The 140915-nt window shown below is 52.3% G+C and overlaps 4 protein-coding genes across 5 annotated transcripts; 2 read left to right on the forward strand and 2 right to left on the reverse strand.

Moving 5' to 3' along the window:
- Positions 1-15544: 15544 nt before the first annotated feature.
- Mymk (myomaker, myoblast fusion factor) lies at positions 15545-25188 on the reverse strand. The gene is made up of 5 exons (XM_057755822.1): positions 25054-25188; positions 20377-20491; positions 18836-18984; positions 16120-16236; positions 15545-15694 (listed from the first exon to the last, which is right to left on the reverse strand). Exons 1-5 carry the CDS (start codon positions 25186-25188, stop codon positions 15545-15547), a joined length of 666 nt encoding a protein of 221 aa, XP_057611805.1.
- Positions 25189-32279: 7091 nt separating this feature from the next.
- Adamtsl2 (ADAMTS like 2) lies at positions 32280-64426 on the forward strand. 2 transcript variants are annotated; one of them, XM_057755816.1, is made up of 19 exons: positions 32280-32455; positions 34230-34320; positions 34881-35023; positions 35658-35733; positions 36815-36917; positions 37582-37727; positions 37852-37975; positions 40967-41047; positions 43389-43564; positions 47031-47388; positions 48924-49296; positions 53719-53816; positions 56612-56738; positions 58020-58233; positions 58317-58472; positions 59049-59219; positions 59927-60103; positions 62866-63010; positions 63799-64426. In XM_057755816.1, the coding sequence occupies exons 2-19, from the start codon at positions 34231-34233 to the stop codon at positions 63915-63917; spliced, it is 2877 nt and encodes a 958-aa protein (XP_057611799.1). In that variant the 5' UTR covers positions 32280-32455; position 34230; the 3' UTR covers positions 63918-64426. The 2 variants fall into 2 exon arrangements, with proteins under 2 accessions (XP_057611799.1, XP_057611800.1); XM_057755817.1 differs by lacking the exon at positions 59927-60103.
- A 1450-nt stretch (positions 64427-65876) lies between these two features.
- Fam163b (family with sequence similarity 163 member B) lies at positions 65877-97041 on the reverse strand. Its single transcript, XM_057755339.1, has 3 exons — positions 96689-97041; positions 68754-68869; positions 65877-68084 (listed from the first exon to the last, which is right to left on the reverse strand). The coding sequence occupies exons 2-3, from the start codon at positions 68844-68846 to the stop codon at positions 67674-67676; spliced, it is 504 nt and encodes a 167-aa protein (XP_057611322.1). The 5' UTR covers positions 68847-68869; positions 96689-97041; the 3' UTR covers positions 65877-67673.
- Positions 97042-120580: 23539 nt separating this feature from the next.
- Dbh (dopamine beta-hydroxylase) lies at positions 120581-137764 on the forward strand. The gene is made up of 12 exons (XM_057754622.1): positions 120581-120931; positions 123221-123367; positions 125267-125524; positions 126258-126434; positions 127477-127579; positions 129745-129911; positions 132445-132588; positions 132806-132844; positions 133319-133378; positions 135886-136013; positions 136394-136553; positions 137633-137764. Exons 1-12 carry the CDS (start codon positions 120581-120583, stop codon positions 137762-137764), a joined length of 1866 nt encoding a protein of 621 aa, XP_057610605.1.
- Positions 137765-140915: the final 3151 nt, after the last annotated feature.

Consider the following 140915-nt stretch of genomic DNA (forward strand, 5'->3'; position numbering starts at 1 on the left):
GTCTAGACAACATATCTACATTAAACCCTCCAGGCCCTAGGGGCTGGGTCACAGAATGGCTGCATGGAGCAGCCTGCAGTCCAGCGGTACTCTGGCTCAAAAATCCATCCCGGCTATACTTGGAATGTAGGACTTATGTAAAGGACACCTTCTCTCCCAGATAGACAGCCTCACACACTTGTCTGAGTAACTGATTCTCCAGAATTTGTGGGTTCTAGGATGAAGGCTAGCCCCATACCAAGTAACCTTTTAGAAACTCAGGAGGCCCTCTCTTGGATTTCTCGGGCCCCCAACTCCAAGATCCCATTCTCCATCTCATCTGGATGAAGTGCCCCGTGCTTCTGTTTGCTCACAGGGCTGCTCAGGACTGGCATCTGCAGAAGCTCTCCCTCCCCCATCCCATCCCCAAAGCTGGCTGGCCTGGTGCAGACTTGATGACCTGGAACCAGCTCCTGGCCTCTGGGAAGCCCAGCTGCAGCTGACTTGGCCTTCCCCCCAGCGGGAGCTGAAACCCTTGACTCCTCCAGTCGCTGGCCAGCAGTGGTCAGGCCTCTGGAAAGGATTCCTGGGGTGCGGTGGCGGCTGGCTGGCCACAGTTCAGGGCATGCATCCCTGTAAGATGGGCGCCCTCCTGGGAACTCCTGTCTGCCCATCTTGCTCTGGCTGACCAGGTGGTCTGGGAAGGGCAGATGGGAAGCCAGCACTCATAGATCACACTGCAGGGACACAGGGTATTTTAGGGACCCTGCTGGAACAGGACACCTGTGTGCGCAGGGAAGCCTGTGGTGGTCAGAACAAAGGACATTAGGCAGTCAGGGCTAGGGTCACACTTGCCATTAACCTGGGGCACAACACCCATCTTCCCTGCCTTTTCAAAGTGTCAGCTGTGGAATCAGGGTGGCAATTCGATGCACCAGGATGGGCCATCTCAGAAGTTAGATGGGTCCTTTCCTGCAATGGATTGGGAGCAGCAGGGACCAAAGAGACAGACCCCAGGGTCAGCAGGCTGCTGTGGTGGACTTTTGTTTATTGGTGTGCTTGCGGTTTTCTGCCACACATGGGCAACTGAGCAAGTTTCTGAGCTCCCCGAGTCATCACCGACTGTATTGCTTGCGAGTTGAAAGGGGATAGACCGTGAGACCTCAATAACAAGCAGGTGATGCTGCCTGCCTTATTCTTGTGAACTTGAAACAAACCTAGACATACCTGGGAAGAAGGAAGCTCAACTGAAGGATTGCCTCCATCAGATTGGCCTGTGGGCATGTCTGTGGGGGTGTTTTCTTGATTTCTAATAGATGCAGGAGGGCCCAGCCCAGTGTGGGCCAGTGTGCCTGGGCTGCATAAGAAAGGTCGCCGAGTGAGCCTTGGGGAGCAAGTATTCTTCTGTGGTCTCTGCTTCAGTTCCTACCTCCAGGTTCAGGCCTTGGCTTCCTTTGATGATGGACTGTAACCTGTGAGTCAAATAAACCCCTTTCTGCTTTTGGTCATAGTATTTGATACAGCAAAAGGAACCAATGAGGGTTCTGTCTCTGGGAGGCATCCAGACTTGAGTGGGCCAGCAGAGAGCTGCAGGGAAGTTACCGAGCAGGGATCAGGAATGGAGAGTGGATGGGTGTTTGGGGGTGACCTGTAGCATGGGTGGGAGCCCTGGGCTCATAAACAGAAGAAGGCTGGGTATTGTGGAACATGTAAAACAGGATTTGGGGACAGCTTGGACACTTCTTCAATTCCCACAGTGAGACTTCTAACTACTTCCAAGCTCTCCCTAGCTATCCCCCAGCCACTCTGGGAGGATGCCAGCACCCTGACCCTGACTCACAGTCAGCCCCAGTTTGGGAAGGCCTCAGAGAAAAGCATGCACGTTCCTCTGGTTGGGATAGAACTGTCCTCCCACCACAGGCTGGGGGACTGCTTTGTCAAGCTGGGATAGGGCCAGGCAAGCCTGAGGACACGCCGTCCCTTGGCCTGGCTTGCTGGAGAGAGGCCCACGAAGGGAATGGTGTCTGACCCTGTGTTCCAGGCAGGGCTGGAGCAGTGTACTTGGATGCAGCTGTGCCCAGCTGTTCTCTGAATGACAGTGGGAGATGTCTGTGTCTTCCTCAGCAGCTCTGTTGACCAAAGGGTCCCCCACCACAGGTGCTGGGCCTTTTAAGGGACCCACGACCTCTGAATAATAGGACAGAGTTGGCTCGCAGAGTTTGGGGGAATGGCAGGAGTTGTGTCCACAGCTTACAAAGTCACTCAAAGGTCTGCCACTCATGTCTCCACCCTCTAAGGTTACAGCAGAGAAAAGACACTGTGACCTTCATCCTCTCTGCTTGCAGTGAGGAGTCTTCTGGCCGGAGCTTTCCCCCAAGTCTTGCTTGCAGCATCCATCTTCAAAGGCAAGATGGAAAGTCTTCGACTGTTCTGTGGACCCCCACAAGCAAGCCACCTCTGTGGTTGTTTCCCGAGGATCTGGGCTCTGTCTCTGGGGACTTAGCAGAGGGGAACCCCCTTGAGACTGAGGCTGGGTAGCTAGTGGGCCCCTCTGAACACTGCTATGTGTTCCAACAGTAGCTTTGTCCCCAAGGAGCCTTCCCTTCAACCCTGTGTCCACTGCCACAGCCATGGAGGCACAGAGAGGAATGTTGCTGCCACACCCAGAGTACCCCCAGGACTAGGAGCAAGGCTGGCTGGGAAGAATGACTGAAGAATTGGCTCAATAATTGTTCATTTGACAATGGCAGTAATACTAAAGACCCGCGTCAGGCTGACTGGCTTCTGAAGTCTGAACTGATCATTTGTTGGCTTTTAGTGAATTAGGCAATGTCCTATGCCTCTGTTTCCTCATCTATAAACTGAGAAAATTCCCCAGTCCTGAGAGAAGTTGGAGAAAACAAATTGCATTTGTGTTTACGGCATGGGTTTATAGAAGAAGAAAATTCAAAATGGAGTGGGTAGGGAGGTAAGTGTGAATCTGGGAGGAATTATGGGTGGTGTGTGTATGTGTGTGTGTGTATGGTTTGTGTATGTGTTGTGTGTGTTATGTATTTGTATATGCACCCTATGCTTGGTGCCTTTGGAGGTTGGCAGAGGTCATCAGATCCCCTAGATGTGGAGTTATGGATGGTGGTGAGACACCATGGGGGTGCTGAGAACTGACTCCGGTCCTCTGAGACAGCAACAAGTACTCTTAACTGTTGAGCCAACTCTTCAGCCATTCTTGATTGACTGATGGATGGATTGTGCACACACATACCCTAACACACATGTGGCGGTCAGGTGACAACCAGTGGGAAGTGGTTACTGCCTTCCATCATGTGGTCCTGAGGTTTGAACCCAGGTCTTCAGGTGGGCGTCAAGCACCTTTACCCGCTGAGCCATCTCTCTCCTGCTCTACTGTAGACTCTGGTGAGTAGTAGTTGTGAAGATGGAGACAGTGCACACCTACTAAGGTAACACGGGAGAGAGAAGAATCAGCTACTGAGTAGGAAAGGGGAAAAAAAGATACGAGGTAGAGGAAAAGCTGGAGATATGGCGCCAAGCTTCAGAACACACACTGCTCTTGCAGGGGCCCTGATTCACTTCCCAGCTGCCATTTTGGGCAGCTCATAACCACCTGTAACTCCAGCTCTGGGCAACGGCCTCATTGGGTACTTGTATACACACACACATGCACGCACGTACACACGCACGCACACAGTCATATACTTAAAATAGTGTGATCTGTTGGGAAGATATAGCTTTTTGCCTTGAGTGTGCTCAAGAATAAACCCTCAAAACGTAGAAAGCAAAATCTGAGCCAATGAGATGGTTTAGTGAGGTAAGGCACTTGTCTGACAACTAGAGTTTAATTTCCAGGATTCACATAGAAGGACACAACAGATTCTTACTGGGTGTCCTCTGGTCTTCACATGTGTGCTATGACATGCATGTGTATACACACATACACACACATACAAATAAATGTAGCATTTTAAAAAAAGATTTATTTATTTATTATGTATGCAGTATTCTGTCTGCATGTATGCCTGCAGGTCAGAAGAGGGTACCAGGTCTCATTACAGATGGTTGTGAGCCACCATGTGGTTGCCGGGAATTGAACTCAGGACCTCTGGAAGAACAGCCAGTGCTCTTAACCTCTGAGCCATCTCTCCAGCACCATAAATGTAGTAATTTTTAAATTAACATAATACAAGAGATTCTAAGTTTTTCGTGAGAATAAGAGAGTCATTTACAAGTCAGGTTTATGGAAATAATACACATTACAAACTCACTGCTTTAGGATTTGTATGTTTTGTTTGTTTGGCTTTTTTGTTTTGTTTTGGTTTTGGTTTTTGGTTTTCTTCAAGAGAGGGTTTGCCTGTATAGCCCTGGCTGTTCTGGAACTCTTTGTAGACCAGGTGGCCCTGAACTCAGAAATCTGTCTGCCTCTGCCACCCGAGTGCTGGGATTAAAGGCATGCGCCACCACCGCCGGCAGGTCTCCATGTTTTTATGACACTGGGGGCAACTCAGTTTTCAGACCCAGTTTTCGGTCACCTCCGGGAGTCCTCTCGTATCCGTGTGCAGCCCTGACGCCCAGCGCTCTGCTTTGGTCTTGGGAGTTCTCTTTCCACGAGACAATGGTCTTTCTGATGTTAGCTCTGCTGAGTGTGAAGCTGCATCTCAGTGCTTTCCTCCCTGACGAAGAGAGCTGGAGCCGAGACGTAGTTCGGGGAGGGAGAGCTGGCCCGCTATGTGCGAGGCTGTGGGTTCCATCCCAGAGCCATAAGAATGAAATAAAAGCTCTCCACCATGTCAATACACATGGGGCTGTTTGTTAGCCTTTGGCAAAATGTCTATTCAAACCTTTTGCCCATTTTAAAATTGGGTTTTGTATCTTTTGTGATTGATTTTGAGAATTTGCTCATGTGTTCTGTATAGAACTCCTTTGTCAAATATTCTTTTTCTCTGGTGCGTATCTCAAAACAAAAAGACAAAAAACAAACAAACAAAAAACCCACAAAACTTAAGTAAAGGACAGTAAACATCTACCGTCAATCCTGCTGACTGAGATTCAGTTCCTCGGACTTCCATGGTGGAAGGAGAGCACCGACCCCTGAAGGTTGTTCTCTGACAGCCACACATCTCCTGTGGCCTGTGCGTACCCCCCATCCACCTACTCCCTACTGGCTAGATTATTGTGAACTTGACACAAGCTGGACTCATTGGGAAGGAGAGAACCTCAGCTGAGAAAATGCTCTCATCAGAGTGGCCTGTGGGGCACTTGTTTGATGACTGCTGTGGAGGGCTGAGCCCACTGTAGATGGTGCTACCCCTGGGCGGGAAGTCCTCGGCTGTGTGAGAAAGCAGGCTAAGCAAGTCACCAGGAGCAAGCCAGTGAACAGCATTCCTCCACGGCTTTTGCTCGAGTCCCCCTCTCCAGGTTCCTGCCTTGAGTTCCCGCCCTGACTTCCCTTCATGATGGATGATGTGTTCTAAGCTGAAATAAACCCTTTCTTTCCAGGGTGCTTGTTGCCATGGTGTTTATCACAGCATGGACCGCTAACTAAGACACATACAGTACATATACATACAAAATGAATTTCTAAAATGCTTAAAAGGTTCTAAAAAAAAACTTGTTACAATGTATTTTAAAGGGCAAACATTTTAAATGACGATACTTCAGTTTAACAGTTTTTTTTTCTATTTCAGATTTGGCATCCTACCTGACTCTTTGCTTAATCAAAGGCCACAAAGCTCTTCTGTATGTTTTTATGTAGAAGTTTCTAGTTTTTCAAGTTAATTTTAGAGTTTGGTGAGAAGTAAAAGGTGAGGATTCTTTGCTTCTTTAAAATGTTTTTTAGTGTATGTGCATGGATGTGTATTGTGTGAGGGTGTGCACAGATGTATGTGTGTGTGAGGGTGTGCACAGATGTATGTGTGTGTGAGGGTGTGCACAGATACATGCGTGGTGGAGTGTGTGGAGGTCAGTGTTCCACGTTGTCTTCCTCTGTGACTCTCCACTTTATTTTTGGTGTGCATGCGTGTGTGTGTGCGTGCACATGTGCACATGTATGAGTAGTGCCCCGCCACAGTGCACATGTGGAGGTCAAAGGACAGCTTCGTGGAATCAGTTCTTTCCCTTCCACCTACAGTGGTTTCTGGGCCAGGCTTGCACAGCAAGTGCCTTTATTATCTGAGACACCTCGAAGTTCTCTCTTTTTTTGTTCATTCATTTTTGGAGACAGGGTTTTGCTGTATAGCTCTGGCTGTCTTGGCACTCACTCTTTAGGCCAGGATGACCTCAAACTCACTGAGATCTTCTTGACTCTGATTTCCAAGTGCTGTGTTTACAGACTTTTCCTTCTTTTTGCAAAAGGACACCTACTGGTTTTGGCATCCTTTGATTTTTTTTTTTTTTTGTGTGTGTGTGTGTGTGACAGGGTCTCAGTATGTCTAGCTGTCCTAAAACTCTCTGTAGAAACCAGGTTGGCCTCAGGCTGACCTCAGACTCACAGAGTTCTGCCTGCCTCTGCCTCCCAAGTGCTGGGATTAAAGGTGCATGCTACCACACCCAACATGGCATCTTTTGTTTTAAAGGGTTTCTTTCCCAGAGCAGGGAGTCTTGTGCCCTTCCCCAGTCACTTACAGAAAGCAAGGATTTCCACGGGGAGGTTATAGAGGGTCAACGCAACACAAGCAATAAGTTTGATGGGAGGGTTTCATGCAGAGTGTGGAGGACAGGGGCTAGAGAGAAGGTTTGGCCGCTAAGATGGCGCCAGAGAGACGGCTTAGCAGTTAACATGGGGTAGGTGGGATGGCTCAGTGGTTAAGGGCATGTACTGCCATAGCAGGTGACCTGAATTTAGTTCCCAGCACCCATGTCAGTTCCCAACTGATGTAAGCTCTATGGGAACTGATACCCTTTTCTGCTTCTGTAGGGAACATAAATCTTCAGAGGAACCGGAGAGATGGCTCATGGTTCAGAGCTAGTGCTGCTCTTCCGAAGGACCGGAGTTCAGTCCCCAGCACCCAAATATGGGACTCATAACTGCCTATGAGCCCAGCTTCAGGGGACGATCCGACACCTTCATCTGGCCTCCGCAGACACTCACACTCAAGAGGTGTGCACGTATGTGCGTGCATTCACACACACAAACAAAATAAATCCTCAGTGTGAAGAACAAGCCCTTCTTCTGGGATCACATTGTCAGCTAAGAGGGTCACAAACAAGGAAGCCTGTTCTGAAGGACTGGCTTCTAGGAGACTCTTCCCAGACCTCAGTCCTGGTTAGAACAATAACTGCTATTGGTAAAATGGCTTAGGAACTCACTTTTCTGGACATTAAGCAAGAAGGCATTTCAGTGATATTTAAGCAAGGGAACCCAGTACCTTAGGGAGCTGGGCAGTATGAGAGGCACCATTCATACAGCTCACAGGCCTGGTGAGAGCCCATGCTGCCTCTAGCGGAATGTGCCTGTGGTCGCTTCTGCTTTGTTGCTCACTTCTGGTTTTGCAGGTCACTGCCTGACATGCAGTAGGTCAGAGGGCAGGGGCCACTGCAGTTCCTGTCCAGTGGGGAGAAGCTACTTCCCAGGTGACGGCATAGACTTGACAGCCAACTTCTCCCAGTGCTCACCATCCAGTAAGCAATGCACAGCCGCTTAGATGGTCACAGCAACGTCTTCCATTTGTTACCAGAACAGGGCGCCAGGGGCAGGGGTCAGAACCAGGACTAGAAATGCCCTCCAACTAGGGCCAGTTGTAGCTCTGTCAGGTTATGGTCTCAGGTACATCAGGATGAGACAGTCAAAATGGCTGAGATGCCCAGTGAGGTTGCAAATGTGAGGAACCTCAGGGATGTGGTCCACTGTGGAGTGACCATGAGGATGGGCAGGATGTGGTTCCTGGGGGCCCAATGTAGCAGAGCCGGTGTCTAGGAGTGATGAGCCAGACCTCCAGGGTCTCTGAGTTACCCGGTGCGGGTCTTCTGTCCTGTGATTTTTAGAGTCAGTTGGCTGATTGGAGGCAGGGTGAGGCTCCATAGCCTGCTCCCTTTTTCTCCCCCACTCAATGGCTCCAGTAGCTTGGTCTGAGGCCACTGCTTCCCAGGAGTCTGGAACTGGGGCAGCGCTTATCGGCTGCTATTCTGTGGCTGACTGCTGCTGCTGCTGCTGCTGCTGGCGGTGTGCATGTGTGTGTGTGTGCTGGAACAACTTCCAGATGTAGCTACAGCCAGCCACCCGATAGCCTGGCTCCAGCTGTGGCCTGGGGTCATCAGGCTCCAGTTGGCTAAGCTGTTAGGAAAACAAAACCCGATGAAGGTGAGGGAGACTCAGCTTCTGGAAGGGAAGGAAGCAAAATGAAGTGAAGGGAAAGGAAAGGGAGGCCCAACCAGGCCAGCACAGTGCCATGTTCCTTTCTCATCCTCTCGTGACTTTCTGCTTTTGCCAGGTTACCTACTTGACTCTCAATGTGGGGTGCTCAGCTATCTTCCAGCAACTCTGACCAAAGGGGTTATCTTGTGGACAGACCAGAGTCCCCATCCTTTCTGTTGCCACAATGCATGCTTGTTGGGGAGGTGGAGTTTGCACAAAATGCAGCTGGACAATTTGGTGCCTACAAGATGATGTTCCATGTGTACGTGGGCCAGAGTTGGGATGAATTCTCTGGATGTACTGGGGGCGGCAGGTGGCCCCTCTACCTCCGCTGTCTGACTTGGGTGGCTCTGGAAGAAGCAGCAGGTGCTGCTGCTGGGGGTATTGAGGGCCATGGGATGGGCACTTCAGAATTGCCAGGAAGCACACTGGTCAAGATGGACCAAGAGCAAGGCCTCTGTGGTCAGGGACTCATTTGCTGAGAGTGGACTCATTGCCTAGGCAGAAGCCCACCCTCAGCAAGGCAGAAGTGAGAATTTACCTTTCCATCTCCGGGTCATCTATGCCTGACATGTCGCTCCAGAGCACGGGACCCACACTGCAAGAGGTGACGGCCTCACAGCAACCAAGCTTCCAGACATCCCCAGGTCTCAAATGTCCCCTGGCCTTGTGTTCGGCTGCGTGTGTAATTTGTGTTCTGTGTTGAAGTATCCCTCCCCTCTCCCTTTTGACCCGTTAAGGTGTGGAGAAGCAAGACACTACAGAGACAGAGTGGCCATGGTGCTTTGTAAAACAAGTTGGCCCCAAAAGCTTCGGGCACAACTGGCTTCATCAGTACTCCCAGGAGAGGACAGCCCTGGAAGGCTGGGGACAAGGCCGAGAGACACTGTGTGGACACATCTCTTTAATGGGTCACTAGCAACAAAGGACCTGCTGGGCTCCACGGCACACACAGTTCAGAGGACAGCCAGGAAGCCCTTCTCATTCTCTCCTCCTGTCTTGCCTGGTGGTATCTGAACACACCTCTTTCTGGCCATATCTCCACTCAGGCCAGAGTCACCCTGAAGTTTCAAACCTTGGCACCAAGTCCATTTATGATGCCCAGCACAGCCCACATGCAAAGCTCACCCCCCTGCCATTTTGCTTTTCCACTTTTAGTCTCAAATCTGACCTTTCCCAGAAGCCTTCCTTCCTGAGTTATTCGATCTATAATTCTTAATTTAGAGCATGTTGATTTTGTGGAAATGGGGCATTTGGTACCTCTGCTGGGGCTGATATCTCCCTTTTGCCTTTGACAATTTTGTCAGTTATTTTTCTGTCACTGTAATAACAGGTCATGACCAAAGGCAGCCGAAGGAATTGAGAGTTTATTTTGGCTTATGGTTCCAGAGGGATGAGAGTCCATCACGGTGAGGCATGGCAGCACATGGCAGGCCTGGTTGCAGGAGCAGGGAGCGCAGAGGTCATGTCCTTAGCAGGAATCACAAAGCAGAGGGAGCAAACAGGAGACAGGGCAGCACTAAATGCTCTCAAATCCTGCCTCCAGTGATGGACATTCTCCAGCAAGGCCACACCTCCTAAACCTCCCCAAACTGTGCCACCAGCTGGAGACCAAGTATTCAATCCCTGAGCCTATGGGGGGGGGCATTTCTCATTCAAGCCACCACAACCAAGATCATGAAAGACGGTGATATCACCATTGAAAAGTTTCATCAAAGGGACACGGAGGTGGCTCAGTTGGCGGAGTGCTTGCTGCTCCTGAATTCAGATCCCCAGAATTTACTGCAAAGCAGGGCGTGGAAGTGGAGATTAGAAAAAGCCTGGACGTTCACTGGCCAGAGAGCCTGACGTGTGGAACAAACAACAGAGGCCTGGTCACAGGCAAGGTGGAAGTTGAGGATGGACACCTGAAATTGTCCTCTGACTTCCAAATGGCCTCCAGTGATGTCCCTCCTTAAGCAAGGCCACACACACACACACACACACACACACACACACACACACACGGGGAGGGGGAAGGGGGAGGGAGAGAGATTTAAAAACATTGTAAAGTGTTATTAAAAATATTGTTCTGGGATGGCAAAGAGAATCAGTGGGCAAAAGTACTTGCTCTGCCAGCCCTGATGGCCTAAATTTAATCCACGAAATCCCTGGACCCCACCCCAACAGCTGTCCTCTGGCCTTTATGCGTGTGCTGTGGCGTGTGTGCACCTACACGCTCGCCTATCAATCTCCTCTCTCTCTCTCTCTCTCTCTCTCTCTCTCTCTCTCTCTCTCTCTCTCTCTCACACACACACACACACACACACACACACACAGACACACACATAAAATAAATAAAAATATCTAAATATGGAAAGCTACCACACCTGAGCCCACTAAACTATTTTCCAGCCCCTATCTGCTTCATCTAATCTTGAGAAGATGTAAATGTCAGATTCTGTTTAAAGGGGCAAACTGAGGCTAAGAGGACCCATGGCATTTGCCTGAGATGGTAGAGAGAAGGCTGGAACCTGACCTGCCTGGATCGGTCTACATCCTACGTCCACCCGCCCAGCTCTCTTCTTTCTGATTTTAATTTCCTAACCCTTTTCCAAATCGGCTTGGTTCTGACTTAACTCTCTCCAAGGGACTGCAGTCTGAGGCTGCTGATCCTGTTTTTAAAGGTAAACAAACAGTTTGCAGAAAGGGGGCGGAGGTCAGCTAAAGTGTTTAGGGTACATGGTCCTGGGTCCCCATGCTTCTGCTTAACCAGCTCATCAGCCAGCAGGATGGACACACGGAATAGCTAGCCTGTTCCATCTGTCCTGGGACACTCTAGCTCCCCAGCTCCCCCTCCTTCTTTCTTTCTGTTCCTCCTCAGCCAAGACCCTGTGGTTGGCCTGCCCACAGAGACCCAGTGCCCAGCATGCTGCCCCAACTACAATCCCAGCTCTTCAAGCAGGACAAGTCTGGGAAGCGGGTGGGGAGCTGTAAAGCCTTTTTAAAGGAGCAATAAAAGTTTTGGGTTTCAGATCTCTTCCTGAAGAAGAGAATAACAGAGACAGGAAATTTCAGTAGCAGACCGACAGAGGCAGGCGGCAGTGCGCAGACGGCCTCAGACAAAAACACCTCTGCGCGCAGGTCCTGGCGGCTGCCCAGACGCTCTCCTGCTCCTCAACAGCCTCTCCCCTGCTGGGGGAAGCCAGGCTGCTGCCACAATGGACTGTTGTGTCTACCTAGCTGTAAATGTTTACACTATCTTTCTCCATTTGCCTTGCTGTCCAGGGTAGGGCACACTCTTGCCCTGAGTGGGGCCCCAACGGGGTGTGCCAGGAAGGTATGTGTGCACACTTATTGTGGGACCAAGGCCAAGATGCCTTTGCCCTGGACACCGAGATGACTGTGGTCATGCCCAGGCCCAGGATGGCTGTGATGGGCCTGCGCCCACTCATCTTCCCAGATTTAGATGTGACAGACTAGGAGGAGGGCCCCACCCTCCTACCCATATCCTGTCAGGGAAGCCCCAGCCAGATCTGGGAGTCCCAGCCTCTCTGTTTCTGCCCCTTGTCTTAACTTGAGATTTCTCAAATCTGAACATCCAGGGAACTTAGAAACAGGGCTGTGGGGGTGTGTTGTGGGGTGGTGGTGGGGGACAGCATAGGACACTAGGTTCAAGCTGAGCTTGAAAGGAGCATGTCTGATTTTGAATTGAAGTATGTCTTTGGCAAGTGTGCCGGAGACAGGGACATGCACAGGAACCAAGTGCAGGGAGGGCTAAGGCTTTAGCTCGGGGGAAGGCTACCCACTGAGAGCACAGGGTGTCCACGCTACACTTTCCTCAACAACCCGTTCTTATTACATGCCGAGTGTTCACTGTGGACCCAGGGCTACAGCTCCCCAGTTGAGCTGGAGGTTCTTTCTCACAGCATGCCAGGGTCTGCCCCTTGTCCACGTTAGCTCACCCCTGCACAAACACAAAAACTCTGTCTTTGTCAGGGGCTGGCTTGATGTCTCTCAGAGTGGCCTCCCCATCTCCTCCACCTGAATGTCCCCATTAGAACTTGGCCCGTTCAGTTTGTGCGTTGTGTCCATTTCACCTCCACCATCACTGAGGCAGAGGGTCCTCTATCATGTCCTTGACACACTATCTCCTCCCCCTCTGTGTGTGTGTTGGGGAGGGGAGGTCTAATTCTGTACCACAGACTTGGAGTTCAGATGCACCCCTTGGTCTTTGCAGTCCTGTTCATGACTGCTGCTACTTACAGTTATGACTCAGTTTACCAACAACCACTGTGCACATGATCAGCTGCCCCATGAGGGGACCCTATATCCACGCAGCAATAGGTTTCCTCAGGTGCTGTGGCTCTTCAACTCCTAGGGGCACCTAGAGTGGTTGTTCTAAGCACTCTGTAGACAGGGATATCAGGATGCATGCTTTTGGGTCTCCCCATCACGCGAGATAGGAGAGGATGTTCTGTCTAGAGTCCTAAGTAGCTGGATAACCTTGGGAGCCCTCTTTGGCTCCACATGCTATGACTCCCAAATTCCAGGGATAGAGACACTGGGCTGGACAGCAGCAGGGTTCAGAGTCATTGGGATCTAAGAGCTGGTCCTTTCTTGCTAGTTTTGAAGTGCCAGAAGCCACTGGGGAGCACGATGGCTCCTCCCCCCCCCCCCCGTCTTCCCCTTCTGACCCTGATTAGCGTCCAAAGATGTCAATGTAGACCTTGAAAGAGGCCACAAGCGAAGTGCCTGGGGAAAGCCCTGGGTGCCATTGCTAGGTCTTCAGCCACTGTCCTGTTACTAGCATCCGTGGTCCTCAGCAGTCTCATCTGCAAACTGGGCTCAGGACTGTGCCAAGGGCCCCCACAAGCAGGCATGGGATCTGAGATGCTTGGAGGGTAAGGGTCCATTCTGGAGCCCTAAGAAGCCAGGCACAGGCTGCAGTGGCTGGGCTGAGGGCTGGAGTGCGCCTCCTAATCTTCCGTGACTTACAGCCTTGGCCAGGTGCCCAGAAGGCTCTCATAAATCAGCAGCACCACCGGGGAGAGCCCGTCAGTATGGCCCTTTGGCTGGGCCACCCGTGGCCCCTCCCTGCCCAAGGACATCTTGTTGCCTCCAGTTTCCCAAGAGTGGCTGCAGAGCTGGAGGCAGGGTTGCTGGCTTGGGGCTGGGGTAAGACAGAGACGTGATGGGCTGGGCACACCCTGCAGGCACCTGCTTCTGGGGGGGCCCAGACACCTCACCTGGCCTGTTTCATCTTTGCCTCTCACTGGAATGAGCAGCTCTGACTCAGTTGTTTGTCCTATGGAAGTAAGAGGTGACCCAAAGGAAGCCTGGGCTGTAGGACACCCTGTGTCTCTGGTGTGTGAGCTCATGTGATATGTGTGTGTTTACATCTGTCTGTGAGGTATGAGCCTGTATGTGACTGGAGACCAGATGAGGGCTTAGCAGCAAGGTGAGCGAGGCCTCCATATCTCAGTGCCCTTCTCCCTACTCTGTTCCTAGTCTTCCCCCTCTGAGTTTTATTTTATTTGGTTTTTATATTTATTTATTTTTTACTTTTTTTGTGTGTGGGTGTTTGCTTCCAAGTATGTATGTGTACCACATGTGTACCTGGTCTTTTGGAGGCCAGAAGAGGGATCTTATCGTGATCACATCCTCTAGCTCTGGATTTACAGACAGTTGTGAGCTGCTGAGTGGGTGCTTGGAACTGAACTTGGGTCCTCTGGAAGGGCAACAAGTGCTCTTAACCGCTGAGCCATCTCTCCAGCTCTCTACTCTTTCCTTAGGAGCCTCAGAGCCCAGACTATGTGCCGTGTCTTCCTTACCTGATAAACCTATCCTAGTCCCTAGGAGTCAGGTTTGAACTTTCTGAGGTGCCCCATGGCATCATAGGCTGTTCTATCATTAAAAGTCTCTGGGGCCAGAGAAGAGGTAAGGCCTATGGGTAACCTCTGTCTACCACCAGGGCTTGGAGGGGATGGTGGCAGGGAAGGTACAGGTAGAGATGGCTGAGAAACACAGAGTTGTGGGTGTTGGTGAAGGTAGGCATCCAGAAGGCTAGGCTGAGGGGTCAGCTAGGAAGAGAGGAACATTCAAACTAAGCAGTGGAGCTGGCTTCCTTAGGAGGTACAGGAGGTGACTTAGGAGAGATTGCCAGGGCCTAGTGGGTGGGGACTGGATGTGGGTAGCTGTTCCCTTGAAGTGGCACCATCTGGAGACATTAATAAGTCCCAGACAGGTGTAGGTAACTTCCTGCTGGGCCTTGGGTCATCAGGAAAGGAGATGACTGGGGGTGCTGGGGAGATGCAGGCTTGTGAGGTGATGTCTGAAAGATGTTGTGGTGGCTGCCATGCCCTTTCATGCCCTGCCATGCCCTGGTCCCCAGTCTGTCACAGACAGGACTGCCCACAGAACGGTACAGTCCCAGCAAGTCCTGGCCCAGGGGTATTGCCTGCACCAGCCTTTCCTTCAGGGCCTCAGAGTAAGCTTCAGGACAGTGTAAAATAAACTGAACACCAACAGTGTACCCCACTTCCAACCCAGGTACCCAGGCCAGCAGCAGACTTAGCTCTGTGTCTATCAGCACCTGCTTTTAGGGAAGCTGCTGACCCTGACAGGCCTCCCCCAAGACCGGAACTGTAACACTTAGCTTACAGACTTGTTCTAGGAACCAAAGTATGTAAGGTATTCTTGGAGGCCGATTAGGAGTTTACTCTGAGTGGCTTGATCTAAGACCTGGCTAAAACTTGGGTCCAGGCCAAAGCTGGTTTCACTGGCTCCAGCTTCCTAAAAGGTGGGGGGAGGTTTCAGAACCTGGATATGGGGTAGAAGTGGCAATACCAGCTTTCTAGAGAAAACAGACAATCCAGGTGGGCAGGATTTGGGGACAAGATAATCCCTGTTGTGTATGCTGCTGGGCTGGGACTGTGACCAGTATCTACTGACCTAGAGCTCTGCCAGGCATACCTATGCTTATGAGGTCTTGGAGGAGAAAATTCCTTTTTTTTTTCCTGCAACGGAATTAAGCAATTGATGAACAAGGAGTCCGTGGGTCCCTAAGCAGCGTTCAGCAGGGTGTAGCAAGACTGTTGGTCTCTTGGGGTGCAGAAGAGACCATTTCTCATTGACACACCACATAGGAAAGAGTAGGAAGTATCTTGAGAGATGGTGGGACTGCCAGACAGAAAGTCAGGACCAGAACAGGGGCTGTGGTCAGACACAAGTGCAGCAGAGGGTGGAGAAGGACAGCTTCGCGGGGTCCCCCGCATTCCCAGCCTTCTTGTTGACCTTGGGCAGCAGCAGGACAAAGGACATGGCCAGGGCACAGTGGTAGAAGCTGTGGACATAGGTGTAATCCCATTCCTGTGGAGGAGAGCGAGTCAGTCTGGGGCCTTGACCCCATCCCTTAACTAAGCCCTGCTAGCCATCTGGTGCCTCTGTCAGTTGTCCCACCCTGAGAAGATGGTAGAAAGGTTCTCTGCCTCCCTCTGTCCCCTGTCCCCTGGGTTCTGGGCATCAGCCCCTGGTCTTTTCCAGGGCACGCATGTTGGATCTTCTAGGATATGCAAGCTTCCTGAAGTCAGGGCCTGATTTGACTCCCTGGCACCCTCAGGTCCATGCAGGCTATAGTGCTGGCACACTGGGGATGGGGAGTACCAACTTCAATTCCCACCACAACAGAATGCATGACTTGGAGCCTCCCTGTAAAGCCAGTCTATCCTTCTGCTAAGCTGAGCCATTTCCAGAGGGCTCTGGAGGGCTCCATTCCCTCCCCACAGGCCTGTTACCTCAAAGAAGAAGCGAAGCATCAGAGCCAGTGCCCCAAAGCAGAGACCGGGACCTATCTGCTGAGTGTAGATGCTCTTGTCCGGGTACAAACCCTTCTTCTCCTTCATCTTCTTCAGCTGTGGGCACAAGGTGAGAACATTAAGGTTTTTGGGGTGCAGCACAGGGAAGGATCCCTTCCTGAGCTGTCTGGGCATGATCCCACTGCCATCCCCTACCATCTTCAGGTAGAAGTGCCGCGTCCCCATTCCTCTGCATGCCTGAGCACGTTTGTCAGTTCTGCAAGGACTGGGCCCTCATTGAAGTAAAACTGACAGAGATCTCTGCCTAAGAGATAGGGCTTGGGAATCTCTAGGCCAATTCTCCCTGGGACCTCACTGCCTTTGTTGTCTCTTTGGGAAGGAGCAAGGCCACTGATGCACTCCTATCTCCCAGCTATGGGGCGTTCCCATGGAGACTGTTAATAGAGAAAGTGTGTCAGTTTATTTGGTACCCATGAGCCCTGTGCTCCTCTCCAGGTGGTTTGTGTGGCAGTCTGGGACTTCAGTGACATCAAGACAAATACGATCAGTGTTACCAGCTCAGTGATCCTTTTCCATTAACTCTCATTTCTTAGGCCCCATTGCCTTACGTGAGGATCTGCTGTATGTTCAAGCTTGGGAAGACGAGGTATTACATAGACGAGATGGAATACCTGTGGTTCCTCCGTGGAATGCAGACTCCTGGGGCCCGGAGGTATTTTAGACCCAGGATGGTTCAGGTTTCAGTGCGGTAGACCATTTATACATACCACCATCCGGGGCATGCAGTGGGCACAGGACAGCAGCCCTTGACTGCACCCATTACTGAATACACTGGAAACACAAAGGCCATCAACAGCTGGCCAGAGCTGGCTTTACCAGCAAATGAATGGCGGTATGATGTTTCCAGTCTTCTGAAACTTGCCATTATTAACAGGAGTTGAGGACTCAGTGAATGGCATCAGTGCTGTGGGTAAAGCTAATTCGCCTGGGTGCAGGCGGTAGTGGCCTGGGAAGCCTTCATGGGGTCAATCCCACAATTGTAACCCTGGGGCCCCAGAGAGGGGAAGCATTTCCAAGATCACCCAAGGGCCTTCCTTGTCCTGGGAGCCCCTGTTTTCCATCTAACTGAGCTTCTGCTCTCCAAGAAGAAGTTCCCATATTTCTTCCCTCAAAGGGTGAGACATGGGAAGGAATGCTATCCCCTTTCTAAGAAGCAAGTCCAAACCTACATATCTAGTGGTCTAGGAGATGGGATCTGTGCCCCAGATGTGGATGGCTACAGAGACCTGGGAAGCCTGGCATTTAGTGGGAGGACACTAACACACATGTGTTCAGTCAGGATGGGCATGCTGGGCTTTAATCCCGGCACTCAGGAGGCAGAAGAAGGCGGATCTCTGTGAGTTGGAGGTCACCAGAGATGCAAAGTGAGACCTATCTTAAAAAGATCTGGTCAGATCCAGACCCAGCCAAGGGTAGCAAAGGAGCCATGATGGGCGGGACAAGGAAGCAACATCAGAGGGAGCCTTCATGTCTATGCATTCCAGCTTGTTAACTAACTGTGCCGAACCCCAGCACCTTTGCCTCCAGGGTCAGCCAGGGCCAGCTTCTCCCCAATTAGAGTGAGGCAGAAGCTTCCCCTAAAGGCCGAGTCCAGTAGCCACTGCTCACTGGGGCTGCAGTTTTGTCTGCTGAACTCTGTGTACCTTAGCTTCACCCTTAACCAAAAAGCAGAATAAGCCTGGGTTCTTCAGGGCCTACACGAGTAGGAGACGGCTTGGAAGCTTCCTGCCTGTTTTTACCAGTTGTCCCTTTGCTGCAGATGAATTGGAGGACCCCCCTCCCTCCCTCCGAAGCACTGCCTGCCCTGCTCTACACTGCTGGGGTTCTACTTAGGGGAGCCCTGAGATCCAAAGTGGTCTTGCATGCAATATGCACAGGCATGGTGAGAACTTGGGGCCTGGGCTGCCACCTACTTGATCTAAAGCCTGTTGACCTTCCAGGTCTGTGTTTTGGGACTGAATGCTCTGAGTGGGGCCGAGGAGACATCCCTGGGTCTAGTCTGCCGTCAGGATCCTTGTTCATGTTGGCTAGCTTAGGTGGGCTCCAGGCCTTGCAGCCAGGAGTGCCTTGGGACTGCAGAGGGCAGAGTAAGTGCCAGGCACCAGGACATCCTCCAGAGGCAGTCCTACTTAAAACTCTGCTCCACCCCCCACCTCAAACCTTCTTTCCTCACAAAAACTATATCCAAAGCTTGTTCCCTTCAGGCAGGTTCTCCAGATCAACCTAGCTGCTCTCCAAACAGCTGTTGTAAGCAGCCATTGTCTGTCAGAATGATAACGATGATGTTGATAAAATAAAGGCAGTGATGGTCGTGATGATGAGTGGTCTCCTGATCTCTGGGTAAATTAAAAGCCATGTATATGCCTGTGTTTAGAAACAGTCCCTATGGGTATTGGACACAGAGCAGAGAAAAGGAGTTTTGGCTTTACTGAGGCTTTACTGATGCGCCAGCAAGGAATAGGGTTCAAACATGAGTCACCATTTCTAGGGACTCTAGGGGTTTTGGCTCAATTCTTATGTTAGTCCACTTGCATATAAGGGTATGAGGTGTAGGACCCCATATAGGAGAAAGCAAGGTCATGGGAGAATTGCAGGGTCCCTGGATCCTGTCAGCCGAGACACACATAGTACTCACCCACTTCATAGCGATGATGAGGATGGCCGTACCTATGGGGCCTGAGTATACCCCATAGCCCCAGCGGTCATGGAAAGTCCGCACGGCGATGGTGAGGATACCGAACATCGTGAAGGTTGACCTCTGTGGTTCATCAAAGTCGGCCAGGGCTGGAGGAGAGACATGGGCATGGTGAGCTGCTTCCCTCCTCTTGGCTGTGCCTCCACCCTTGGGGACCCATTGGGTGTCCTCTCAGTCTGAAGGACCCAAAGGCCCCGCTTGGCCCCCACAGGGTCTGAATTTTGGTTTATTTGGAGGAAACGGGGATGCTGCTTCCCTAGATCAGGGTGGCTGGAATTACACAGTAGGTCGAGTACTCAGTATTTCCTGGGAATGCTGGGACAAAAGTCTCAAGACCAGAGATATGTGAGTGGGTGAGTGGTGCATAGGGCTGGGTCTCAGGAGGGACCCTCAGATAAACACGGCCACCTGTGACAGCATCCCTGAGAAACAAGGCTGAGTATGTTTGGTTTCTCCCTTTTCTTTTCTCTTCTTTTCTTTTCTTTTCTTTTCTTTTCTTTTCTTTTCTTTATTTCCTTTCCCTTTCTATTTCATTTCCTTCCTTCCTTCCTTCCTTCCCTCCCTCCCTCCCTCCCTCCCTCCCTCCCTCCCTTCCTTCCTTCCTTCCTTCCTTCCTTTTCTTCTTTCCTCCATCTTTCCCGCTTTCTTCCTCCCTCCATCCCTTCTGTAGTGGTTTGAAAAAAAAAAAGCCCCTCCCCATAGTCTCACAGGGAGTGGCACTATTAAGAGGTGTGTGATTTTTGAAGTAGGTATGGTCTTGGAGGAAGCCTGTTACTGTGGGTAGGCTTTGAGGTCTTAGAATCTTAAGCCAGGCCTAGTGTGCCTCATTTCTCTTCCTGCTGCCTGCAGATCCAGATGCAGAACTCTCAGCTCCTTCTCCTGCACCATGTCTGCCTGCATGCCACCATGCTTCCCACCATGATGATAATGGACTAAGTATCTGAAACTGTAAGCCAGCCCCAGTTAAATGTTTTTCTTTAGTATAAGAGCTGCTGTGGTCATGGTGTCTCTTCACAGCCATAGAAACCCTAATTAGGACATCTTCCTTCTTTCTTTTTCAAATTTTCGCAGTGCTGGAGATGGAACCAAGGCCAGTTCTCTACCACTAAGCCTTACCCCAGGTCCAAGGTGAGGATTTTGAATGACCCCACGCCTAAAACCCAGGGCTGAAGATTACCCCTAAGAGCAAATGTTCCCTTGAGCCTGGAGGATGCTCTGAGAGACGAAGTCTCTGAACTGGGGGCATGGTGGTCTCTGCATGATTGAGTGTGGAGACACATTTGCTCTCTCTTTTGTGTGCCTTTGCTTTCCCAGTGTCACAAGTGTTTACAGGCATCGCCGAAGGACGTGAAAAGTGAGATTGTAGGCAGCTAAGAAATGTGTGTGCAAAGCAGAAAGGAGGGAGAGGATCTCAGAGATGGGCTGGGCTCTGGCTGGTCTTGGGGACTGGCTCCCACCCTCTGGCAGAGACAGCCACTCACCCATTAGTGAGACCCACATGCTCAGCGCCGTCCCATAGATGCTGAAGTACTCCAGGATGTCGCGGCGCATGAAGCACAGCATAGACAAGCCGGGTCCATCGCAGGCATGGGAGAACTGCAGGGAAAGCACACGAGATCAGCAGGCCATGAGTATCAGTGGTGGGTGAGGACTGGTCCCAAGCCACAGACCCCTCACTTGCTGCGAGACCTTAGCGGCTCTGTGTGTCAGGGCACACAATTGGATACTCCTCCTAGCTAGGTGAGTCCTTGAGGCCTGGAAGTAAATATCACTTTCAGACTCTCTTACCACTGGCCCAAAGCTGGTAGTCACACAGATGAAGCCTGCTAAGGAGGGGACCCTAAAGCACCACACACACACACACACACACACACACACACACACACACACACACACCTTTTGCCCCTGGGCTGATGTGAAAGTGCACACATGTTCCCGCATCAATCTTTGGATGTGAACCTTTAATCTTGGACCCCTGTCCCTTCAAAAAGGAGAAGGACCTTAACTCCCCAAAACAGACGTTGCTCCTGCCACTCTCTTTTCTGCACCTCTCTCCAATACTCTAGCAGGCATCTTCATGACGTGTAGCTGAACAGATTTGCTCTAAAGCAAAAGGCCCTATATGAAATATTTCCAAGCAGCCAACTTATTTCTTACAGAAAACCTCTCTCTCTCTCTCTCTCTCTCTCTCTCTCTCTCTCTCTCTCTCTCTCTCTCTCCCTCTTCCTTCACATTTCATCGTTTTAAGTAATATTTAATTACATGACATAATTATTTTGACAAGTGCGACTGGCCCAAACAAGCCTGGGAGCCAACACAATCGGCTCTTGGTTGAGCCTAGCTCAGCAGGAGGGAGCAGGCAAGCTGGAAAACAGCTCTTGTCTGGAGGCAGCAGGGGCACCACAGGGGGCTGGGGACCCTGGGTGATGGATGTGTCAGGCAAGCATGGTAGGGCCCGCCTTAGAAGCTCAGAGACCTCCTGCTGATCGCAGTTGCACGTGGACTGTCAGTCAATTGAGAGCATCCAGGGGAAGGGAGGGAGGCGGTGGTCCAGCTTCTGTGTCGGGTCAGCCTCACCCAGAGCTTTGATGCTGCCTTGAACTTTTGGGTATTGCACCTTTTTAAAGGGACACTGGGAAAGAGGTGGCTAACATACTAGGTGTTAGCTCTATTTAGCTCAGGGGAGGACAAGCTTCAGGTGGGGCCAGATCGAGGCTCTTAAGCAGAAGAGGAAAGGAACTCAGCTCTGGGAGGGGCTCCTGCTCTTCCAGCTCTTTACAAAGCCACATCACTCAACCTGAGCCTACCTTCTGTAACATCTGTGCTCCCTTTTGCTGTATAGGCCCCCATGAACCAGTAAAACTCTCTCGCTGTGAGATTCTGAAACATCGGTACCTTCCTCCACAAGGAGCAGAAGAGCCTCACTAGACTGGATCCCGGCACAGTGTGCTTGCCTGTGGGAGGGCCAGAGGTTTTCCAGCAGGGGATCTCACTGTCCTCAGGCCCTGAGGTTCTTTTGGGCTCTGTGTGACTGTGAACTTCCCTGGGGCACCTCCTGCCCAAGGAGGCAAGGCAGTGATGGGTACACTCCCTCCTCAGAGGGCAGGTGGATTTGGCCCAACCCGGGCTGGGCTAGGACATAACTGGCTGTGGCAGGAGCTCCAACCCTGCTGTTCACCCAGCAGATCTAGCCAAGGGGACCAAGCAAGAGGCTGGTCTCTCGGGGTCTCCTCTGTCCAATGGAGTGAGAGCACCGTTCTGCGGGGCTGGCTAGGAGACCCTGATGATAACTGCATAGCACAGCACCCCACAAGGGAATGCTTGTTCTGGGAAATGCTGTTTAAAGCTTGTCTTTACAAATCAAACTTTCACCCAACCCAAAACCAAGTTAATATTGTGCTTTTTTGAGATCAGCTAGCACGCTGTACTCACCTACAGCGAGAATGAACTCACCTCTGGAACAAACAGTGCAATCAACCTTTGAATTTCTAGCGTAACCGAGTCCTACAGGCTCAGGTGAACGTATGAACTTTGATTGTTCTATATTCTCTATTTCTCCTTTGTGATTCTTTTACACCCCCGACTCAGAGCGGTGTATGTTTGTGTGAGATGTGGTGACCAGGGCTAAGACCATGTGTTAAAATCAGCAAAGCATTGAAAACAGCCCCCAGCCCCCCAAAAACATGTTGAAAGCAACATGTGGGCCTAGGCTGATACTATCTAATTGTGGCTTTGTGTGCTGTTGAGTCAATAGGCTCAGGGAAACAGCTGTCTCCCTTGTGAGACTCCCGGGAAAGATTAAGACTCAAATCCTTCATTCTTTTTAGCATATTTCTGTGCTGTTCAGCATACGGAGAGGACGCTGCTGTCCAAGATTCCTAGATTAGAACCTGCTTTTAGACTCGACGGCTATAAGATTAGGACAGGAGAGAGAGGACTCTTTGGAATAAATCAGGCCCACTCTTGGGTAACTGACACCAAGAGCCATCCTTGTATTCTGCATCAGCATACCACACGACTGGTGGTTGCCATGGAGGGTCCTGGAGGAGCCACGTGGAAGGCAGAACTCTGGGAGGCACAGACTGTGGCTTTGAGGCCAGGGGACATTTGTCATAGGAGACAGCTGGCCCTGCCACTCTGGGTGGGGTGGGGCAGGGTGGGCCTCTGAGGCTGGCACAGAAGCAGCTGTAGGCCAGCCCAAGCCCAGGCAGGCAGGCAGGCAGGCAGGCAGGGTGACTTAACCGAAGCCTGTGAGTTTCTGGGCTGTATCTCATGTGGGCCTTGGCCACAAGAACCTGGTTTCTGTCCCTGACCTTGGGTCTCATCTTGGCTCTGACCTTGACTGACCAGGGTCTCGTGAGGAACAAGTGACATTTTGTGGGAAAGTACTGTAGGTAGACCAGGATCTCAGTGGTACTCATGGTGACATTGGTGGCCTAGCTTCTCTGAAACTTTCCTCTTACATCAAATGTAAATCACTACCTTAGGCTCATGAGTGATGGTGAGCCCCTCCCCATCCTGGTTGCTGTGGCTTGTCATGGTCTAATATCCTCCCTTCCTAAAGTGAACTCAGAACCCTAGAGCTTCCAATTGCCTTGGAGAAACTCACTGCTGGGACCACCACAACCAGGAGGTAGACATGTGCCCACCCCTCTCCGAATGCTGTCAGCCCAGAAGTGCTGGTGGCTTCTCCTACCACTAGACAGTCACTCTGGCTTACTCAGGATATCGAGTGATGTGTGAACACACATGTGTGTGCTCGTGGCCTCACTCACTCCGAACCAGCTGCGTATGCTCACACACTGCAGGCTCTTGCCTACTGAGACCCTGCTGCTGGGAGAGGTGGACCTAGAGACAGGACACTATTTTCCAAAGCTTTGTCTACCTTAAGGAGGAGACTAACAGGCTGCTTGCCAACCCTGGGCATGTATCCTACCAACGTGTGGGCCACACACCACACAAACTCCTGAGGGATGGGTATGATAGAGAGAAACAGAGGCTATGGAGCAGTGAGGGAGATGGCGTGGCCCCTGGTGAGGACAGCAGTGAGGACCAGTGAGGGTACTCAGAAGGACTCAGGGGCATAGTGATGGGGGGAGCTTGAAGACAGAGAGAGGATAGATGGGTAGGCGAATGGACAGGGAGAGATGGTTGGTAGACAGATAATAGAGTGATGATAGATAGAAGATAGATAGATAGATAGATAGATAGATAGATAGATAGATAGATAGTGAATAGGTATATTAGAACAACAAGACAAATGATAAATAGATGGTAGATAATTATATAATTAGATAGGTGGCAGATTAGATAGATAGACAGAAGCAAGTTGGATGGACAGGTAGATAAAGCCAGAGAGACACAGAGGGTAAACGAGAGGACAGATCAGGGAGAAGAGGAGGAGGGTGAACTCCATGGGGGTGTAATTCTAGTCATAAAAAGAGCGGGATACAGACCCAGAGGAAGGAGAGACAGAGGTGGAGAGAAAACTAGACATCAGACTAGTGAGAGAAACAGAGGGAGAGAGACAGACACATGGTGGGGGTGAGGAGAAGCAGAGGCCTTGACACCAGGCTTCAGAGAAGCTGGCCAGTGCCAGACATGCCCTTGAAAAACAAGAGACTCACTCCAGGACATTACCAGGGAACAGTGGGGAGAGGGAACTGAGAAGCAGCCAGCCAGACACATTAACAAGATGAAAAAGAAAGGACTCAGAGAGAGGCTGGTCCTTCTCAATGAAGGAACTTCCGATTCTGGAGTCAGATCCACCCAGGTCCTCTACCTTCTCTCAACCTAGTGGGTCCATTGCTAAGCTTGCTCACTCACCCCTTGTCCTCCCTGGCTCAGCAGCTCCAGGACAAAGTTGGTAGAGAGGAGGGTGAGGGAAGCCCAAGAAGAAGCAGCCTGCAAAATTTTTCCTCAACTAACTTACACAGGGCCATCAGTCACATGTCAGTCACTCCCCTCTCCCAAATTCCTGGCACAGATGGGTAAACTGAGGTCCATAGAGGAAGACAGACACCAGAAAACCTCTCTTTCCAGTCAACGGGATACCCCCACCCATACCTTTCTCTTTCAAATCCTCTTTCTCCATTACCTGGCACAAGACAGTGGTAGCAACCCTCCCTGTGAGGTCTTCCTCCTAGGCTCCCACTTACCACCACGAAGAACATGGTGAAGAGATAGACCATGGCCTCCATGTAAAACCGCCTCTTGGCCGCAATGCTCACGGTGGGGAGGAAGGCCAGGCTGCTAAGCGTAGGTAGGAGCAGTTTGGCTATAACTGCCCCCATGGACCAGGAGGAAGGTACCGGCTGGGGAGAAGGTGGTGAAGGCCTTCCCGGTCTCCAGGACAGGGAGAAAAGGAGTCCACTTCTTCTTTTCTTCAGCAGCCCTGACTGCAGCTGTGGCAGCGCCCACAAGGAGGGCTTAAGTGCCCCAAGGCAGCATGTGTCCAGTGACACATGGAGAAGGTCCAACAGCTGATGTACAGTACCATGTGGCCTGCACTTGCCTCGGATTCTCCCTCCCCTCTCTCTCTTCCTTTCTCTCCCCCGCTCCCCCCACCATTCCCTCAATGAAGTTGTATTTCTTCCTTTAGAGGTAAGACTCTCAGGGTAGGGGGGAGCAAGTTCCTACAAATGAGATCCTCCACCTTCTGGTTCTTTTCCATCCAGGTCTTTGTCCTAGGATGAACATGTCAAGGGTGCTGCTATTTGGGTTACATGTCAAAGGGGGTGCAGGAGGTGAGAAAACTTAAAACTTAACCAATTCTCTTCTAAGGACCTGCAGATAAGCTTCCCGGCTCACCGGCGCATGGGCCCGTTTCACTCAACCGCTTACCCACCGCCTTCACCGCTTAGTTACATTGTTTCTTACCTTAAACAAGCAGACAGCACCTTCTCAGTTCGAAAGCTGTTGTCTGTTCTTGAAGCTCTCCTTCCCTCTTTTAACAACAGCTCCTTGGCCTGACTTCAGGAAATCACCTTCTCCTGTTGCAAAATGTCTTAGAGGAACTGTCTGGCAGGGACCCCTCAACCCCCAGCCAAGGAACAACGGGTGTGTGGTCTGAGCTTCTCAGGCCAGCTCTTTCTCAGGTTTATTTGTGATCAGCTTCTTTTGCTATTTGTGCACAGGGTTTAATCCCATAGGCTGAAGGGTTCTGGCAGGTGCACACACCCGTGGGACACTCAGTGTTCACTCCCGGGGCTCCTGGACAGGACATTCCTTTATGCCCTTTCTGGTAAGCTATTCCCTGCTCCCTAACAGAGGCAGCCACCATTGTTGATTTCTGCCTGGGCCTGACTTCATAGAACTTAAGAGTGGATTGCACAGTGTGTGTTCTTCAGGGTTTGGCTTCTGTACAATGACCCTGAGATGTGTCCATGCTGTTCTGCTCCAGTGCCTCTGGTGGCTGGATGGGCCAGAAGGCTATCCCCTACTTCCCTCGCCCTGGTACCTAGACCTTGGGGTATAGCAGGCTCAAGTACCAATACACCCTTAGTGGGCTTTTCTAGGAGAGGTTGTGGGCTTCCTGTCTCTGTGAGGCCTGGCTGCTCCACCCCTACTCAACTGCCAGTTCCCACATCCCTTTCTGGAAGCCCCTTGTCTGATGTTGTCCGAGATCCAGTTCTCCTGCTCACAATGAAATATCCAACTTGAGACACACCTGGCCCTGCCATTCTGCTTAAGGCTTTTCCAAGGCTCTCTCAGTCCCTGGAGGGAGCTTAACTACTCAAAGAGGTCCCAAGCTGCCCATATCCATACCTAGACGCACACCCCAGCCCTTGCACGTGCTAGGCTCTCCCGTCAGATACAGTGTCTCCCCCAGCTTCTGCTTCCTGTCCCTTGTTCTGGCTAAGGCCTGGTTCACTCCCAGCCTGGACAGTGTGTCTGAGATGAAGACTCCTGTGACTGACAGATAGTGAACCGAGAGATTCCTTCGCTCTTCCTCTGCCCCTCCCCCAACCCCACAGCCTTCCTATCCTGGCCCTCACCACTCTGATGGAGATGCTGGTGTTGAACTGCTTGGGTCTTGAGCAGGGGATCTGTCTGCCTGGCTCCCTGCCATAGCCCCTTCAAGCCCAACCTAGTATTTGTGGGTCTTCAACAAATACCAGAGAAATGAATGGCTGTTAAAAGAATGAATGAAAATCCAGGGAGGCGGGGCTGATTTCAGTCTGGGGCCAGTTCCCTTTCCAAATGGGAAAACCAGTCTCTGCTATATGAACACTGGTGATTGGGGGCTGGGGCGGTTCATGGTTGCCCCTGAGCAACTCAGGTGGGGTCTCCCATGCCTCCCACTTCTCCCCTCACTGGTCCACAGTTCTAACTCAGCCTCAGCTCCCTGCAGGAGTTCAAAGGGGGAGAAGGAATAGGCAAGATGTCACGGCCTTGGGGAGGTGGCAAGGAGCACATGCCCCGGAGCCATAAACCCCAGAAGCAGGAAAACATTCCACAGCTGTGTGTGTGTGAGCGCGCACATGTGTGGGTATGTGCACGAGTCTGTGTGTTGCAGCTATGAACTCCAAGCCAGGCTGTAAGCTTCAGGAAGAGAGAGGGGTGGGGTGGGGGGCGGGAAGGAGAAGGAAGTGGAGCTGTACAGATGCTATAGCCATTAAAGAGGAAGGTGCTGAGAAGATGTTCCAAAGCAGGGAGACAGGTGGCTGGGCCTGGGGTGCTGCCCCCCGAGGGGGTGGACGTGTGTGGCACCCGTCCCAGCCTGGCTGCCTGGCCACAGACCAGCTGACTCTGGAGAAGGCATCTAGTCTTGAACAGGACTGAAATGACCCTTGGGTCTCTCTGGAGCAGGGGAAGTGATTTGCCTGGGGGCTGGGGTTGAGGTAAGTAGAATGGCAAGTCAGGAAGCTGCTCTGGGAGGAGGCGTTCCCCTGGAGACGGAGGGAAGGGGTCAAGGGTCCACCTGGGCAGGCTCAAGGCCAACCCTGGTCCTTCCCACCTTTGACGCCCCGCCCGCCAGCTCTCTATCTGCTCTGTGCTTTAGCCCAGCAGACCCTAACAGCTGTGCCATCAAACCACGAGCGTCCTTCAGAACACAGCCTGGCTCAGAGTGTGGCTGTTTGCCCATGGCCCTGCCTGTGCATATAGGTCTTGAAAATCACATATACACGCAAGGCTTGTCCAGGGCTAGCCATGTGCAGAGAGCTCTTCGTGCTGTGCCTCATGGGTCTTCTGGCAACCAGCAGGTGCCAACTGTGGCCTTTTCCATTTTTACAAAGAAAGATAGAGGTTTTACTCAAGGTCACCCAGCCATATCAGACTGCCTGGACTTGTCACTTATTTTCCTTTGTCCTGTGAGACTGGAGGGGCCCTGAGCTGTTGCCTTCTTGTCTTGGTTCATGGGTGGGCGCAGTGGATTCTTGGTATGACCTGGCTTCAGTGCCCAAGGGTTCCAGGTGGCATCCCTTCTCCGCCCAGCAGGTGGCATGGTCCCAGTGGGACCATGTAAGGGTCAGCCTCTAGGCCACAAAGCCTGGAGTGAAGGCTGACCAGTTGGTCCCCCCTTCCCTAGCCCCTCAGCTGAGGGAGTGGCTGGGTTTTATAGAGGTGCTGACATGCATGGAATGCTGAGCTCTCAGCCTTCAGGACAGCTGTCTGTCTGCCCAGCCCCGAGTGCTGTGCCAGCTGCTGTATTGGCCTCCTCCAAATTTTGAACACTCGGCCTACAGTAGTGGGTCACCTCAGAGCACAGAAGCCTTGTTCCTGTCTGGGGTCTACTGAAGTTAACCTGGCAGAAGAAAACAAGCTTCAAGTCTCTTTAGTTCTATCTTTGAGGTCTGTGCCTAGGCTGCTGTTTGGGGTTCTGTGTGCAACACAGGGATTGTGATTGGCGGCTGTCACAAGCGTGAGCGTCTCAGGACACTGCGGCCTGTTAACATGCTAGAAGGCCGAGGAAACATCTGCCCTATGGCCCCACGAACTTCTGCTGGCATTTGCACAAGGCCGAGGGGCTCGGGGCAGGCCAGTCCTCTAGTAAGAACTGTGTGGTCTGCCTCTCATATTGGTGGGTTCTCACTGTGGAAAGACACTGACTATCTTCTGGAGCTGGGTGCTGGAGCAGGGCTGGGTCTCAACTCCTGATTCCCTGCTGTTACCTAACCCCCAGACTGTCTGGCAAATGACATCCACTGCATGTGGCCAGAGGAGACAGCTACAGGCCAGGTTTTTCTGTGGACCCAGGAACTTGGACATAACTTGTAAATCTTCTCTACGAAAAAAAAATCTAACTCTAAGTTTTAATATAGCACTCAAGCTTCTAGATGTAATCTGGCTTGAAATAGCTATTTCAAAACCTTTCCACCATTCATATTTGGATCTCAAAAACCCTAACTAACCAAGAAGGCCTAATCAAGCCTTTTATCATTCTTTATTACATTTGTCCTAACCCCTGGATTAGAAGATTCAGGCTATGGTATAGAAGTTGGTGGAGATGCCCATGGGTCCCTTGGGCAGGAGATTTTCTCCTGGATTAGCCTGTCCCTTGGGCTGTCCCTGGCTTTTGCTACTGTGTCCATACCGACCATGGGCAAGTTGTGATGTGCCAGGAGCAATGCAACTGCAGTACCAATATTTCCCGACTGGCATGAGCCTGGGTGTCCAGCTTCTTAGCTTTCTGTTTATAGAGTGCCAGCAACCGCTCACTTCCGGTCACCCTAGGGATTCTAACCCTGTCCTTGATTAGGTTTAGAGACAGAGGAACCCCCACTTTTTGTGGAATCTCAGACCACAGTAGCCTGAGGAATCTTACCTAGCTGGAGGCCTGGGTTCCCCAACTTGAGCTTCATGTGTAGGCTCCCCACAAAAAAGCCAGTATTCCTAGAAGAGATGGGTAGCAAACTCAGAAGTCTGTGTGGTGGTCTAACCCAGGACATTCTCACCTTCTTGTCACTTAGGGGTCTGCAGTCCCCTTCCTGGGCAGCTTACAGTGGGTGGAGGGGTAGTGACTCAAAATGTCCTTTCTTCTGCTTTGAGCTAAACTTCAGGGGGAGTCCCAGCCTCAAGTCAGAGAGGCCATTCCAGCCAAATGGGGGTGGGGGAGCTTCCCAGGAAAAGAAGCCTCAGAGGAGCATCTTGGGGGTCTCAGCTGTGGGGAAGAGTGATGAGGCAGGGCCTTGAGGCAGTCGGACAGGAGTTAGACCAGAGGCCTGGAGCCACTGACTCCTTTGGTGACTCTAGGCTACCTCAGGCCCCAGAAGTTTGGTGGGTGGAACTGAGAACAGGGATACAGTGGCTCCCTGGGCTTCAAGGACAGGTGATTTATGGGACTCAGTACAAAATGCCCCCATTTGGAAAGCAGGACAAGACTTTCTCTTTCTCAGTGCATCTCTCCTGGCACATCATGACATTTTTATCATGTGGAGCACTTGACAGTAAAGTATCCCCCGTCACAGGTGTAAGGGAACCCACTGAAGATAGAGAGAGTAGCAGTTATCACTGTGTGGGAGAAGAGCATGGTGGGGGGCACTTTGAGTCTGTTTCTGTTTCTCTGAAATCCTCAGCCCATTGTGGGCGGGGTAGTTCTGTCATGGTTGCCATAGAGTCTTGAATCTGGAAGCCCCAAAGAGTCAGGTGTAGGGGAAAGAAGGCACAGCTAATGCAGGGAGCCAGAGTCTAGAGGGTCACACACTGGTGGAGGTCACAAGGCCAGTGGGATACTGGCGCCATGGGTATGTCTTCCAGGTGGCCAGACTATGGCCTGTGTTTTGCCAGGCTGAGGGAAGATGCTAGGTGGTTGTGTCAGTTGGGCTGTGGGGTGCCTCCCAAGGGAAACTGTTAGTCACCCTGGCACTGGGGCATGCGAGAGCCAGAAGTGCCAGGAGAGGCTGGGTCTGTTCCAGGTTGTGCAGGGTCTGGTAGTCAGCCAGGACGGAGGAGAGCAGTGGCAGAGGCTTCCAGAATAAGAGAGATCTGATCTGTGTCTGAGTGAGATCCTGTGCGTACGTGCGTCCATGCGTGTGCGCTTTGTGATTGGTAATAAAATGTCTGTGCTTCAGCTCGCTGGCCCCAGGGGGCAGTGTGGGCCTGGGTAAGGGTCAGGGGAGGTCAGGGTGCCAAAGAGCAGAAACTGAATACCCTAAGGTCAGCTGCTACAGAACAAGGGGAGAGTGAGACCTGATCCCTTGACCCCCTTCAGGCTCTAAGATGTGAGAGCCAGCCGGCAGCTTTGAAGAAGCAGGCAGAAGGAGCGGGCGTGTGGAAGAGGAGCATGGCACTCATGTCTGTCCCAGCTTTAATGTGTGGCCTTAGGCAGGTCACTCCATTTCCCAGCCTGGGTGTCTCAGCTGTAAAGTACAAATAATGAAGATGCTTGTTCCCCAACACAACCCCTTACAAGGCTGAGTGTTTATTGTTACTACTGGTCTCTTTGTTTCTGGACTTTGTCTGGTGGTCGGACACAGTACTTCCCCAGGGTACAATGCTGAGCAACCTAAGAAGGTAACTGAAGAAGCTCACCATCCAGCAGGGAGGGAGGGAGAAGGAAGAGAGGGAAGAAGAGGACTTCCTTATGGAGGCAGGGGCATGGATGAAATGGCTCAGCCATCTTATGAGATGCTTCAGTATCACTTGCCCTTTGAAGGGGCCTGTTTTCCAAGATGCAGTGCTCTGGAGAGCCAGACACATCAGGGCAGACATCTCGAAGTCGGCTAGAATTCACGGGGAGGACTGACGTTGGGCACCCTTCAGCTCCAGCTCAGCAAGACCAGAATCCTAGAGTTCAGCTTGCTTGCCACTAGCTGCCCAGCTGGTGTGGGGTCCAGCCAAACCGATACCAAACATCTGCCAAATACCCAATGCCTACCCTTAACCTGATCCTCCTAGGCATCTGGTCAGCAGGCTGAAGCCATCTCTTCCTCTCCCTGGAGCCATTGGTTGGTTGATCTCTGAATGCCCCTCAGTTCCTCAGGTCTGTTCTCCAAGGATGGAGGGTGACCTGGATGCACGCAACCTCCAGACCTCAGTGTCTCCCTGTAAACGGGAGTTGGAAGCCTGGGCAACACATGGTTCCCAGCCTCCTATGGAAGCTGAAGTTGAATGGGTGGGGCAAGGGATTCTTCCTCCACCTTTGTCAACCTCCCTCCACGTGACCTCAGGCTAGTTGCTCCATTAGAGTCAGTCACTCTGGACCCAGGCAAGCCCGTCCCAGGCTCACTCACTGCCTCTGGACTGTGGCAGCAGCAGCCAGCAGGCAGCTGGACAGCCTGGCCATGCTCCAGAGGCGCAGAGCGGGTTAAAGTGTGCGTCCGGCTAGCCGCCAGCAGGCTGGGCGGGGGAGCAGCGGTGGGAAGTGTGAGTTCCTCCCCGTCTGCCTGACAGCTATAAAGGCAGCTGCGGGCCACAGAGCAGCCACTGGGCTGAGCGCCCCTCCTGGGAACCCCCTCCCTTGAATGCTCTTTGAAGTGGGAGAGGGAGGCAGCTGGGGAAGCAGGACAAGAGACAGACAGAGCCCACACTTCTCTGCCCTCCTCTTCCTGCACGGTGCACCTGGCAGCTAGCTCTGACCCCTTTCTCTGGGAGGACAACCTGCTGACCCTGGGTGAGGTAGGCCACCACATACTTTTCCCAGCTCATACTGTGGTCTCTGGGAGGTGTGAGATGCAGCTCAGTCCAGGCCAGACAGCTGTTCAGAATGGGGCTGGGGGATATCCTAGCCCCTGGGGAGGGTCTTTATCTACCGAGGAAGGGGGAGCGAGCTGCACCACACAGTGGCAGGGTGGCCCTGAGGCAACAGCCTTGGTGCTAGCAGTTGCTGTCTGTGCTGCAAACCGCTGCTGTGGGCCTAGTGAAGGTTTTGGACCCTAGGGAGAGATGGATCCTGTTTGAGCTGGACTTGGCTGGAATCCAGCAGTGTCTGGGAGCCTTAATGAAAACCAAGTGTGAGACTGACTGGGCACCTGTCTTCAGCGGGCGGCAGGGACTGGGGAACCAGGGAGGCCAATGGGACTATGTGGGATGGGGGTTTGGTGTCGGAGTGAAAATGGGGATGCAGATGGAGACCTGCAGGGGGAGAGCAGACAGATGGGGTAGGGGAGGTGGTGGGCAGTTGGTGGGATGGAGGGGTCTCAAGGATGAAGCTCCCCATTTCAGGATCCACAGTATCATTGCATACATGGTCTGTCTGGGTGCAGTCTGGGTGTAAGGGTGTTGCTGGCTTAGCTCCCACACACCTGCAGGTGCTTGGGGAGGGAGGGATGGAGAGAGGAAGGAGGGAGAGAGGAAAGGAGGAAGGCAGGGAGGGAGGGAGAGAGGCATACAGTTGGTGTCAGTGTTTCAAGGGTGCAGACGATCTCCAGACTTTCTTTCCCTGGAATTAGTGGGTGCTGGGCTGGGCCCCTAAGTTTGCTGTGGGGTGTGGGGGCAGTAGGCTGCCTGACTGTGTGGCTTTGGGTAAGCTGACTTTTCTCTCTAGACTTGCTGTTTTCTGAAATCCATTGTCTAACTCACCGGCGGCTGACGCCCACCTGAAACAAATTCTAGATAGAGGGCATTAGCTCCCCTGCAAAGACAAGGTTTACGCTGAGGCTCAGGGGAGCAGTTTTGAGAGTTGGGGCAGCAGGCCTAGATGCTCTCCTTCATTTGATTCTCCTTCCCCCTTGGTGGGTATTGGGGTTTCAGGTGTTAGCTTGCTGGGAAGGGGCCCTGGGCCCATTACACACACAGGCACAAGCTGTGCCTCCTTCTGCCCCTCCCCCACTTTCATGTTCTCGCAAGAGAGAAGGACCCAGACTTCTGGATTGTGCCCCACCCGAGGACCAGAATACTGAATACCCGGCTATGAGGATGTTCCTCTGACAAGGGAAGGCTGCCATTTCCTGAGGATCATGGGGCAGGGGACAAGTGAAAGTAGGGAGGAAGGGAGGACACCCCCTCATGAACTCTACGGGGTGGTCATTCTCTCACGTGGCCTGCACGTTAAGCAGGTAAAACTCCCAAGGTGCGTTGGACAAGGCAATCGACTGAGCCCGGTTCCTATCTGTCGTCATAATGACCGCTCTACCAGGCTGGGCTCCATCCTCCTTGGCTGTCTCTGTTCTTCACAGCCGTTCTCCAGGGGCAAAGCTTGGCAGAAGACCTCAGATGAAGGGTGTCTCAGACTTGGCACTCCTATCATCCCTTTGTGCCTAAGCCGGGCAGACATCTGTAATCACTTACAGAGCTGATTGCTGATCCCAGATGGATGGCTCCGTCTCTCTCAGATGGCAGCCGCTACCACAGGATCCCAGATAACCTTACCACATGGGGCACTGGGAGAACCCTGAGAGTCTATCCCCAAAGCAGGGCCTCACCTGATAGTGACGCTGGTCTTGCTTCATAGGATGGATGGCAGATGGCAACATTCACACTGGGCTTGGTCTTTGCTGGCCATGGCAGTTGTGGCTGGGGGTACAGCATCTACTGAGGCCTCGGTGAGTAGCATTGTCCAGTGCCCACCCTCCACCAGCTTCTCAGCCAGTGTTGAGCTCCCTCTCAAGTGTCTGACTTTGGGGAATTTTGCAGTAAGGGCGGACACATGCCCAGAGGTCTTGGTGTTCCCTTGGGCTCCAGAAACTTGGCCCGTTAGACCTGCCCCTGAGCTGGGACTTTGGCCATCCTGGAGTCCCTGACCAGCTAGCCAGAATGTGAGGGGTGTCTGGTGTCTCTCCTTCCATCAAGGGCCTAGAATAAAACACATGGATGGGAGGTGTATGTGAGGGGAGCCTGCAGGTGTAGCGCGTCCTGTGAGGAAGAAAGCAAGGTAGGTTAAGATATGCTCCAGGTTCAGCCCACAGGTAGTCTCCAGCGGGGTTCTCTCCAGTCATCTGTGAAACTTGAACTCAGGTTTCTGCGAGATCCAGCCAGCAGCCCCTCAGGAGGATGTGTCATCTGCTCCCCTCAGCTGCCAGTAATGCCTTGTGGGGCTTGGGGTGTAGGTTCTCCTGTGTTGTGGTTGAACCTTCTGCTCACCATTGGGGGGCTTTTCACCCAGGACAACAGCCCCACCTCCAACAGCCTGGAGGGGGGCGCCGATGCTACTGCCTACTGGTGGGGGGAGTGGACCAAGTGGACAGCATGCTCCCGAAGCTGTGGAGGTGGGGTGACATCCCAGGAGCGCCACTGTCTGCAGCAGAGGTGAGTTTGTTGAAAGCCCCAAGGGAGGGTGAACAGAGGCAGCCTGATCCATGAGCTGGTGACTTTTCTCCTGGGCTCCCATTTGGTATATGCACGCTCCTCTTCCCATTGGCCTTCACGGGGCATGGCACTACTAAGAGATCCTTAGCAACAATGTTTTGGGGTGCCAGAGAGGGAGCGTCAGAAAGGAAGTTCTGGGTTTTTTAGAGCTCTACCACTGAGGAGTGAGACTCCCCTGTCTTCTGAAGCAGGGAAGAGCACAGGCAAAGTTTTAAGAACCTTTGCTCTCAGAGGGACCTGGGTTTGAGTCTTGCCTCTGCTACTTCTAAGCTGTGTGACTTTGGGTAGAGCGCTTAATCTCTGTGCATCAGTTTCCTCATCCATGGCATCACGTGGAGAGCATGAAGCCAGCTGATGTTTCTGGGTACACATGACATCGCATGTATTTGCGTGTTAGTATGGGCTTCAGCAAACATGGTTGTTACTCACAGTATAACTCTGTGGCTGGTACTGGGAATACAGAGGGGAATCAGATGCCATCCTAGGAGTCTGGGATGCTCGTAGATGGCAGAACAGGTGTCAGGACCCATAGCTACCACTCCAATCCTGGCTTGGTACCGCATTTTCCCATCAGGAGGAAGTCTGTTCCAGGAGCAGGGAACAGGACCTGTGTGGGCACATCCAAACGGTACCAGCTCTGCAGAGTGCAGGTGAGACCAGATGCCTGAAGCACATAGGTCTTGGTCTTGCCCCTAGACTACGGACATCCTTCTGCTGCCACAGCCCTTTCAGGGAGAGTCCAGCGTAGCTGGCTGATGCCCAGGCTAACACCAGGTCCATCATGCAGCATCCCCAGCATGTTGGGAGTGGTAGGATGGTTTGAGCTCCCACCTATTCCTGGAAATCTAAGTACAGTTTCAGAAGCTGGGGTCTTCCACCACAGTCCCAATATGCCTTGAACATTTGCACACCAGGAAGCCACAATAGTTACCCCTTCTTCCCACCTAGGAAGCAGTCTTGCTGGGCAGCCACCTCAGGCCTCTCGCCCTAGCTCTTAGGTGTGCCCGCATGCACTGTTTCGTTAGCCTTGGCTGGACGCCAAGATGGCAGAGGCTTCAGAGGAGGCACTGATTCCAGCCGGGGTTCTGAGGAGTACCCTCTATGGGACCAAAGTCAGTCTGAAACCTGGCTGCTTATCCAAGAGCCACCAGGGCATGGTGGTTGAGGTGCCAGGTCTGCCTGTCTTACTTGGCTTGCCCAGCTGTGTGCACATGTGGAGTATGAGAGCTGAAGGGAATCTAGAGGCCATGGCTAGTCATGGAGTCAGGGTTGGTGGTCATTCATGAGCTCCTGAAGGAGACAGACACTAACCTAGTTTGGAGTCTAGCTCCAGCATGGGCAATTGCCCCCGTATGCCCAAGGTTCTTCATACAGAGTCCACTCCTGCTGATTTCAGTTCCTGTGTTTAGCCATCAAGTACACTGGATTAGCTATAGGCACTTTGCACCCAGATGTGTACACATGTGGAGATGTCCACATGCCAGAGGATGGAGTGTGGGGAGAGCCACCAGTGTCCCATCTATCCCAAGGTCAGGGTGATAACCAGAATATTAGGAAGGCTGGTACTTGGTGGTACTGGAAGAATAATCACTGTCCCTTCTGAGTAGTTGGAGGTGAGGGGGAGTGAGACCGGGAGCAGGGGGCAAAATGGACTGAGTGCCCCCCCCCAGGGTCATCTGTAGCCACTTCCTGCTCAGCTCCTCCTGGAGCCTGTGCGCCTTCTTCTTTCAGGAGTGTCCACCGGATGGGAGGAGCTTCCGTGAAGAGCAGTGTGTCTCCTTCAACTCCCGTGTGTATGACGGCCGGGCATACCAATGGAAGCCTCTCTACCCGGGTACCTGAGCTTCAGGAATAAGCTCTATGGGTGGGCATGTGGGAAAACTAAGACTCAGAGCCAGGTCTTGTTGAAGGCTGCGGTGGTCATTTACACTTCTCTAGAAGAGGGCCTGGAGGTCTGTTCCCTCCCTCCCTCCCCCGTGACCTGTGACATCACCAGGGACAGATTATAGAGCTGAGTTTCCTCCAGGGCTGCCCTCAGAGGTCAGGACTCTCCCACTGTCCCCAGGGGTTAGACAGGAACCAGCCCAGACAAGCCCAAATGAGGACTGGCCGAGGTCTCATGGGACTGGGGGCTTGCGTGTTGTTCCGCGCCCACCTTTTTCCCTCTCTCTCCCCATGGGAGAGGATACGAATTGTTCAGGCACAGTGTAAATGAGCTGTTCTTCCCCCACCCTGTGGAAACGCTGAGGTGTCCAGCTCCTCTGCCATGGGAAATCCTTTTGTGGGTCTCAGGTGTGACGCCTGCTCACAAGGAGGCAGAATTTGGAACGCAGAGCTTGGACTGGGCTCACGTCATTTCTGCTACCAGCACTTTGTCAGGTCCTTCCTTTTCAAACCTCGGCTGCCCCATCTGTGTAATGGAGAGGTGCTGTATTAGTAGGAGGGGATGGGTCCAGCACCCTCTCCCCTGAGACTTTCTACCTCACCCCCACCCCCAGATGACTACGTCCACATCTCCAGTAAGCCATGCGATCTGCACTGTACCACTGTAGACGGCCAGCGGCAGCTCATGGTGCCCGCCCGTGACGGCACTTCCTGCAAGCTCACCGACCTGAGAGGGGTTTGCGTGTCTGGAAAATGTGAGGTTGTTAAACATTGTACCAAAAGTATAGCCGTTCTCACTGTGCTGGCCACCCTGCCTGTCAGAGGCAGAGGCGCCCCTGTGCCAGTCCCAGCGCCCCAGCGGCCTCTCCCCTTGCTTCTTGCAGCCCATTGGCTGTGACGGGGTGCTCTTCTCCACCCACACGCTGGACAAGTGCGGTGTCTGCCAGGGGGACGGGAGCAGCTGCACCCACGTGACGGGCAACTACCGGAAGGGCAACAATCATCTTGGTAAGAGCGGGTGTGGCAGCCTGGGTGGGCGTAGCCCTGCATCCCACCTGCCAGGTAGGTGTCCTATCCTGGGTCCTTTTCTTCTCTGCCCAGGCCCAGGCAGAGGTGTAAGGCTCCTTCCTGATGGCCATAAAAAGGGGTCCTTTACATCACCTGCACACCAGTGGACACAGTATGGGATCACATGTGACCTTTGAGGCAGTCTTCAGGGAGGACAGAATAGGGAAACTGAGGCATGAGTCTTGGAGTGTCTGGAACTTGACTCTGGACGTGCTGGCTTCTGGGCTCAGACTGAGACTCTTCTCTCTAGTGCTGTGTTTAATGACCTGGTGTTTGCGTCTGACCCTCATGTTTGGGATCCACGCGTGAGACAGACCTTCCTGTAGCACTTGTGATAGTCACTGCTCAACAGAATGCATTACTGTGTCCCAAGAACTGCGTGCGGAGTCAAACTAAGTTATTACTTAGTTATATTGAGGGAATTGTGGCTCAAGTTCTCCCAGGGAGGCAAGGGAGTCCTACTGAGACCTCCGGAGGGCCCACGAAGCCAAGAAGTCTTGTTTGCCCCCACATGAGAAGTGATCACAGAATCAGTGTGGGCTCCAAGAGTCCCTGCAGGAGGCCACCAAGAATGAAGCACCAGTATAGGGCGTAGGGAGGAAACTGATGAAGGAGGGGTGGGCACAGCAGCTGCTTGCATGTACAGAGTTGAATCTGCATGCCAAGTGTCTCCCTAGTGTGGTGGGCAGATGTTCTTTCTTCGGAGGCCTGCGGAAGGTAGAGTGTGGCAAAGCTGGGCTGTTCCTCTGTTCCCCGCTTCTTTCCACACGCCTGCTGCACAACTTTCTGCTGGACTCGAGGCAGAGATGGAGTCAGGGGTCAGAGGTCAGAGGTCAGGCAGTGCCTCTCCTTTAGAGCACTCAGCTCATGTCAGATGCCACAAGGCCCACCAGATAGGGCCTGTGCTCTGGGTGATGCAGCCTCTGGAGAGGCTGAGGTTGAAGTGAGAACGATCCCACTTATGCTGCTGAGTGTTTCCCAACCAGGCACAGAGCCAGGTCTGGCCAGCATTAACTCATCCACATCTGGGGACACCGCTATAAGGCAGCTGCTGCTACTGGTGCCCAAAGCTGCAGAGAAAGCAACAGGCTACAGTGACCCGAGTCTAAGGCCCTGGGTCTCAACCTGGGAAGCTGGGCCCTGGGTCCTAGCTACAGAACCACATGTCTGCCCTGAAAGATCTGGGCTCCCTAACCACGTTCAAGGCTAGGTCATGTCCTGAAGCTCATGGGAGTCAAGCGCTAACTGCTCAGGAGTCTTTTTTGTTTGTTTGTTTGTTTGGTTTTTCGAGACAGGGTTTCTTCTGTGGCTTTGGAGCCTGTCCTGGAACTAGCTCTGTAGACTAGGCTGGTCTCGAACTCACAGAGATCCACCTGCCTCTGCCTCCCGAGTGCTGGGATTAAAGGTGTGAGCCACCATTGCCCGGCTCTGCTCAGGAGTCTTGTGGACCACTTGCTAATTTAAAAATTAAAGCCAGGTGGAAGGCCATGGGCTGATAGGGAGTTCATCAGGAGGGCTCTGTCTTCACCCAGCAGCTCCCTTAGACTCCCATCCCTTCGTTCTGAGGCTGGCTATGGTCGGGGGTGGGAGCTCTCCCTTGGGTGCTGTGGCGCTCACCCCGTACACTCGGTTCATCCGCGGCGCATTGGGTTTGCCAGCACCCTATGGGGCTCTTGGTCTGTTGCCAGTTGCCGGCCCCTGTCAGTCAAAAATTAAAGCCAGACGATGGTGCGGGCCTGTAATCCCAGCACCTGGGAGGCAGAGGCAGGAAGGTCACTGCAAGTTTGAGGCTGCCTTGTTCTGCACAGCAAATTCTAGGCCAGTCAGAGACACATGGAGAGACCCTGTCTCAGCAAAGTGATCACTTCCCAGTCCTTAAGCCTCAATTGGCATTTTGTCTTATGGCCATGACATCATGAGCCTCTTTCCTGCTTTCTGCCTGGAGACCCCACGTGAACAATGCACCCTCCAGCAGCTACACTGGGGCAGTGTGCAGCACATAAACAGCTCACCAGAGCCCCTCACCCCCGCTTCTCAAGGAGCCCCATGTGAGACTGTCTCAGAGTGGGCTCCTCAAGGACCCATAGGGGAGGGGTCGGGTCAGGGACCAGGTAGGAACATCTGGCCCTCTGCGGCTTGAGTGTGGCCTCTGCGGTCTTCTACGGTGAATTTAGGATAGGAACACCAACTCTACGAAACCATCTCCTGAGGTCCCTCTCATCTCCCAGGAAAGGGCTCTGTTCTTTTTAACTCTTTCCTGCTGGGACCCTCTCCACCAGAAGCTGTGGCTCTTTGTCCCCTGCCTCCACTCCTGCTCCCTGTTGTACTTGGAATTGTCTATGACTGTCTCCCCACTATACCGAGGCCTGGGTGATGGGGTCTGAAACAGCCAGTAGCACCTCTTACAGCCCAGGCCTGTAGACAGTAGCTCTTGCAGGGTGGTCGGCTTCTATCTGAAGAGCTGGTACCCACTCTCTTTGTGTGAATGCATCAAGCCTTGGCCATCAACAAGATGTTCTGAGAAGATAATAACCATGTGTCGACATAGTTCTGGGGTCCGTGTCTCTGGACTAGATGAGAACATGGAGGCCAAAGGTCTCTCAAGTGATAAAGTAGGACATGATCTATGTCTGTGGACTTCAGCGTGTTTAAAGTCTCTGCAGTCCACTGTGTCCCTTGCTGGGGGACTGGGGCAGGCCAATGGTCTTGATGGAAGAGGGTCAGCTTCCTGGACAACATGAGCAGTTCAACAGGATTAGGTGAGATCACACACCTATGGCTGGGACAGCCTCTAGGCGAGTGCCCCTTACTTCTCCAGAGCCCACAGATGGCACTGACACCCAGGAGTGGCTTTACAGGGGACAAATGGCAGCTCCCTGCTGCAGCATCCTGCCTTCCCTGGCTTTGCTCACAGACAATCCCATTCTGCAGGTTACTCTTTGGTGACCCATATCCCAGCGGGTGCCCGAGACATTCAGATCGTGGAGAGGAAGAAGTCAGCAGACGTGCTGGGTAAGTAGGTGGAACTGGGAGTGTGTGCGTGGATGGATGGGGAATGGCACCTGAACTTTGACCTCTATCTGGAGAGTGGGACAAGTCAAGCGCAGGGCGCAGCTATGGAAGCCAGAGAGACAGCCGATTGTTGGGGAGGGAGAAGCTTACTTCACCCCCTGTGTGGAAGGTCCTTGTCCTTAAAGGTGCTAAACAAGAGACAGGGTTTGACATCAGGTAGTGAGCTCCCCATCACTAGGGAACCTGGCCCAGACAGAATCCAGGGAGCCAGAGGTAGGGTCTATTCAAGAAGTGAGTCACAGGACTGAGAGGCGGGTGGCCAATCCAAGGCCATGAGCTGCTGAGGAAGGATTTGATCACAGATCTATCTGAGACGCCATGCTGACCGTGCCCAGTTTCCTGTGGGAGGTGGCACTCTAGAGTAGAAATGGCTACCTTGGACATCCTGGAAATAGTGCTCAGTGATGAGGCCCCATCTTGATGACAGCCTTTGCATGGGTAGTGGGTGAAGCTGGAGTGTTGGCATGGCCTAGTGGCTGAAGCCCCGTTTGGGCAGGCACCAGTACCTACAAGCCATTCTGCCCTTGGCTCTGCCCTGTATGAGACAGATCTGGGGCCCAGCCTAACTAAGGAGAAGTTCTCCGAAACGAACTTAGTCTTGATACTGCATCCCGTCACCCACCTGACTTCTCATCCCACACCTCAGGGAGCCGAGCAGGACAGAGCTCTCTACTCCAGGGGCGTAGAGAAAGAGAGGTGTTCTGAAGATCCTCAGGTTGAGCCCAGCACCAGGCTCTCCTGCCTCCTGTCAGGCTCCGAGAGCATTTGAAGGCCCACTCCCAGCAAGTTTGCAAGTTTGCACATGGCTGGCCCCAGGCCTACCCTGCTGGGGACATCTGTGGGTTGAGCAGGGAGAGCCGGGCCTCCTGCCAGGCCGGTGGCTCTGCTGTCTGCGAGCTCACTAGGGCTGCAGGGAGGCCGGGAGACGCTGTGTTCTCTGAGCTGGCTGCAAGGCTCTCATTCTTGAGGCAGACACTGGAAATACCAAGGGCTGGGAAAGCCACAGGAAGGAAGGTCCTCGCTGTCAGGAAACAGGTTTTGGATGTGGGCCTTGAGCTGAACCCTGGGCGCAGATCTGGAAGCTGAGCCGGGACAACCAGGCCTCAGACGGACTTGGACTTGACGCTGTGTTCTGACGTTATTACGTTAAGGGTATTTTTCAGACACGTCCTGCTTGTTGCGTCTGCCTGATAATAAATTAATTGCCCCGGCTCCTCTGCTCGGATTGCATCAGGGCCTTTGGAAACAGCGCTCACTCCTCTGGCGGGCCAGTTCCTGGAACCAGCTTTAAGGACACCCTCTAGAAGACAGAATGTCCCCCCAGTGCTGAGGCTGCCTCCTCCCTTTCTTCCCCAGCTCTGGAGGCTCAGAGGACCTTTGCTTAGTCCCCATAGCTTCTGGAAAGGCCAGCTTCCAGGCCGGTGTTTGGCCCTGGCCAGTAGGGAGATGGGCTGTCAGGGTGTCATGGGCATATTCCTTTCTGAACCCGGCTTTCAATGGCTTCCAGCCAGGTCCTGAAAGTACCCAGTCATATCTGCCCTAGGGAAGTGGTGACAGGTGTGTCCAGGCTCTGCTCTTGCCTGATTGGGTTCCTAGTAGGTGTTAAACCCAGCAGAGCAGACAGGTTAATTGGGTAACTGAATGCCATTGTTTCTACTAAGAAGGGCAGGGCTGGTCATCTTGGGGTGGTCCGAGGAAAAGACTTCTGAATAGCACTCCACACCAGCCAGGCCGGGCTACAGTGTCAGTCACAGTGGGCCCTGGATGAGGCACTGAGACCCTTCCTCAGCTGAGGGAACTCGAGCTGGTCCCACAACCAGGGTCCCAGTCAGGCTGTGCTGTCTAGTCTAATATATGGCTGGTACCTGTTGTTCACAGTCGCAGACCCTCCTGGTCCAGACTGGCCACTTGGCTATGGCGCCAGCTCATTACCTTGCAATCCCTTTGGCCCATCTGAGGCAGCCAGAAGGGCAGGGCCAGCCTTCCCTGTTGGCTCTTCCAGCTACCCAGACTGGCCTGTGGTTGTTTGTTTTAGACTGATAGGAAAGTGTGTTTGTGTCTCTTAGGCCCTCACTGGCCAGGGCCACATGCTGGCCCCAGGCAGAGTGTCTGTCTGATTCCCTGTGACATTGAATTTCCTGTCTTTGGGTCATTTTGGAGAGGGAAGGCAAGGCTGGCCACCATTCTTGGAACCTGCATGCTGGCTCCTCCCTGCGTCTCTCTCTTTTCTGCTCAGCCTGTCTAGCCCATGCGACGCAGTGATTTGTTTTTTCTCTTCCAGCTCTTGCAGATGAAGCTGGCTTCTACTTCTTCAATGGCAACTACAAGGTGGACAGCCCCAAGAACTTCAACATTGCTGGTACAGTGGTCAAATACCGCCGGCCCATGGATGTCTATGAGACTGGCATTGAATACATTGTGGCACAGGGACCCACCAACCAGGGCCTGAATGTCATGGTGCGTGTGCCACAGGCTTCAGGGTTGTGGGCACTGACTTCCCAGAATCCAGCTACAGGTTGGGGCTTGAGGACCCTGAGCGCATATCAGTATTGTTATAGTCTGGGATGGTGGCAGTGTGTACGGGGCTTGTTCATTCATCTATTCACTGGTCACTCTCTCATTCATTCATTCACTCTGATTTTAGCTCATTTTTTCATTTCCCATTGATTCATTAATTCATCTATCCATCCACTTGCTTATTCTCTCTCTCTCTCTCTCTCTCTCTCTCTCTCTCTCTCTCTCATTAATTCATTCATCCAATCAGCACCACTGCTCTGTGTCAGCTCATTCTGTGGTCATTGGGAACCTCAAGGGAAGCTAAGGACAGGTGGCTGGAACCACTTCCCATGTTTCCATTGGCTCTCTATGTCCCTTAGGTTCAGCCTGCCTCCAATGGCACTGCAGTGTTTTCATTGCTCGTGGCCCCCTTTCCCCCCTGGATTCTCAGTGCCCTGAGCAGCAGGCAGGGCAGAGTTAGGACCTGTTTTGTGCCTCATGTTTTGCCGCAGCTGGTATCAGGAAATGCAAGTCACTGCAGTACCAGCATGGTGTCTTGTAGAATGGTCCTGTTGTTTCAAATTACATGGGGACTGGATCCCAGCTGTTGGCTATGATCCACCCAGGTCGATGGAAGCTGCTCTTGGAGACTAGAAGGAGACTATTTACCACACACCAGGACCAAATATGCTCAATCCAAGGCCATGTTAATTTTCTCTAGAAAAGTCAGCACACCTGCCATAAACCTCAGTATCCGCTGCTTGGTTGAGCCTACAGCACTCAGCTGTGCTCTGATGGCCGGTCACTGAAGTCATTTCAGTACTATCAGGGCCACGTGAGCTGTGGGGCTGAATGTGGGCTATGCTTCCTACTCCTTTGTCCTTGAGGTCACGATGCATGGACAGACATTTATGACAGCCCAGGAATCAATGGTATCTCAGATTTGCTCTCTTGGATATGTCAAGTGTGTCAATTTAGTGCTGTCCATCGCTTATGCACTCCGGCATGAGGGACCCAGGGAACACACTGCTAGCCAGACCTGCACCATCTTCTGGTCATCACTTATCCAAATGCTTGCAGTGAGGATGTTGTCAGTGGTGGTTAGGTTCACAGTCAACAATGACAACTTAGACCTGGTTCCAGAATGTCAACTGTTGAGTAAGTAGATAGCTGTTGGCCTTTTAGGGGAGAACTGTGGGTCCCTCCTTTGGAGAGTGGATTCTGAGTCTAGAAACTGGTTCAATAAATGGGGGCAAGGGGCATAATCTTGCCTGAACAGCTACTTCTACCTCCTTCTCCTCTGGTTTAACCTGTGTCGATCAAGAAGGACCTTTGTGGGCCCATTTGTCCATCCCCAAAGTGTGAGTGTGACATTTTGTCTTTTGTTAGCCATGTCTTTGTGTCTTGTTACTCTTACTGACTGCCATAGAGATACTGAATCTGCCTTGTGATTGGGGCATGTGGGGGGGGGCATGGATGCATTAGGACGTCACAGGAAGACTTCAGGTGCTTTCTTCATTAGCCTTATTCTCTTGAGACAGGCTCTCTCACTGACCCTGAAGTTCATTGCCTGTGTTAGGCTGGTTGGCTAGCAGGCTCCAGAAATCTGCCTATCTCTGTTCTCTGATGGCAGTGTTACAGGAGCACCCAGCTCTTACGTAGGTGTTGGACTTTTAAACTCATGCACCTATGCTTGCACAGCATGTACACTTATCTACCGAGCCATCTATCCAGCCCCTCTGTTACTGTTTTCTTCTTTTTAAGATCCATTTTTTTTTTTTTGTATTATATATACAGTGTTCTGTCTGCATGTATGCCAGCACTCCAGAAGAGGGCATCTGATCTTATTACAGATGGTTGTGAGCTACCATGTGGTTTCTGGGAATTGAACTCAGGACCTCTGGAAGAGCAGCCAGCGCTCTCAGCCTCTGAGTCATCTCTCCAGCCCTGTTACTGTTTTTTTGTTGCTCACCTTTATCAATTCATGGCCTGCTCATATCTATCTACAACTGCTGGGGGGTTCAGAACTTGTCAAACCCTCTTACCACCAGCCCTGTCATGTGAGAGTGTACCACACTGTCCCTCTAAATGACACTGATGTCACTTGGCCACCCCTGAGCGAACAGAATGTGAATTATCTGTTCTTGAATGGCTTCCCTTGCGTCTGCCCTGTGTGGGCCTCACTCAGTCCACCCTCCCTGTTAGCAGGCCAGCATGTTATTCCAGAGTGTAAGAGCGCTCTTCAAGGGTCTGCCCTAGTCCTGAAGGGCCAGCAGGAACCGCTGATTCTCTAGGACTTCCCTGCTGATGAAGGACATGCCTTTACCAGACCCTTTGGCTTGGCGCTCAGGAGAGGCCAGGCAAGGCCCAGGGGAAGACCAAGGGAAGGGAAGTTTTCATGCCATTTCTTCCAAGACAGCTTTAACTGCTGAGGAAGAACAGTCCCTTCCCAGTACCAGACCGTTCGGGACATTTGAGATTTCAGCATTTCCAAGCATCTTGACCCAGATCTTTTCTTTGCGGTGGGTCCCACTGACCCAGCCTGACTCTGTCTGGTGCAGCAGACCCAGCAAGGTGAAGCACTGACCTGGATTTTCCCTCTTCCACCTTTTCTTCCCTGAAGCTTTAGGCATCAGAGTTTCTTGACCACACCTGCAGCCATCTGGTTAGCTTGAAACGACGCTGGTTCTCTTTGCCATCTTGTTCCAACGGCGTGCCTTCCGTAGTCCCTGCTCCTGTCCCCAGCCACCCTTAAGAAGTCATCCCAGTGGTGCCATTCATGCCCCGGTGTCCCATTATGGCTTAACCTGGCACTGCTTAGCTTTCTGTGGTCTGTTCATTGTCACCCTTTCAAGGTCCTTGTGTGCCATTTCTTTAGCTCTATGGCCCCAGGAGCAGCTAGTTCCACTTCCAAATCCACTCCTGCCAGCCTCTGGATCTTAGGATAGTGACTCTGAACGAAGGCTTTGAAGTCTGTCTAGGGGAGAGGTCACACTGGCTTGTGGTCTCTACAGAGGCTTTGACTATCTCAGGGAGCTCCATGACTGCGCTGATCCGTTAATGCTGTCCCAAATGGAGGCATAGTCTGGGTTCTAGACCTCATCAGCTGCTCTAGGAGTCCTGAGCAGATGCAATGAGACCAGTGCTATTCGGATTGCTGACCCGAGATAGCAGTGACATGCAGTGTGTCCCCTATTCCTTGTCCCTAAGGTGATCTGCCCCTCTGCCCTCTTTGGTGTGTCTCAATCATAGTTTCTGGGCACAGCTGCCCTAAGACGAATGCATGATGCTGTATTCTCGGATCAAGTGTGATTGATTCCCTGGGAAAGACTCAGCTGTAATCAGGGCCACTTTTTGTCTCAGGAGGTTTTTGGTGCTAAGTAGGGACAAGGAAAGAAGCCAGGTCTCACTTCTTCTCCTTCCCCAGGTGTGGAACCAGAATGGCAAGAGCCCCTCAATCACCTTCGAGTACACATTGCTGCAGCCACCCCATATGCCCCACCTGCAGCCTGTCTATTATAGCTTCTCTGAGCCAGCCTCCGAGAGCACCGAGAGCACTGAAGGCCAGGAGCTGGACGGCACCAGGCTGCTGGGCTTCATGCAGCACAACGGCTCACTCTACCGCCCGGCTTCCTCGGAGAGGCTGGGCCTGAATAACCAGCTGTTTCAGCCTCCAGCCCCTGGAGTGGAGCTGGGCCCAAGCGGAGGCCAGGAGACCAACGAGGTGTGCGAGCGAGCCAGCGGTGGGGTCTGTGAGGGACCTCCCAGGGGCAAGGGCTTCCAAGGTGAGAAAGAGGAAGAGTGGATATGGGAAAGAACAGGGCTCCCCAGGTACAGAGGCCTCAAGTGAGGAGTATTGGTTCTCTTTGAAGTCTGCAGAAGAGGCTAGAGAGAATTGCCAATTGCTTGTATTCTCTCTGGGCAAGCACAGTGTGAAGTCTGAGCTATACAGTCATAGCTCGTGACCTGCAGATTGATTATAGGCTTTTCTTGGACACCGAAATTCTCAGCTTCTCAAATCCCTGTCCACAATGGTGTGTTTGTTTAGAACTCAAGCTATCCTCCATGTACCAGTGATCAACACAGCTGACCTAGATGCAGTGTGTGTGCCGTGGGTAGTGATGACACCAGGTCATGGCAAGGTGATACGTGACAGGCCCATACATCAATGTATTAGTTACCTGTCTTGTTTCTGTAACAAAATATCTGAGAAAAGCAGCTTCAGGAAGGAAGGTTTTCTTTTGGCCCACAATTCCGGGAGATACAGTCCATCATGGCGGCAGGAGCTTGAGGCAGCTGGTCACATTGCATCCGCAGACAGGGAGCAGAGAGAGGTAGAAGTTGGTGTTCACGATCTCCTTTTACATGGGATGGTTCTGCCCACAGTTTTGGTGGGTCTTTCCTGCTCAATCGGCCTAATCTAAAAAAAACTCCTCATAGACAAGTACAGAAGACTGTCTCCTTGGCATCTCTAGAGCCTGTCAAGTTGAAAGTCAACATTAACTGTCAAAATCACTTCAGCATAGATGCAATTCTTCTTCCTCCTCCCCGTCCTCCCCTCTTTCTCCTCCTCTTCCACCTCCTTTCCCTCCTCCTTGAGACAGGATCTCGAAGGAACTTGCTATGTAGACCAGGCTGGTCTCAAATTCATAGAGATCCATCTGTCTCTGCCTCCTCATTGCTGGGATTAAAACAAGCACCACCAGACCCAGTCAGTACGCAATTCTCTTTTCAAAACATTTTGGTCCTTCACTCTCTGATTCTGAGGATGTTGACCCCATAGCTACAGAGGAAGAAGAGTGGGCTTAGAGAGGAGGTAACCTGTCAGCTCTTCCACCCAGTGGAACTGGAGGTCAAAAGCAGCCACTCCATGGCTCGCTTGGATAGCACTGGGCACCAGGAAATAGATATTGCTCGTGGCCACGGGTGTGTTGGCTCATGTATGCCTCTCTCCTGAGCTGGACTTCTTGAAGTTTACACGTCCGTGTTCTCTCTCTTTAGGAGGTGCTAGTCATAAATTGAGGGCTCGCCCTACATTCAGGTTATTTTATTTCATGATCCTATAAAGATCCTCTTTCCAAATCAGATCTTAGGTTGAGCTTCCAGCTGAGCCTGGTCTCTGGGGACACTGCCCAACTGTCTACCGTGGCCGTTGGGTTTCCCATCACTTGATGTTGGCCAACTGTGTCTGATGGAGTAGAGCCTGGGAGTCATCCTCATTATGTAACTCACCTGCCACACACAGGAATGTGGAGGAGGAGGGGCAACAAAGACCAACACAATAGCAGCTATGGATGTTGAAACACCCGTCTCTCTGCAGACCGCAATGCCACTGGGATGGCTCTCTCAGGGGACAAGGATGACCGGGAGGTCGATGCGCATTTCCCCTCCCAGGAGCTTCTCTCAGCCAACGCCATCTCTGATCAGCTCCTGGGCACAGGCTCTGACTCTGAAGAATTCTCTCTCAATGAGACCATCAACAGCATATTTGCCCAAGGCACCCCCAGAAGCTCCCCAGCTGAGAGCTTCTATGTGGACTACGAGGAGAACGAGGGGCCTGCTACCTACCTGGTCAACGGGTCTTACCTGGAGCTGAATAGTGACAGGATCAACAACACCTCCTCTGAGGCCCCATTCCCCAACACCAGTGCCAGCCTCCCCACCTTGGCTGGGAACAGGACTCACAAGGCAAGGTAAGAGGCACTTCTCCTTGCCCCATCTTAGCTCCGATGGAGTAGGAGTCATTACAGGGGGGTCTGGTCGGAAGGTGCAGGGACCTGGAGGTAAATGGGAGAGAATCACACTTTCAGCCACCCTATGAATCTGACATGAAATTGTGGGCCTGGACAGTAACATGTCTTTCTGAAAGGTAGATTCATGAAGCTATGACAGCTCCAACTTCTGATGCTGACCATGAGCTGGAACTTGCTGGAGGTACGCTGCTCACAGCCTCCTGATGCATAGGTCAGGGAGTAATCACAATGACCCTCAGTGTTAGTTCCTGGGAACTCAGAAGGAGAGGCCATGCCAAGTGCACAGAGCCTAAGGATTTGGGGTCCTGGGTTCTATGCCTGTATGGACAGTCATTGAAACATGGCTATCAGGCACAAGATGAGCTCTGCCCACAGGTGAATGTGGAGCCTCAATAGCAGCCTTCACCCCAACCAAAGAGAAGATGATAGAAGAACCTAGGGTTCTTTCCCTGACAGGGAGACCCTGAATCAAAGTTAGGAGTAGGCTGGAGCTGCTAGCATGGTGGGTCTATGCAGTAAGCCATCATCACAGACAGACAAGAGCTATGGCTGAGAATCAGGTATAGAATCAGGGTTGGGAACACCTGCCTGGAGGGCGAGGCTGGAGATCCACCAAGAGGAGGGCTGGGGATGCCTGGACAGCCAGGGCTAGGCTGAAGGGGCCTGAAGTCTCATCCTCCTGGGCTAGTGGTGACCCTGGTTCTTCCATGCCAGTACTAGAGAATCTCTCCAGTTACTAAAGTTATTTCTCAGGTGCCTGGGTGTGCATCAAGGCTTGTATAAACAGCTAGGGTTAGAATTGTTTGCCTCTGTTGGTGGATGAGGACTGAAGATGGGACCAGCCCATTAACTTTGTTTTGTTTTCTGGGAACCCACTCAAAATCTTGAGGTGAACTCTATCCAGATGGAGGGAGGCTGAGATCGGGGTTTGATGGGAGATTTGACAGTCACTCTAAGATGACAGGGTTTAGGTCACCTCTCCCACTTTTCTAGGGCTCGAGGCTGGTAGAACTGGAGTCTCTGTTGTTGCCTCTTCTCTCATACTACCTTCCGGAGCCTTGTTTCCAAGGGCTGGTGCACACCAGGGACCCTGCTGATGACCTCTGGCTAGATGGGATTCTGAACTGGCCACTTACCCTGACCCTGGCACCATCAGAGTTTCTAGGGGACTCTGCCTGGTTTGGGGGACCCAGAGACTGGCAAGGAATGACAGGCTTTTATCCTGGGGTCACTGAGAGAAGTCACAGGCAGTGGTGATGTGCCAGATGGTTCTGAATCAGAGAGGTCTCTCTTTGGGACCCAGCCCCAGTCTCCCTGGGATGCTGGCTCTCTCTGCATCTTCCTTGGGGACAACAGGCATGGTATATATATATATATATCACAACAAAGGCCTAGAAATGGATGCTCCCAGTTAGTCACTAAGCCTCCAAAGATTAGGGAAAGGACTGCCCAGACACCCACAGCCCAAATGGTGACAGCAACCAGGGCTCTGTATAGATTTATCCAGTGGCACCACATCCCTCTCCTTTACTCAGCTGTGATATAGGCTATGTGGGCGGTTGTGTGACATAGTGAAAGAGCAGGTCATCTCTGGGAGGTGGATGCATCTCCATTCTCTTCTAGGCCTCAACTTCTCTGTCTGTCAAAGGTCTGGTGGCTCAGCAATGCAATGCTTCACAGGCCAAAGTCACATACAAGCTATTGAGAGCAGTGCAGGGCCCAATCTGGCATCTCATGTTGTTTGGATTAAGCCTTAGGAACTGTTATTTCCTCCTCTCCCCAAGAGGTTTGGATTAACCTGAATGGGTGCTCTAAGCAGGTTCCACTAGAGTGCCCAGGAACCAGAATCCCTAAGACACATTTCAAAGTGTCTGTCTCTTCTTATCCTGTCCCCTTAGCCCTGTGGGACATACTGGATTCCCAGAGCCAGTCATTAAAACGGGTTGTCGACACTCGGAAAAGCGCAGCTCAGTTAGATACCCAACCGGCTGCCATCAAAGGATGCTACTGGTGGGGACCAAAGATGGTCTGGGGAGATAATGGACTGAGGGAGGCCGTGGGGGAAACTACCAAGCCGAAATAGCCACGTCTCGGCGTGTTGTCCAAACACAGGAAGTCGAGTCTGCTCTGGGAGCAGGCAAAATCAAAGGGGCAGCCCAGAAAGGAAGGGCTATTTTCATCTCCTAGAAAGGCTTCAAACAATCCTGGGAGGGGCTGTCACCAGACTCCTTGGGAACAGGCGTCTGGGATGCAGAGGCACACATCCCTCTCTGAGGCCTGGAGCGGGGTAGGAAGAGACTTTCTGGTTCACCTATAAACAGTCATTTCAGAGCTTCTGCTCTCTGGGGATTTCAGGAGCCTGTGTCCCGCCAGGCGCTGGGCAAGAACCCAAAAGCAGTGGCCACCGGTATCTTGGAAACCATCGTGGCCGAGGGCAGGGCCCTTCCAGATTGTGGTGGTGATGGTTTCCAGGGCGTGGTGCTTCTTGATACACCTTCCAGCAAGGAAACCTGTGAGATGCTGCCTTGCGATTCGAGCAGCACCCAGCACCCCACACGTGCTGGAGAGTGGGTGTAGACAGCCCCTCCAGAAATACCTTTAAGGCTTAAAATCCAAAGGGTTATTTTGAACCTGGCGGCTAGCTCTTGAGTCAGGGCTGAGTCATGCGGGCTGTGGCTAGGAAGTGTGTAACTATATAAAGATGGAGGAGCATCTACACCAAGTGCATCTTCTCTCTTTTTGTTCTTGGAAGGAATTTAAGACTGCTGAAAGCAGTGGCGGGGTGTGTGTGTGTGGGGGGGCGGACAACTCCAGCGTTGTCTGGGTCAAGCCTTAGGGACTGATTCCTCTCCCCAGTTCTTCCCCACTGAGAGGTTTGCCCCCACCCGCGTTGGTGCTCTAAGTGGGTCCCACTGGGAGCTCAGGTCCAGGATCCCTTTCTTTGAAACGAAGGGTCTTGGATGCCCTCCCTCCGTGTTAAAGTTTTGTTTGTAAGCAAGGAGGAGGACAGAGCTTCCCCTGCACAGAGCCAGGCTCAAGTGTTGGTCTGAGCCCCAGGAGAGGTGGCCCAGGCCCCTGTCTCCCTCCTTTCTGCAGGCACCCTCTCCTTCTGAGAATTCACAGATCACAGCAGTAAACTCATGATTGAGGCTCCTGTTGGTGGATCATTTCCTGGGTTCTCAGAGCATGGCGTGCTATCGGGGCAGTGCTCATCCTCAAAGCACTCTCTTGGGAGACATGAGCCAATCGGAGCAAAACACAGGCGCAGTTCTCACCCACTTGACTAACAGTCCCGACAGATGTCCCTACCACAGATTCAGCCAGAATGGCTTTTAGAATGTAATGGCCTATAACACCCACAATCCTCCAGTAGTCCCCAGGAAAGAGACGGTCCATTTAAGAACTGTAATAGGTGTTAGGACACAGCCCTTAGCTAACCCCTCTTAATTCCAAGAAAAGTAGAGTTGGCCCAGGCAGCCTAAGGGAGCTGCTATCGGTGGGGCTGGTCCCCCAACTGCTCTTCTTGGCTTTGGGGTCATGAGACTCCGGGGCTGTGTTCTTACTTGAGTGGCTAGGTCTTGAAGCAGACACCCTGGTTGGAGGTAATGCAGCAGCAGCCACATCCTCCCCCTGCAAAGTCCCAAATAGCTTGCACAGGGGGTGTTGAGGCTGGTTCAAAGAAGCTAACAGTCCTAACAATACTTGGCTGTAGCCACCAGAGCTCTGGCCAAGAATCATAGCTGTTGGCTGGCCAGCCCCCAGCGTGCCTCTTCCCGTCAGCTGGCCTGTGCAGCCATCACTGACCTGAGCCGCAGTGTGGGACTAGACCACTCTGCCTCCTGCAGCTGGGCTTTGTGAGTTTGGAAACTGAAAGCTGAATGGCTGGTGTCCCCATTCATCAGAGCCCCAGCTGAGGGAGGCAGCTGGGGAAAATTCTGGAACATCTCGGTCCCTAAGAGCCTTCTGAGATTCCTTCTGGGGTGGGAAGAAGAAATCTGCTGACCAGAGTGAGATGTAGCGAGAAGCCCGTGCTGAAGGGCGGTTGCGATGTTGGTGAGATCCTCATTGTTTAGTGTGTCTCTGAAGGAACAGAGTGCCCCCAGGCAGCCTGTTCAGTTCAGTTCCGGAAATGGGAAATGACCCATGTCTGCTCAGTGCCAATATGCGTGTCTCCTTTTGTGTGTGTGTGTGTTTGTGTGTGTTCCAGAGGGTGGGAGCCCTGGTCTTTCAAGAGGGTACTGACTCAAGCCCAGGAAGGTGTGTCTTTAAGGAGAATGTGTAGCCTCAGAGGGGATCTATCCACCCAAGAATGAAGCCCATAAGCATCTAGCTCTCTCACCCCACTCTCTGACCTTGTTTCAGGACCAGACCCAAGGCACGCAAACAAGGTGTGAGCCCAGCTGACATGTACAGGTGGAAGCTTTCATCCCACGAGCCCTGCAGCGCCACGTGCACCACAGGTACTGAGCCCGGAACCACTGGGCCACCCTCGCTGAGTCTACCTTTACAGTGGCTGGGGCTTAGCTAGAGACTCACCCATTCACTTGCAGTCCCAAGTCAACCCCAGGGAGCTTGCATGGTTTCTTGATCTGGGAGGTGGAGTGGGATGGCCGGAGTTGGAGGGTCACAAAAGCATCCTTATTCCCACGGCATGCAGGATGACAAGCAGGTCCAAGCCCCTCTGTCAGACCTAACTATTCTCTGACATCCCAGGAGTGGGACTCTTCAGAGTAGAGATGAGAACCTTCAGCTTTGAGGGTCTGCTCACATTGGCCCTGCCCCCAAACACATAGTGCTGCCCTGTACCTAATAATCTGGAAGCAAACAAATACTTTGGGGTTGATGAGCATTTGAACCATACTGCCTACCGTATCACACGCCAGGTTCTCAGCAAACCACTACTGATTTCTACCTGTGAAATGTCATGTATCATGGCGAAGGTGTTTGTGGGATGAATGAGAAGAAACCACCTGTCTGGTTTAAATTCAGCCAGTGAGCACTATTGCTACAGACCTGCTGTGGGTTCCAAGACTGAAGCTGGCCCTAGCCCAGGAGCAAGCCAGATGAGCCCTAAAGGGTGCCTTTCATAGGGAGGAACTATCAGGACCAAACTGTATGGCAGGTGCTGTGGCCTCAGCTTCTCAGAGCCTGTCGAAGCTGGGTGTGGGCACGCTATGGATCCTTCAAGCCATCCTGGCTGTGGAGCTTCCCATGTGTTGTGACAGTGGAAACTTTCTGGAGGCTGGGGAGGTGACATCACTTGAGATGTCTCCAGGTTGAGGCAGCCTTGGTGGCAAGGGGCCTGATGAATGAGCCCTGCTAGATGATGTCTCCAGGGACAGCATGAAACTATTGTCTTTCAACACTTTGACAGTGGCCAGGACAGGGAGCAGGGCTGTTCTGGGTTGCCCACAGTGCAGAGCAGGACACGGGAAGGAAGGAAATAGGACAGGCCTGATACTAGGGAAGGGACGAGGTCTGCCTTAGACAAAGATGTCAGAAGCAGAGAGGCTCCTGTCACCCCGGGAGGCACTGACCCAGTTGAGTGACACCAGCAGAAAGGAAGAGAAGGATCCATACTGTGGACAATTCACTGCCTCGGCCCCTTCTGGCATAACCTCGTTCGTTGTTTGGAAACCACACTGAAGAAGCCAGGCCGTGTAAGTGGGTTTTGCCAGCTGCGGATGCACACACTGTCTGCAGATGTTCTGTGGAGTTGTGGGTGCTCCACTTCTCTCTGCTCCCCTCATGCTGAGATCTGTTCTCAAGGCTGTGCTAGGCTGTGGGGCCTGCCTTCTCTGTACCCTGAACTCTCAACTGTAGTTAGGATCTTAAGTTTGTTCTTTTGGAACAGCAATGCTGTCAAGTGGTCCTGGACTCTGCTTCGGACTCGGGGTATGGCTTCTAGACTGTCCCTCAGTCTCCCACGGCACAGCAAAACTTCCCAGGATCAAGGAAATTGGTGGGACTGTTACTGAGGATGGACATCTGTGGTTAAGAAGTTTTGAGAAGCTCCCTACTCAAGACAGGTGTAAGGAGAAGGTGCAGAGAAAAAAAATAATATTTTGATCTTGTAGCCTTTCTGGAAAGTTCTCATTTTGGAGATGAGCAATCTGGGGCTGTGACAAGTCTGGTGGTCTTAAGTGGGTCTTGGATTCTCATTTGTGTGTTTCCATTCCATAACAAGTCAATATATAACCAGGTACTTGGGGCAACTACACAGATCCCCAGCCCTGTCTGTACATCCTTGGGTCCCAGAGCTAGTGTCTCTGAGGCCTGAAATGTTCCAAGTAGACCTGGCCAGGAAGCTGTCTCCTCCTCTGGCACACTGAAAACTGCACAGCCCAGGGTTGGCAAGGGAGGAACCAGTAATTGCAACCTGGCTTGGCCCTCATGGAAAACACACACACACACACACACACACACACACACACACACACACACACACACCGTTTCTTCCCAGACTCTGTGGTTCTGTCCAGGGCTGGGATTTGGAGTAGCAAAGGCTGCTGGGTCTCAGATACCCCATGGAAGGTAGATACACTGAAAACCCCAGGAGGCTCTTCCACACTGGCTTTCCCCAGCCACACACAATCCTGGCACACCTTGCTGTGAGGGAAGGAGATGCTCACCTTCTAGAGAGCCCCAGGCAGGTTTGCTCTTAGGTGTAGGAAGTAGGTCCAGGGGAAAAGAGGGACAGGGTAGCCAGGGAATCCGTATAGTTAGGAAAAGGCTGGTCTTTTATGTGTGTAACCCTTCCTGTCCCCAAGCGATTTTAGAGTTCAGGGAAAAGTCATACAGATGGTTAAAGATATGGAGGTGCTGGTTAGGAGACCTTCAGTAAGAGCTGGGATACCTAATCTGATATCTGGGGGCAGGGCTGTCAAGGACGACAGTGGTTTGTTCTTTCTACCTCCTGACGGCTCATCTCCTACAATGGGGTTTATCAGACAAATGCACATCAGGGTTCATGGATACACTTCCTCGGCCTCCATAAGGCTCATCTAGATTTATGGCGGGTGAGTTAGATGCCTGGGCTGGGCAAAGAAAGAGGTCAGAGGTCAGATCCTGAGACTCTGTCCCACAGAGCTTCCCCACATCGGGCTCTAGGTTTTTACCACTCCCAACCCAAGAAACAGATCTCTGAGCGGTCATGTGACCCATCCAAGATCACAAGGCTCACGCATCCGCTGGTATCCAAGGTACTTACTGCTAACCACACAGTTTACACACCCTTGCCTTGCCCCAAACCTAGGAGTCATGTCCACATATGCCATGTGTGTCCGCTATGATGGTGTGGAGGTGGACGACAGCTACTGTGATGCCCTCACCCGTCCTGAGCCTGTCCATGAATTCTGCGCTGGGAGGGAGTGCCAGCCCAGGTACCTGTCCTCGAGCACCCGGCTGGGTGTCAGAATGAGTGTGCGCGCGCACGTGTGTGTGTGTGTATGTATATGTGTGTGTGAGTGTGTGTGTATGTGTGTATGTGAGTGTGTGTATGTGTGTGAATGTATGTGTGTATGTGTGTGCATGTATGTGTGTGTAAGTGTGTGTATGTGTGTGCGTTTATGTGTATATGTAAGTGTGTGTATGTGTGTGTGGGGGTATGTGTATGTGTGTGCATGTATGTGTGTGAGTGTATGTGTGTGTATGTAAGTGTGTGAATGTGTCTGTATGTTTGTGTGCATATGTGTGTGCATGTGTGCATGTGAGTGTGTGAGTGTATGTATGTGAGTGTGTGTGCATGTGTGTGTATGTGTGTGTGCGTGTGTACATGCACTCATGCTCAAACTAGGCTCCGCTTTGCCTCTGCCGCGAGCTGAGCTGTGGGGCTATGTGGGGAGTAGAGCAGAGCACATGGGATAGTCACTGAACACTTTGTACCACGGGGTGTTTTCCACATTACTCTCCACACTAGATCGATATCTCTGTGCTAACTAGGGAAGATTACACCCTGGGATGTGAGTGGGTCCCCATCTTTCTAGCCCCTATGTCTCGTATCTTGTCTTCAAGGCAGAAGCAGAGCCTTGGTGTCACTTCCAAGGAGCCATGTATCTCTGGCTCCCCAACATGGTCACATTCGTTTTTTTTCTTCCGGCTACTACATCTGAGCATTTGTTCCTTGCTGGAGTAAAAGACCACAGAGCTGGCCTGAACTTGATTTAGATTCTTCTCCAAGTGTGTCTTCTCAGAGGACCTGCATGGAGGAACCCGGTCTTTCATAACCCCACACAGCACAGGGCGCAGATGGGCGGTCATCTCGTACACTGGAGATGCCCTGCTCTGGGTATAGAGCTGGACCAGACCTTTGGTTCACTTCTACCATTGCCCACGAAGAATCAGAGTCCAGAATGCGCCACAGTCACCTGTGTGACCCAGCAGGGAAAGTGAGGCCTGGAGCTCTGGGACACTGGAGTATGGCCCTGAGGGGTAACAAGTGTGGAAGGGGACAGAAAGAAGGTCTGAAGGTGAGGGTAGGTGAAGGTAGCCAGGCACCCTAAGGCCACGGGCCCTTGCAGGACACTCACCCAACATTCTACTTGGGGCTACCTAACACAGGCTTATCATGGGCATAGCCCCCACTGGTTGGTCTCACCTCCTTCCAGTCTGGCTTGGCCTGTATGATTTGGGGCCACTGAGGGCTGTCCTCGCTCCTGAGGCAGGTGGGAGACCAGCAGCTGGAGCGAGTGCTCACGCACCTGTGGGGAGGGCCATCAGTTCCGGATTGTACGCTGCTGGAAGATGCTGTCTCCTGGCTTCGACAGCTCCGTGTACAGTGACCTGTGCGAGGCCACAGAGGCCGTACGGCCTGAGGAGCGCAAGATATGCCGCAATCCGGCCTGCGGGCCACAGTGGGAGATGTCTGAGTGGTCAGAGGTGAGAGCCTGCCGACGCTGGGGTGGTGGCCTGTGCCCCAGAACGGGTGTATCAGGTTGTCTCTCACCCTGACTTCCTTGCAGTGCACAGCCAAGTGTGGGGAGCGCAGTGTCGTGACCAGAGACATCCGCTGCTCTGAGGATGAGAAACTGTGTGACCCCAACACCAGGCCTGTGGGAGAGAAGAATTGCACAGGGCCTCCCTGTGACCGCCAGTGGACTGTCTCAGACTGGGGACCGGTGAGGGCAGATACGGGGCATGGGGCTAGAGACAGGACCCTGAACCTGAGGACTCTGCTTTGCTGAGCCTCCGTTTTCTCACCTATCTGTAATAAAGACATGAGAAGAAAAGCATAATGACCCCCCCATTCCACTCTTTTAGGAACTCAAACAAGAGTGGACATAACTATCCCATCAATGATGTCTCTGTTTCTACCTCTCCTGACATTTCGCCTTGTCTCTACTTTCTGTCTACACGTCTTTCCCTGTCTCTGATTCTCCATGTCTGTTTTCCCTCCCTGTCTCTTTCTCCATCTGTCTCACCTGGAACAGAGTTGCTCACATGCTAGGAAGGGTCCTCTCCAGTGGTGGGAGCTCAGGTGACCTTTTGAGCTGTGCTTTTCTCCATGTGTGTTTTGCACTGAGCATGTTATTTCTGTAATTAGAACAGAAATGTTATTTAAAAAGCGGTTGCCATGGAAACCGCTTCCCCTACACTGCCCTGGATGCTGTTTCTCTTCCTCGGAGATGATGCAGGTCGGGGGCTTGTGGAGTGGCCCCTGACATTCTACCGGCCCCTGCTGTCCTCTCTTGCAGTGTAGTGGAAGCTGTGGACAAGGCCGTACGATCAGGCACGTGTACTGTAAGACCAGCGATGGACGGGTAGTCCCGGAGTCTCAGTGCCAGATGGAGACAAAGCCTTTGGCCATCCACCCCTGTGGGGACAAGAACTGCCCGGCCCACTGGCTGGCTCAAGACTGGGAGCGGGTGAGTACCCAGGAGCCTGCATAGAGCCTATCTTTGAGTCATGTAGGGGATGGGGGGGAATTGACCTGAGTGCCAATGGTTGGTCACAATGAAGAATTCATGACAAAGCATGAAGAACAATTGACTAACAATCTGGGAAAAAGCCAAAAAGAAAAGTAGTAAAACCACTTCCCGGCCCCTCTCCCAGGGATGCCCTCAGGTCCCCAGTATCTTCTCACTGGGCCCTGTTCTGGTGGACACAAAGCCAGAGACAGGGTGTACTGGCTGCACACTTTCAGCCTGCAGGCCTTGATGACCTTTTGCTATCGCAACCCACTTGTCTTCTGTCCCCACCAGCCCTTGTCACCAATGTGCCATTTCAGATGATTGCTCTCCATCAATGGTTTCAGGCGGACCACTGCTAACTAAATAATCTCGGGCCAAATCGCTTTCTGCAGAATTGATTTTGGCCTAATCATCCTTGGACAAATTACATTAGCCAATTTGTTTCAAAACAGATGGTTTGGGGCCTAATTGCTCTTGATCAGATCCGGATGGGGCCAAATGGTTACCTAACAAAGCGTTTGTCAGCCAACCCCCCAGTCAAAAGTGCTTATACTCTTCCCCAAATATCATTGACCAAACTTTGGCCACCAGAGGTGCTGCGGTCAGGGTTCTGGTTCTCTGGGCTTCTGTCCCACTGACCCATCCTGGCTGACCCCTTTCAGTGCAACACCACCTGTGGGCGTGGCGTGAAAAAGCGGCTGGTTCTCTGCATGGAGCTGGCCAATGGGAAGCCTCAGATGCGCAGTGGTCCCGAGTGTGGGTTATCTAGGAAGCCCCCTGAGGAGAGTACATGCTTTGAGAGACCTTGCTTCAAGTGGTATACTAGCCCCTGGTCAGAGGTGAGTACCCAGCAAGCCCTCCCTTACCCCCAGGCTGCTTTAAACCAGGCCTGAGCTCTGATCCTGCCACAGAACATCCATCTTGGCCCATGTCGGTCAAGCCTCCCTCCAAGCCTCAGTCAGCCAGGGTGCTTGTCCCTGGATGCTTCTAGATCAACTGGTGGAGAGCTGTCACTACCCAGAAGCCTTTGCTGATCTTACCCTGGTGTTCCTGCTACTCTTTTTGTGGGCCTGTGTGGCTTAAAAATGAGGCTTTTAAGTATTGTGTTTGGTAGCAAGTATACCCGATATTCTCCAAAGGGTTGTCCAATCCCGGTGGACACAGAGGGTAAGGTTGGCTGAGTCATAGCTAAAGCAGAGATATGAGACTTGGGCATACAAATGGCAAAATGTGAGTCCTAGATCAGTGGGCAGAGCAGCAAGCTGTCCTGACACAAGCTCTACTGCCTGTTCGGTTCTACAGGCTCCTTAGCATGCTAGGCAAGATAGAGCTGAGCCCTCGTTCCTGCAGCAGAAACGGAGCCATCACCTGTTGCCACAGAGGTCACTGAGGGCAGCTGTGGCCCAGCACTTGTCCCAAAGTCTCTTTTCCAAGTATCACTTTCCTAGAGGAAGAAACTGAAGTTGAGAGAGTTTTCCAAGGTGTGTTAGACATGGGGCTGAGGACTCTGCAAAGGGAAGGAGGTGCAAACCAGTCCATCCAAGGAGTCCAGGGCAAGGAGTCTAAAGTGTGAGTAGCCTCAACCCACAGGCAAGTGATGGGCAGGCAGAGAAGTGTAAGCAAAATGGGAGGGTCCCCTAGCCATGGGGTGGGCGTGGCTCCCTTTCTAGTCTCTGATTGGCACAGCAAGGTATCTGCCCCTCAGCTACTCTCCATCCTGCCTGAGAAGTCAGACCACTCCTTGAGGCTCGTCACCATCCTGAGCCTTCCTAACATCACAGAGGCAATCACCTAGATGTCAGTTCTTATTAATTCACATCAACGTCTAGAAGCCATTTCCACCTCCATGCTGTCCCATAGCAACAGCATCTGCCATGTCATCCCATAGTAACAGTATCGGTCCTGTGCAAGGACACGGAGGGAGGGCCCAGAGCCATCTTTAAGCATCCCTGGGCAAGATGAGGGTGGAGCTTCTGTGGCCAAGCTGAGGAACCCGGGGTTTCACGCTGCCTATGGCTTTGATTCCCACATAACTCAACTTGGAATGCTTAGGGGTAGTCGTGGAGTGTCAGATGGGGTCTGGAGCCCAGTGCCTTCATTGTGGGGTACAGCATCCAATACCCCAACACATAGGTCCTCCTTGGGCTCAGTTGCTGGGATAGGTGGGTTACAATTCCAAAACTTGAAAGTCCAAGAGCTCCATAGGGTGAGGCCCTAGTTGTTGCCCTTCTCAAGCATGGACTTGGGAACTCCAGAGTTCTTCTGTACACACACACACACACACACACACACACACACACACACACACACACGAGGGAGCGAGAGAGACAGAGACAGAGACATAGAGAGAGAGAGAAAGAGAGACAGAGAAACTCTGGTATCCATCAATGCCAATCACCCTGAAGGTAAGAAGGAAGGGTGGTATGGCTGCAATTGCCGAGAGGGTGCATGGCAGAGATTGAGGACCAACAAGTATCATTGGGGAAAAAGGCAGAGAAACACACAGGTGCCTCTGGAATGAAGGTCCCCTCTGAACTGACTGATCACAGCTGGAGGTCTAGCTGCGGTCTGGGAAGCCCAATAGCTCATGTACTTTAAGAACACTGGTCTTAGGGTAGCTGAGTGGCCACAGCCGAGTAAGTCCAGGACCATGTTGGATGATGGGAAGGGGAGAGAATGAATGAGGAGGATCCCCAAGGCAGCCATGAGGAAGGGGTGCTTCCCACATCACCCTGAGGAGATAGCAGGAGCAGATGGAATCTGTGAGTGGTGGACACGTGGAAGTTTGTCCTTTCTGCTCCTGGCTGGGGCAGTGTCCTTCTCTACGACTGCCCCATCATGATGCATCAGCTCAGTGTTTGTTCGCCCAATCATTCTGTCCCATCCATCTCCTGGACAGAGGAACAGGTGCCAGGACCTGCTGGGAGCCCACTTATCTTCAGAGGCATCTGCAAAGGCAAAGTGTCCTCTGATCGCCTGTGCCAAGCCAGCCTCTCCTCTCCCCAGGGCGGGTGAGCGGGCAGATGGCCTCATGCCAGCCTTCATCAGCTCCTCTGTGTCTGGTAACCAGACTGGGGTGAGCCTGGGGCGGGGGCCTCCCCATACCTCAGGTCCAAGGCATGCCTGGGTGATGTGGGGTCATCACATCAGGGAACCACTGCCTGCAGGATCTTGGCAGGGGAATAGCGGGGTAATTGGGGTCAGCAGATGTCCCTGGTATTCTGGGTAGCTCAGCAGGCTTTCTGAGGGGAACATCTGGGCGCAGTGTGATGGCTCTGGAAGTTGCATTGATTAGCCCATGGCAAACTCTCTGTGTCACTAATCTCAGACAGATGGGACCTGAGCACCTAGTAGGTCATTGTTGGCACCCTCTCATTGTGAAGCTGGGAAAACTGAGGCAGAGAAGCCAGACAGTACCTTTCCTCCAGTTACCTCTGCTCAGCCCCAGCTCAGGTGCTAGATTCCAAAGAGTGGGTGTGCCCTGGACCAGCCTGCGGATGGTTAGGGCACAGAAGGGAGAGTGCTGAGTGATGAGATTTCCGGTCTCTGTCACCATGGGGAGCCTTGCTATGGACCTATGTGTCTGTCTGTCCCGCACCAGTGCACCAAGACATGTGGAGTAGGCGTGAGGATGCGAGACGTGAAGTGTTATCAGGGAACCGACATCGTCCGAGGATGTGACCCCCTGGTGAAGCCTGTGGGCAGGCAGGCCTGCGACCTGCAGCCGTGTCCTACAGAACCCCCAGGTGAGAAGAAAGAGGCTGGACACAGGGTGGGGGCTGGCGGGAGTTGTGGGCAGAGCCAGGATCTGACAGAACGAACACCAGGCATTAATAAGGGAAACAGAGAGACGCACGGGTGTGCTTCAGAAGAGGTCTTCTCTAATGGGGAGGGCCTCGATGGGGCTCAGGGATCCACACAGAGACCCATGTCTCGGGAAAATCACTGACCTAAAAGGTGGTTGAGGCAAGCTGTGGGACCAGGGACCAAGACGACCTGGCCTGAACAGCAGGTGCTGACTCTCAGGAGGCAGGCTGGTAGGAGCTAGGCATGGTCTCTGGTTTGGGTACCTGGGAAGATAGACAAGGTTTAGTCTCCAGAGTGCATGCAAATGTAGAGGAAGATGAATTCTATTTTGGGAATGCTGAGGCAAGGAGAGAGGAATCCACAGGCCCTGGAAGGGTTTGGACTTCTTAGAAGGACCAGGGACGATCCAAAATCCCCGGGTTTTACTTCCTTCCCCAAGTGAACAGATGGAACACCTAGTGAGATCCATGTTTTTCTGGAGAGGGCCTTGGATTAGGAAGGGGTAGCAGAGACATAGAGCTGGAAATCTGTAGTATGTGGTGTGCTCTGGACCTAGGCTTGGGGGAGCTCATCTGTTGTCAGTCATTGTGTCACTCACTCTGGGGTGCCCTTGGTGAGCTTCTGACTTTGTGAAGACACTTTGGCAAGAGTTGGGGACCCTAGGAGCTGTTCCTCTGGGGCCCCCTGGCGTTTCATCCTCCCCCCTTGTATTGTGTCCCATCCTAAGATGACAGCTGCCAGGACCAGCCGGGCACCAACTGCGCACTGGCCATCAAAGTGAACCTCTGCAGCCACTGGTACTACAGCAAAGCCTGCTGCCGCTCCTGCAGGCCTCCCCACTCTTAGCTGGTGTTGTGGCCCCCGAGACCTGCGCGCCACATCCTGGGGCTCTCGTTGGACACCCAACCTGCAGGAGGAGATCCTGGGCTGTGAAGACGTGACACAGAGAACAAGTGACTTCGGGGAGAGCCTCCAGAGCCCACGGGCCCCTTCTCAGATAAAGACACCTTGCTGCGGGAAGCCATACTTTCACTCCCAGGATCCTGTGTCTGTGCCCACACTAGAGGGACCAGAGTCTAGAACCCAGAGTAGGCAGTACCTGCCCATTTTCCAGGCCCTTCTCTGAGGTGGAAGAACCCTCTCGAGGTGACTTGAAGATGACCCTTCTTTGGTTGCGGGGTCTTGGCTCAGCTGAGGAGCCCAGGCTGCCCTGTCTCTGGAAGTATCGAAGGTACCCCATCCTAAGGCATTAGTGCCACCGTGCCTCCCCTCCTGGAGTTCTTGTGCTGGATGGAAGGGACGGCCCCTGTTCATGTGGTGTCCCTGCCACCTGCTCACTGGTGCATGTTAATAAAGTGTCTGTATTTATGGCAGTGTGCTGGGTTCACTCACTTCGGGCAGAAATGGTGGACAGCCTCAGGAGCTTCAGGGAGGCTGTGCCAGGGTTCCTCTGCTGGACAGTGGGCGCAGAGATGGGTGGGAACAGGGTGGTCTGATATATAAAGTAGACAAAAGGCAGTGAGAAGAGCAGGGAGTGTACAAGGATGGGTGCTGTGGACAGCAGGACAGTGTTGAGATAGAATCTAGCATGAATCTCCAGCCATCTCTAGCTGCCCTTGGTCTGGGGCTTATTGCTGGGATGGAACACAGGGCTATTGGAATGCTGGGGGAGCCAAGGGAACAGAAAGGCTAGAAGATACAGGACAGGACCACCAAAAGTACATGCCACTGTGGGCTCAGGTTTCATGTAAGGTCATCCGCTACTCTCTGAGGACCATCCTCAGGGCCATGAACCCAGATTCTCACATCAGGGTGGTTCCTTGTGGGTGCAGGGATACAAGGGAGCTATTGGATGGAGCTGCTTCAGTCTGGCTTTTCTGGAGTGGAAGAGAGTGGAAAAGAAAATAGCACACATGTGTGTGCAGACACACGTGCATGCACAGCCACTAGGGAGGCAGGGGCAGAGTCGGAGATGACAGTGGTTAGTCAGTCTCAAGACCACGGAGGAGTCCTCTGGGCCCAGGTAGTAGAGACACTGATGATTGTCTCTTGGGCTTTGGGGTCAGTCTGCCCCAGAGAGGTCTGTCATACAACTCTGTTCCTGAAGTGTTTAGGGTTTGGGAGGAAAGAGAGGCAGCCACACAGTCCAGTGCACTATTGCTCCTCTGTGTCCACAGGGACTGGATCAAGATAGCTGCTCCTAGAGATTTTATTTTTGTCCCCCAAAGCCAGAAGTTAGCGATTTGGGAGATGGCTGTGCTTCAGGTCACCAGCTGGGCTTAGAGCAGCTTCCTTGAGTTTCAGGGGCTGTGCCTCGACCACACCTAAGACCCATCGTTACTTTCTTCCAGGCTCCTTTTCCTCCTGATTTCCTCCCTCTTTGTCTTATTCCATACTCCTCTCTGTTGGCCTTTAGTGTATACCCAGCTACGCCAGGCTGTGTCAGGCATGTCCCCAGCACTGACTAGTTTAATCAGTTTTGAGGTGGGTAGCATGAGTGTCCCACTAAGCTGATGCAAGCTCAGGGACGGTCAGCCACTTGTCCTCAAGAAACACAACCCATCATGTTCAATCTGCTCTTCAAATTGTTGCACAACAATCTTGAAAGCCATTGGGGGCACTGAGAAACAAAGGTGGCTTGTTATAATGCCCCGTTTGCCTGAGAACTCTTACCAGCCCCTCTGAGCAGAGCTAGAACTCACCAACTGGGCTGGGAAGGTGAACTCTGTCTGGTTCCAGAGAGGGTCTGTGCCCGACAGTGCCCAGTGGATGGACAAACAAGCAGTCTAGTGCCATGGTGTGGGAAACAAATTTATTGGCTTTTGCTTTTTTCAGGGGTGCTTAGTGGGTCCCCGGCAGGTCCCATGGTGGTATTGAGTGAGCTGGTAGGGATGAATGCTTAATTCACTTCCAGGATGTCTGTGGAGCTATACAGAGATGCTGGAGGTTAAAAAAGGAGAGGGGCTAGGAGACAGAGACAGAACAGCCCAGAGCCCCCCTCCCTGAGTCACCCATACCCCAAGTAACGCAAGGACTGATGCCAAGGGGTAGAATGGGACAAAGGAAGAAGAGGGGAAAGGGGTAGGTTGGGGACTTCCGTGATTCTAAGGGTGGATTCTGTTAGCAAGACCAAACTAAGGCAAGGAAAAGAAAAGGAGAAAAAACAATTCAGAATGCCAAAGACAGCAGACCGTCACTAGCATAGTTCAGCTACCTGTAGCAAGGGTGGAGGGCCCTGCTGTGGTATCTGGCTCAGGAGTGGCCGCTGTTCTATAGGAAGGTACCTTCACGGGGCACCTGCTCGTCTCGGGCTCTACTACAGGGCTTGGAGATGAACTAGGGTCCCAAGGAGAAGGGCCTCTTGAGGCTGTGCCACCAAGAATGGTGTCTCTTTCAGAGCAGAGAACTGCACTCCCGAGGGCTGGGGTCCTGGGCTTGGGGCACCCTCAAGGGGTGGTCACCTGACACCAATTCCTCGTCCAGAGGAAGAGGGCTTGGAGCATCGTGGGTAGAGATGAAGCTTCCACACAGGGGCAGCCAGTTCTGGCTGTCTAGGCCTGGGGCCTCATTCCAAGCAGGAAACAGGAAGTGGATGATCTATAGCTCAGCTCCCCCAGGGACCTCAGTTCCCACCGAGGACCAAAGTTCCAAGGGCTTTCTGCAGTCACCCTTCTTCTCCCATCCCCCACTACCTAGATGGGGATGCAAGTCCATGGATGGGGTGGCCTGCCCAGGAGTCACACCTGAGACCCCTATTGCGTAGCCGGGTCACCTTCAGTGCATCAGCAACCTTGCTAGATGTGTCTGTGGTCGACTGGGTTTAGGGATGAATACTGAATGTGTAAATTTGAGTGTCAACCCTCCCAGAGTAGCGTCCCCTGTCCCCATGCCTCTTCTCTCATGGAAAAACAGATGGGGTAGAGAAAGCATCCCAAGAGCACTGTTGTCTCCTAAAACTCTGCCTTCTACAGGGAGGCTTGTCCATTCTCAGGGGGCCCAGCACAACGGGTATTTCAAGCTTGGGGCAGATGCTTGGCACCTAGGTTCAGGAGCGTGAGTCAAAGAGGCTGGGAGAAGGAATGGAGAGAGGATGAGGAGAAGGATGGGAAGGGGGAGACAGGGTGAGGGGACAGAATGTTTATTTGGTCCACGGTCTCTAAGGAAGGTTCATGCTTGTAGGGCCACTGGCAGCCAGTGAGGCCCCTGCTCCCTTGAGCAAGTAAGAAGCCCAAAGCCTGGAGGGAGGGACAGGTTAAGGCAATGAAGCCAGAGACAGACAAGTTGCTGGGGTTGACACTAGCCATCTTCTTACTTCCTGGGAACAGGATCTAGTCCCTGTGCCCCAACACTGCTTTACCTTATCCTCCTGACCCCCGCCTCCCTTCTTGGGTCAGCTGTCCCCAGGAGCTGCCACACCTGATCCATTGGACTTTATCCCTGTAAAGGGCCCGGGGATTCCCCATGCCTAGAGCCCCTAGGACAGGGATAGAGGGAAGACATGGCTGAGCAGAGGTCTGGGCATGGGGCCAGGGCATGCCATGGGGATCCTGCCATGATCTCAAGACCTTCCAGGGCTGGATGCTTCGGCAGTATGGAGGCCTGTCACACGTCGGTGCTAACACTGCGGCTTCGGGAAAAGGCCTCACGCATGGCTGAGAGGCGGTTGGGGTTGAGCGCCTGCAGGCCCTCAAAGGTCGCTGGGGGCAGCTCCACGTCCTCCTGGCTGATGCTTTTGTAGGCCACACGGCCCCCACCGTTGCGCACACCCTCAAAGTCGTCCTCCTCTGGCTCCTGCAGGAAGAAGGTGGGCGGTTCGTAGTAGGAGCAGCTGCGGCAGAGGGCGCGGGCCTGTGGGGACTTCTGGCTGAAGGAGGTGGCGGCAGCTGGGTAGAGAGCGGGCCCGTTGGTCAACACAAGGTTGCGGTTGGAATGTAGGGGCGGCAGGTGCGAGTGCACGGCGAAGTCGGGCTCCTCCTCGTCCTCCTCGGATTCGTCCTTCTTGCAGCAGTAGTACTGTGGACAGAGGGCCAGGTGACCACAGGGTGCTTCTCACCAGTGCTGACCAGAGGGTAGCCCTCAAGATTATGGGGTGACCCTGCTCAGTCTCCTCCACCTGTTCCACCACCACCCAGCATCTACCCCAGGCCGCTCTGAGCTGGCTGAAGTCCCTGCAATAATGTTACTTATCTATCTCACCCACACAACTGGATGTAAGTCTAATTTCCAATTTGTAGGCAGGGTTAAGAAACCTGAAAGTGGTAGGTTTGGGTAAGCCATTTCAGATCTTAGAGTTGAGTCATAGGCACTGGGTGTGCCTTACACACAGGTGTTTACTCCTGTCAGGGAACCATGGGGTCTCAGAAGCTTCTAAAGCTCAGTCAGGGAAGGCTAGGCAAGGCAGCATACTCTTCGCTGCCGCTTTCCTGAAGGGTGACTGTGCGCCACTGGAGAGTCCTTGAGTCCCTCTGAGCCTCAGCAAAAGCCTTGAGTGAGCTGGGTAACTGATCAATGAAATGCAGAGATCCCCCAGCCCCATTGCTGGGCATTTCCCCTGAAATCTGACTGTACCTCCTCCATTACATCCTGGATCCCGGCCCTCTTTGTCTTCTTGGGGGCTCTCCCTGCAGAGCCACCCTCAGGCTCCAACCCAACCAGGTCCCCTTCCCCATCCGTTGGGAGTACCTGAAGCCGACAGTAGCACAGAACAGCGATGATACAGAGCAGAATCACAGTTGCCAAGATGCCCCCAGTGATGACCACAGTCCCGGCTGTCATCCGCCCACTTCTCCATCAACAGCCTGCAACAGATACCACAGGGCACAGCATTGGTAGTGCCTAATGCAAAAGGCCAGAATGTGGATACCACAAACCGGAGATCAGCCTGGGATGGGGCAGGCAAGAGGAGATCCAAGCCTCTAAGCCTGTTCCACCTCTTAACCTCAGTTTCTCCATTTGCAAAAGGTGAATGTTAATAGTCAGATATTGAAGTTACTTTTAATTTTTATGTGTATGGGTTTTGCCTGCGTGTATGTCTGTACACCACGTATGCTGTGTTCATGGATGCTGCAAGGCTTTAGATCTTCTGGAACTTGAGTTACAGACAGCTGTGAGCGTCCATGTGGGTGCTGGGAATTGAACTGGGGTCCTTTGGAAGAAGCTGCTGGTGCTCTGTTATGTTGTTATTGTTCTGAGGTTTTTTTGTTTGTCTGTGCTGTGCTGTGTTTTGTTATTCAAAGACAGGGTTTCTCTGCTTAGTCCTGGCTGTCCTGGAACTCACTCTAGACCAGGCTGGCCTAGAAATCACAGATATCCTCCTGCCTCTGCCTCCCAAGTGTTGGGAGGTGCATCCCAGAGATGGAACTCGGCTTGTCAGGCTTAGCCACAAGCGCCTCCATCTGCTGAGCCTCCCTGACAGTCCCTTGTTTGAGCAAGAATGGGGAGAGTTGTTTGGTTGTATTTTGTTTTGACAGGTTCTGTCATTGGCTTGGTATTTGCAAAATAGTTGAAATGGCTGGCCAGCATGCCCCAGGGGTCCACTTCTCTCCACCTTCCCTGTGCTGGGATTGCAAATGTGCATACCACATCTGGCTTCGTACAGGGGATAAAAATCAGGTTCTTGTGTTTGAGCAGCAAATGCCTCACTGAAGGGCCACCTCTCCAGTCCCATCTTTCCCACTGTTAAGTGCTCAGTTCAATACCAACTAAGCGGATTTTTTTTCTAGTACTTTTTTATATCATGAAACTGAAAACAATAAACAATTTCTTTTTATTTATGAAATTCATATTTAGAAAAAATATAGTCCCAGTGACATTATAGGGAAGCGATGGTGAGCTCCCCCCCCCCCCCCGTGTTGTAGAATCAACCCCCATGACTTTTTCAGAATAAATTCTTAGAAGACAGATTCCTGTGGTCCTGATGCCGTGAGCTCTTAACTGCAGGGAGCTGGCAGCCTGCATCAGCGCGCTGCTTGCAGGGATCGTCCGGATGGACCTGTACCCCCAGGACACAGACTCTCCTTTGCCGTCTTCCCTTGTCTTCTGCAGGGTGACCATTCCAGTCGTGGCTGGTGCCAGCTGAAGCGAGACTTGGCAGCTTTCCTACAGCCCTTCTGTCTTCCAGGGTCCTTCCCTGAGCAGCCACAGGACCTGGACAAGCCCATCCCTTTCTCTACTCCTGAGCAGCCACAGGACCTGGACAAGCCCATCCCTTCCTCTACTCCTGAGCAGCCACAGGACCTGGACAAGCCCATCCCTTCCTCTACTCCTGGGCAGCCACAGGACCTGGACAAGCCCATCCCTTCCTCTACTCCTAAGACGTTCTGGTTTTGTGGGGCCTGGTGGAGATGGCCTGGAGGGAATAACCGGACCATTTTAAAGGAAACCCCGCACATCTTAGTCTACTAACCAGCGCTTCTGTGCAGACAAAGGATGGGGACTCGGAAAAGCCTCTGCTCTGCTTGGCCTCCCCATTCTCCGAGATGCCGTCCTTACCGTGGGTCGGTACACATTAGGACCCCATTCGTGTGAGACCCTTTCCTTCCAGAACGCCTCAGTTCTCACCCGTCCTTCTCTTGCCTCCCTGCCATGTGGCTAGAGAGAAGTGTACTCATTCATCTTACAGAATCTTCTATGTATTAGAGTTGGCGTGTTTCCTCATGTGGCTGCTAACAGGCCCTTCGGGACCATTTGGAACTCTAAGATGGCCTCCTTATATGTCACCTTCAAGACCTAGGGCCAGTTCCCCTTCTCGTGATGTTGCGTTGACAGTGGTTCCGTCTAGTTTTTTCATCATGTGATGTCCCCTCCTGATTGCTACCCAACTGTTCTAGCAATATCACAGCAAATGCAAAACAGTGATTTTTATGTCCCCCCCAAAAGTTTCATTTTTTTCACATTTTCTATTCAGGTTCTTCCAGATAAAGTTACAAAGAGCTTGCTGAGCCTGTGATAGCAAAGGCTCGTTTGACGATGGGAGGCATCCATGCCCAGTTCTTCCCCCATCACCTCCTAGGGCAGGCAGAGCCTCCCCGAGGCTTGAGGCTGTCTGAGGCTCACTGCAGCGTTCGTTGCTCACTGTTTGGCGTGTTTCCATCTACTGCAGTCTTTATCCTGCAGTCAGTGGTCACACTGTTCCAGCGAGGCTGTGGGTTTGGAGGCCTCTCATGGCTGCTGCTGTTCCATCCTGGCGACCTCATGAGCCTTTGGTGGAGTTTAATAGGAGGTAGCTCCCCGTCTCAGTGTTCACAACAACCAGAGCATGGGCATCTTCTATTGTGAACTAAGTTATTATTTTACTTGTGTGCATGCCCTGTTCCCTTAAGACATGGTTACTCACTGAACCTGGAGCTTGCTGTTGGCTAAACTGGGGACCAGGACATAGGGATCCTCCTGTCTCCAACCCCCTACTCCCAGGGCTACAGGTGCTGGGGTTCCAAACTCAGATCCTCATGGGTACACAGCTCTTACCCACTGAGCCATCTCTTTGGCCAAACAATTTTAGCTTAATTTTTTCGAGACACAGCTTCATGTAGACCAAGCTAGCCCTGAACCTCCAGTCCTCCGAGCTCTACTTTCCAGGTACTGAGACTCCAAGCAGGCACCACCTGCCGATATGCTTTACCTTGTCAGAAGTAGACACCTAAGACATGAGTTCCTATTGATATTTGCACTTAAACTTTGGGATTCTGGTTTTTTGGTTTGGGTTTTTTAGTCATTAAAATTGGATCTTTGACTTCTCTCTTAACATCCTACACTTCCTTGCTTTCCCCCTTGCATCTGCAGCAATTTTGAAACGGCAATGTCAGCGTTCCGCCGAAGCCTCCTGAAAGCCTGCCGTTTGTCTCTCTGCTCGCTCCCACGAGGACGGAGTTGAATGAAAGGACTTTCAGAGGCACCAGGGCAGTTCTTCACAGTGGCTCCCCACCAACCCCACATTCAGATTCGTCTTTTCCTCATTTGTTTCAAATATAAAAATTAATGAAAATTTTCTTTTCAATTATACAAAGTGCCTGGCTAAACAGACCGCAGCATAAATCCGGGAGCATTTTGGAGGCCTGCCTGCCTGCCTGCCTGCCTGCCTGCCTGCCTCCCTCCCTCCCTCCCTCCCTCCCCCCCCCTCCCTCCCTCCCTCCCTCCCTCCCTCCCTCCCTCCTTCCTTCCTTCCTTCCTTCCTTCCTTCCTTCTTTTCTTCCTTCCTTCTTTCATTTCTTCTTTCCTCTCTCTCTCTCTCCCTCCCTCCCTTCCTTCCTATGTTCTGCCCTGGAAGCAACAATCTATCTTAGCTCTGCATTTCTCCTTTCATGGCCACGTCCTCAACGCACACCCAAGAATACTTTCCCCTCTCAGAGAAAGAAGGTGCTGTTATATCTGTGCCCTCCTTGGCTTCATGCACAGTCTGGCCTGTGCTACAAGGACAGCCTTACCGAGCCTTCTGATCCGCTGCGGAGCTTGCCTGGCCTCTTCACACCCAGGTCAAGCTCCTTTAGAAGAGCCTAGATCACCCAGCTGGATCCCACAGACACTGTTGTTCACCTTTTGCTGTTACAGAAACATGCACACGTTTCTGAATTTCTGCTAAACCTGGCCAAGACTTGCTGGCACTGGGGTTGACTGATCAGCTCCCAGAAGTGTAGGAGAGTAACTGGAAGTCTGGTGCTTTGTTCTGATTCTCCAGGTCTGGGTGAGGAGGGTGGATACGAGGCGTTCACACATATTTGCGGCTGGACTTGGGAGGGTCAGATGGCCTCATGAGGTCAAGCAGGGGCCTGGGTACAGATGGAGGAGATATGACATGTACTGCCAAGGAGAATCTTGCTCAGGCCATGCTGTGAGCCAGAGGCAAGGTTGGAACGGGAATTCAAGCCCCAGAATACAGATGGACAGACAGATGACAGATAGGTCCAGACAGACCCAGAGAGACAAGGCAAGAGACACAGACAGACATAGGGACAACTCCAACCAAATACAAGCAAGTCCAAACAGCCCTGAAGTGTGAGACAATGGGGTGCAGACACGCTGGAGACCCAGACAGGGAAGGAGCCCTAGGGACCCTGCACATTCCTGGGCATACTGCCTGGCAACTCTAGCCCCCTCAGCCTCTCGGGAGGCCGAGGCCAGCTGGCTAGCTGGCCTTGCTAGGGCCGCAGGTCTACAGAGCTGGAGCTTAGAGTCAGTGTGCAGTAGAGGCGGCTGGAAGGAGGCCTGTCCAGGTACAATTTTCTCTCAGGAGGACGACCCTAAACTGTGCTCACTGTGACCACAAGACTCAGTCACCCTGCTCTCATCATTCTGTTGGGGTGTAAGAAACATTGATTTTTCTGGGATCGCTGAAGAGATCCCAGAAAGCCCCCCTTAGTGGTCAGAGGAGTTGGGGAGGGTGGGACAGGTACTAGAACCCTGATGCTGTAGGCAAAGGACTGAGGAGCATCCACCTGGGAGGTGCAGCAAACTGAACAATGTCCTGAGTGAGGTGACTGGGCATGTGTCAGGCTGGCACACACTGGTGTCTTATGGCTGAAAGCCATGACAGCAGGGACAGGGCCCTGTAAGAGGAGAGAGGAGTCATCCCTATCATCTCCCTGCTTGTCAGACAGACCCTTCTCTCTGAGATGGCATGGTCCCCCATGGCCCCCTTGGCTGTCTGCTTGCAGTGATGTGCTACACATAGCTCAGAGAGGGAAACTGGCCTGTTCTATACCAGTCCCAGCAAGGCAAGCACTCTGGGTCAGCTTAGAGCAAGATCTATGGATGTGCTTAGGAATGTGTGGGTCTCTGGGGCTCACTCCGTCTACCCCCCCACCACATGACTACCTCACCTGCACGATGGTCCTGAATCCCGTGGCACCCTCTTGGGAACACGCACTGCAGCAGACGGTTTGGGGTACAGCCTTACCCTTGCTCTCCTCTCTGGGCTCTGCCTCTGAGCCAAGAGGTGGTGGCTGCATATCTACCCTTCTTGCTTGTCCTTAGATGACAGCAGGGATATAAATGGGCTTGAGGTGAATGCGCATCCTAGCCTGGGATGGACAGCTTCTCTCCTGGGGAAAGGAGTTAGGAGATCCACTGGTCCCTGCTGTCAATGGCCTGTGTGAAGCCACATGTGGCAAAGGCTGTCATTTTCAGCCAAATGTGTGGAGAGTCAGAAGGCTCCGCAGACGCAGAAGTGGAGATGTCCTGACTGAGTCTCCAGGACCCTCTGAGCCTGTAAAGATGCCACTTTAAGTGGGTTTGTGCTGTCCACACCCAAGACAGATGACTATAGAGATAGCCCCATGGGCCACCATACTGGTGGGAACTTGCTGCACTCAGAGAGGCCAAATGGGAGGCAAGTGGCCAGCAAGCTGGAATTTAGTGCCCTGAAGGTCAAGACTGAAAGCCCTTCAATGGGCCACCCCCATCACGGGGCTTACACACAGGCTCACTGACAGTCACAGGGACTGGGGCTGGGTTCTCCTGGCAGTATATGCCCCAGCGAAGGGTGTCTCCATGGATGCACGACTGGAGCTGAGGGAGGAGAGAGCTCACAAGAACCATGACAGGGCTGAGGGACCTCTGCAGGACATGGAGAGGAGTGCTCTATACAATGACTCAAACAGAACCCGAGGACCAGCCTAGCGCTTCCTTGGTCAGTCACCAGACAGACCCCAGATGCCTCTGTTCCTTCCCTTGGAAGGTTAGGGAAACACTAAAGATTCTGCGAGGGACAGGATGATGTCATACTAGAGGCACGAGTCCTTCTTTGGTTCCGAAGATCTGGCCACACTCGCCACAGAGCCTCTCCCAGGTCTGAGAGACATGCATCCCTCTCCTGGCCCAGGCTGTTTTCTGCTGCTCTTTAGGGCCTGGGTCCTCTCCAACGGCAGGCAGCCTGTCGGCATGATGGGAAAGATGCCAGCTTAGGCCAGGTGCCCAGGGCTGTCAGCAGCCACTGCTCCAACACCCAGGCCATCCAGCTGGAGCGTCTCAGCATCACTTTTCTGATACACACACCCCCGCAATGGGTGCCGGGTGCCAGGTCCCAGGGCTGGCCCGGCATAGACACACACTCAGGCCACTGGCAGTTCTGCTCACATTCAGCCTGACATCATCTATATTTAACTACCAACAGTCTCGGGGGTGACCAGACCTCCCTTGGCTCTATCCACCTGCCTTCCCTCTGGGATACCCCTTTGCCCACACTTTCATTGCCATCAAAGCCCGACATACGTTTGCTTAATCCAGAAAGCCTTCCTGAATCTCTCCAGCGTATACCACATCTTTGAAAAACACCCGTGCTAGAAGGAACCACGTAGCATGCTTCCAGTCAATGGAAAGAGAGTAAGGACCAAGGGCCGCCTCCTTCCACCTCACCCCATTGCTCTTGAGTTCTCCCTACACTTCTCTTCAGAGACTTGGACTTTCCACAGCCGCATCCTCTGCCCCCACCTCAGGGCAGAGGCCTCCTCCTGGGCCCCAGCTCCCTCATCTGAAATGCTGACTCAGTACAGGTCGTCAAAGGCTTCGAACATTGGTTGGTTTTTAATCAATTTGCAAGGGGTCTTGGTGATTTAGATATGCAACCAAATGTAAGGGCCATGAATGTAAGAAGCGCCTGGCACGGAGTCAAGGTGTTAGGGACAGGATTTCTGATTCATTTGGACTTGAGGGAGGCTTCCCAACAGGTTCCGAGAAAAGCAAACCTGAGTACCTAAGAGTACAGGAAGGCTTTGGGGCTCAGGGAGGGAGCTGGGCTGGATCGCTGGGAGAAGGAGCCCAGGGAGCTTCCTGGAGGATGAGGAAGTTTCTATGCTGGTCCTTGAGGGAAAGAGAGGAGAGAAAAAGCCTAAAGTACCCAGGACAGTCCAGTCAAAGACTAAAGCAGGCCTAGTGGCACCTGGCAGAGACCCCCCACAGTCTGTCTGCACCCCCATGGCGACTCTGCAGTCTTCTCATGCCAGCCAATGAAATTTGGCAAGGCTCTTGCCAAACTGTTAATTGCCCCCCTGGGACCATAAACAGGTTTACGGCCTTATAAACACATGCTTGCCAGCCCCAGCTCTGATTTCTTCAAGGACAGAGTATAGGATGGAACTATTCTGTGGACCCTCCACCCATTCTTGGAACCTGCCTGTGGTTCTGGTGAGTGACAGCGTGTTTCCCATAACCCATGTCTAGGCAGCCAGCCTGGAGGATAGCCATGTTACAAGCTCCTGTTGTCTCCTGTGTAGAGGCCCAAGCGTCGGGGGCGGGGGCGAGGCAGGAAACACCTGGCAGCAGAACCAGACGCCTCTACCTGCCTCCTCCCGTGAGCTCCCTCCTCTGGCAGGAGCCCCCCACGTAGCTGCCATCTGGACTGTGCATTCTGTGTTTAACCCACTCCTTTCTCTGCCTCCCGCACTGTGCCCACCTTGTCTTCTTAGCCTTAGAAGACTTTTGCACCCCACTTTAGCCCCTGCCAGGGTCCCACAGGATACAGGACACATAGACAGCTTTGTGAAGGCCGGTGCTCTGTGGCCAGGGGAAATCCAGTTGCCTCATTGGGTCTAGGGACTTTCAACATCCCAGGGCACCAGAATCGAGGGCCTGGCAAATGCAGCTGCCTTGGGCCACAGTGGGGCAGCATGGGATCCTGAAACTTCCTTGTTTAATGGGGGTCTCTTCCAACCCAGTGAGGGTATTACTGCTCACTTCCAGATGGAGAAACTGAGGCTGGGACAGGGAGGATTGGCTCTGTCTGGGAATCCAGGCTGGCTGGCCTCACAGCCTCTTTTCCTTGCCAGAGTCTGGGCAAAGGCTTATGGGGACTCAGAACCCTTTTCCTCCCCCGAGCACATCTGTCTGGTTACAAGTATTTCTGCTACCTGGAAGCCCAAGGGCCCTGCGGTCCTGTGCGAGCTGAGAGCGGCCTGCAGGGTTCCTGTCTAGACCTCCTCTGCATTTGTTCCCAATTTCACGCTCTGCAGGCTCCCAGATTCCTGTGTTCGTTCAATAATAAATAGATGGGAAAGTGTTCAGCGGCTCTGTGTGGCTGGATTGGTCTCAGAGACACTAACCAGAGCCCACCAAAGGGGAGGGCTGACAGGAGGCGGCTGGCTGGAGGGCATGCCAGCAGTGTCGGAATGTGTCCCCTGGCACTGCCAAGCCTTAACAGTGCTCCCCAAGGACTCAGGATGATTCCCAGGGGCTCATAAGTTGTAGTGGACCCCAGAAAATTTCCACAACAAGGGGATTAATAAACCTAGGCCCAGGGTTGGTTAGGGAGCTGTTGGCATAGGAAACATGGGGATGTCCAGAGCTTGCCTGATTGGTGGCCTGCACTCTCTAAGGGTCCCCTCAGAGGGAGCATAGGGACCCGCACATTCTACCAGCCATCTCCAGAGTATTATAGGTGGAAGATCATCTCAGGCTCCAGTTGAATAACTCAGACTAAGCCAGACCACTGAGCTTGGCCATGTGTTGTGGGCTGCTGAGCCCATTTAACCCTGGGGTTCTCCGTAGGTGGATGATCTTCCCTGGTGGCAGAGTGAACCAGCCAGCAGATGCACCACAGGCCTCTACATATCTCTGCAGACATGATCTGACCCACCTTCTGTAGGAATACACAGGCCAGAAAGATGATAGGACCAACCAAGACAGCAGAGGTGCCTGTGTCCCTGGAGGAGCCTTCCTGGAGCTCAAAGTCTTGTGGAGGATACTCTGAAAGGTCACATGCTGACCAGTTACATCTGGCTCAAAGTCTAAGAGCCGCACAGACAGAGGATCCACAAGGCAGGAGCCCGGTCCCTGCCTGCATGGATGTGGCTCAGAGTTGGCAGGGAGGTGAAACCAGGAGCAGAGAAGAAACCACACATCTCCAGGGAGAGGAAGCCCAGGCTGAAAGGGAAGCTGGAAACAGGAGGGAGCTGGGCTCTCTCACTTCTTAAGGTTTATCCTTGATGAGGTTGCCTCAAACCCCATGAAAAAATCCTGCATCCTGCCTGGACCCAGAGAACTCACAGGGTTCCCAGACCCACAGCTTGGATGTAGAGAGAGAGCTGGTTAGGCAGGGTACAGAGAAAACAATGCTACTGTCTGAGGGCTGCGGCTGGCTTCTTGGGTGAGTGGGTGCTGGCCCCGGGAGCACCGAGCACTGCTATAGCCTGCTGGGCACAGTTTCCGTGGGTTTGCTCCAGAAGCCAGTAGATTTTTTTTTTTAAACCCTCAGCCTCTACCTGATCCAGGACTCAGTTTCCTAAACCAGGGCTTTTGTGTAAGGGTCTCATGGTCTCTCTGAGGTAGAGAGAGAAGGAGAGAACAAGGTAGAGGAGGGAGGGAGAGAGCAAGAGGGAAGGGGAGGGCTGGGAGGAAGATGTGGTAAAGTGCTTGCTCAGAGAGCATGAGCATCACAGTTTGGTCCCCAGTACTCATGTGGACGCACCATCTACAATCCTAATGCTGGCGAGGGAGCTGGCCAGATAACCTCAGGGTATCAGCAAACCAGAGATTCGGTGAAAGGCGGTGTCTCAGAAATAAGATGGAAAATTGTAGAGGCGGACACTTGATGTGAGCATCTGGCCTCCACAGGCGCGCACACTCGCATGCACACACAGACATACATACACACACACACATACAATCACACGCGCATACACACACATACACACAGGCACGCGCACACACATACATACACACATGCACATACATACATACACATACACACATACACACGCACACACATGTGCACTCATACATACATACACACATACACATGCATACACATATACACACATACATATGCATACACACATACACATGCATACACACATACACACACATACACACGCATACACACATACACACATACACACACATACACACATACATACACACATACACACACATACACCTACATACACATACATACACACACATACACACACATGCACATATATACATATACATACATACACATACACGCATACACATGCGCACATATACATACATACACACATACACGTGCATACACACATACACACACATATACATGCATACACACATACACACATACACACATACACATACATACACACATACACATGCATACACACATACACACACATACACACATACATACACACATACACACACATACACACATACATACACACACATGCATACACATACATACACACACATGCATACACATACATACACACACGGCAAAAACAAAGGAGAGTGAGAGATAGGACTTAGAAGGGAACCTCGAGCCTCTCCCCATCTGATCCCCCATCGTACGCCATCAGGGAGAAAAGCGAGAAGTTCCCTCCTTGGGCTGAAGAATCTGATTTAAAAGTGGACACTGTTGACAGTCAGGCCTGAAGCTGTGGCCTGAGGCTGAGGCTGGTACTAGGTGGAGATGGGGCGGTGGGGGAGTACTAAGTGACATAGGAGGGTAGAGCTCCCTCCCTCCTGGGTAGAGGAGGGGCTCTGCCTCACGGAAGAAGGAGCTGTGCTTCAGTGAGAGGAAACAGCTTCCAGACTGGGGTAGGAGGAAATGCAGGTGTGAACATGGCAAGGAACAATGTCTTAGGGTGTCCATTGCTGTGAAGAGACACCATGACCATGGCAATCTTATAAAGGAAAACATTTCATTGGGGTTGGCTAATAGTTCCTCAGTTCGGTCCATTGTCATCATGGTGGGAAGCATGGTGGCAGGCAGGCAGACGTGGTGCTGGGGAGGTAGCCGAGAGTCTGGATCCACAGGAAACAGGAAAAGAATGAGACACACTAGGGCTGGCTTGAGCTTCTGAGACCTCAAAGCCCACCCACAGTGACACACTTCCTCTAACAAGGCCATGCCTCCTCAACAAGGCCCCACCTTCCAATAGTGCCAGTGAAGTCATTTTCAATCAAACCACCACAGACAGACTTCTAAAGGCTGAGCTCAGCTGCTGCTCAGAAAAGTGCTGAGAGGTCTCCCTCCCGGTGCTCTGAAATGGTCACACACCTGTGTAGTTGGCTTCCGTCTCTGAAGACAGCCCTTCCACAGCCGACCTTGCTTATTCTAACCAAGCTGAGACAGCCACTCTTCAACAGGAGGATGCTCAGAAACATCCCAGGCGTGAGCCATCCTCATGCTCTAACCTCTTTGGTGTTACCGCTGGGCTTCCCAAACCCTAACATCCGTGCTCACTCAAACACCCTGACTGTGTTCCCACTGCCTCTTCATAACAATAAGCACACACCCCGTCGCTAGTCTCGACACAAGGAGAGATGTGATCCCCTCCACCACCTCCTGCAGTCCCTAGGACACCCAGGTAGGGCTGTTATTAGCCTGTTCTACACACAGGAAATAGCACAGCCCAGTATTTGGAAAGACAAGCGCACACAGTCACCCAGTAGAGATACACGGGTGAGAGAGGGGGAGCATGCTATTCAGAGCTGATGCCGTCACCTGTCGCCAGGTCCAGCTGCCTGCAAGTGTGAGAACAGGGGTTTACTGTCCTCTCAGCTCCAACACCACCTCAGGAAAGAAAAACTGGCTTCCCACCTGTTGGCAGTCCTCCAGCCACAAGGGGGCAGTACTGTAGCATACAGTGGGGGCTGTCTCGGTCTGCAATTGTGTGGGCTGGGTTGGTGAGGGAAACTACCACAGGGTCCTGAGTGTGACAGGGGCACCTAGTGGGGAGCAGGGTCTAACTTCTGTGGCTCCTGCTCTCACCTGCCTGTTCCAGCATCTCCTGAGGGCACAAGTCAAGAGAGCTGCTGTCCCGTTCAGGGTCTCCCTGGGATTGTAGTTCCTTCCCCCTTAAAAATAACAAGGTGCAGAGGTCCCGTTTCAAATCCGTTTTACTGCTGTTGGTTTTCTGGTTTTATGTCTTGTTTGTTTGTTTCTATTTTTTCAATTGCAACTTCCTCTCCAGTACAATCCTTGGTTCAGGGCCTGGCCAGAGGGGTGGAGAGTGCCAGGCCCAGATATCTGGAAACGTTAGCACCCCATTTATTAAACAGGTACCATGTGCCAGCATTCGGTTAACCCTCACAACATGTCATGCATGGTTGGAACATGTTCACAGAGAGAAAAGTAATGGAGGATACAAGCATGGACAGGGCCCATGTCCAGATGCCTCAAATTCAAGTCTCATTTTTTAGTAAAGCCCTCACTGGCCTGAAGAGAGGCCCTGAGACCCCCATGGATGTACCCCAAGGGCTCAATAATGTGAGTCCTGCGAGGCTGTTGAAGGGCCTGGTTCCTGGCCCCTGTATATGAAGGGTGTGGAAAGGAAGGCAGCAGCCCAGTGGGCAGGGGAGGTTGGGGCAATTGAATGCCAGCTGGGTGGGCAACCATCCTGTTAGTTTTCCCCCGTCCTAGCCTGAGATAGACAGATGAGGGATGGACCAGGTCCATAGTCTCTTCTTGGCTTGCTTGACCTCTGGTTCAGACCCAGCTGGGCTTTTGTACCAGACACCCACGCATACTACATTTATTGGGTCTCTGTCTGGCCCGCCATCTCTTCCTGACAGTTCTGGGGATGCAAGAAAACTCCCAAACCCTAACTGGCAACACGGTCCAGAACTCTGACCCCAGCCAGGAATTCTAGACTGTGCTAGGGTCCCCTCTGTGAATGGCCCTGAGTGCAGAGGGGCTGACATGTGTGAAATAGGGCTGAGAGAGTCGCTGGACACTGCCCCACCCACCCCATGCCTTCTGGAAAATGAGTGTGCCGGGACCCTGAGAGGGACTGGCTCTTAAACTCATCGCTCTGCTTTAGCTGTAGTCTCCCCTGGCATCCATGCCTAACCCTGAGGAGACTAGGGCATACTGGGCTGTTAACAAAGGCCGAACACCTGCTCCCTCCCTCCCCATGCTCTTCAGGCTACCCAGCAACACCCCTGCCATACCCCTGCCAAGGGTGGTACTGAGAGGCCATCAGTCTTTTAAGAAGAGGTTTAGCTATGCCTTGGCTTTGACCCCTGCCCTGCCTCCTTTGATCCACCGCCAAGGCAGGCTTCGAGTTCACTTAGAACTCACTGCACGCCAGGCACTGTTTTGGTCAGGGAACAACTCACACTTAAGCTCAGGAGACCAGGTCCTGGGTAGCCTGAGGGGGCAGGAGTAGTAACTGAGTAAGACACAGCCAGTGTTCCCTTTATTCTGTCCCCTCCCTAGCTTGTTACCTGCTGGGCACACGCACACTGTCAGCCAATTCCCAAAGGTTGTCTGTCTACCTTCCCCTAGGGTTCTGTATCTGGATGACTGGCTCTATCTTCGGGGCTTCTGGGTAGCGCCCAGGCCCACTTGACCAGCTCTGAGAGGGGGCTGATGCAACCAGCTCAAGAGCCACATGCTAAGAACCTTGTACTAAAGAAAGAGACCAAGGCAAGTCCAGCCCGACAGTGTCTCCAGAATACAAGCCTTACTCCTTGGGTCCCACCCAGCTCTGTGTCCTCCAGGCCTGGTGGCTGTCTCTGTTTCAGAACAGGACAGCGTTGGACATGTAGGTGGTTAGTTCCCTCGATGATCCGGAAGTCCCCTCCTTGCCCTGGCAATGTCTCTCTTGGTAGCTCTGCTGTATGTCTGACCTCCAGGGGTACCAGCTCTGGCTTTTTCAGGCTAGATTCCCTAATGCCTCGGGTTCTACAGGGGCCCTGAGACAGAGGCCCTGACAGACAGCAGGTACTCCATAAATGCCAGTATGGTGAAGCAGAGACACTGGAAGCTCAGTGGTTGCGGTGGCAGTGTGCCAACATCTCCTCGAGATGTGTCTGTCTGTTTGTTTGTTTCATGGGGTCTCACATTTCCCAGGAGGGCCAAAAATGACTGTGGGCCTCTGCTCCTCTTGCCTCGTCTCTTGAGCACTGGGGTTGCAGACGTGAACTACCATACCCGGTTTATGTGTCACTGATGACTGGAACTCAGGGCTTTCTGCATGCAGGGAAAGTGTTCTTTCAAGCTCCTATCTCTGAGACTTCCTCTTGCATAAGGGAATATGGACAGCTCTGAATGTGGGAGCCTCAGGTTGGAGCCCTCTCCTGGGTTGCCCAAGGAGAGACTTCACAAGGGGGTACCTCGTGGATGATTCATGGCTCTGGTGAGGGTCACATACCAGAAGGGGCAGGGAAGAAAGAGACCTGAGCAGAGCTGCTTCTGGTCCTTGCCAGTTGGGTGCCACTGGGAAACCCTGTAGCCTAAGATAACTCAGTTTATTTGCCTTTAACACTGGCATGGTGACAATTTAAGCTTCTGTAGTGCAAAGGAGAGTGCCCTTGACACCCCCATTAGAGCCTCACCACCATCCCGGAACTGGAGTTAGAGACCTCATCTTACAGGACAAGGAACCAGTTCCAGAAGCAGTGTCACTTGTCAAGGGTGCAGGACAGGAAGAAGCACAGTGTGGCTGAGCTGGGCCTGGGTGTCGGGCTACAGCTGGGATCCGGGCTAGAGTAAGGCTGGGCCTGAGACTAGAGCTGGATCAGTGCTGGATCTGGGCTGTGAGCAGAACTGCTTTCACTTGGGGCTGAGGCTGGAGCAGAACCAGGTTGTTTGCCCCCCTCCCCCCCACGTGCCTCTGCCTCTGGCATCCCCCAGGTCTTCTCATTTCTCTAGACAAGAACCCAATCAACCACTGAGTGTAAGCATGGGTCTCTGGTTTGATAGTGGGTCCGACCCTGGCTGTGGGTGGGAACAGACATAAATAGAATGAGAGCTGAGTCCATCAGGTGAGTAGGTCAGGAGTCAGCCAGTAGGTCCGGTGGGCTTTGGGAAAGGAGCCACTCCAGTCAGGCTAGGGGATGGGTAGTACTCGGAGCTCACAGGTAGGAGTGAGTATTGTCACTGCAGGCAGCCCACCTGGGAAACAAACTCTGTCCCTTCAACACTGCACAAAACCACACCTGTGTGTGGTGAGCACCAGGCCTGGGCATTAGCCACGCCGACCACCTCAAGGGGCCTTGCACTCCAGGCAGCCCATGCCCAGGCCTGTGAGTGCACAGGTCTGGGCAGCTTGATATCATTGTCTGCCTGGGCATCAGAAAGACCAGAACAGAAACTTAGACATTCCTCCTGTCATAGTATTCTTGTGTCCTGGTTCCTCACCTTATATTATTTCCTGTGACAGGATCTAACTATGTAGCCCAGGCTGGCCTAGAGCTTTCTCTGTAGCCCAAACTGGCCCCAATCTCAGGATCTCTTGTTTCATCCTCCCAAATGCTGGAATAACAGGGTTGTGCCACCACCCCTGGCTCTGTCGCTTATTTTGGGACAGAGTGATCATGCTGCTCATTAGACAGCCCCTCTCGCTGTCATGCTGACTGCGTGATGAGCACTGGGCTGCACTGGGTGTCTAGGGATGAGCAGGGACACAGTCCTGCCTGTTGAGCCCCCAGGATCAGGGCTGTTGGGCAGGCTGGCCACACCCTAGCTCAGGCCTCGTGTGCGGCAATGGTCGGGCAGTGTTGTGGACTCAGTGGTAGCACTCACTTTTCCTCTCTATTTCCTTTGCAGAATCTGAGTTCTGGGCAGGCCTGCCTTGATCGCAGTCACTTTCCCTGGCCCAGCACAGGAGTTAAGTCGAGGGGACAAGAGCTGGCGTAGGAAGGGTGTCTAACCCCCGGGGGTCTGCAGGGTGGTGGATGCGGATGTTCTGTTCTCTGTGCATGAGAACAGCCTCAGCAAGCCGCAGCTCACAGTCTCCAGAACAGCGCCCTCCTACTGTGTCTTCACCAGTCTCTCAGTGCAGAACTGCAGGACCTAGGCCCAAATATCTGTGTCCCTAGGCTCTCCATGGTTGTCCGCCTTTCCCATCCCTACCCTCTGTTCTGCTTGGAGCCTCGGTAGCCTCCAGGACTCCTTGAATTTATCTATGCAGACACTTATTCCCCAGCCTGCCAACTGAAAACCTAGTAATTTGTTTTTCTTGTCTTGAGGACTTTGCTAGTCATCCCTGAACTCCCTCAACTTCTTGTTCAAAGCCATCATTCAGCCAGTTCCTCGAGCAAGCCTTCCCTGAATCCCACCCTTGCTCCCTCCTCTGGAATCCAGCAGCACTCACTGCCCACATTGTACACTTGGCATTTAAAAATCTACCCACAATTCGGATGAGGTCAGGCACTTTCAGGGTGTGAAGACCATAGACATCTCCCTACAATTTGGCAGCAAGTACTCGCTGAGTTCTAGCACATCCTGGGCCTGGATCTATGTCTCTACCCTGTGTTGGACAGTTTTATGTCAACTTGCCACAAGCTAGAGTCATCTGAAAGGAGGGAGCCTCAACGGAGAAAACGCCTCCATAAGATCCAGCTGTAAGGCATCTTCTTGATTAGTGATTGATGGGGGGAGGGTCCAGCCCATGATGGGTGGTGTTATCCCTGGGCTGGTGGTCCTGGGTTCTATAAGAAAGCAGGTTGAGCAAACCATCGCGAGTAAGCCAGTAATCAGCACGGCCCCATGACCTCTGCATTAGTTCCTGCCCTGCTTGAGTTCCTGTCCTGTTGATGGGCTACCATGTGGAAGTGTAAGCTAAGCAAACCCTTCACTCTCCAGCTTGCTCTTCGATCACAGTGTTTCCCTGCAGCAGTAACAACACTGACCAGGACACCAACCCTTGTGTTGGCTTAGTCTCTCTGGCAGTGTGAATATATCTTAGTCCTAGGAAGCAGAAGGAGGGAGAGCAGAGGGTGCTAACAGGGGAAAGAGAGCTAGGAGAGAGAGGGCAAGCAGGATGCCAAGTCTGAAGGTGAACTGGGGAGGGGGTGATGAGGGAGAGCACCCCACAAAGAACATGTCAGGCAGGCAGAGTTCAACGGATCCAAACGTCAGAAAAGCTCAGTCTGGGGTTGGAGACAGACCTCCGCTGTGTAAGCAGGAGAACTGATTTTGATCCTTAGCAAACAAGTAAAGTCTGCTCATGGTGGCATCTGCCCTTAATTCCAATGCTGGGGAAGTGGGGACAGAAGAATCCCTGAGGCTTGCAGGCCAGTCAGTGAGCACCAGGTTCAATGAGGGAGACCCTGTCTCAAAAAAAAAAAAAAAAAAAAAAAAAAAAGAAATCCTCATTACATAGGAAAGCATCATAATTCCTGGAATACTGGAAAGTTCTGCAGGGTTTGGGCTCAAAGTTGCTCTGGTCTTGCTTCACAGAACTTATAAGTGAGCTTTTAACAGTTTGAAGGGTCCCAGTGGTTTGGCTGCACCCCAGCAGCACTAGAGTGAATCGTGTGTGTGTGTGTGTGTGTGTGTGCGTGCAAGTGCACGAGTGTCTGCACATGTGCAAGCTCACATTCATGCAGGTGACAATGCGTGCACAATAGGGTCAAAGGACAGCTTACAGAGTCAGCTCTCTGCTTCTGTCACATGGGTCCCAGAGAGTGAACTTGAGCACTTTTACCCAGTGAACCATCTTGCTGGCATGAGAACATATTGAAATACACTAATACCTAAGGTCACAACAAGGCAAAAATCGACAATATGTGGCACCCAGAGAACAATTACCTCTTGTTAAAAAAAACAAACAAACAACAGTGAAAAGAAAATCCAGCCAAGGACACTAACAGGAAGCAGGCCAGGTGACAGAGTCGGGAGATGTGAGGGCTAAATAGTTACTGTGTCCTATAGTAGGGAAAACCGGGGAATAATCGGAGTTAAAAGAAACAGAACAAAGTTCCACAGGTGAAGAAGTAACAATGTCAAAAAAGGCAACATCAGGTTAGACATAAGGAAACGTGGGGGAGCCCACTGGGGACAAGAGAAATGATGCAAAATGGTGGGGATAGAACACAAGTAACTAAATAAAAGACAGAGCCTCCTAAGATGTGGGAAACCACAAGTGGCCCAGCATCTGGGTGATAAATCCCGAGGAAGATCAGAAGGTCAACTGGATAGTTTTCAAACTGGGGGGCCAGCGGCATGGCTCAGAGAATGAGGGCGCTTGCTGCACAAGCTTGAGATCAATCACCAGAAGCCATGCAAAGTGGAAGAAAAGTACTAACCCCACAAAGTTGTTCTCTGACACACACACACACACACACTTTAAAAAGAAAGCTTTAGATCAGGATAACAATAATAAACCTTTAGTTCCCAAAGTGCAATAAACTGCACACAGGAAGGGCTTAAAGAATACAACAGCCAGGCACATTATTGCAATATCCAGAGAGCATCTAAATCACAGAACAAAGACTCAGGGACTCTCAGGAACGGAAGCAAGAATTACAGCAGACTTTGGGCTGGTGACAGTGGCAGAAAGGAGACAATAGAAGGGCAGTAGAAGTCCATTAAACAAAGACAACACCAACCTAGAACCTTCTATACAGGGAAGAACAAAGTCCTTTCCAAAGTGAATGGTGAATCTGCGGTGCCTTTAGAACTGACTCCGCCCCAAACTACAAGGTCCTGGAGTGTAGACCCATAGTGAAGACGGCCCCTTGCAGGATGCACCGTTTTGGAGCTGACACCAGCAGATTTTTACTTTCGTTCTGTGACCCAACCTGGGTAAGGGACAATATCCAGGTGGACCAGCCTTGGGCTTCCAGTGAGGACTTTAGCCCTCACAAAACCTAGCCTCCCCAGGGACTGAGTGGGTGTATACTCTGCTCACACGGGAGCTGGTGGGACCTGTGTCTGTTGGGGGAGGCCCAGGCTGAGAGCAGGGGCTCTGAATACCCTACCAAAGGCAACAGGAGTTGTGTGTGAGACGTGCTGGGCACAGGGGTCTGAGCAAGCCTTTGTTCTTAAGCCTCACCTAGACTAAGAAGTATGAATGCAGAAGAAAATCAGGAAAAATACATTTTTACATCTCAGTAGTTCATAAGGGCACTTGTAATTTCCATAGCTACCAAGGTGCTCCAGGTGTTGAGACAAGAAGGTGGGGCTCTTCTCAATCCTGGGCTTGGCCCTGTTACTTCTACGCTGGCATAAAATCTGTATTTTTGATGCTCCAAAGCTTAGGCTGGGTTCACATTCAAACAGTTCCAGTTAAACGTATTTCACAGGTGGGAAACTGCCACCAGGCACCCACGACAGGGCAAACAGCAGGGGGGGGGGGTAACAGGAACCTCAGGTCCTCTCAGGGCCACAGTCAGGCTGAGCAGTTTAGACAAGGACGCCCTGGTCTGGTGAGGAGCAGGGCTGGTGCTCCCCTGTGAAGGGCACTTCCCTCCCTTTCACCTGTATTCCCCTTGTCTGCCCAGATTCTCCCTTCTTGGCTGGCCCCTCCTCTCCTCCATTCTGGCCCCTTAGGGCCTCACCTGCACCAGATTCTTGCTGTCTCCTTGCTTTCCCCAGCCACCCCATCTCCCCAGTACAACCTCAGGCCTTACTGCTGCTCTGGCTTCCTCTTCCAGTCTCAGCTCAGACTGGCCCTTTGGGGAGCTCTCCTGACCAACACTGATCCATCCTCTGGCACCTTCCCTTGCACTATGTGTAACGGCCCCAGATGCCTTTCCAAGCCTGTCAGAAGCTCTGTGCCCAGGGACAGCAGGTAGGGTAGATCTCCCTACCCGCCTGAGTGTCTTCTCCTTCCCTGACCTCTTCCACACTCAGGCTGTGCTGGGAGGGACAGGCCTCACCTTCCCTCCTCTCCATTCCAACTCCGTCCTACCTGCTTTGTCCCCACGACTGTGACCGTGACAGACTTTCTCTCTGTCCTCATACAGACACACCAGCAGAACTGGAGTTGCCTTGAGCCAGCAGAGGTGAGGAGGCTCCTCACTCCTCCACGCAGTCTCCCTCTCCCCAGCATCTGCTCAGGGTCAAGGGTCTGCCAAGCCCGGGAAAGCAATGCTAGCGTTAGCTGCATGAGCATTTATAGGGTTCCCACTTTGTGCCAGCCATTGTCTCCTCACCCCATCATCAATTTTACCAGCTCAGACCACCACACTCATTCTCTCTGCTCTGGCTGGAGGAAAGTGAGGGAAAGGGGTGTATTTCCTGTTCCTCCCCCATCACTTCTCCAGATTAGTGGAACTAGGGCAGACTAGACAGCAGGTGCCAGCCATGAACTTTCATCTCTGTAAGACCTGCTCATGATATCAGATCAGGAGGGCTTGAGTCTAGCCACTCCTAGGAACTATCTAAAAACGCAGACCCATAAGCCTCCTCCCTCTCCTGCAATGGGCCTCGTATTATCATAGGAGTGACCGAATCTTACCCTGGTGACCTTGGCCTTGGTCATATGACTTAACCAATGAAGCACAGGAAACGAGCCCATGTCCCAGTTCTAGGCAAAGTCTTGAAGAAGCTGCATTTCTGGGATCCAGATACCATGTCCAGAAAGCATATGCTCAGAAACTGGAGCTGTGGAAGAGCCCTGGGGGTCTAGACTGGACACCCATAGTGAGCGGAACATTCCCCCGCTACCTATAGGTCTGTAAGCAAGAAGAGCTTTGTTTGCTGTTCTGTTGGTAAATGTCAGGACAGCTTGTTACACAGTCACTATGCCCATAACTGACTGATACATACAAGAGCTATCATCAGCCTTGCTACTCAGGCTGAGATATCACAAGTGCTGAGTACAATAGAGTAAGGATGACCAAGGGAATGCCCAGCGGCTCTGAGCCAGAGGAAGCTTCCCTAGGAGCTGGCAGTCAGAGAGCATGAGGGTGCCATGTTGCTGAAACAGTCAAGTGGAAATGGGGCTCAGTTGTGTGTGGCGAACACATCTATAATATCACTACTCAGGAACCAGAGGACTTCCCTGAGCTCAAGGACAGCTTGGGCTACCTACTGAGATCTTGTCTCAAAACAAAACAAAACAAAACAAAACAAAAGACAAGGCAAACAAACCAACAAACTAAACAAGATTTGGGGATTTTCAAGTGCACGGAGCATGCTTGATAGACCCATCTTGCAGATTAAATCATCTTTACAACTTTTCATGGTTATGAAGTGGCAGCGCTGACCGCAAGGTCTGATGGGGTAAGGCTCCCCCACCTTGAGTCACTCTTTGTCACGGGCAGCTCTGTGGCAGGAGAGCTGGAATGAGACAGTAGGCCCTGGAGGCTGCAGGCAGGCAGCTGTATCCTGTGCCCCAGTCCTAAACACACTGGGCAGGGGTGCTAGAAGCAAGTTTTTCTGAGGCCATAGCCACTTCTGGCTCTAACAATGGGTGTTTGGTCTGGAGTCCATTCAGGGCCACACACTAGCCATTGCGCCTTTTGGAAGATGGGGTTGGCCCTCCTCCCACATGGAACTACCCCCAACAGGGTCCATTGTGTCCCAGGCATCTCACTGGCTACAAGGGTTGGGGAGGGTATAAAGAACAGCACCTGACTCCAAGCCCTCCCAGCCTTGATGCAGACAAGACAAGAGGGGACAGACCTGATGCTGATAGGCAGAGGGAAGCAGGGGGAAGACCCTCCGAGAAAAGGTCTCAGAAGTCCCAGAAATGGCACAGAAGCGCGCATGCAGGGCACGGCAGAGCACAAGCAGAGGTTGGGAGGATGAATTCATGCCAGGAGGGGCTCCATGGGCTGTGGCAAGGTGTCTGAGTTTCTCAGCCATACGTGGTACAGCAGCTGGTCAGCGGTATCTCTTCCCTGATCCAAGCCCAGAGACCCCATAATCTACTGTCATGCTCCACTGTGCTCCCACAGGGACTCAGAATCATTCTTGATGACAGAAGGGGAAACCACACCTGTCTTGATATGCCAGGAAACTGGGGCAAAGAGGCGCTGGTGACCAGCAGGTCTGAGGTACCTATGGCTGAAGGTAGACCCTATCTCTTCCCATGCTCCCCCTCCCTTCTTTCTTATTCTCTCCCCATCCTATCTCCTGATCAGCGAGGCGGGGGCTCCCAAGGAGAAAGCAAGACACAGAGCAGTGGGACTATGAGCAACTGCAAGAGTGATCTCCCGAGACGCTGTGCCGTGTAACAGCCTTCTGTGACAGAGTTTTGTTTTGTAATTAGAGGGGCATCTCATGTGGGAAGCCTCACGGAGGTAAAAATCACAGACGGCTGTACTCTTTCATTCTGTGAGTTGGTTTATAAGGAGCTTCCCACGTAATGAGTGTTTTAACCAAACAAACGCCAGACACAGGTAAACACCAACCGTCCTTATGTCTACCACGTGGGCAAAGACCAGCGATTCTAGAGACACAGACTGCCCCCCCCCCACATCCCCACTCTACCTCCTTTCAAAGGAGACGTGATCAAGGCCTCTCACATGTAGAGGGCGTGGTGTCAGTCCTGGGGTAAACAAGCCTGGACTGTGGGGTTCTGGAATGGGCTCAGAAAAAGGAACCCCAAGTGGGTGTCTGCCTATAAACTGGAAAAGTAAACATCTTTATTTTGCCTTAGGGAAGTTCCTGAATGTTCCCAGTGATACTGTGTATGCCAACCCTGAGTGGAGAGATTTTGAAAAAACAATATAAATATTGCATTTCAAACATTGTAAGGTGAGCCCCAGACACATGCTATGGTGAGTTAATGGTACCCCCAGTGTCCTTCTATTGCCCCCCAGAGCTCTGTAGCCGTGCTCCCTGAGCCTCCTGCTATTCCTGGCATAGTGAGAGCAAACAAGTACTAAGGGGTGCACTATCAGGCATGGCCCAGCAGCAAGTGAACTGACCGGGAGGGATATGGGGGAGCCTACAATGGGGGGGGGTTTGGCTAGGGCCAGGAAGGGGAGGTTGGCTAATCCTGCTTCAGTAACCAAAGCACAGAAGTGGAGGTCTTAATTATACTCACATAGACATAGTTAGAAGCCAATGAGGCACCTGGGACTAGCCCCATCTGGTGCTCTACTTCCCTCAAAGAAAAGTCAGTGGCATTTCTAGAGCCCACTGCTTGTCAGTTAACTTCTCCTAATGACCTCCCTTGCCTCCGGGGATGGTAAAAGTGTCTGGTCTCTGCATTACCTGCTCCCCTGACTGTATCACCCAGTAGAGGCTCAGCTCTGATTGCATCCAGGATGCCTTCCCTCCAGTGAGGTGATTTCCATAGAATCCGGAGTACCTGCCTCCATGCCTCACACTGCCAACCACACAGAACCTTCCCACACTGCAGTTTAATCCTCTTACATGCCTCCTCCCACTCTCTCCTCCCCCGGCCAGCTACTAGGCCCTTCCACTCAACGCTTACCCCTCAGTCAACCCTGTAACAGACAGAATCAGTGGATGGCACACAGGCCTGTTGTCAAACCAACTAGGTAAATCTGGGAGGCAACGGCCGTGCCCTGCAAATGTCTAGACCAGAAAGCCAGGCTGGGGCTCGGACTTTGGGACAGAGGATGGAGCCCTGAATCCATCCCCAACAGGAGAGCAGGAGTTAGGTCAAAGGACAAAGGAGGAACACTCGTGACCGGGTGTGACTGAGGTGCAGTGTCACCGCAGAGGAGCAGGTAGGCCACAGCCGAGGAGTCAAGGGCTTTTACTTTGCACACAGTAAGCCGAGAAAGGCTGAACTGATTTTCCTTTTGCAGCAAACACACGTTTCTTTTTAATAAAAAATATCTGACTATATTATAAAAATGAATATATATTAGGCGAGCACACACAAGGCAGAGCATAAAAGAGACAAAAACACCCATCATTGCTTTCTGCAGGCAGAGACTGTTCCCGTCACGGTGGCTGGCATGGGAGTTTGCTCACCCAGGGCTGGGGAGCCAAGGAACCTAGCTCCAGAAATGTTGGCTGCTAGTCCCTAGGTCACAGATCAAATGCCAAAACAAGTAACACCAGGCTGTTAGCAGCCTGGGTGCAGGCTCAGCCACTGGGCAGCCTGCAGGAAGCCTGGAGCTGGTTGTAAGAGCTGAGCCACAGGTGGTGATGGCTTTGCCCATTGTAGGCTTTGCCTGACTGACAAGGGCATCTCTCCCCTGCTCTGAGGTCGTCTTCTGGTTTGGCCAGGAACAGAGCACCATGGGAGTTTCCCAGCAGTGTGCAGACTCTTCTAAGAAGCTGGACTCTAGTACAAGGTGAATAAAGAACTCAGGGACCAAGGGCTTAAGTGATCTTGTTAGGGACACATTCTTGAGATATAAACACAGTTATGGTCAGTTCCTAAGACTGTGTTACCCTACTACCCAAAGCAGCTATGGGAGGTGGTGAACGTGGCTGTAACCCCAGGAGCCCGGCTTATTCCCGAACTACTGCCCAGGCTGCTATCTAATCCTCTCCCAGATAGCTGTGCAGCCCTCCTCCCAACCAACCCACTACAGGAGAAGTGGCTTTAGAATCGTGAGTACACATGTGTGTGTGTGCATGCTTGCATGTGTGTGCACGTGTGTGCGCGTGCGTGCGTGCCTGTGTGTGTCTCAGAGGACAACATCTGGCGTCATTTCTCAGGCTCTGTCCACATTGTTTTTGAGCCAGGATCTTTGCTAGCAAGGAACCTTTTCAAACAGGCTAGGGTACCTGGCCAGGAAAGCCCTGGGACCTGCCTGTCCCCGTTCCAGGATTACAAGCATGCATCGCTATGCCTGACTTTCCTGGCTCCCTTTCATGGGTCCTAGAGATCAAACTCATGTCCTCCTGCTTACAAACAAGCACTTTACCAACCGAGCCATCTCCTCAGTCCTACTACTGGAGAAGTTGGACAAGAGCACAGGTGACTGGCTCGAGCTTTTCCCATGGATGCCTCTGTGGGTGGGCTGGAAGGACCAGAAGACAGGTAGTAGCATCCCACTGGGGTGGGATGTACAATCCGGTGCTACCATGGTGCTAAAGAAAAAGCCCTACTCTAGGCCCCCAAGGGCTGTCTCCTCATCTCTCACACAGCTCGCCCCAGACTCTAGTGCAGGCCAGTCCTGGTGACGTTTCTTCAGTCCTGGGCAATATCCCGCTACTCCAATCCACCCCAGCACCCCACGTAGCTGGCACCTGCTCAGTGCCCACCATTCTGGCCCAGATGGACATGGTGACCTCTTCTAAGTCCCCTTGCTTCTTGCCTTCCCTCTCCAGTCAGGTTCTAAATTGCAGCTTACAGTGTTAAAGCCATGCCTGACCATTGTCCACCAAGGTTTAGACTTCAACAAAAGGGTCCCCCTCCATAGCTCACAGATAGCTTACAGATTAATCCTGGATCTGACACCAGTTCATCCCAAGTCTCCCCACTTACAATACCCCTGGAAATTAGGTACAGAGTTCCTGTGTCATATCTTAGGAGTATAAATCAGGAGCCCACATGCTAGACTCTGCACTCCAGCTTCCCATGAGTTAAGGGTCCTGGTCACAGCCTACCTGTGCCTTGGGATAGCAGGGTTTATCCCTTCTCAGGCCTTTCAAGGCAGTTTCCAGGAAGGGAGACAAGGCAGAGGACTTGGGCAGGAGAGGCCTCAACAATGTAAGCCTCTCCCATGCACCCTACTCCTGGGGGAATGGAGAACTTTGGGAGGAGAGGAGAGGAGCTGGCAGGCACTACAGCTCCAGCTTGGATGAGTCCCCTCTGGAGTGGATCCAGAAGGGCCGAGACTGCAGGGAAGTCACAGTGAGAGCAGCAATGAGGTAGACAGGAAGCCCCTTCCTGTTCCACCCCATCCTCACCAGACTTCAGGTCATGCACAGCTGCCACCAAATACCCGCACGAAGACAGAAGCACCCTTATTTTTGTAGATGAGGACGCTGCATGATTTGCTCGAGACCCGAGGCCTTGAATCCACATTCCCACCACACAGATCACCACTTCCCTGACACCTCCATCAGGGCTTGAAGAGGAGCAGGCCAGTGGTGGCAGGGTGGGAGCTGAGTGGACAGTCTGGGCAGTTTGCCACTCTACCTTCCCACCCCCAGTCCCTGAGAATTTAGAGGCCAATGTAATTGACTGTGAGGTGACAGATCTCTGCTTTGAGCACTACAATCATTCCTCATGGGATTGCTGGGTCTGCAGGAACAGGTCCCAGGCAGTGAAACCTCCCTCAGAGCCAGAACCGGGCTTAGGCCCATAGATCAGGCCCAAAAGTGCAAAACCTCCCTTGGCGACCACATAAGTAGATGATGGGACGGGCAGGGATGCAGAGGACTGAGAGGTACCTCAGGGAATATGAGACCATTCAACTCATCCGAGGTCTATAAAGGGACAGGGACTGGCCCAAGGTCACCCATGAAGATGGGCAGAACTGGGCAAAGTCTTGACTCCTCCATCTGTGCCCACATCCTCTGTAAGTTCTCTGTCCGTGCTAGATGCCTGTGCTGGCACAGCAGAGGCCTCGGGCTCTGGGCACCTCTCTCACTCGAGGAAGAGAAGAGGGTAGAGAAATCACAGCATAGCCTGGGCTCCCACATCTCATGGCATTGACTTGCCCCAAAGAGTCAGTGAGGTTCTCAAACTCCCCACCCCCAACAGGTATTCCAGGTACCCAGTTTGGGAACTGTGCCTCCTCCCAGACCCTACACCCTCCAGGCTTTCCAAATGGGTCAACACCAACAAGCCCTACAGGAGCTCAGGCGATGGGAACTAAGACCGCAGCCCAAGGCCATGCTATCTGTCTCCTCTATGGCACGAGGCAAAGGTATCACAAATGACTACCAAAGAAAGGGAGAGGGAGAACAGGAGGGAAGGGGGAAGTGAGCCCCTGGCCTCAGGAATGGGAAGAACTCAAAGCCACACCACACAAAATTGTGTCCATGGATGGGTTTCAACCACATCCTGCTGGCCAGAGGTGTCAAGTTTGGAGAGCCTTGGTGTGAAGTCTTTACTCCCTTCTATCTCAAGAAGGTGGAGGTGGGACGATGGGCCTATGTGCTTTTCTGTAGCTGTAAACTTCTAGGAGGTGGACAGTGGCCCTGGAAATCTGCCAAGAACTTGATCAGCATAGGAAGGTGGGACCACAGGGGAGCAGCCTGGTGCTCTCTGGCAGACCCCTGAACGCTAGCTTCCCCCAGCAGGGGCAAGGGAACATGCTGGAGCCTGAGACTTGTCACCCAGGGTTTCTTGCCCGAGTCCTATCAGCAGAGTCACGTGAACTCATGTGACCCTGGCCTAGGGAGAACAGGACATTGAGTAGGGTGAGAGAGTGGAGGCAGGAGGATGGACATGAACCTGCTTTCAGAGGTCTGATGTTTCAGGGTGTGTCATTTCCAGCTTGAAAAAAAAAATACAACTGCCAGCCTGCCGTGTTCCTCCTGTCCTCACTATTGAAGACGAGGCTTCCAACAATGTGGGAAAGAGGTGACAGCGGCTCCACCACCTGTTAACTGTGACCTTGGACAAGAAGTCAAACTTCTCTAAAGCCTCAGTTTCCTCATCTGTCAAAAGGGGCCCCATCCCTTTCACACAGACGCTGAACAGAATGGATGTCAGCAGTAGCCCAGGTCAAGCACACAACACCAACCTGGTGGGAAGCAGATCTCACCAAGGAACCAAACATCTCAGTTCCAGGCAGGAAAGGATGAATGGAGCCGGGTTTCCAGTCTCTTCGGACAAACTTCCTCTCCCCATGCCCCTTCCCCTAAGCAGGCCACCCTTTGAGGGAAACAGAGCCTCTCTTCTGTCAGAGGGTTCCTCTGTCTTTTGGCTAGGACCCCACTGCCCACCTCAGGGCACTTGGAGGGTGGGTCGCAATGGGATGGGGTATGCTGTACAGGAACCTGTATAGGTCAGAGCACCTGATGCAAGGTGGCTAGGGCAGGCTGCAGAGGGAACTCCAGATGAGGTGGGTGCAGAGCCTGGACTTCCCATCTGGCTTCGCCTGCTCTCACACCGTGACCTGCGCACCCCCTTGGCCCTTACCTTGAACCATGGGAACCACGCTGCCCCGGCTGGCGGAGGACTTGGACACACGTGACAGTGCGGGCGTCCCTCTGTCCCAGGCACAGAGAGTAGCCGCAAATGCAGCCCAGGCCACGGTCGGTGGTGCCTGCTGGGGCCAGACTGGTAAGGAAAGCGCCGAGAGGTTCCTGGAGGCCCCAGAGGAGGCAAGTGCGTGGCCCAGCGAGAACCCCTGCCAGCTGCGCGTTGCAGCCACAGCTCTGGACGCCCAGCTGCCTCCCTGAGAGCTGCACGCGCGACTCCAGCCCAGTCCCGGGCTCGGGGCGCGCGCTGGAGAGGAGGGCGCGCGCGCTAGCCTACTGGGGAGTGCGCGCTGCGGGCCCCGCGCGCACTGTTGGCAGCGGCTGCGGGGGAGCAGCCGAGGAGCTGTCCCTGGTGCTGACGCTCAACGGCGGTCCCCCGCGGCTGCACCCATAGGCAAGGTCCGGGGACCCATATTTCAGTGCGCGCCCTGCGGGGTTCTCGCTGATCTCCACCAATCTGTTTCTGTCTCCCTGATGTTTGGTCTCGGTGGCGATGGGATTTGCCTGGCTGTGGACAGCGCAACCTTGGAGCAGGTCCCTGATCCTTCTTGTTTCTGGGATAACTGACAGCAGGGCCTTTAAGGCTGATTTAAAACTGAAAGGCGAAGATAATAGGCATAGCACAGCCTAAGTGCTTGATAAATGCTCATCTTTGCTCTTTTTTGTTTCCATTCTCTGGGTCGGTCTCATATAGCCCGAGAGGGTACTGCATAGTCTCTGTACTGGGCTAGTTGGTGACTGGGGCCTGTGATTCAGGTTTCCAGCCATTTGGGAGGAAGCAAATCTTTGCTACTTAACCCCCAAGTGCAGCATTAGGCCAGTGTTTGGAAGATAAGGCAAGGCAGGTTTGAGTTGGACATGAGAAACTTTCCGACCTTTCCTCTTGAGAAATATGGCCCCATCCATGAAGATACTCAGGAGTGCACTGTGTCTGCAGACCCAACCTGAGGGGCATATATATATATCGAACAAGGTTTTGAGTTAGAATACACAACACTCTGAGAAACCTTCCTGGAATACTAGGAATGCCCTATGAATGCCTGACTGTGCTGCGATTGACCTGGCGCTCTGTCAGAGGCGCTGTCCTGGTGGGAAGGGCATATGCCAGCCCATCTTGAGGGGCCAGGGAACTGGTGGAATCCTTTCCTCTTTGCCTGCTAGTGAAACATAAGAGAACCAGCAACTCATTCCAAGATGGTCACAGGGCCAATGAATCAGGTGCTTCAGCAGACACCTGCACGCTCCCTCCTGCCAGCTTCCCTGCTGGGTCCCTCCTAAGGGTCTTCACTGAGCTCCCCAGTGATACTCAAATTCTTGGTGCTTGAGAGCTTCTTTACAACAGGCTGGCAACATCCTTCATCCCACTTAAGTACCGAGAAGAGCTGACCCCTGCCTTTAAGTATCTTCACCCCTTGCAAGATGGGTAATTAATTGTCACCTGCCTCATTTCTCCAGGGACTGGTGGCTGTGTTTGATTCATTAATTAACTGTACTCAGAGCCTGCTTGCAGAGGCTCTTATCTCACAATAAACACCACTCGTTATGTGCTCAGTGCATTCCAGATGCAAAGCTAAACCCTCGCACACATTGTCTCGTTTAGCCGGTTCAGCGATGGCCAGGGAGATCCAGCCGGAACCCAGATTGCAAGTGAGAAGGAACAACAGGGTCCTTGGCGGCAGACCAGAGCTGGGGCTCCTCAGCCTGCTTGTGGGTCTCCCACACTTGACAACAGTCCCACTCAGAGACAAGACAATGGACTCTATAGAGAAGATTTTATATATACAGGGTAGAGAGCCCTGGACAGCACCAAGGAGAAAGCACAGACTAGCCAGCCAATCAGCTCCTGTAACCTGTTTTTTACCGTCTCAATCAGGACTTCTTGGCTTTGGTAATTATCTCAGATCCTTAGATGCCGTCAAACGTGTGCCAAGAATTTCTAAAGGAGCCTCACCACCAAACCACGCCTCTGCCCACCAGTTCACCCACACTTCCACTTCTTCACATGCCCACATCCACCCCAGTGAGTGTGGCAGCCACGGTCTAGCAGCCAAGCACCCAGGAAGTGGCTTGTCCTTTAACTCTGGGCTCCAGGGTCCTAGGCAGAGCAGAGAGATGCATCTTCAGAACTTGTGGCAGTGTGACTTTATTTAAGTGCTGTCCATCTCACTTAAACCATGAATGCCTTCAATGACCCACAGCATGCACAGGAGACCCTTGTGTGTGTGGGGGGGGGGATGTACACATGTGTACTAGCGTGCCCATGTATGTACAGGTCAAAGGTCAACAGTGATTATCTTCCTCTGTCACTCTCATTGAACCTAGAATTTGCCATTTCATCTAGACTGACTGGTCAGTGAGTACGCAGGATCCGCCCATCTCTGCTTTCCCCCAAAGCTGGGGTTACAGACACATGCCGCCACACCCAGCTTTTGATGGGTTTTGGGAAGCAACACTCAGCTCCTCATGCTCGTGATGGAGGAGTTACTTTCATTTAATAAAGAAACTGCCTTGGCCCATTTATAGGCCAGCCCTTAGGTGGGTGGAGTAAACAGACAGAATGCTGGGAGAAAGAAGCCGAGTTAGTGAGTCGCCATGATTCTCCCACTCCAGACAGACGCAGGTTAAGATCTTTCCTGGTAAGCCAGCTCATGGTACTACACAGAATATTAGAAATGGGTTAGATCAGTATGTAAGAGCTAGCCAATAAGAAGCTGGAACTAATGGGCCAGGCAGTGATTAAAAGAATACAGTTTCCGTGTAATTATTTTGGGTAAAGCCATGCGGGCAGCCGGGTGCCGGGGACGCAGCCCCGCCGCTCTTATTACAACATGCTCACACAGTGTCGTTATCTGCAGACCATTCCTACAGCCTTTGTCGCCTTCACTTCGAAATGTTAACAGAGAGGTGAAGTGACTTCTCCAAAGTCACACAGCCAACAGAGAAATGCGCAGGGCAGATTTCATTTGGATGGTGATATAATGGTCACCACTCAACTAGCTTTTTGTGTATGAAAGCATGCCTTGATTTTATGTCTTAAACTCGTTTCTAAAGTTAGAAAAGGGAGGACTACGGAGGAGCCTCTGAGCTGACTTCATAGAAACAACATAACATACCATCAAGTTTCCTGAAACAGCAAGTTCTGGTACAAAAAAAAAAAGAAGTCTAGCCCCACTCAGTTCTTCAGACTGGGCAGCAGTCTGGCAGGATGGGAGCCATCCCACTCCAACAGGCTTTCCAGTTGCGTGGCAACTTTTGTCCTGTCCCAGGCATCTTTCCACAACATACAGTTTAGTGGATGTAACCCAAACCCAACAGATGGTGGAGGTGTTGAAAACTGTCCAGCAGGCAGCAACATGTGGGGCCGTTTGCAAGGCTTGCTTTCCAGTCTGGGCAAGTGTGGCTTTAGTGGGAGCAGCCTTTTATGCTAGGGAAATAGAACCTTTGAGTGGGCTGATAGATGAACGTCTTCAGCACTGATGGCTGAGAACACCTTCATCAGAGGCAGGGAGACCAAATAGTTCTCTCCAGTGCTCTGCAAATATCCAAACTCTCTGGTGGGGTGTGGAGAACAATTACTAGTGACTATAAATGACAATGAGCACCTGGCCATCCTTACACACCCCCAATCACTGTGGGTTAATATCTTCAATACAACAGAATCTAGAGCCACTGCAGAGCCGATTTCTATGTGTCTCTGTGAAAGAGTTTATAGACTGGGCTGTGATTGGAAAACATACTCTGGGTATGAAAATACCAGTCTGCGGGCTGGAATCCTGGGATGAATAAAAGGGAGGAATGAGCTGAGCACCAGCATTCACTCTATTCTGCTTCCTGGACACATATGTACTGTGACTAGCTGGCTCAGGCTTCTGCTGCCACGCCTTCTCCACCATGATGGTATGTGCCGTCAAACAGTGAACCATCAGGAGTCTTGTCACAGCGGGAAAGAAGAAGTCACTCCTGCGGTCACCCACGTGTTGTGCAAGGGCACTAGGTCCTCTTGCTCGAGGGGCATGCGCACAGCTTCTGCTCATGACTGGAAGCATCATTCTTCAGCGTGGAAGACATGAAGTACTCCTGGAGGAAGGAGGCTTCTGCCAGGACCTGCAGAGCCAGGGCCAGGAACAATTTCCAAGTCTCTTTCGGGGAACCCTTGGAAGGAGGGAGCTTGAGACTCCAGAAATATCATAGTGAAGGCTGGTGGGGACCCTTTCTGTCCTGGACACCTGGGAGATTTTTGGAAAGGTGGTGCTGGCTAGTTGGTAAGTATAAAGGTTTCTATTGTTGAACACTGCCTTGCTCTCTCAGGCTGCAGGCATGAGGGGCTCAGAAGTTGATTTAACATGTCAGGGGGCAGCACCATGTGTCTACCCAACTCCAAGTGATCTTCTGAGGTCAAGACCATCCAGACAATGACTGAATTAAATATAATCAGAGGCTCAGACACTCTCAGACAACTGTGGTTATTTTGTGTTGTAAGGCAGAGTCACCCTCACATCTCGGATCAAGACCTGTTAGACTGGGCAGCTTTGAGGCACAGCCAGGAAGATGAACGTGCTGGAGAGAGCAAGAGGATGAGAGAAGTGTGCAAGAGAAGGGAGACTGTGAGTGGGCGGGGTGCACACAGGGATGCGAAGCCCACAGGGATGGGGGTGAGTCTCTCAGAGTTCCCAACAGAAGCCTCGTCTCTTTGGAAAGCACTTGCGGTGGCTTCTAATTGCTGCCACATCTTAAAACATTGTGACAGAGCTCAATGTTCTCATTCCTGGGAGATCATGGAGGATGACGGATGGGGAGGGTAGTGCATGGGGATCAGTCCTGAGCCTCTTGGGGTTCCTTGTGTGAGTCACAGGCTGGGAAATCTTGATGGCGGGGGAAGCCAGAATCAGGGGGTTTATTGTCCTGGAACCTTCATTGGCTCTCAGGACATTTCACTCTAGAGAAGTCTTAACAGGAGGCCTCCTGACCAGTCCCTCATTTCCCTTAGGCGACTGGCCCCAGCAACCCAGCTGGATCATGCGAGCTTCATTCATTCCTTCACCATACACTCTGGATGCGGTGAGAGCAAAAGCAGAGCCTTTGTATTCTGAGAGCTCAGAGTTGAGCGATGCCTCAGAGTGAGGTCCTTGAAGTGCTTATTGGCAGCTGGGCATCTCTCCTATGCTGTTGCATCTCTGAAATATGTTAACAGTGGCAAGTGGAGAACTGGTCTTTCCTTTGGCAACTTCACAGCAAGGAACCTGTGACAACAGCTAGGCCCACAGGTCTCTGAAGTTCTTGCTGGTGAGATCTTGAACCCAGAGTGGCACCCTCTATCTCTTATGATTAAAAAAAAAAAAAAAAAAAAAACATAAAAATGAGAGACTGACTTTTTGATTTATGTGAACCCCAAGTTAAAGCGCCCCCCCCGCTTCTCTTCGTGCTGCTTTGTGAGATGGTACACACTGGGGTTTAATAAAAGCCTGACACAGAATCTCTTCCAGGATTGACACATGCAAATACGTCGACTTGACAATAGACTGGCAAGACAGACTGAAGCCCGTTTGCTCCTGCGAAAGATGGAGTCTTTCTCCTGGGCTGGAGTCTGCAGGCAGAGCACTCACCATCAGCTTTGCCCATCCAGGACCTGTCCCTACCTTTGCACCAGACCCAGACCCAGCACAGGGAATTAAAAACTTGGACTTATGCGTTGCTCTCCTGTCAGAATTGATTGCTATACCAGCCTGACACCTGCTGACAGTCTGGATCGGGGTGATAGGAGGATGTGGGGAAGGAGGAGGAGGTAGAGGAGGGGAACAGTAGGATGGAGCTGGGGAGCAAAAAGAAGCATGGCAGATGAAGCATGAGAGATGGAGGCAGGAGGGAACCCCAAATCCCACGACTGTCTGGGGTTATGGGTTGAAAGGGGCACAGGTGTGATTTGCTAAGCTCTGACTTTAGGGACTGTCCCAGTGCCCCATCCAGGTGGCCTGGGGCAGCAGGAAGGAAATCTCTGTGCCCTAAACAGGATCCCCTGTGACCCACCCTAAAGCCTGAGGGCAGACGATGTACCAGCCTTCCTCTTCTGTCTTTCTACCCCATGTTTGTGAGTTTTATCACACCCCAAGGCTTCCTGGAATGTCATTCCCAGCCTCTGCCCTGGATGGCAGAACAGTTAAGATGGAACTCTCCGCTTCTTGCATTCTGCTGGCCGTACCACCTCTGTGGCCATTGGCTGAATGAACAGTAAACCTTCACAGGAGAAAGCCCTGACCCGAGGCTCTGCGGTGTTGTGAGCCCCGTCTCCAGCAAGCGCCATTGGCTCTAGATTTCAGACACCCAGACAAGCAGAGGCGAGCAGCAGATGGTCCCCCGGCCATTCAGAGACCACCAGCCATGGAGATGCTTCATGTGGGATTGGCAAGGGACAGATGACAGACTGGGCATAGAGGTGGCATAGCAGGCAGCCTGGCAGTGCCAGCTGACAGATCCACCTGGCTCCACAGGTTCAGGACTGGGATTACAAATGTACACCATCACACCTGGCCCTTGTGTGGTGGCTGGAGTTGAAACTCAGGTCCTTACGCTTGTACAGCGGTCACTTTATCCACTGAGGTGTCTCCCCAGCCCCTATGCTGCACTTTCTAAATTTACCTTTCCTATAGTTGCTGGCTTCACACTGTTTGAGCTGGATGTCTAAAGCCAAGGGTCCAATGCAGAATGGCTCACACATTCATTGAATGCCTACTCCATGCATGTACACTGTTGGGCGCTGGAAAGCAGACTAAGCAGGGTGGTCTGTCTTGCTCTCCCAGGAGCCCTTGTCTTCTAAGCTGGAGACTCAGGCCTGCACTCAGAGTCTGCCAGTAGCTGCAGGACAAAGTCCCTCCTGCTCTGAGTCAGGCATTGGATGACTCAGACTTGCAGCCCACCTCTTTCTCACTAGGGCCTCCTCAATTGGGCCTAGTTTAGACCTCAGTTTGCCCACAATCAGCCTGGAATTACAATTATCTTTTATTCTAGGTTGGGGGTGGGGTGACCCGCTCACTGGGCTTGACCAGCCCAGGTGCTCTGCTGTCTAAACTAAAGGAAGAGAGACCCATAGGAAGGATCCACAGGTATCCTTGCATTCCCTTCTGGGATCTGTTTTCTCCGGCCAGTGATGGCTCTGGATACTCAATCTTGAGGCTTCATGTTGAGAGTTCAGTGATGTGGTTGGGGGTGGAGCAAGGGAAGACCCCAAGGGGACAGCCTGATGCCTCTCATAAAAGTAGGAGCTCAGGCTGGCCTTCTCTGCCCCTGGCTTCATCACTACTGTCTTGTGGGCTCCAAACCCCTGGGGGTTGTCCCTCCTCCGCAGGGCTGAAGAAGGCTTTGCATTTTTTCCCTTGGCAATGCTCGGGTTCCTGGGAGGCTGGGGGTGGGGAACTGCAAACAGCAAAGCCCTGGAACACCTGAATGCAGAGTCCCACAGCACCAGCAGGCAGATCCCAGCAGCACCAGCATGCAGAGCCCTGCAGTACCAGCAGGCAGATCCCAGGAGCACCAGCATGCAGAGCCCTACAGCACCAGCATGCAGATCTCAGGAACACCTGCATGCAGAGCCCTGAAGCACCAGCATCCAGATCCCAGGGACACCTGCATGCAGAGCCTTGCAGCACCAACCAGCATGCAGATCCCAGGAACACCTGCAAGCAGAGCCCTGCAGCACCAGCATGCAGATCTTAAGAACACCTGCATGCAGAGCCCTGGAGGACCAGCATGCAGAGCCCGGGAACATAAGCATGCAGAGCCCTGCAGCACCGGCATTCAGATTCCATGAGCACCTGCATGCAGAGCCCAGGAGCACCAGCATGCGAAACGCTGGCCCAGATGTAGAGTTGCTACTTTTTGTTTCCCACCCCAGGAAAATCCATAAGAAATACCCAGTCCTACCGTGGCCCTTCCTCAACCCTGACGTAGCGTCAGCACCTTCCAGAGGGGTGGATCTGGTCCATGAGTGAGCTCTGTCAGTGCTTTCTGTCCTGATTTTCCTGGCCAGAGAAGGAGCTCTGGCCCTGCCCTCCCATCCGGAACAGCGTCTTTCCTCACACCTACCCAGCCTCTCCTGTATTTGCTTTTATTTTGTTGTGATGAGAGAGTTGGGGTAGATGTGACGCTATGAAATCAGCTGCACAGTGGCCTGCGTGTCACACTGCTACTGAGCAGACTGCCTGCTGGCCTCAGGCCTTGGTAGCTAGGACCCATCTGGGAACGGTCTTGAGAGCTTGGGACAAGATGGCTTACTTAGGCTGTTTCCATTTCCCCTCGAAACCATTGACTGAGGACTCCACTCGGCTTCCTTAACAGGGTTTAGCTTATGAATCCTTAGGAGAGGATCTCCTAGAAAGGGGTCTATGGGCCACCCATATAGTGAAGTGAAAATGGTCACCTTTGCCCATGTGCACGATGGGCTCCATTGAGGCTGCAGAGACTTCCAAACTCCCTGTAGGTGTGACATAAGAGGGAAGAAAAGAGACACAGGGAGTTCTCACAACCTCCTAGTGGGACCCCACCTATTGGGCCCATCTCTCTCTTCCTCCCCTTCTTCCAGTGTGAAGCATAGTCCAAGGAACATAGGTAAGCAGAGAGCTGAGGCAGGTTTCCTGATGGTGGCGCTCCCCATCCTCAGGAAGAAAGAGCAGGAAGCCCCAGGGGTTTGGAACGGGAGGACCCTGGGACCTTTTAATACACCCAAGCAAGTACCCAGCCTTAGGTTTCTTACATCCTGAATGAGTAAGTTGTTACTTTTCTTTCTTTTCTCTGCTGCTTGGCTGGCTGTCTTCCCTGGTATCTCTTCCCTTGTTTGCTGGTGCCAGGGAACTCAGCGGTCCCCTACCCACTGCCATCACCTCCGTTACAGGTGTCTCTGGTGAGGCCCCACTCTGTCCCTTCCCCAGACCTGGCAACTGTTACTCACCTGTGCCCTTAGCTGCCCAGCCCACCTCTCATTAAGGTCTCCCGACACCCCAAGGCTGAGCAACGGGCCTTCTCCTCCACAGAGATGTACCCCCTCCTAGCCTCGGGTGGCACCTCCCTCCTCCGCTCTTGTTTTGACCCTACCTCTTGCCCGGCTCCTAACCTCTGTCACCTGGCAGCAGGTGAAGCTGGGACTCTTCGTCACACCTTCGCTGACCAGGGTTCCCGCTCTGTGTCTTAGCTCCATCTTGATCCCGGATGTTGTTCATACATTCTGAACTGGAAGACTTCCTGTTAGGAATGGAATGGTTCTTCATGGCCTCTTCCTCCTCATAGGCCCAGGACAGCTATGATTGCGGGTCTCACAGCCTTTATAGAATTTTTATATTTATCTTTCTTTTAAAACAATTTTAATCATGCTTATTTATTTATCTTGTGTAGGTATAAGGCTCATTATGGAGGTCAAGGGACAACTCATGAAAGTTCTTTCCTTCCATCATGTGGGTTCCAGGACGGAACTCAGGTCAACAGGTCCCGCAGCCCTTAGCTGCTGAGTCGTTTTGCTGGCTTCATAGTTTTCAACCCATCCAAGATCTTGAGAGCCAAATGCAAAGTAGAAATTTAACCTTTCTCCTTTGTCTTGCATGCATAGGAGCTGGTTGCATTCTTCTCTACTACACAAGCAGGGGTCTGTTCTTGGTTCCTATGCTGTCCACTTCATGGATATACAGTAAATGCCATTGTCTCAGCTCTGCAGGGCAGTGTCGCTGAGAAGCTGATCCTCCCACACCAAAGCCCTTTCCTTTTTCTGTTATTTTTCCTTAGTGATCAGCTGAATGACTTTTTATAAACCAACCTGTGAGGTCTGGTACTCTGTGGACTTTAATTAAGGTTGGATTCAATTCTAGATTAGGTGGAAGAAATCAGCAAGGGGAAACCCAAGCAGCAGAGGTTCAAAGGAGCTAGTCTGAGTTCTCTGCTTCTCACTCACTGTTATCTTGTACAAGCTGATTGACTTGTCTGTGTCATGGCTCCTTCATCTACAAAATGGACTGATAATATGCAGATCCTTCTTGTAGACCTGACACCGAAGAGCCACTCGGCTAATGCTATCCTGGTGCATATCGAATCAATGTCCGTCTTTAGGTAAGTCATTGTTGTGTTTTCTACCAGAAAAGGAAGAAAATGGGATAAGAGAGCTCTGGTGCATCCTTGGTTGCAAAGTGCATCCATTTCAGGGATGTGCATGTGCTCAAGACTTTTCTTGGGGTGTCTCCTGTGCCTGTTAACTTTATAGCTGTGCCATGCCAGCCCTGCACAGACAGCAGCCATTATTTTTATTGGCGTGCCTTTTCTTCATCTGTAACTAAGACTTTACAGCAGCCTCCACACTTATTCTGAGGGTCTTCCGTGACTTCTTAGGAAGGTGAAGGGATCTGTAACACAAGCTGCTGGAGTACGAGGGCCAGGAACCCGAGTCCTTCATCCGGTCTTTAAGGATGCTGAGGGAGCAGTTCGTCAAGGTTGACACTTTCTGGTGATGCAAACCGGCCAGCTGGGAAAGGATACCCAGCCGGAAGAAAACATGGAAACAAGCTGAGCTCTGCATCCTCACCCCTGAGGAGGGCAAGGAACCTGAAAAGACAGAGGCAGAAAGGAAAAGTCATAAATATCGACCCGGAAGAAACCGGGCTCTGACCTTTCCTGACATGCGGAAAATTCCACTTGATAAATTTGAATGAACGTATTGAAGATTTAGTGGGATAAATTTTAACTTTAGCAAGCTGACAGATACAAGATAAACAGTTTTTAAAGATTAATGTTTTGTGTTGGGACTAATGAGTCCTGGCCTTTAGCTGGATGTTGGGACTAATAAGTCCTGGCCTTCAGCTGCTCTTCCCTGCTAGAACCTTCTAATTGAACTTACTAGAAGCTGTGCCTAGCTTAGAGGATCAGAGGATGGGATTTTCAGCTGTTGGCCATTGACTGCAGTGTATTTAAGTCTACATGGTGCTAATAAAGAGGGGCTTTGGTATCAGTGTTTAAAGGTCTGTGTGTCGGTCTGTCTCTGCATCTGTGTTCTCAACCTCCAGCCCCTTGCCCGAAGCTCGCGAACTGGGGTCTAGCACATAGAGCGCAGACCAGGGCCGCAGTACGCGGCAGTTTGGGGCTGTTGAGATGGTTCAGCAGTTAAAGACACTTGCTGCTGGACCTGATGTCCTAAGTTTGGTACCCACAACCCACAGGATTAAAGAACTAAAATTAAGTCCTGCAGATTGTCCTCCTATCTTTACACACAAGCCACGGCAACCACCACCCTCAAATAAGTAGTACAAAAATAATCATGTACATACAAATGTGAACGTAATTAGTGTTTTATCTCTAATTTTCCATAGCCCAGTACTATGAGACTTAGAAAACGGGTTGCATATAAGAAGTCTAAAGGAGGCTTTATTGGCTCCAACACAGATACATCTCAGCAGACATATACGTCATTTGGATGGTGGTGAACAACAGGGCATTTGTGGCATGGCTCACCGCATCTTTCTTACATTTAAAGTCTTTCATGAAACAAAGAAAGCAACGGATTCCACCTCTGGAAGCTGCAGGACTCCTTAGGCTTGACACTATATCCCCCTGGGTTTTGACTAGCCCCTCATTCTCTCTGCCCTTGGCTGCATCTTCCCTGTGTTACCGTTTTTGTTTCATTGGAATACACCCTGGAGTAACTCGAAAGGAGGGTATTGTAAATTCACTGTGGCTGGTTTCTATTTCATTTTACAGTGAGAAAGCTGAGTTTAGGAGTTGCCAGGAAGAAGCTGGTGTAGGCCTCTCCCCAGTAGGGTATCTCCTTTTATGTCTAGACTCTTGTTATTCATTTATTGGTGTGTGTATGTGCATAACTATCGGAGTGAGGAGGAGGGTGCAAAGGTCAGAGGCCAATGTCAGAGTTTTCACCCACTCTCCACCTTGTTTTCCTTAAAGGTTTATTTTTGCTAGTTTTAATTATGTGTAGGTGTGTGTGTTAGCATGTGGGTATGTGCACATGTGTGCAAGGGCCTGTGGGGCCAGTGGCATCTAATTCTCTGGAGCTGGAATTGCAGTTGACTAAGGACCAACTGGCGTGGATGCTGGGAACCCAACTTCGGTCCCTGGAAAGAGCGGCAAGTGCTCTTAACTGTTGAGCTCCAGACTTCATCTTGTTTTCTAAGACAGGGCCCCTCACCGAGCCTGGAGTTCATGGATCCGATAAGGTTGGCTGGCCAAGGATACAACAGGGTCCTCCAAGCTGTGCTCCCACTAAGAATGCGGTCACCTTAGGGCTCTGCTGTTGGGTTTTTATGTGGGTGCTGGGGATCAGATTCAGGTCCCCACTCTTGCTTGGCAAGCTTTTTGTCAGCTACGGCGTTCCTCTAGCCCACTCCTCCAGACTCTTGCTCCCAATCATTCTCTCTTGAATTTTCTCTGGATATCAGACTCCTTGTCCTGTTATTGGCCTGTTGCAGGCCCGTTTTCTATGGTCTGCACAGCAATAAGTTCAGCTTTGAAGATAGTATTGTCCTGTGCTTTGAGAACGGCTGGCCATTTTCTCCATCCTTTCCTTCCCACCCTCCCTCTAAGAATGTCTGCCACCCACATGGGGGGGCCTCTGGAGCTGGTCCAAGTCTCCCACCTTTCCCCTTCTGCCCTTTGCACTGAATTCCTCAGGCAGCACCTGCCTGAGCCTCCAGCTCACTAATTTGCTCCTCAGATGTCTCTCTCTGCTTTTCAGACCGTCTATTTTAAATCTCCATGATCTCTAATTAGTTCTTTTATATAAAAGCCCATTCTTGCTTCATGAATACAATAACCGCATATCTCTTTAAGGATAGTAATTATACTTATTTTAGAGTCTCCTTCTGTTGATTTGATCAACGTTGCTTCCTCAGGCATCGGCATTTCTGCCTCTTTCCTTGTGGTTTCAGCTCACACATTTGGTTGTGCGGGCAGCGTGCCCAGCTCTGTGGTTGAGATTCACCATTTATCTGTCTGCCACTGGGGTATCTGTTTCTGTGTTTCTAGCAGAAGTCAGAGAAGTATAGCCCCTTACCTTAGGTTCTATTTTATGGCTTTTTCATTTTTTATTTTAGCTACCCAGAGGTCAACCTGGTCAAAATAAATATTCAAGGGAAGATTCCAGAAATAAACACACATAAGCTGCAATGCCTTTAATTAAGAATATGGTTGAGTCTCTCTGAGTTGCAACTGGACTCTTCCTATATTTGACTTATAAATTAAATTTGATCCTAGGCATGTATAGCCACACAGGGCTCCCCCAGGACATGCACAATGGCTGCTGTGCCCAGGTGAAATGGTGAAGAGTTTCTCTCCTCCCACTAAAGTTGTTATCTTGCCTTGAGGTCAGCAGTTAGCTGGTCACTCATCTGCCACGGTAGCCTCTCTGGGCCTCAGCTTGGGGTCAGGAGCAAGTAAGCAGTAACCAAGCTGCTGGGACAAAAGTAAAAGGTGAGTGACCCTACCACAATCTCTGCAATAACCCATGGCTACTGCCTACCACTATTTCTACTCACACCATGACCACTGCCCACTTCACGCCATGACCACCACCCACTTCACACCATGACCATCGTCCTCCCCACACTATGGCCAACGTCCACTTTCTACTATATCCCAAGGCCACTTCCCCTCTATCCCATGACTGCTGTCCACGCTATATCATAACCACTGTCCACTCCAGCCCCACTGTCCACTCCACCCCCACTGTCCACTCCACCCCACTGTCCACTCCACCCCACTGTCCACTCCACCCCACTGTCCGCTCCACCCCCACTAGCACTCCACCCCTGCTGTCCACTCTATCCCTGCTGTCCACTCTACCCCTGCTGTCCACTCCACTCCCACTGTCCACTCTACCCCACTGTCCACTCCACCCCCACTAGCACTCTACCCCTGCTGTCCACTCCACCCCACTGTCCACTCCACCTCACTGTCCACTCCACCTCACTGTCCACTCCATCCCCACTGTCCACTCTACCCCCACTGTCCACTCCACCCCTACTGTCCACTCTACCCAGTAGCTATAGTCTATTCCACCTGATGGCCACTGTCCACTCCACCCAATGACCACTGTCCACTCCATACCATGGCCAACGTTTATTACATTCCATGACTACCATCTACTCCACCCCATTGCCACTGTTCACCTCACCCATGGACACTGTCCATCTTAGCCCACGGCCATTGTCCACTCCCCTCCATGGCCACTGTCTCCTCCACTCCATTGCACTGTCCACTTTATGGGCACTGTCCACTACTCTCCACAGCCAATCTCTTCCTCACCCCCACCACTGTTCAGGCCATGGTTACCATGATTCTGCATCAATTCCATATCTTCCAGGTTTCTGCTTCTCTCTTACTGTATGAATCTTACAGGGGTCTGATCTGCTGAATTCTTTTTTGTATGCTCCTGGTTGCTGAGCCCAGCACCTCCTGCAGTTAAGTGTTCCCCCCTGATCTAGATCCTTAGCACCCCCCACAAAGGTAACACTCAAAGACAGCCCCTCTCCAGGGTGGCGCAGCTCTGGTGGGTCCTCTGGATCCTGCACCTGCTGTTTGGGTGATACCTGGGCACTGACAAAAAAAATTGAATCTCCTCAACCACCAGAGACCACCCAAGACCGCCAGAAATAAGACACAAGACTCATACCCTAAGCATGATCCATGACATTGCAGAGCCACCTGAGGTCTGTCTTGACCCGTGTCTTACTTAGGGTTTCTGTTGCTGCAAAGAGACAGCATGATCATGGCAAAGCATTTAGCTGGGGCTGGCTTACCGAACAGAGGTTTAGTCCATTGTCATCATGGCAGGAAGCATGGCAGCACACAGGCAGATATGGTGCTGCAGAAGGAGCTAAGAGTTCTACATCTGGATCCACAGGCAGCAAGGAGAGAGAGAGAGAGAGAGAGAGAGAGAGAGAGAGAGAGACTGAGCCTGACTTGTACATCTGAAACCTCAAAGCCCACCCCAGTGACACACTTCCTCCAACAAGGTCACACCTACTCCAACAAGGCCACACCTCCTAATAGTGCCACTCCCTATGAGCCTATGGGAGGGCATTTTCATCCATACTATCACATCCCACGCCTCTGTCCAGTTTTGGGGAGAATAGCTGGTACACCCTTCCATTCCAAGGAGGTCTGGAGAAGGAAAGATGTTTTAGTCTTGGGGACAATTGCACACACTGGGATATGGATGCTGGGGATGCTGTGTGTGATCCACCCTCCTCAAGTCCTGCAGCGGACCAGGAAATTCCTAGCAGTGAGCATATGGTGGCCTCAGCCATCCCCAGTGCTGAGAGCTGTGATTCAAAGATTCCTGTTCCAATAAGTGGGCCTTTGGCAGCAACATCCAACAGCGCCTGCCCTTCTAAAAGATCCCACCCCTCCAGACATTGACAAGTCGTTACCCAGAAGCGAGTCCTCATCAGCACCCAGGCTCACACGCCTCCTCTCCACCTTGATGCAGTTTCTCTGTCCTGGTCATTTTAATCTGCCCTTTCCCTGGTGCCTTAGGCTAAAGTCTCTGCTAACTTGATCAGCAGCAGGGAAATTGGATCAGGGTGTGCAGATCAAGGCCACTCCTGCTGTATGGATGTCAGAGGCCCCTGGGCTCAGAGACCTGTTCTTTTCTAAAGCTTCGTCTTTGACAGGCAGATGGCGAACCTCGGAGGGCCTTATTTAATTTGTCTTTAAGGAAATGATGCGTCCGATTATCGCTGGAGGGAAGCAGTCTAAGCCAGAAGCTAATGTGGCCTATCTATGAGGCTTAAATCTACTTACCTTTAGGAAGGCCATGTGCTCCGTGGGGACAGCTGGATCTTCTGGCTGGTGCCACAAGAGTCAGAGACTAAATGTTCTCCTTGCCTTGTGACCCTGGAGGCTGTCTTTTGGGGAGAGCTGAGATACAGCTTTCTTGTGCCGGTGCTCTATCCATATGCAAAGTGGACATAGGAAAGTTGGCGACAAGACAGTAAGGATTAGTGATGGTCCCCCGAATCTGTCTGGTGGCGGCTTGAATGAGCAGCACATAGTGTTTTAGCACTTGGTCCCCAGTTGGTGGCGCTGTTTGGGGAGGCTTAGGGGGTATGGACTTGCTGGAGGAAGTAGGTCACTGGGGGTAAGCTTGAGAGTTTAAATCCTCACAGTATTTTCTGCCTGGCTCTCCTTGCTTCTGGCTTCTGGTTCCAGATGTGAACGCTCAGCTTCCTGCTCTTGCAGCTGTGCCTGCTATCTTAGTAGTCACTGTTCAGTTGCTGTGACCAAGACAACTTACAAGAGAAAGCATTTAATTGGGGTCTCGCTTCCAGTTTCAGGGAGTTAGTCCATTATCATCACGATGGGGAGCATGGCAGCAGGTAGGTAGTGTTTTGGAGCAGTAGCTGAGAGCTTATACCTTGAGACACGACCATGAAGTAGAAAGAGGCAGTGGAAAGAGAGGGAGGGGGTCTAACTGTGAATGGTGGAGGAAGCTGACCCCAGTGATGATTTCCCTTCAGCAAGGCCACACCTACTAATCCTTCCCAAACAATTCAACTACGCCAGCTTATGGGGGCATCTTCATTTAAACCACTACAAAGACTAATGCTGAAAGTGGGCATCACCATTCCCCGGGGTTGGGTCCTGCGTTGTATCAGAGTGGAAGGATCGAGCTGAGCATATGCATGCTCACGTTCATCCTCTCCTTGCTCTTGATGCTCCATGAGCAGCTGCCTCAAACACCTGCTGCCTTGAGTGTTCCACAGTGATGGACCTAGAATTGGGAGCTAAAATCAGCACTTTCTCCCCAAGTTTCTTTCTTTCCAGGACATTTTATCACAGCAACAGAAATGAAACTAGGACAGCATGCAAGCAGGAGGACGGGAGTTTGATCCCCAGCATCCACATAAAAGTCAGGTGTGTTGGTACCCAATAATCCCAGCGCTGGGGAGGTAGTGATGTGGGAGTGTCATATCAATCTGTTGATTTCATTGGTTAAGTAATAAAGAAACTGCTTGGCCCTCATAGGTTAAAACATAGATGGGTGGAGTAAACAGAATAGAATGCTGGGAGGAAGAGGAAGTGAGCTCAGACTCGACAGCTCTGCTCTCTGGAGCAGAGGCCATGCTCCTCTCAGAGGCAGACGCGATGAAGCCAGCCGCCAGGTCAGACATGCTGAATCTTTCCCGGTAAGACTGGTGCTACACAGATCATTCGAGATGGGTTGATCGGGATATGAGAATTAGCCAGTAAGGGCTAGAGCTAAAGGGCCAAGCAGTGTTTAAAAGAATACAGTTTCCGTGTAATTATTTCGGGGCATAAGCTAGCCAGGCAACCATGAGCCGGGCTGTGGGAAGAGGCCCGCAGCCCCCACTACAAGGTAGAGACGGGTGGATCCCCAAGGCTCCCTGGCCAGCAACTCAAGCCTACTTTTGAGTTCTAGGTGCAATGAGGACACTTGTCTCAAATGATGAGGTGGAGAAAGGATTGAGTGAAGACATCAACCTCTGGGGTCCGCATTCACAAATGCACACAGACACTCGTGCACACAAATGTCCTCCCGCAGGTGGTGGAACAGCAACGTGCTGTCCACCCACAGTAGAACATCATTTAGTCTTAAGTCTGACACCTGTTGCAACATGGCTAACTCCTGAGAACACTGTGCTGTGTGAAATAGCTCAACACAGAACATACACATGATGTATGTGTCATTCCACATGTGTGAAGTCCCTCCAGTGATGGAGGTGATATCAACAGAGAGTAGACTAGTGGGTACCAGGCCTGGGGAGGAGGAGTGAAAGGTGAGGGGTGTCCACATGCTGAGGAAAGCTCTCTGGACACAGACGATGAAGGCCACTCTGCAAGATGAGTGTATGCGTTTAATGGCAGTCACTCCTAAGTACGACATTCTAGAGTTCTGTTTTGGGATTTCAGGAGCGTTTGCAGCTTTGTAACAGCAGAAATCGCTAACTTTCTGGGGTCTGCCCGTGACAACTCAGAGAGCCACCCTCCTCTAGTGCACCTGTTATATGGGTGCCCCCCTGCTCACCCCAGAACCTGTCACATTGCTCCATTACTGCCCTGAAAGAGGAGGAGGCCTGAACCAGAGGCCACAGCATGTGGTCCCACCTCCTTCTGTCCCTCACAGCAACACTAGGTTCACTGTCAAGCGTCAGGGGTCATCTTTGCTTCTAAGTGGCCAAGTGCTGAGCACGAAGCTGGAGGCGATGTCCTGCAGGAGACCTCAGCTGCCCACTGTCCCCTGGCTTAGAGTCTGAGATCCGCTGACACTGAGAAGTTCCCCTCTCCGCTTTGCCCAGATCAGGTTTCCTGGCCCGATGTGCCCCAGAGTTAATGGGACTGGAAGTTAAGGCAGGTGACTTCTCAGACCTTGGGACCTGAATCTGCTTGTCTCGGCTTAAGCAGCTGGATGAGTTGGGGGTCCTGGGACTGGGTAGCAGCAGGTTGTGTCAATGACGCCAGGCAGCAGCAGCTAACGGCAGCTGTCCTTGGTGTAATATGGGATGTGGTAGCCCTGATACTTGGAGCAGAGGTGATGTGGCCACCGAGACCTAGGAAGGGGCCTAAGGGACAATTACTGGCCTGCATCTCGGGCTTTAGCCACCATTCACAGTCTCTGGGGCCGCAATGCAATCATCAGTCCTTTGAGGTGCAGCTGAGGCCAACAAGGTCCCCTTTTCCTCTTCCTCTTCCTCCCTTGAATGCAGAAACCCATCCTGCCCAGTAGACAGTCTGCACTGCCATGGACAGAACTTCATGTGGCCTTGACCAGAAAGAAGAGCAAGGGTCAGCACACAAGAACCCCCAGCTCACACTTTGCCATCTGGGGAGACACAGTGCTGCAGATAGACCTGAACAGAGAGCATGGGGGACTTTCAATGATAGCTGTGATGGCATTCTCAAGTAGGCTCCTTCTGTGTGCCAAGCAAGTGCCCAGGGCATCCTCAGTCATCTCTCTCACTGGTCTGCTCCAGGGTCATCCATGGTACCCAGCCCTCTCCTCAGACTAGCCTGTGGACGGGCTTGACCCACCTCTGAGCACCAGTGCCTCTGGGTGATGGTTTGAGGTGCACTCCAGTCTCATCAAGTTGCCCTTGGGAAGCTGCTCATCAACACTCTGCTTACTCACTTCTTTCCTTCTCCCTGTGCACCTTGGGATTGTCTTTCATTTAACCACATGCTATAGCAGTTCTTACCTTAGTGTCCATTTCTAGCCTGACCTGAAGGTGCTCAGTGCTGAACCAGCTAGATGGGTTGGAAGAGGAGCAAAGGCTGGGAAAGGGGGATCAGAATGAAATACATATGACCCCTCTGGCCGCTGCAGTGAGCCCTCAAACACACAGTTCTGAGGTCTGAGGACAGGCTCTTCCTGGGCCTTAAGAGTCCATTGCTGCCATTTCCTCATCCAGAGGTTGCCACACTCGTGCTTGGCTACTCTTTCAGTATCAAGCCAGCAACATGTCTTCCACAGACTTCATTCCTGTTGTTATATCCACTCTGATCCCTACCCTCCTGTTACCTTATTCCAGGGATGCCCTGGCTCTTCTTGGCTCACTGGGATAACCTTGCACCATCTCTCACTTCAAGATCCTCTACTGAGTCTGGGGGATGGCATGGATGGTTAAGTCTTTTCTGTATAAGCTCAAGGACAGGGGTTCAATACCTGGAACCCACAGTCATGTGGCATGGTGGCTTGTACCCCCAAGTGCTGGGGTTCAAGGAGAAGCAGGCAGGATCCCTCGGTCTCTCTCTCTCTCTCTCTCTCTCTCTCTCTCTCTCTCTCTCTCTCACACACACACACACACACACACACACAGAGGCACATGCGCGCACACAGTTGGTGGCTGCACTCAAAAAGATATCTGAAGTAGTTCCCTGGCTTCCACATACCCATGCATATGCATCCCAAGTCATGTAAGCACATACAGATATGCATTGCACACACAAAAATCCTCTACTAAATGATATGGGAACCAACAAGCATCTTTCTCCTACAACTAAATAGCACCTACAAGATTCCTCTGTCCTGTGACATTACCTACCCCCCAAGATTGGACACAGACATTGGGGCACGATTGTATCAATTTCACCACACCCTGGGAACCAGGAAGCACCCTACGGGTAGGAATGCCAATCACATGTCTCTCTGGTACTCTCCTGGGCTTGGATCCCTGGCCATCCAGCTACTGTGGTATAAGGCAGTATAGTTGCAGCAGGGAACTCCTTGGCAGACAGGCTTCACCTCTTTCGATCGGCAGATTTGGGTCAGCAGTGCATGAAAGAATCCTGGAGAGCTGATTGATGATCTCTGAGACGGCCAGGCTGTTGACCTCCATGTGCTATAGGGTCTCACAAAGATGCAAAATTGTTTGTTAGAGGTGCTTGTGTGTGTGTGTGTGTGAGAGAGTGTGTGTTAGTGTGTGTATGTGTGTGTGTGTCTGGGGTAGCTGCCTTCATCTTCATCCTCTCTTTGCCCAGCATACTCAGGAGAGATGGAACGTGACAGGGCCATCAAGGGTCCAAGTCACTCACTCTTGAAGGTTTGCTCATGGTGGGCTGCTCAGGTATACATGGGGTTGCTGGACACCCCCCACACAAGGCTTTGCACTCCTGGCCTGGTAGGGAGCTGGGGGCCCCTGGATCCTGCCATGAGTTCCAGCACTCCTGGAATGGGCTCCTATGGTATCCATCCTGCTGGTCCTTTTGTGGCCACTGTTCTGGTTGCTGGACATCTCAAGGCACAGATGTCCCATGTGCTCATCCTGGGAGAACATGCCCCTTCAGCCTTCAGTCACAGGCACTGTGCTTGGATGAGGACATAGAAGTCAGCTCTCCAAGATAGACATGCTGTCTGTCACAACCTGGCGTGTTGATCTGCCACAAGGAAATCCCTAGGGACTCAGCTTCAGGCTAAGGGTCCTATGTGGTCCTGTAGCCCATCTTACTGCTGAGGAGCTGCTTGCCCTGACTAGTCGGGAGCAGATCTCTGGGGCCACTTCCATGTCCCCCTGCTCCAGTAGCTGCACTGCTGGTTGTCACCGCCCACGGTTAGGACGTAGCCGCAGCTGGCCTCACGTGGCAGAGCCAGTGGGGGATTATAGCTCCTGAAGGCCTCCAGCATCAGAGAAATTTGGGAAGGCACGGGGCTTATTAAAACGCTGAAATTGGTTCTAAATGAGGTCAGCCATCGTTTGGAGCGAAGCCAGGCACTGAGCAGAACACGGAGCCTATTTCCTGACGTGATGACAGTGACATCCCGGGTGCCACCCCCAGCCTACCCCCACCTTGGGAGGGCAGCTGACACAGTCAAACCCTAGCAGAATCAGCAGGGCCGGGGTGCAGGAAGAGCGGGAGAGAGGGCTCTCCCCCATCACTAGACCTCCCAGACACCACGAGAAATTGCGTCCAGACAGTTCAGTGTTTATAGGCGTTCAAAGGACCTGGGATACAGGGAAGATGAGTGAACACAGTTTCCATCTGACTTCTCCAGGGTCAGATCTCTCCTTTTCAAGATGAATAAGAGGAAGGGCAAATATTGCTAACAATAAATAAAACTAAAACCAACCAAGATTGAAATGTAAGGGCTGGGGAGACGATTGCCTCACAGGTATGAGGGCTTGAGCTCAAATCCCAGCTCCCATCTGAAAAAGCCAGGCCTGGGCGCGGTGGCACACACTTTAAATTCCAGCACACAGGAGGCAGAGGCAAAGCAGACAGCCCTCTGTGAGTTCAAGGCCAGCCTGGTCTACATAGTAAGTACCTATCTATAAATAGATGGATAGATAGATAGATAGATAGATAGATAGATAGATAGATACATACATACATACATACATACATACATACATATACATAGATAGATAGATAGATAGATAGATAGATAGATAGATAGATAGATAGATAGATAGATGAAGAGGAGGGCTCGCTATCAATACTGGCTAGCACATCCTCATGACTCCTATGGTGATTGTCCTGACCTTGATTGTCAGGGTGCATCCCTACCCTTTATTCTGCTAAAAGAATCCATTTTGAGATCCCTTAATGCTGTCCTACCCTGCTCTGCCCTGCTGTCCTGCCCCTGAAGGCTATGTCACCCTGGGTACCCATCTCCCCCTCTCTGTGGCTTTATCCCCTTGTGTGTCAGATGGGGACAACTTCAGGCCAGTTTCTCAAAGCCAGCAAAGCAGGCAGGCCCACTTCCCTCTCCTGCTAACTACCAGGACTGGGTAATTGTTACTTCTGCAGTTGGCTGAATCACTTCTGCCAGCCTCCCAGCCTTGTTCCGAGCTGCAGAACGGGAGTGCTCTCTGAATCTGTTAAAAATAACCGTGTGTGCGGCACTCTGCTGTTTACTAAGGACCGTGCTTCTCCTCCTCTGAGCACTGAGTGAGCGCAACTGTTGCTCGCACCCTGGATCCAGGAGAGAGACTCAGCTCGCTGCAGTCAGGTTTCTGCCTTCTTAGGAGCCTGAGTCCTTGGGGTACCTGGAGCCTCACTGCCCCACGTGACCTCAAGGGCTCCCTGAACACCATGCCGTGGCTGTGCAAAGCACACCCCCACCTCAGGGCCTGCGACTCTTGTCCTGGCTTTGCAAAGCGATGCACCTACTTAGCCCTGGACCTCTGTCTCTCAGCTTCCCAGGGCAAGGCTGGGATTCCCTGGAAATGTCACCTGCGTGCAGGACTGGGGTCCCTTTTCCTCGGTGGGACAGAGCTCAGTGCAGAATAGGCCTGTGTTTCTGAGAAAGCAGGAGGAATAAGAGGGAGAGAAGGAAGGAGGGAAGGACTCACAACTCAGTTGAAGGGACCCACAACCATAGTCAGATGCAGAGGTGGGTGGCTTTGGATAAAAGCAGCAGGGGAAAGTAGAATTTGGGGGCAGGGAGTGGTAGGGGCACTGGGGGCGGGGGGCAGTAGTACATGTCCAACTGTTTCTCATCATGAAAGGGACAGAACCGAGCAATAAGAAGGTCCACACTTCAGATTGGTGGTCAAACAGGTGCAGAGGCCCTGTGGTAAGTATGGGAGAAATAGGGTGGGGGCCAGATGGCCTGAGAGGCAAGAGGAAGTTGTGCCTTTGAGAACTTTAGAGAGGAACGGGTGTGCCCCAACCTCCTGTTCCCTGAGGATTGTCCCCACAACCAGCCACCTCGCTGGGGGGCCGTCTCTCCATTCAGCTCCCCGTCTGCCCACCCCATGCCATCTTCTCCAGTGGCACCCCATGCCAATCTGTACCCCGGCGCTGCACCCACTCCTTCTGTAGCAGCCGTGGCGCCAGCTGGAGCCCGTGGGGAAACAGGAGAAAAAGTGGGAACAGCAGGCCTGGGAGAAAGTGTCTAAACATGGACTATTTGGGGACTGCCTTTTATTTTCAGTTTGAAATTTGTCCACCCTCCAGTATTGTAAAAAAAAAAAAAAAAAAAAAAAACCAGGAGCCAGAAGCCCACCAGTCACTGTCACCTGGAAAAGAGACCCTCAGATCTCAGGTGGATCATGTATAGGGGGACCGGCACCTGGCTGCCTGTGAGGCAGCCACTGGGGTCTGGCTGGAGGCATCCGTAGGACCGATGGCTGCAGAGTAACTGTTTCCAATAGGCGTCAGAGCGTTGTTGGAGGACATCAGCTGTTCTGCTTTGATTGTCCTGATGATGTCCATGTGTCATTAGGGCCAATTAGGGGAGGATGGGAGCAAAGTGTTTGCCCCAGGGCACGGGCTGGTGGGAGGGCCACCAGGACAATTGAATTCCCCACCAGACAAATGTGATTAGGTGCAGCCTGGCCCAACCCCACCGGACAGGCATAAATGCCCCGGTGGGGCTGGCGCACTCACCCTAGTCATGCCGGCTCACCGCACACACCAGCGCTGCTGGAGCAGCCTTCCCAGCCCCAGTGTCCGTGAGGCTGCTTCCATGTATAGTACGGCTGTGGCCATCTTCCTGGTTATCCTGGTGGCTGCACTGCAGAGCTCTGAGCCTCCGGAGCACCCCTTCCCCTACCACATCCCCCTGGACCCCGACGGGATCCTAGAGCTCTCATGGAACATCAGCTACGACCAGGAGATCATCCACTTCCAGCTGGAGGTGCGAGGGCTGAGGGCTGGGGTTCTGTTTGGAATGTCAGACCGAGGTGAGATGGAGAATGCTGACCTCATCATCCTCTGGACTGATGGGAACAGGTCCTACTTTGCGGTGAGTCCTCTCCCACCTTGCTATCCCGCCCTCGTGCCCATACCCCCTTGCTGGCTATCTTCACACAGCCGTGTGCCACAACCCACAGTGGAAGCTTGCATGCTTCTGTGCATGGTATCACTGATCTGAATTAAGCCTGTGTACCCCCGTCAGCATCAGAGACGCACTTATTAGATGATGAAATGCTGGGGGGGGGGGTTCTTCCTACAGTCCTTGACTGCACCTCCAAATATGAACGCAGCAATCCCAAGAAGGATAAGCACATATGGAGGTCCCACATGCCAGGCAGCACCCCCCATCATGTGAGCACAGACCCTCCTTATCCACCAGTTTTGCAAATAGCAGTTCCATGCCACACTGCCAGTACACGCACACCTGCTGTGGGCCAGGTGGTAGCATGGGGTTTAGTAGAGCAGGCAGAACGCATGCTAACGTGGGGCACAGAACACACAGGCCTTCTGTGCTATACTCCACAGCGGTAGAATGCAGATACAGCACGCTCAGGTGTAGGACAGCTCCACCCTCACCACGCAAGCTGAGCCTAGGCCAAGAGGAGGTATCTTGTTCCTTCTAGTCAAAATCTATCTGAATGCCTGCCTGCAAGGATGGCAAAGGAAGTCTCCTATATGCTGGAGCAGCCTTCAGGGACACCATCAAGCTACAGGGGTCAGCAGAGGGAGAAGAGCCCCCACAGACATCCTCTGGGTCCCTGCTTGCCCTTCCTCTGCAGGGGGGACTGACCATCACAGTCTCTTTGGGGATGGAATTCAACTCTACACCCACAGGAAAAGGATGATTGGAGATTTCCCTTATCAAACCGGGATGTACCTTCTTCATAACAGGCTAGCCTTACTAATCTGTGTTAGTCCTCCTGCTCTGCTTCCCCAAAGTTGGGATTACACATGAATTACTACACCTGACCAGGAGATGCCTTCTTGACCCAAGCGGGGCAGCCACTCTGCCTGTTCCATAGAGTCCTATGCTCAGAGCCGTCAGGCAGGGTGATAGGAGGTGACCGTACAGTGACTCTGGAGTCACAGAAGAGGCTTCCTGGGTCCCAGAGGGCTTTGCTTCTCCTTTCCCCTTTTCCAGACAACTTCACAGGCTGCAGCTCCCACAGTTCTGGGAGCCTGGTGTCTCACTTTTCCACCCTTGCCTGCCAGGTTCATTTGCTCAGCAAATTCCCTTGAACACAAACGTCAGATTTGGGAATTGGGGCTCCTTGGGCAACGGTATTCTCAGGAGCACACTCTAAACTCCCAGCTGCCTGTCTGGTTCTACTGCAAATCGGCAGGGTACCCAGCAGGAGGACCACACTGTTGTCCTCGGGGGAAAATTTTTGTCAACTCCTTGCCTTTGCTTTCCTTGAGCTGTTATGCTAGCCCTGGAGGTAGGACTAAAGAGAAACAGTCCAAACAATCCTCACAGCAGAGACCCATGGAGTTCATGAGCCCAGAGGGAGGCCCGCTCACTGGGTGCCATCCCACAGCCTGCCTCCCTTTCACTGGCCGGGATCCCTGCAGGGGAAGGCAGGGAGCCTGGACCAGCGATCTAGGCTCTAGGAAATACCCCGGAGAAATATTTCAGCTGCCAAGTGTGGCTAGGGCAGCCTCCCCAGCCCAGGCCTCAGTTTACTCTCTCCAGGCAAGGCTGGCACTAGAGTGAAGTAAGAGATGCCCAGGGAGCAGTACTTAAGGCAGCATTTGCTCTCAATGTTATGCAAGTGTGTGGTCGGTACCTGGGAGTGAGTGCCGCGTTAAATGCTGGCCTGCCTCTTTCCACTCTGGCTTCATCATCATCAGTCTGGGTTCAGGGCTCTAGCCTCAAATTTCTAACCCTGGTGTGCACTCCTGTCAGGAGCCTGGGCCACCTTAACAGTGCTGTACAGTTCTGCACATGTCCCTTTAAAGCCTGAGAATCAGTTATGTCTGACTGTCCCTGGAATTCTTAGGCACATGTGTGACAGATCGGAAGGAAACTAGATCAGGCTGCAGCTTCAGACAGGGTGGGCAACGTGGGTAATATGGGGGCTAGGAAACATGGTTAAAGGGTGGACTGATCACCTGGCATACATACACCCGGCCCTGGGTTTGAACCCCAACATAGAAAAGGAATGAAACAGTTAAGATCCGACAGGAGTGAGGTTCAGCAGCTCCCTAGCCCCACTGGGTGTTCCCACGGAGCTGGTGACTCACGAGGAGTATGGAAGTGATCTCTACTGAAGAAGAGCACCTATACTGTACCGTGCATGTGCCTCTTCCTGCTCGGACCCTGAGCCTGTCTCTGCAGGATGCCTGGAGTGACCAGAAGGGGCAGCTCCATCTGGACGCCCAGCAGGACTACCAGCTGCTCCAGGTGCAGAGAACCCCTGATGGCCTGTCCTTGCTCTTCAAGAGGCCCTTTGTCACCTGTGACCCCAAGGATTACCTCATTGAGGTAGGCTGTCCAGTCCAGGAGCACAGTTTGCCTGAATCGTCCCTGCATCCTACAGGGTTCTCCCACCTTGAAAAGCCCGAGGTGGGGCCTACACACAGGGAAAGAAAGCCCACTAGGCCTATGGAAGCTGTTTTGAGAGGCTGTAGCTCTGCCAGCAGCATGAGTCTCCGAAGAAGCAGCCCCCTGCGGACATGTAGTCAATGTTCTTTCCAAATGTGAGTGGTGTTCAGAACCCTCTTGCTCTGGGATGTAGTTCTAGCTGGATCCCATCACCGTGTCAGTAGAACACTGTACAGAGCCCAGCATACCTGGATCTCTACTCCACCCCATTGCTAACTTGCTGTAAAGCTCAGGACCAGTCCCTTTCTCCCGAAACTTCAGTCTGCTGTCTATAAAATAAGACCAGGAACAACTGGATTCCCAACATGGAAGGCCAAAACACCTGGGCTTCTTATCTGGTCCTCAGTTAGGAAAAGCCAGTCCATCTTTCCCCTGATGGGACCCTGGCATTCTTGTTATCGTGGTTAATCTTTCCTGACCACACTGGCAGGGGCTGGCAGTTTGTGCTCCTGTCTTAATTTATGGCCGAGAGACAGAGTGGAGATGCTGGTGCCACGGGAAGAGACTCACTACTCACAGTCCCAGGGAAAGGCCCCCACAGCACGTGGGAAGCGCTAGGCTCAATTACTGGGTAGAAGCAAGGGCAGACCCCTGGGAATGTGTTTTACTGGGCAAAGGCTAGGAGGGTCCTGGGAAACACCAGACTGGATAGTTGTGACCCTTCCAGGTTACAGAGAGCTCTTTGTTTGCCCTTCCTGGCCCTGAGGCAATTTAGGGCAGGGGAGATGCTAGCTCGGAGCAGAGGTTTGAAAAAATAGTTGGTTAGTGATTTGGACTTACCTGGGCTACAGAATTTGGGAAGTGGTATATACCCATTCTAAGGCTGGATCTCAGGAATGAAGTAAGTACTTTGGCCGTTTGCTTAGATCTGTGATTGATTAATGGACATCAAACAGACAAATCCGGAATCCATGGAAACAGATGAGGAACTGAGGCCAGGGAAAGGCTAGACTAACCTACGAGCTCTTGGCACAAAGAGGCTAGAGCAAGGCCATTGGAAATGGGTCATCTGGGTCCCCACCCTCCCACAGGCAAGGCTAGAGCAGTCAGAAAACCTTCAAGAATACGCTATAAGCAGGCTGATGTTTGCATGTTCTGGGGACAGAGACTTCTACATAGAACTTGCATGGTGCCCTCTCCAAGAGCAGACCATGGGGATCCTACCAACCGGAGCACATTGGTTGCCCACTACGAATGTGCATCCATTAGTACCCAGAAAGCAGCTACAGGCGTTTCCAGCAATGTGTCCACCCAAAGCTGCCAGTCTCCATCCATAGCAACCAAGCCAGCTCCATCTATGTAGTCTGGGTGGGCCCTCCAGCAAGGTAATATCCTACAGACCTTGTCTAGCTCCTGAGTGTTGGGGGAACTAAGTCACACAGTTCACTGCCAAACTCTAGGCTCCCCAAACTGGTTTTTTCACTCCCAAAGTGGTCACTGACCCCCCCCCCCACCTTAGGTGTTGAACCAACTAGAAGAAATACCTCTTCCCTGCCCCCAGTCACCCTGACGTTCATTCATAGAGGAAGTAAGTGTTCCAGCCTGCCTCACATCAGGGCCCAGAGGTTGGATGCATGAATGGATGCTAAGCAAAAGCAAAGAGTGTGTGAGAAAGATGAAAAAGTGTTTGACGGGCAGAGACAGGATTCCAGAAGCAGCCTGGGGCCAGGCAGAGCTTCAAAGTGACAGAGAGTGGTAGGAATAGATGGGCAGGGGCATGGTTCCCTTCACTCATGGCTGAGCTTCTGCTGGCTCTGAGTGGTTCTGTCTGGGCTACAGGATGACACTGTCCACCTCGTGTATGGGATTCTGGAGGGGCCATTCCAGTCGCTGGAGGCCATCAACACCTCAGGCCTGCATACGGGATTGCAGCGTGTGCAGCTTCTAAGGACTGAGGTCCCCACTCCAGACATGCCTGCGGATGTACAGACCATGGAGATCCGGACCACTAACGTTGTCATCCCTGACAATGAGACCACATACTGGTGCTATGTCACTAAGCTGCCCACAAACTTCTCTCGACACCACATCATCATGGTATGCAGGAGTCCAGCTGCTCTGCTTCCCCCCAGGGGCCCAAGAGCTATTTTAGTCCTCTTAGTGCATGAATCTGCAGTATTGCCCTGGTCCTCTGTGACCCTGTCACTGTCTGCCTCAGGGACCTTGTATTCCTGTCTTACCTGCCTGGACCAAAGCAATATTTATTTTTTAAATTTCTGAGATTGCCCTTGAGGCTAGAAGTGCTGTCAGTTTTTCTGGCAACCTCCCTTCCTGTTAAAGTGGCTCATTGCAACTGCTCCAAAGTTGCAACTAGGGACTTCCTCAAAGTGCTGCCCAGAGCCAGATACTGTCCCTATTCTAGAAGAGGAAGAATAACCCAGAAAGGTCTTGTGAGTACCCAGGGTCACACAGCAAAGGGTAGTCATTTTGTGTAGCTATGCTTGAGGTCCCAAGCTTTAACCTTGAGGCTTCTCTTGCTTCCCAGTGGAGCTTGCTTCCCAGGAACACAGAGTCACCCCATTAATACAAGGACAGCTGCCTTCCTAGTTCCACCTTACCAGGGGTAGTCTATGTGGGTCCCTACCTCCTTCCCTAGAGCTCTTCATGGGTTTTGGAATTTCCTGTCTCTGGATTGGCAGTACCTAAAGTTGCCTTACCTACCCTTCTCATTTATATAGAGCTGAGCAGATGAGAACCAGCTGGTCCAGGGAGGGGGTGGTGATTGGGCAGGTACTGGGCTCCCGGCTCAGGGTGTTCTGTTCCCCTTCAGTATGAGGCTATTGTCACCGAGGGCAATGAGGCCCTGGTGCACCACATGGAGGTCTTCCAATGTGCATCTGAGTTTAAGACCATCCCCAGCTTCAACGCACCCTGTGACTCCAAAATGAAGCCTAATCAACTCAACTACTGTCGCCATGTGCTGGCCGCATGGGCCCTGGGGGCCAAGGTATGTACATATTGCCACTTGCCTGCTCTAGTTTGCTTTCTGTGGCTGGGATAGGGGAGGAAAGAACCTCCTTGGCTTGCATTGCCGGGTCACAGTCCATCATAGAGGGAAGTCAAGGCAGGAACTCAAGGCAGGCCTGCTTGATATTCTGTTCATCCCCTCTGACGGAAGAACTCATAGCCAAGGAAGTATAGCAGGGATCCTGGAGGATACTGTTTACTAGTGGGTTTGCAGGCAAGTTTATACTCAGATAGCTTTCTTCCACAGTCCAGGGAATGGCATTGCCCACAGTGGGCTTGACCCTCCTATGTCAATTAAGAATCAAAACAAACCTCATAGACAAGCCAATAGGCTGGCCCTCCTATATTAAGTAAGAATCAAGACAAACTTCATAGATATGCCCACAGGCCAATCCGATGTAGGTAATTCCACAACTGATATTCTCTCAGGATGATTCTAGGCCTTGTCAATTGGACAGTTTAAAGTTACTTAAGACAGCATTACGCCATCCCCAAGCCTCCTTTGACATCCTCAGGACTTTAACTCCCTGCACCCACATCCTAAAAGGACCCAAGAGAAAGATGGAAAGGGGGCGTGCAAGGCCCTCAAAAGCCACAGTAGCTTCTAGGACGCTTGAGCTTCACTGTTCTTCGGAGCCACAAAGGCTCCTTCCAGCCTTTGGGAAAACGCACGCACGCAACCTTGAGTGTATACCTCTCACAGGCACTGCCATTGCTGCAGAGATCTGGGGCCTGTGCACGACATGATCTTCCTGCGGTAGGGCAAGCTGTCGGCAGACTCTGCCCAAGAGTCTCACCCAACCCTTTCCCTGGCCTACACCAGACGATGGTGAGGGCAGGACCGGAGGATCTGGGAGGAGCTCAGTCCAGTCTCAGCGCCCTTCTGGTAGGGCCCTCTATGTGTGACAGCAAAGTTTGTTAGCTCCAGGAGAGCTTCCTTCTAATCCAGGCGCTTGCTGATATCACCAGCTTCTGCTCAGGCTCCCCTAAAGACCTCTGTCTTATACCCCTGTCCCACACAGGCATTTTACTACCCAGAGGAAGCTGGTGTCGCCTTTGGGGGCCCGAACTCTTCCCCGTATCTCCGACTGGAAGTTCACTATCACAATCCAAGGCACATACACGGTAAGAGGGTGGAGAGTGCATCTTCCCACCCCACTTCGTCTTCTCAGAGACGCTTGGGTGCAGCTTGTCCAGACAGAGAGGACACAGGGCATGTGCGTGCCAGAGACAACACAAGCGTTTTACCCTTTGTCTACGTTATTGTGGTCAGCAACCTAATGAGTTCCCAGGCCGGGTTATGGGTGGCCCCTCAAGCCAGGGCTCTGGTTGACTTAGTGATGTCTGCTGTAGACACTGGTGCCAGTGCTTGGTGCTGTGCTGTTGAACTCCTGAACACCCAGTGAAGACAGAGCCCCACAGACCCCATGTGGTGGGCAAGATGTCAAGTCTATCTCCTCCCAGGGTTGCTAAGCAGACCTTAGATCATGAAGGCCAAGGATCCGTGGCCAGTCCAGCCAGGTGCTGACTGCTCAGGACCAAGCTCTTTCCCCAGTTCATGGCATGTGTTTAGACAGCCCAAGCTTCCAGTTAGCTTAGAAATGCCCAGGGCAGGGCCACACCTGCCCACCTGTTCCTAATCCCCTGCCTGCGTGGAGTTGGAAAAAAGCAGCGGGCAGCCTGCTGGGCCTGAGAATACTCTGTTTGGCAAGGGAATCTAGACACAACCACGCTGCAAAGAGCTTCTAGAAGAGAGACAAGGTGTGTGTGTGTGTGCGTGTGTGTATCTGTGTGTGTGTATCTGTGTGTCTATGTGTCTGAGTATATATGTGTCTGTGTGTATCTGTGTGTCTATGTGTGTGTCTGTGTGCGTCTATGTGTGTGTCTGTGTGTTTGTGTGTGCATCTGTGTGTCTGTATGTGTATGTGTCTGTGTGTGTATCTGTGTGCCTATATGTGTACCTGTGTGTCTGTGTATATGTGTGTCTGTGTGTATCTGTGTGTCTGTGTATTTGTGTTTGTATGTGTGGATCTGTGTGTCTGTGTGTGTGTCTGTGTGCATCTATGTGTGTGTTTGTGTGTTTGTGTGTGTGTCTGTGTTCATATTTGAATGCAAGGGAAAGGCAAGGACTCGTGAAAGGGTCCATGTGATGGGATTGGAATTTTGGTGGCATTTAGTAGGGATCTTGAAGGCACAGCTTATTCTCAGTTAAGGACAAGGGAAGTCATCATTATGGCTAGATCACCCCATGCCTGAAGGTGAGCAGCTTGAGGGGGTCATTAAGGGAGTTGACAGAGGACACCACATCAGAAATTACCATCAAACGTCCCCATTTCCTTCCTCTATCTCCTCCCTCTTCCTCTTCCTCACTCCTTCCTTTTGAGTGAGGCATGTCTTCATCTGTGCACGTGAGGAGCAGAAAGGGCCTGATAGACATAGACAGTGGCCATAGTAAGACAGGAGCAGCCCCTGCACCCCGCTCCCAGCTGGGTGTGGACACTGCCTGTGCAAGTTTAATGATGCAAGCGACTTTTCCTCAGGCTGTATAAGCAATGCTGTGGCTGCTGCAGGAATTATCTACAGCATGCAGGGGAGGTGAGATGGCTGGGGCCTGAGCACCTTGGGGGATTTATTGCTCATTTAAAAGCGGAGAGCAAATGGATTTTTGAAAACTCCCTGGGCATCAGGGAAGTCTGTCTTCCCTCATCGTCTGCATGTATTTATGGATCTTTTGCCAAATATAAGGGTGCGCCTGTCAGTTGGTGAATTCTGAGACGGGCTGCTTTTCTATTAATATCAAAATCCACGGTTATCTCATTATTTAATCCCCATCTAAATTTTAACCAATTGCGGCTTCTTTTTATTATTTGCCTCTGATGTCATCAGCCCAGAGATACAAGGGGCTGTTTGAGTTTGGATGTTGTTGGCTTGGGGAAGAAGGGAGGTGAAGACAGCAAAAGGGAGGTGCCCTCAGATTCAATGAGAAGAAGATTTCCAGAGCCTGCCAGCAACATCCTGCATCCCAGCCAGTTGGTTCTGAGTTTGGGGCCCAGTTCAACTGTTCCCAGAACTTTGGTTTTAGGCGGAGTCTTCCACTCAGCCTCCAGCTTTGGTTTCTCCATCTGTAGATGGGAACAATGGAAAACTCCCATCGAGGTGACAGGTGACCTGAGAGCAGCTTCTGGCTCCACTCTTTCTTGCTCTCTTGAATCAGAAAGTGTGACCAAGCACAGGGTTCCCTAAGGGGTGGCTCAGGGGCTGCTGCTCACTACCTACTGTCCCTTCCCCAGGCCGGCACGACTCCTCTGGCATCCGCCTATACTACACAGCCACTCTCCGGAAATACAATGCAGGCATCATGGAGCTGGGCCTGGTGTACACGCCCGTGATGGCCATCCCCCCTCAGGAGACTGCATTTGTCTTGACTGGCTACTGCACGGATGAGTGCACCAGGGTGGTGAGTGGATTGGTTCCCTGATGCTTGCGCTGACCAGGGGAGGGCAACACGAGATGTTTTGGACCCCTAACCTGGAATCAAGATTGTCTGAGTCCCTGTACCCCCATCTCCAGCAAGAACTGGGCCATGCCTGTGCACCCACACTTCCGTGTGCCACTTTTAAAGTTTGTATTTATGTGTGTGATTATATGTCGTGCGCGAGCGCGGTGTGTGTGTGTGTGTGTGTGTGTGTGTGTGTGTGTGTGTATCTCTGCAGAGACCAGAAGAGGGCAGTGGATCCCCTGGAGCTGGAGTTAGGTGGTTGTGAGCCTCCAGACCAGGGCACTGGGAACGGAAGCCAAGTCCTCTGGAAGAGCAGCAAGCATTCTTACTGGCTGAGCTATCTCTTCAGTGAACCCATACAGCACATTATTAACTGGTTTTGTTATGGGAGTATCAAAACTTCCAAATGGGACTCATCTTTTACAGGCTACCCAGCCCCCATCATGCCATGTTTCAGTACCAGACAGGGACTAGAGGAGTCAGCGCCTAGTGCATCCCTGAGGCTGTACAAGTACAGGGTGATACAGCAGGGTAAAGCTGATGGGACCCTGGCTTCTGCAATAAGTAAGCATGGCTCCTAGGCTATGCCAGGGAGCTCTGATACTCAGCTGTGATGCTGTCTTAACTGGGCTCACCTCTCCCATAGCAAGAAATTGCAATGGATCTAGTGTGAGACGCCATGTGTCCTGCCATGGGAGGTCTAGAGGATCCACAGGTCTCAGTAAGGGTAGGGACAGCCACCAGTGGGGATCTCATAGAACCCTCTCTAAACTGTCTTATCTGTGATGCCCCCCCCCCCACTCATACTACAGGCAGGAAGTTTTGGCGTTCCTCCATGGTTTGGGAGGCAGGCAAGTGCAAAGACCTGTCGCTCTCCCTTGTTTGTAGTCTCTGCTCATTTCTGCCAACATCTGCTCTTGCCCCTTGTAAGGATCTCGGGCCGGCTGCCATGGGCCTTGCTGTCTAGAGCTCTTTTACTATCACAGATGTGACTTCACTGTCTGCTATGTGTCTTGTGTTCTCTGCTGGCTGCCGCTTCTTACAATGGCTTGTCAGAAGTGTATCTAGGCCTGGATCACAGACAGGGAGACACAGGTCGGCCAAGGGAGGACACAGATCCCAAAGCTGCACCGCGGAGCCAGGTTTCTTTGTTACAGAGCTCATAGTGAATTCCCCTTCCCAGCGTACTCACGGGATGACACCTGTCCTCGGGTCCTCCCTACCCGAGCACCTGATCTTTCAAGTATTAGCTTGACCCAGTGTTCTCAGGCTAAAATGCTGGACACATCAGTTCTTATTCTCAATCAAAGACTAGCCTGAGACCAGGATGAGAAATCAACCTCCCTACCCAGTCAAAACAGACAGGTCAGACAGGTGATGCTTGCTTCTGAGACCCGTGTCCACATTCCAGCACACGCCTGCATCCTGCGTTCCGTACTAGTGATCCCGGGCCCAGCATACATGCCGTCACAGATGTAGTCACCAAGGTCCCTGATTTTCATTGCAAGAAGGATAATGATATCCACAATGTGAAGGGCAGGACCAGTAGCTTACAAGCAAGACAAAAGGTTCAGAAGTAAAGACGTAGAAAGCTCAGCTGTACAGGGTCATCCACTGCCAACTGTCAGCACCAAGGTCTTCAGCTCTGGCTGGCAGCATCAAAGGAGCAGAGGACCATGGCAGGGCGGCAGAGAGGTGGGAGAGTCGTCATGCTTGATACATTTGAGCAAACTTCGTATAGAAAGACATGAGCACAGACTAGGAAAACCGCTGGAAGATGTCCTCGTGTGTTGAGGAGGAAAGGAGGGCTTCTCACAGAAGGGCTGGTATCTTTTCCCCACTGGCTTAGTGATGAGCATCATTGCTTTGGACCAGGGTCACGTTGACCTCAGAGACACTGTGGTCTCTTGTGAACAGGGTGCTCCGAGGCCTACTGGGGGCATTGAACATGGTGAGGATTGCAGCACATAACCGACAGGAAACCCACAAAGAAGGGAAGTCCTGTCCAGTCAACAGGGAACAAGCCTCTACTGGCTGAGGAGAAAGAGAATTCAGTCTTCAGGCACCCCAAGGAGGCCCAAGGACAGGGGTGTCATTGGCCCTAAATGCATTCATGTCTGGCTGCCGGTTGGGGCTTGTTGCTTCAAAGTCTTGGGCTTCTGGCCATAGTCCTCTCTTAAACAAGCCACTCTCGTCAGGCGGTGATGGTGCGCGCCTTTGATCCCAGCACTCGGGAGGCAGAGGCAGGTGGATCTCTGTGAATTCGAGGCCAGCCTGGTCTACAAGAGCTAGTTCCATGCCCGGCTCTAAAACTACAGAGAAACCCTTTCTCAAAAAAAACAAAAACAAAAACAAAAACCAAACCAAAACAAAATGCCACTCTCTGGCAGGTTTATAATAGAGATCAGTAAGAACCATCTAGAAAAAGCAACTGTTCTGGCGAGCCAAGGGTTGCTGCTCTGCTCTAGGCCTGACTCTGCCCCTCCCACAGGCACTGCCCAACACTGGAATCCGCATCTTCGCCTCACAGCTCCATACACACCTGACTGGCAGGAAGGTGATCACTGTGCTCGCCCGGGGTGGCCAAGAGAGTGAGATCGTGAACAGAGACAACCACTACAGCCCCTTCTTCCAGGTGGGGACCTGCCTGTCATCAGTCTCCCAGACCTTCCGTTTCCCAGGGCTGTCCTCTGACCTTTGGTGGGGGAGCCTGGCCAAGCCGCTGGGTGTCAACAATGTCTGATTGGAGCGGACACTTAGTCCCCACTCCCCAGAGGGATTGAGGCAGAACTGATAACCCAGGGTGTCTGTGAGGGCCCACAGCTCTCTCACCTTTGTCTTGCCCACTCCAGGATATCAGAATGCTGAAGAAGGTTGTGTCTGTCTTGCCGGTGAGTGAATATCCAACAGGGACAGTTGCTGGGGCCGGGGATATTTGGAGAACACCGTGCCCAAAGAAAGAGAGGGAAAGAAGCAGGCCAGGAGAGAGTCTCTGGGCAGACATAGCAGGCCTGGGTGAAGTTCATGTGGACTGCATAGAACAGAAGGGACATTGCCTTCTAGCTTCAGCTGAACTACAGTTCCTAAGAGTCTCACCCCTTGAGAATGCTAGAGAGAGATGGGGGTGCCAAGATACAGTCCTTGCCCGTGCAGAGGCTGGAACTCTGATATGGTCAGCCAGGCCACTAAGCCACTAATAGAGAGAAACCCCAGGGATACTTAGATGTGAGCCTCATTGGGGAGGGTTCTAGGTTCCTCGCGGGAGATCACACATCCCAGTGACTTGGTCACCAGGAGGATGAGCTGAGCATACCTGTCAGCCCTGAGTAGGCAGGTGCTAATATGTCTGCCGCCTCACTCTTCAGGGGGACGTACTCATCACTTCTTGCACATACAACACGGAAGGCAGGAAGCTGGCCACCGTGGTAAGTCACACTGACTTGTCCCGCCCCCCCACCCAAAAAGAATCGGAGTAAAGATTTCTCACCTTTCCTGTGGTTGAGTGTAGGCTGCCAGAGGCACACCTGTTCCTCTTGCATTCCCCAAACGGACCAGATACTCTCAGGCCATGCTTCTGGATCCCTGTCTCTCACAATCCTCCTCCCCCAGATCCCCAGTGCTTATTATCCAAGCAGCATGCATGCTGGGCTCTACACTGGCCCCCCAAGGAAGTGACACTGTCAGTACGGCCTCAGGGCCTCCTCTCAGAGCCTCTACAGTGAGTTCTCATCGGCATCCATGTGCTCAGTGTCTCTCTGGCATGGCAAGGAGCCAAGAAGCACTATGGAGCTCCAGGTCCATCCGGGGAGACAGGTCACGTCTGATACAGGAGAAGCAAAGTGACAGGGACACAGAAACTTCACCAGAGCCAGGACATCACCCAGAGATGACAGGAGGGGTGTGAGCTCAGGGGTAGAGCCAGGGAGAGACGGAAAAGAGCTCTACACAGGGGCATGTGCCAGAAGCCCCAGAGGATAACGGTTCTCAGAATGGGGCAATGTTCAGTTATGACAGGGTGGAGATGTGGGCAGCACCAGGCAGGTGGGTGTGGCTGGCCACTCCAGAGAAGTGACATGGGTCTTCTTTTGGCCGGACTGTGGATAGTCCAAGGAGGAGGAGCACCTCAAGGGAGGATTATTTTCAAGGTGAGGTGTGCTGGAAATGTCTCATCCATTTGGGACCCATTGGGCAGGGAGAGGGACACTTTCTACAGCTGTCTTGGGCCACCACTATTTTCAGCCATTAGTCCCACTAACGCCTGCACAGTGACCCACGCCTTCTGCCAAGGTCCAGGGTCCCCCGTTCTGTTTCCCATGTGCTCTTTAAATAACTTTATTGTGAGATGATTCACACACCGCACAGCTGAAGTGTGTGAAGTGTGCAGCTCGTTGCCTGGAAGCACATGCGCATATCCATGCACACCATCAACCCACAGCTGTCACCCCCCCCCCATCCCCTCGCCCAGCCCAACAAACAGATCCGCTTGCTCTGTCCCGGACATTTCTCATCACTATCACCAAATTTGCATGATACGCAGCCTTCTGTGACGGGGTTGTTTTCCATACGTTTAATCCATCTTAGTTTCCTGTCGGTCTCAAAGACAAGCGTTTTCCCCCTGCGCTTTCATAGGCATCATCTCCTTCCTGCAGGTACATCTGCTGCGGGTGGGGGCGGGGAAGCACTTGACAGTCGTTGGTGGAAGGGAGCCCCCAGGCCTGCTCTGCCACAGGTGTTTCTGCCAGGGCTGTGTTCCTGTCTTGCCAGCTTCATGTCTAAGAACTAGTGCCTCACTTGTCCCAGGATGTTCGTGGCCGTGGTCCAGCAAGCACCTAAGATCTCAGATCCTTAAAAGATGAGATACCTCCTGGTGACTTCTTAGGTGGCTCCATCTGGGATCGGAGGGAACGGGAGCTCCCAGGAGGCAGACATGAGCTTCCTGGTTGTGACAACCTGAGGATCTAAAGAGATGGTGGTGGCCTTTGAATGCAGCTTCCATCCCAAAGTGAGACAGAAGGGGAAAGCAATCCAGGCCCTGTTCTCATTCTTGATCTCTGAGGTGGCAGAGCTAGGTGGGAGAGGGGAGATGGGGGGTGGTGTCTCATGCCCACTGAGGGCAAGCAATCACTTCAGGAAGACCCATATGGCACACGGGGGCCAGTCCAACTTCTTATTGGCGAACTTCCTTCTCCCGTACCTCCAGAGAGCTACCCAGGCTCTCTGCACTCAAGGAGGGGCCAGCTGAGTTCTATACCACCCATGTGGTCTGTCATGAAGCAGCAAAGGCCTTTCTCCCCTCAACTGTTCTGATCAGTCAGATAAAACCTCCCTCCCCACATCATGTTCACGAAGAGCCAGGATCCTCGAGGGAGGCTGAGACAGTCTTGGCTGGGCTCCCTGCCTGGTTCCTAACCCTATTGTAGGATTCTTTCTCCTCCCATCAGGCCCAGTTCACTACATCTGTGAGCAGGAAGTAACTGGAGATGTCATTCACTCAGTCCTTCCCATATTGTGGATGGGTGGCCCAGGGGCTGGAGACTATTCCAGATCCTAGCGCCACTGAAGTGTCAACGTGACTGGTGGCCAGCGAGGTCTGCAAGGTGAAGGGAGGTCAGCTCCCACTGGAGACCACAGGACTTGTCCCCTGTCCCCTAAGACTCGGTTGTTGTAACCCATAAGGCAAGAACAGCAAAGCTCTGTCTCCGTTTCTGTTTTCTTCTCACCCATCTGATGCTCGATCACTGGGTCTGTCTCTCCTGCTGCTAGCAGATGCCACGAGAGGGTGACCTCCCTCCTGGCTCTATCCTGGGGACTTGGATGCCACACTGCTGCAAGCGGATGAGCACACTGGGTAACAAGTCGCCATGAGAAGGCTACAGGAGGACAGCGGTTGAGTGACATGCTGAGGGCTGACGGGGTTTTCTCTCGCCTGCAGGGGGGGTTTGGAATCTTGGAGGAGATGTGTGTCAATTATGTACACTACTACCCCCAGACAGATCTGGAGCTCTGCAAGAGTGCCGTCAATGACCGCTACCTCCAGAAATACTTCGACCAGGTGAACAGGTGATGTGCGGCTTCTTGCTTGCTGCCCCTGGGAAACCCTGCACTGAAAAATCTCTGCACCCTGCCCCAAGCTCTCTCTTCTTAGGAAGAAGAATTGGGTGGCCAAAGAGGGAATTTAAGCTAAGTTCTTGGAGAAGGTTAGTGTGCCTGCCATCAGACCTATGTGTCCCTGGGAGTGCCTGTGGCTGATATCACCACTCTCCCGACTGTCAATAGCCACTGTCATCCACTAAAGGGGACATCAGAGACAGAAGCAGAGCCAGGACAGCGTCTTAGGCAGTAGATAAAGAAGGCGAGGCTGGAGAGGAAGGTGATGCAAGAGCAGCCGTGGGGAGACCCTCTGCTCTGTCTTTAAGCTGAGTAACTGCCTTCCCTTCCAGTTTCAGCAATGGGGAGGTCTGCACCTGCCCTCAGGCCTCTGTCCCCGAGCGGTTCAGCTCCGTGCCCTGGAACTCTTACAACCGTGAAATGCTCAAGGCGCTGTACCGCTTTGCCCCCATCTCCATGCACTGCAACAAGACCTCAGCTGTCAGCTTCCAGGTACGACAGCAGGGGAACAGTGGGTCACAGCACCAATGCAGCACTCACTCATCCCCTACCCAATACCCAACAAGTCCCACTGCTGCCTGAATCTCCAATCCCAGGTCTGCCCAGATCCTGAGGAGGACCCCAGGTAGGTTGGCAAGGGATCCTGAGCCACGTACAAGCAGTACCCACACGTGAAAAAATAACCAGATAGTGACAGACAGATGGATGGTGAGGGGACAGGCCAGCAATACTACCAGGAAGGACAAGGAGGCCACTTCTCCTGGGCACAGTGGACTAGGGGAGGCCACTTCTCCTAGGCACAGTGCAACAGGGGACTAACCTCAGTCTTATCTGAATGGCGTGAGAAAGTGCCAGCAATCTGCCCAGGGCATAAAGATAGAGCTCTGGCCAAGGGAGGAAAGAAACCAGCATTCTGCGACAGCAGCTCCACAGTCCCACAGCCCCACAGCCCAGTGTCTCCCTCTTTATCTGAGTCCTGCTGGGATTCAAAGGTACCTAATTAATTTCCCAGCAGAACCAGCCAGCAGCGGCAGTGCCAGCCCTGCCAGCCCAGAGTGCTGGTCAGCAGACCCAGCCTGCTGCATTAGGCAGGGGTGGCAGGCACTGCGGCGGGGGGGTGAACGGTCCTTTCCTGGCAGCATTTGGATGCTAGGTTCATTACTAACCTAACACCCAGCCTATGGGGAGGCTTGCTCACTCCGGAGTAGTTTGGAGCACTGTGGGATGTGGCTGGATCTTAGCTTTTGTAAAAGCCTTGCTGGAGGACAGCAGCTAACACTGCTTCCTGCCTCCCTGGATTCTGATCCCTTCCTCAGGTATACAACTGAGTGAACAGGCGGGCATGGAGGTGGAGAAGCCTGGAGGGTTCCAGGTTCTTGATCAGAGAACACAATAGCATGGAAAAGGGACATGGATCCTCGGGTGGTAACCCTTAAAGGGTGACTTGGGGGAGGTGGGGAGTGTTCAGCATGGGATACACGAATTTAAGGACAAGAATCCAACCAGCTAGGAAGACAGTACCCTGACTGGTCCCTCCAGCCTCGGTTTACCTTCTGGTCCCTTCCTTACAGGGTGAGTGGAATCTGAAGCCTCTGCCTGAAATCACATCCACACTGAAAGAACCCACCCTGAACTGCCCCACCCACCAGGCTGTGAGCTGCACTAACTCCACCACGGTCAGCATCCACTGGGGCAGAGACTAAGGAGGGGCCTGTTCTTCAGCCCCTCCTCATGATGTCCCTGTGGGCTCACACCAGTTCTGTGTACCCCATTTTGAAGACTCCCCTTCATAGAATAGTGCCGTTCGCCTAGGAGGAAGGGGCATGTCACCCTGGAGATACCTGCGTGACTGAGATCATCCCATGAAGTCTAACTGGGCAGAACAAACCTGGCCACGCCAGGGCTGCCTCCGTGTAGAGATGACTTGCTATGGGGGTCCAGATTCAGCACCACAGACCTACCTTGCCTCGAGAACAGCCTTGCCAGGCTGGGTGCAGACTCCCTAAGCCCCCAGTCCCCACCTTGTTGGTCCTCCAATGGTGACTTGTGTTGGTGTTTACCATGACAGCCCAGTTTAAACAACTCTTTGCCGAGTGGCTCATGTTTCCCAGTGGGTGGCTTCCCTGCGACAAGACAGGACAAGGCATTTAGCTAGTTAGAGACTCACCAGGGGAGCTCACTTCATGGCAGAGTAAATAGATATTTTCGCCCACCTAGAGGGAAACCCTAACAAGTAGTTCCATCACGGAGAGCCGAGATGGGTAGAGCCAGGCTCTGAGGAGGTTAGAGCTGGTTGCTTCTCCTGCTGGTGACGTATCAGGCACTAGAACAGGTGGCTGAAAGTTTGGCTTAACCCTTTAATGAAGGAGTGACTCAGTCTTCTAGTCTGTAAAATGGGACTCACCCTCAGTCAGCACTAACTGTGGACACACAGGCAGGGCTGATGCCCCTGCCCCTATGCTGAGCCTTTCTGAACCCCGTGGTGTTACACCATTGCCCCACGTGAACGAGGCCTGCTTTTGTAATTCTAGACATGCCACCCGCCCTGAGTCCTTCTCTTTCTCATCTCCCCTTTAAGGGCCAGCTCAGCTCTTTGATGGCTTTGGAAGGGAGAAGGAGACTGGGCTCTTTTCAGTTATTTCAGCAAAATGCAGGCCAGGCTCCTCAGGCAGGGAAGGTGATGGATGAGCTTCGTGTCCCCCACTGCCACAGACATCAGCTAAGTGCTGCCTTCCCCTTCAGCGAGGCACTTTCTTACTGCGGAGCGAAGGTGCCCAGACTCTGCGCTGTGTAGTATGAATCATGGCTCCGGGCGCCCATAAGTCATGGGCGTAATCGGTGTGAAATGCCAAGTCCGACAGCCCAGAGCAATGCTCAGCTCTCCGTCATTTTTACAGCCTCAGAGATGGGGGAGGCAAGCCATCTCCGTGGCTGTGTTTTCCCTCCATGGCTGCCTGTCTGAGCAGCCTAGAGCCAGAGGTACCAGAAAGACTCACGGGGCTCTGGAGCCTGACCTTTGACTCAGTCACTTCACTCTAGCGGTGTGCCAACTCACAGACAGGGAACCTGAGGCTCGTGGGTCAGTACCTTGCCCAGGGACGTGTCCAGACCCACAGACCCTGCTTCCCCTCTGAGCTGTCTTGATCTTTCTCCAGGGAAGCCATCTGCATCCAGTGCTGCTTCTGTTGCAACAGGCCTCACCAGGGTGATCAGGGTGTTGTTAGGACTACCAGTTGAGGCCTATGGCATCTCCACCAGCTCCCCAAACCTTTAAGAACTTGCTGTGTCTCTTCCCTAGACAGATGAGAAGACAGAGGCTCAGAGATCTAAGGTTAGATGACAAGGCCCCTGTAGAACGTAAGGGTAACACGGGCTACTGAGATCACCTCCCCCCCCCCGTATCCTCCAAGTTAAAGCAAGTCTCCAGAACTACCCCTCTTCTGAATTTGGGTGATAGCAAGGATCTGAGTGTGAGCCATTCCCAACTCACTGGGTGTAATGCTTTTCCTTGCTGGGTTTGGAGCAGAGGACCCCCGCCTCCCAGAAGCCAGGGCATTTAGGAAGTACCAGAGGCTAAGGGCTGCTACTCTTTAACAGTGTGGAGACGGTCTTAAGTACAAGAAGGATGTCCCCAGGCCAGGGATAAAGTCTTTAGTGAGCTGGTCCTGAAATAATCCTGGGCATTGCTATCTGGTAGCCCACAATCTCAGGTGGCTATTTAATTTTTGTTTAGATTAATTTTTTTTTAAAAAAAAAAGATAAGCACCAGGGCTAAGGATGTAGCTCGGTTGGGAGAACACTCACCCTAACACGCACAAGCCTTGGCTTTTATCCCCAAAGCCACATTAAATTGGGCACAGTTACATGAATACACCTGCCATCCCAGTGCTTGGGAAGTGGAGGCAGGAGGATCGGAAATTCAAGGTCAATCCTGGCTACACAACAGAGTTCAAGACCAGCTTGGTCTACCGGATACTCTGTCTCAAAACTGATATAGAAGCTGGCTAGGGACAGAACTCTGCAGTAAAATACTTGCAAGCATAAGGGCCTGAGTTCAAACCCTGGAACCCACGCAAGGGTGCATGTTTATAATCCTAGCCCTGGGTATGCGGCCGGGGACAGGAGGATCCCTGAGGCTTGCTGCCTTGTCAGCCTAACCTGACCCAGGGTGAGGCCTTGTCTCAGAAAACGGTGGACAACTGAAGAACAAAACCTAAGGTTGACCTCTGGTCTCTATACACCTGTATGTGTATGCTCATGGGTGCATATACAAAAACACCATACACACACACACACACACACACACACACACACCAGTGTAAAGTATTTACGGTCCAATTCTTTCACATCAAGGATTAACAACAGTGTGTAACTCATGGTTGCCACATTCGATGGGGCATCCACAGAGCATCCTATCATTGTGGGGAGCTGCTTGGGACTGTGGCACCAAGTGAACTCTGGAGGGCCACCATGGGTTGAAAATCCCAAGCTTCTCTCCAGGTACCCATCAGTAAGCCAATGATCAGCGGCTCTGGGCAGAGCCACCTACACAGCACAGGGATCTCCCGTGGGGCACTTGAGGCAGGACCTGCCTTTGGAGCTACAGGGCACCCACCACCTGTGATGCAGGTGGAGACTCCTCACCCAGTGCAGAACTAGTGACCTCCAAGGTGCTTCCATGAGCTTGCATACAGAGGCTCCTGGACTTGCCAGCCATCTAAAGCTCCCTGAGTTGACTGCCGCTGCAACTTGCTTAGCAGTGGGAACCTAAGAACCTGGGAACCCATACAAAGTGCCTACTCACTGGTAGTGGCACCATCAGGTCTTCAGTGGAGGAAGCTGCAAGTCTCAGTG

The sequence above is a fragment of the Chionomys nivalis genome, chromosome 22 (assembly GCF_950005125.1).
Source record: "Chionomys nivalis chromosome 22, mChiNiv1.1, whole genome shotgun sequence".
In the NCBI taxonomy this organism is placed as follows: Eukaryota; Metazoa; Chordata; class Mammalia; order Rodentia; family Cricetidae; genus Chionomys; species Chionomys nivalis.

Bases quoted from the DNA above. Each gene is read 5' to 3' on its own strand.
- Mymk (XM_057755822.1), bottom strand. From the start codon at position 25,188: ATGGGGGCAGTTATAGCCAAACTGCTCCTACCTACGCTTAGCAGCCTG. The intron at 18,985-20,376 runs GTGAGTGGCTGT...TCTCTCCTCCAG, and splicing joins CATGTGGGTCTCACTAATGG to CCCTGGCCGACTTTGATGAA. The intron at 16,237-18,835 runs GTGAGTACTATG...TTGTGCCCACAG, and splicing joins TCATCATCGCTATGAAGTGG to CTGAAGAAGATGAAGGAGAA.
- Adamtsl2 (XM_057755816.1), top strand. From the start codon at position 34,231: ATGGATGGCAGATGGCAACATTCACACTGGGCTTGGTCTTTGCTGGCC. The intron at 34,321-34,880 runs GTGAGTAGCATT...CTTTTCACCCAG, and splicing joins CAGCATCTACTGAGGCCTCG to GACAACAGCCCCACCTCCAA. The intron at 43,565-47,030 runs GTGCGTGTGCCA...CTCCTTCCCCAG, and splicing joins ACCAGGGCCTGAATGTCATG to GTGTGGAACCAGAATGGCAA.
- Fam163b (XM_057755339.1), bottom strand. From the start codon at position 68,846: ATGACAGCCGGGACTGTGGTCATCACTGGGGGCATCTTGGCAACTGTG. The intron at 68,085-68,753 runs GTACTCCCAACG...CTCTGTCCACAG, and splicing joins TGTGCTACTGTCGGCTTCAG to TACTACTGCTGCAAGAAGGA.
- Dbh (XM_057754622.1), top strand. From the start codon at position 120,581: ATGCCGGCTCACCGCACACACCAGCGCTGCTGGAGCAGCCTTCCCAGC. The intron at 123,368-125,266 runs GTAGGCTGTCCA...TCTGGGCTACAG, and splicing joins CCAAGGATTACCTCATTGAG to GATGACACTGTCCACCTCGT. The intron at 127,580-129,744 runs GTAAGAGGGTGG...TCCCTTCCCCAG, and splicing joins CAATCCAAGGCACATACACG to GCCGGCACGACTCCTCTGGC.